This window comes from Sceloporus occidentalis, unplaced genomic scaffold (assembly GCF_023333645.1).
Source record: "Sceloporus occidentalis isolate IW3139 unplaced genomic scaffold, rSceOcc1.0.p SCAF_40, whole genome shotgun sequence".
Taxonomy (NCBI): Eukaryota; Metazoa; Chordata; class Lepidosauria; order Squamata; family Phrynosomatidae; genus Sceloporus; species Sceloporus occidentalis.
In genome coordinates this window covers 7,801,586-7,910,389 of record NW_028317020.1, presented here as the reverse complement: position 1 = coordinate 7,910,389, position 108,804 = coordinate 7,801,586, and the positions used below count along the sequence as shown (strand labels likewise).

The following is a 108,804-nucleotide window of genomic DNA, read 5'->3' as shown; positions in this document are numbered from 1 at the left end:
GCTGTCGATCGACCATCTGTCCAAACTTCAATATCCAGGGACTGATCCTTGAAATTAAACACCATTGTCTCTCAATACCCCTCTAAATTATACTACCACAACTTTCCATCAATTTCAGCCACGTTACTAAAAAGATTTAAATAACTGAGGCCGCTGCATATCTCCTGGACAGGTTGGATAAATGTACTTAAGATGAATATCCTTCCACGCTTATTATACCTGTTCCAAACTATTCCGGTAAAATTATTTACAGCCTTTTTTTATTTGGCCTGTATGATGGTCCAAAAATTTGAATTTTATCTCTTGATCCCTCTGTTCATATTACCACCCATGCCACCTCCTTAGAATTCTGGAATGGTCTCATCATCCACCACATAAACAGTGAATTGCCCTGGAGGCTTGTTCAAGTGGCACTTCTACTTGCCTTCTCCCTTGGCTTCAGCCTCGGATTTGAGGATCAATTTAAGTATATATATATATATATGAGGCAAAATGTGGGAAATTTGTATCACACATAAGTTGTCCTGTAGGAGTTGTTGCTCGCCAACTTGTATCATACACATTCTTGGCGGCACAAGATCTTATGAGACCGCCCAAACATCACAATATCACCCCCATCTTTTCCCAAATAGTTGCTGAGGGTGGAGACCACTCGGGAACTGGAGGAAATCAGAGGGCCAGATGGAGAAGTACCATCGAACCTGGTTTTACTGGCTTCAGTTTATTGCTGACCCTCAAACTCAGTCTATACTGATCCCTAAGTAAGTGGAGCCAGCCCGTATTAAGGTAGCTTCATCTGGGACCAAGAGTCCTTCATACCCTTCTACACTATCCCCTATGCCCCCCTTTACCCTATACCTAGATCCTAATACTCAGATAATATCAGCTTTATATATATATTATATCTGGTTTTGATAATTGGTTTTCTGAAATACCTAAATACTTACTTGGTGATGTGGATGTATTTGATGTGGTTTATAACATGCTGAAGGTCTGCTGCATCAGACTTTATGCTTTTTGGCTTCTGTATCCCCACCCAAATTATTTTTTATTCAAAAAATCAAATAAACTGATTTAGAGTTTTAGAGAAGTTAGAGATTAACCACACACAACAAAAAATAATGTCCAGGATGTGTACATCATTGTGAGTAGAGGAGTTAGTATGCTGTTTGCGATCAAAGGAGGAGGTAATAGAAGCTCAAAAGGGTGTCTGTCTACTGGGATGCTGAAGTCACCAAGCATGAGAAAAGAGATGCCAGAGGAGAAGAAGTGGGGAAGCCACGCCGAGAAGTGATTAAGGAATGTATTAGCAGTTCTAGGGGAATGTTATATAACAGTGATGCATAATGATATAAGATTTAATAGCCGAATAGCATGAACCTCAAATGAGTTAAAACAGAGTTAGCAGGCGGGATTAGTAAATCCCGTTCTGTCAACAGGTCTGGGAGTTTGAGTTAAGGGGAAGCAATGTTAGATGAAGATGGACAGGTTTCCGAACAAGAAGGTGCAGGGAACTAGAAGTGAAAGTATTGTGTATGGCTGATCATTACACATAGAATGAGCAAGAGGGCAATGTTGAAAGGAGGGCAAGAGGAGTGTCAGGATAAGTGGAAAATATTATTGGGGTTTCTGGATTGTTGAAAAAAGAGAAAAAGGAGGGAAGAAAAATGGAGGCTAAGAGCTGAAGTGAGAAACATAAATGTGATTATATTATTTTGCTAGTACTTTATATTTGTTCATGAATCTTACACAAAAGCAAAAACAGATATCAATAGGCCACAAAGTCACATTAAAGATCTTTAAAGCTATGCCCCCTAGCCATGCATCTAACCACACTTGACATTTCGATGTAGCTGAGGTAAAATATACTGAATAAGCCCCCCTATTTTTCCCTTTATGTGGTAAAATCATATTGTCCATATGGTACCTGTCAATGTGTGCTAAGGAGGTTTTTGTTGCTTGAAGCAGGAGTACAGGAAAGCTTACAAAGAGAGTTTTGTATGGGTGTTCCTTGGTTCCTGTTTTGTCAGTGTAATATACGTATGTGGTAATTCCATTGTTTGCCTTTCCTGGTGCACTTTGCTGTTTTTACATGGCTCGAGTAAGGACGTTTGACAACATTTGCCTCATAAATGTTAACGCAATTAAGCGGTCACTCTAGCCATCATTTGAACTTTAATGCCTATGATAGCTACATGGACCCTTTAGATTTCCGTGGTGTCCCTTTTGCAAATGCATGGGAGATTCTGTAGAATCCCCCTTATGCATTTGCCTCTTCCTTCACACCCCAGCTTGTAGACCCTTGTGCACAGGCATGGCAAACGCTTCCCTAAAGATCAATTGGAGCACTCTCCTCCCACTGATTGGCTGCTTCCAGCAACCAATCACTGGCATGAAGGTCACATTAAACTGTCCCTTTAATCTGAGAGGATTCCAGGAAATTCCCAAAGTTACTATTTATAAGGCAAATATTACACACACATTCCTTACAACCAGCTACTAATGCCCTGTGCCTGATGAAGGCAAGGATGAGTCAACAAAGGCTTCTCTTTATACAAGGGTTACATACCTTTTATTATACAAATAAATGTTAATTCATTTCGAGGTTAAGTCTATTAGCATTGTGCAGAGAAAATGAGAAACAGATGATTCAAACAGAGACACAAAATCATTCTACCCTCCTACGTGCTGAGAGATGTCTGGTCTGTGTTCTTCTGTTGAATGTAGTCTTTAGCTTGCCTGATGCCCTTCTTTCTTCATAACGTGAATAGGAGCAACATGCTCATTGCATTAATACATAACCACCATATTTAAATTTGCACATCATCCAGCTCACCAAGATGTTATCATGAATATTAAAAATACTGCATATGGTTCGGTTGTACAAATGTATACTTATTATAAAAAAGACATGTTGGTAAAGTTGGGGATTCAGTATTAGATATCTATATACATGAAGCGCTGGACCTGAAGGATAGATAGGATGGGTTAATTTGATCTGAGGGAGGTGGGATTGAATATTTATAGAATTTATTTATATTAAATGTATACCCTGGAATGCATTCTTGATGGTTGTTCTTTGGTGGCCTACACACAGATTCTGTTGGCACTGTCTAAATAAAATATAATGTAGTAATAAACATCTATCATGTGTGTTCTATATACATTATTGGCACTTTTAGGATTGTAGAACAACGAGCTGTACTCCCTAAACAGTTTGAGGTCCAGGAAAAGGGAAGAAAGAGGGACAAAAGGAATTGCGACCCAGAGAGGCAACCCCAGGGCTGGAGTGGGGATGATGAAGTGGCCCTGGCACTTATATTCTCGTTTCCAGACATGGCTAGGGGCATGGCTTTAGCAAGACTTTTTATGTGTCTGTGACCAATTAATAGGTATTTATGTAAGGAAGAGAATGTATTGTAGTCACATTTTTGCTCTGTAGAACACTGTGATACACTCTTACCCTACAAACATTCTGGGCCCCTAGAAAAGAGGAGCATCAGGGGAATAAGATAGGGAAAGTTTAGAGGTGCAATAAAACTCTTATTGTTGAATGGAGTGGAGGACAATTGTCAAAAAAATACCAGCTAGCTTTTGATTCCATTTGTGGTAACTCTACTGTATCAACAACATACAGTTGTACACCTAATAATATTAAGTTATAAATCGCAGTTCCACATATACAATATGAAACAATTTCCATATTATTTATGCCAACCTGGTTCTAGATCACAAATGTATAACAAAAAAGTGAAATATGTCAGCGCATATTCAGCACCAATATGAATGTGCTTCCCTCAATCGCATATGTATTTCACCATATAATCAAATATAACGCACTTAAAAATAAAATAATAAAATATACAAATATTCAACTTTACCTGGTTATATATTGTAGTATAGTATTTCAGATAGAGTGCAGAAACACTCTTATTAAGCTTGAAATAATAGATCTCAGGTCTCTCCAGCAGGTTAAGGGTTAAATAGATCCCTGACCCCAGATCTCTCCAAAAGACTATAATAAAAAGTCACAACTTGTTCCAGGCAACATGTTTCGATCCGTACTATGAGATTCCTCCAGGCATATTTGTTTTTATAAAAGATTTTACGCACACCATATCACTTTCTGTTTGATTCTAAATGACAAATATTGTTTTATTATATATAAAAGTTATAATTATCATCATTCATATTTGTTTCCTGGAAACACTTAATTGGCACATTACACAGAAGTAGGCACCGATAGGTTGTTGCCATAAAACTGAAAGGCCTCTGTGTGGTTTTTTCTGTTATCAAACAATCACAGAAAAAAAAATAAAGTGACAGATTTGTTAAGGTTTACTTTGTTAACATAGTAGAGAGTGCGATTATGTTGTTAGTGACATCAGTTTGGTCCATGTAGTTGCAAAGGATGATCTATTCTATTGCTTTAAAAATGTCCCGCAGAGGGAGCCATTATGTTGAGGAACATCAAGACCCCAGCAGCCAAGGCCTGGTTTCCATGGTAACGCCCCCTCCCCTCATTCCATCTCTTTGAGACTGCGCGGCCGGCTCGGCACTGCGCCTGCGCGGATTGAGGATCGGTTACACTGTGTGTCCCGGGCATCGCCGGTGGAGTCTCTTCAGGACACTAAGCGCACGGAGCTTGGAGCCCGAGGCCCGGACCCGCCACTATGGCGCAGATTTTGCCTATCCGCTTCCAGGAGCACTTTCAGGTAGCGGATTCATTTTTTTTTAAGGCTTATCATCATTAGGGTTGGGAGGTGGTGGTGGTGATTGCGGAGGTCTTTTCTTGGTGATGGGCGCCTTCATCTCCGTTTCCTGAGTGTGATAAGTGTTTATATGATGGCTTACAGAAACCCCTTATTGGCTACAGGGGCTTCAGGATTGAGCCTCCTCCATAAGCTTAGTGTGAGTGTCGTGAATAAGTAGTGAGTAAGCAAATGCCCGGCTGCCAAGGGCAGGCTTTTTTTTTGTGTTGCTGAGGGCCAATTTCTGTGCGGGCATTCAAGGGTTGAATTATTTGAGGAGGAGGCGCTCAGACGTTTTGGTGCCCCCATGTGTAGTATTTCAGGGATGGCAGTGTACTACGCCAGCTCTATTCGCCCCTGTACGATTCTAGCATCATGACCGTCAATGTAATTTACAAATGTTTTCCCTTAGCCGTAAAGCACCCCCTTGTTTCTGTCATACGGACCCATCTCTGGCATCTCTTGTGTGCTAGATTTGATGTCACCTTCCCGTTATGTAACACCTCACACAGTGTCTTTCTGAGGATGCTTCCTCATTGTAAATGATCATGAGTGTATTCTGATATTATAGTGTGTATGTGCATACGATTGTTTTGTGACAGACTGCATTTTTTGTGTTATATTTGTTATTGGCTAAAACCCTATTGAGGTCATTTTTGTGTCACTTATTTTTGGTTCAGTATATATATGTGTGTGTGTATATATATATGTGTGTACAAGTGCCTATATGTAGCCTGAATCTGGGGGAGCTGCAGGTAATGCATATGTGATCCCCCTTCCCAGTTATTGATTTCTTCCAAGGAGAGAGATGGCAGATCTAGGGCTGTGTGCAGGGACTGCCCTCACTTCTACCCCTGGGTACCGGTGGAGGCGGCAGAGATATTTGGATGGTGTCATATATCTCCACGTAATGATACAGCTGCCAGGTATCCCGGAGTAGCTGATTTCCCACTCATTCCTATTATTTACATTTTTTTTCTGCCTCAACCTAAAAAAAATGACCCCCCCCCCCCCCTTATGGGGAAGAAGGGTCAGTGTTAAGTGTGAGTGTAATAACATGCCGGCATCCCAACAGTGTCCTAATCAGATGATGTGGTTGTTTTTTTTTTGTGTCGAAAAGGTTAAAATCAGGAATTAAAGGAATGTGTTAAAATGAATAGAGAACAGGAAGCGCTGACTCTGCTCTCTCCCCCACCTTCCATGTAATAGTGGGACTGGGAGTGTCAGATGGCCTTGCCTTCCTCCTCACACTATTTGTAGGATGTAAATTAGCCGGTAGCCACAAATAGACCTCAGCCACTTCTATATAATTGTGGACAAGATGCACCCATGTTTAATCATTGCATCAGTCCTTGCAGAGATCTGACGGTGCGGATTCTTCTTACGTTACCATAAATCAGACGCAGCCTGCTGCTGCTGCTGCTGCTGCATAACTCTTCCAGGAACGGTTCGGGTCATCGTGGCAATGGGAATGTATTGTCCAAGGTCATAGGAAGCCGGCACCTTTTTTTTATGTTTTATATTGTCCTCATCGATTTCAGAGTTGCTTAAATGCTCGTGCTTGTAGATCGGCCAGTGATGATTTTGAAGGCAGCAAATATCTGTAGTACATACGCATCACTGCTGGTGTTCTTCAAATGCCACCTAGTGATATATGCATTATAACACCAACACCCAAGTTGCTAGCTTTATTTTACGTGCAAACATTCTGCTGGTTTTGGTAGAAATGTGCATACTGTTTCAAATACTTTATTCCTCGCCATTTTTCCTTGTGCCATCCACTCCCACCTGCTCCATGCAACCGTAAACTGGTTAGTAGGAATGCTGTGCAATCGCACCATATTATATCTCCAATTGTTTAGGTGTTTAGACTCGTTAGTGATATTCTTTATTGACCATTATATCGATAAAGCAAAATGTTGGTTAGATTAACACTTTTGAGAAAAGTAGATGAAAGCTAACATTCAAAGAGACAATATAATGTACCATACAGCCCCACCAGGGAGCCAGTGGGAGGCTGTGCGCGCGCCTACAGCCAATTTTCTTAGTTTGTTCTTAGGGCTTGGTTATAAATCACGTTTTCTACGCAATCTCAGTGGGGACCCCAAACTGATGCTACGTACCACCCAGGGGTTTAGGTATTATATGACAAGCCAAGCTGTTCATAGATCCCTTAAGTACCACTATGTATGCGACTGCAGGAAAAATGTTTCTGTACAGTACTGGAGGTTGCTGATCCTGAACCAAAGAGAGAGCCGCCCCCCCCAATATAAATTCCTAATATCCCAATTTTTAAAAATGACAAAAAACACTCAAATTATTAAAAAAAGAGTAGTGTGAGCAGGTCATACATGTAGATTGTACACAATAAAACAGGCACATATATCGAGACATGAGGCATATGTGAAAAGGGATTATGTACAATAATAATGATCCTGCAGGAGCAAAATATAGGTAGAACAGGCACAATCCCAATTAAACCCCATTCACCCTCGTCATCATTCTCTGTCATTAGCCAATTGTTTATGAAAATGCATTAAAAAAAACATTTATTTAACATAAGTGTGTTTTGTGTGTAATTTTTGGATAATAAAATATGTTCTGTGGGGTGGCACTTGTGATGTCACACAGACTAATCATGGCCAATTGCATGCAGGTTTGTAAACTGTCTCCTTGCTTCATTTTCTGCATAGCCCAGTGAAACTTTGTGGTCTTCAGAGTTGTCTTCGGTTCCACCGTAAAATAAATCTAATTAAACCTTCTATTGGCCGCTAGTCTTTCCATGCAAACTACTCGTTTCTACTTTCTGTCTCTCTCTGAGGATTCTGCTATTGTTTAGTTTCGTCGGTAGAGTAAATTTGGGCATAAAGTAGCAGGTTTTAGTGCTAGGGAGGGAGATGGCGCATTTTTACATTGAGGAGGCATCTGGGATTGGCAACCTTCTGTTGCCAGAATGCCCCATAATGACATAAGATTCTTTACTGCTCCCAATTTATGGCAGTTAACCTTTGATTGAACTTATTTACCATCCCACCTAAAAGGTACGGGTTGAAATACTTTAAACCCAGGCTGTGGAGTGATTTTTCACATATGTACTATTCTGGCATTCATGTTAGTTGTCCGCTGATGCAGACGAGACATAGGCCTTACAGAGCAAAAGGCACGTAACCTGTATGGGCATGTTCTGATGTGTGCCCTGTGACTTCCAAAAGCCACAATAAACCCGTGCATGTGGGGTATTTTCAGAATCGGGGAACACGTTTCGGTGGGTTTCTCTGCATTTACATGTAACGGCACAAAAAAGCCTTAGAAACACTCTTTTTCACAAATGTTACTTTATTACCAAATTTTCTGCATAGGTAGCTTTGGAACAAAGTACACTCTGTAATTGCCAGAAATGTATGAAAAATCCATATAAATTGTATTTCAAGATAATAATAAATAAACTAGGAAAAAACATTTCCCCCCTGTTTTTCTCTATTGTTGTATATGATTCATACTAAATGTTGTACCATACATATAAGATGGCATAAAAAGAAAGCCCAATCTTTTCTTGATAGAAACAAAACATATCATTTTTCTAGATATACTGAAAATGAAAAGAGGCAATTATGACTCGGAGAAAAAAAAAAAAGATATAGTAAAAATGACAAAAAGATCTCATCTCTAGGGTTAAGCACTTGTAAGGAATACTTGACTTCAATCTTTTGTATGTCTCGCTATATATAATATATATATATAGCTGTGACAGAACCTACACTGTTTTTGCTTTGGTGGATTTTAATGATATAATTACAGTAATTTTTACTGTTAGCCTCAAAATATAGAAATAGAGCGCTTAACGTGTTTTTTGGTTGGATAAGAGTGGGATTGCACTAAATCTTCACTGTCATTGAGTTCTGTTGAAGCGTAACACTTTCTATACATTATGCAGGGCTGCATGGATTTCTCCTGCATGGAGGTCACGGTTGGCTCTGTACAGTTGTTAAAAATCAACTGTAAATGAGCTCTTATAGGATGATCTCTGGGGCTGGCGCTTCAACACGGTTATGAAAGTGATATGTAACTTTTCATGATACGGCGAGGAAAACCCATAAAACCCCAACAGATGTATGTATGGTTGGGCCAGCGATGTTCGTGACCGATGTTTTTGTATAGTCTGTTTTGTATGTTGAATAACCATTTCTACCATCTGACCTTTTTACGCACACGCTAATATTTGCTGGAAGTGATCGCAGATGACATTTGCCAATTAAATTAGTGCAGTGTGCATAGTTTTGATTTCTCGTAAAGCAAGATTTTCTTTATTTTATTTCATCCAAGGAGTGCCGAAGCTATGCAGACGCAATAATCTTACCAGGATTCATCTGTAAACACATGTTTCTCTTGCAGACCCTGATAGAGGATATTGTAGTCGCTGGTCATTAAGCAAGCCTCTGCTTTAGTAATTCCAGCCCCGAATGGGAAGTGATTCATATCCTCGGTAATGTGCAGGCCGGGCGGCCATTGCAGAACAGCTGCATGAGACAGCAAAAGCTGCAAGGCTGAGATCCTCTGCCTAATACCATAAAGTCGTCTCGTATTGTCCACACTTGGTCTGCATAGATGGCCTGAGTGGAAAAGTCCTACTCGTATGTCACATACAAGCACGTGTGGGGAGTGCGTTATGGCGTTCTAAACGAGTTGAGTCGTAAACCCTGGCAGCAGACTCTTGCCGGGTATTTAGAAACGGCATATTCTGTTATGGTGCCTTGTATTTAATTACTCTGGGGTGATCACGTCCCCATGTTATAACAACTTTACAGGTACCAAACTCCCCCTCTCTACCTGTTAGCTAAGCGCCCCATTCATAATGCCCAGGCCTTGTTTAACCCCTTCTGTCATTTTTCCTGTGATTCTGGAGGGCGCACAGGACATCTTCTGATTCTACTATGGAAACTGAAGCATATTTTTGATATTGTAACTCTGCAGGTGCCAGGCGCTGTTTCCCCTGTGTGACCCCAGCGTCTGGCACCTGGGACAGGACTTCTGGCATCTGTTGAAATTTCCCTGATTGGATGCTGCTCATGTTCCGCTGATTTTATAGCGGGGTCCGGCCAGGATTCCTCCTAATATTTATGGGGATAGGTGCCCTAACAAAAAGTCTTTTTTTTTTTTCTCTCTTCATGCAAGATGCATTGTTAACCCTCCAATATAGGCGTTTGCATGACGGCACAGCACTACTGTTAACTATAATCCGCCTGGTTTCAAACATGAGGCTGGACTCAAATAAATGCAGTATATGTATATTTTTTTGTTCTTTCTCCAGTTATCGGGCATTACATGAAATGTTAATTCACCTTCCTTTCCTGCTGCCATCAAGGTAATGTTGCCTTTTGGAGCTGTGTCTGAACAGCGTTGGTGTCATCTAGTATTGTTGCACCATTGCAGCCAACGTTTTCACTATCCTTGTTCTGTAACTTATAGGCATTCGGTTTTCCTGGCTCCCAAATTTTCCATTTATAAATCTATGTAATAGTATCGGCGTTTTTCTCCATACAAGACATTCTCCGATAGCGAGAGTAACTCTTCTCATGGCTCAGCTAGTCTTTCTGATGGATACATATTTCTCCGACAAAAATGCTGATCATTATTAATAATAATAATCACGCTCTAAATGTGTGCAGCGGCAGGGATGGGTAATGCTGATCAATCTGTTTCACTGTACTTTGCTCCAAGCATGTGGTGAATGCGTGCACATAAGCGTTTCTTAGGGATTGTAGGGAAGCGTTTTGTCAGCGTGTGGTGTATGCATGCGCGTATGTCCTCTGTGTATTAAACACACCCCGTGGTCCCTGGCCTCGGTTCTCTGGGGAAACCACCTGTCTCTGCTTTGCTTCACCGGCTTTCTCCAGTAAACGTAGCCTCGGGTTAGTGGTTTTATTCATGGGGTGAATCATTTGGATCCTGGCCCGGTGCTCACTTAGCGCTACATTCCCCATACTTACTCATCCTTTTTGTATTGCGATTGAGGCCAATGCTTGCTGTGTATATAGAATGCGGCGCAAAAATGCATTTATCTGCAGTGCCGATATTGCAGTATTAGTATTTTTTTTCCACGTTTCATCATTTTCATTTGCTGTTTTTTATTATTATTTATATAACTAATATCACGAAGGGACAAAGAATATGTATGAACACTTAATTACGTAAGTACGTTAATATGTGTTGTGAAACGGCAGCATCAGCTTCTAAACTTTTTTGCCCCGGCTGCTTGATGCCAATCAGTGGCCGGAAAATGTTTCCTTGAAGTCTATGGGAGTGCTTTTTGTGCCTGCACACAGTGTGGTCTTCATTAGACTTCTGCTGGAATACTTGCCAAGCCCAAGCCGGTGGTTAGTATGCTATGTTGGTACGGGGAGCAGTCATATTTGCAAGAGGAACCACATAAAAACTTAAAGGGGATGCTAACCTATCATAGGTGCGTGTAATAGCAAAACGCTTGTGCAAACCAGAAACCTGCCGCTATTTTGCCCACTAATTGAGCAAGTGTAATTGGACGACAGCCTTATTATTATCTTTTATTTATATGGTGTCAATTTAGACAGCGCTTCCTACAATACATATATTCAATGGGTATGACAAGACGAGAATTGACAGACTTTTGGGTAAAGAGGGCCCTGCTTGCACTTTAACTACTTATTGGTATGTTTTCTCATTTATGCAATTTCAAGAGATATGTTATGTTTTTGTTTTTAATATTGTTTTCTGTTTATTTTAGCTCCAGAATGTGGGTATCAATCCAGCAAACATTGGTTTCAGCACCCTTACTATGGAGTCAGACAAGTTTATCTGCATCAGAGAGAAGGTTGGGGAGCAGGCCCAGGTGGTCATCATAGATATGGCTGACCCGACCAACCCCCTGAGACGCCCCATCTCTGCTGAAAGTGCTATCATGAACCCAGCTTCCAAAGTCATTGCTCTAAAAGGTAAGCTGCCAAGGAAGAAATGGTAGTATAATCATAATAGGACTGTAAGTGAGCAGTGCTTATCTCGAATAAGCAGAAGTGGGCTCCATAACAGTTTTGTCTGCATATTATCTGTCTGACCTTTTTCGCTCTGTGCCTCCGTTTCATAGCAGCTGTATAGTTTTTTGAAGGAGCAGGAGGTATTCCATCTAATATGTGTACATATGATTTTAACAGTAAGTAACATTGAGAATCCAGGAAGCCAATTTACAACGGTATTTTTCTCTTTTTCATTGTACCAGTGAATGCTTCAGTTATTAAAGTCTTTAATCTTCTCGGCCCCCCATTAGAGCTTTGCAGTGCGTCCTGTTTGGAGGTTAAATGGGGGAGATCATTTTTTGTTGCATTTGTCTGTATTTATACAAATTTCCATACCATGACATGCACTGTGACATTATTGGAAACATGTTCCTCTGCTGTTTCCTCTTGCAGCTGTCCATACTGTGGGTCATGGTGTCGTATATAAACTATAGCTCTATAGGTACTATAACTCGCTGTACCGGGTAGGACCTGCTGCAGAGCCGCTACGCTGGTGTCACTCTGCAGCAGGGTCTAGAGCTGCTGCACCGATGATTCCCGTTTTCAGGCCAATCTTTAGAATGCATCACTGCCAGGACAAGAGAAGGCTCTTCAGCTTCTAGGATGCAACTCTAATGAAAGCAATAGTTAACCCTCCTACGAAATAAATGGCAAAGGCATGGTTAATGTGTATGCAGCCTCCTAGAATCAGGCTTTTATGCACCGTTCTCTACCTTATTTCCAATTTTAGTGTGCCTTATTATACCTGAGCTTTTTCAGTAATAACGGCTCCTTAAAATTGATCAGAACTGAATTGAAGACATGCCATGTCCATCGTAGGCCGATATCGCTTTCACCTGCCACCGGTAAAATATAACAGGTTTGGACAGATTCTGTGTATATATTGTAAGCATCCCGTGTAAGGATTCTATTGCATGATGAGCTTGAGGTGGTTTATTTATAAAAATTGTCCTTTTTCTGAACGACCCCTCTGTAAAGATTCCCTAAAGGGTTAATGTTTTAATGGATGAAAGACATAGGTTTAAGCCTTATTTGTTGAGGGGCTCCTAGGTCAGATGTTCAATGGACTCCATTTACGTGGAATATTTGAATCCCCAAGCCTTACAGGAGAAAATCAAAACCTGCTCGTAGACACACAAGATTGAGGTTTATGCTCTATTTCTTTTATTCTTCTTGCTTCTAAATTCTCTCTTGCTCAGTTTTGTTACTCATGCTTTGTTTTCTTTCTTCCTGCTTTCTCCTCTCAAACAGACGGTGAGTTTACTTTGTCCAGTCTTTCTTGCCGTGTCTTTGTCTTGACTGTTGTGTAAAAAAGAAAGGAATCCTTTTTCTTTCACTCTGTACGTCCTCAATACTCTGTTTTAACTCTGTGCTGTGTTTTCCAAGAGCATATGGCCATCTCTTGGGATTGGGCCAGTGAGAGTTTGGGGGAAAATACATATTTAATGAAAATGTCAACTCAAACAAACTATAAATAGCAGCCTATAAAAACTACTAGTTGCATAAATCCAACTACGTGGTTGATGATACTTTTTGGTATATTTTTATGTTTTGCTATTTATAACCTTCAATTACAATGATCCTTTCTGATTGTCCACAACATCAATTACTAAGAATAGAAAATACTGGGGCAGGGGGGAACAGATAGTTTTAGGCTATTTTTCTCTTCTTTCCAGAACTCGTATAAATCATAACACTTTCCAGCAGTATATAGATTGCCAGGGAGCAAGATGATGAGTGCACCCATTCACAGAGCCCCCTCCTGGTTCGCACAGCCCCTTCCTGGAAGAGCATTAAAAGGCTATACAGATCTTACATGTGTTTTTGTTCCTGTCTCCTGGTGAAACAAGTATGATGAAGCCAGTGGGTGTTTGTAACACAGATGGCATGATAGATAGGACAAACTCGCTAGGTTTTTGGAAACATTCTAAAGGTACATTTCTAGAGTAGTGCAAGTGATAATGTCCTAGTGTCAACCTCCTCCCCCCTTTCTTTATTAGTGTACAGTGTCTCGGCCTGATCACCGGGGTCTAAGGGGCTACTTCATTATCCATTTCATTTCAGAAGTTAATGTTTGATAATGTTAATAACCAACAATGTGTGTCGTCATATTCTGCTGAACTCAACCAAGTCCTTGTATGTTAAACAAAAATAAAAAAAATATCAGATCTCAATATGAGCAATGGTCTTCTTAATCCCAGATATTAGTTGAATATGGAAGAATGCTCACCTCTGTTCTGGTTTCACTGAAAAATGCCTGTTTTGTGAAGCAAACACCGCTTCATTGATTGCTTAAAAACTGTCCTTTGAAAGAAAAATGAGTATGTACGCTGTTCTGTACGCCCGGCCTGTTGATTAAATGTCTTTTACAAGCCATCAATATTTTTTTTCTACTTTAAAGGAACAGAAGAAGTGTGTGGTTGTGATATAGCGTAAACAGCTGGTCTAATGAGCAGCAGCGCTATTTCTTCTGAGTTATCCCATGTGGCCATGTGGAATGTTGGAAACAAACAGACTCATACATTTCATCTGGAGATAGCCCCTCCACCCAGCCAATACCCGTAACCACCTACTCCTGTGTTGGATAACCGGTCAGCCCATTTGATTTAACATATTCCCTGCAGAAACGTGTATATTTGGGGTATTATTTTGGGAGGGTGGTATCCCAATATTTGCTCCCTTACGGTGAACATACTGCAGTTACCAAATGTTTCTAAGTTTGGGCATCTGGCAAAAATTAGTCTGAATGACACATTTGGGTAATTTACCACACTTTGAGTGCTGAATTCTGTGTTTTTTCCCCTAAATCTCCCGCATTGATTAACCCTTACTTGCTTGCTAACCCTCACCATCATCGTGATCATCATGTCTGTTAATAATGTTGTTTCATTGGCCTCCAGCTCTGTTAAGGTACCCTCTGTAGTATTGTTTGTGCTGGGAATGGATCGCTGCAGTCTTGTGTGGCACCTCCAGGCATTCCTCCCTGTAAAGACTTCATAAGAGGGAGAGAGTAGATTACTCTGCCATCCTTGATACAGACAGCATCCTTGTATTTGGATGCATCTGGAAATAATAAAAATGCATTGAAGTTACAGTTGATATGGAACCAACTTTCAGTGTAGGCAGTATTCTGTAAAGCTGAGAGTTTTGTGTATATGATGAATTGAAAATTTAACGTTTTGTCATTAGCCACATGCGAAACGTACAAATTCATCCAAATGTCTTCTATAGAAGTCGAGCAGGGTAACGTAGACAGTTCCTTGCTTTCCTCTTTATTTGACTCTAATACAAAGTAGTAGAACGTAAAAGTCATGTTCACGATGCTTGTCTACGACTTAGATGGTCCTCTGGGGATGGGTGGGTGTCTGTAGCAAAAATGCAGTGCTGCAAGGCCAATTTACAGAGGAGCATGTCGCTTCTAGTTGTGTGCAGCTGTACCCACAGAAATTAGTTTAAAAAAAAAAAATGTTAAACTATGAACTACTTAGTTCTTAATAAAAACCTGTGTGTGGCATTGGTGTTTAAACCAATGAAAAGCCATGTTATTGCCCAAGTCTACTAGGCCGTGGAGAGAATAGAGTTGAAGTTGAGCACCACGGGATGGTCCCTGAAATATCCTGTGGTTTTTCGGCATCATGTTTGAAGTCTAACTCAGCAGGTGAGGCTGTGCTGGGTCGATTAGCTAGGCATCTTGTCTCCTAGGATCTCTCAAGCCCCTGCTGTTTGCTGGGACTGGGCCAAATTCCTCTGAAAGCTTTTAAATGTGTAGGGGCTGTGGGTAGGCTGTGGTGGGATTATCTCCAGAGCCCCAGCAGCTTCATGTGATATGGCGTAGTTCCAAAGTATGTTTAATATTTTGTTTCATCTTGTGTATAGCCAGTGGCAACAGTTTTCACAGGAATGCTGATACATTTTAAGATGCACTTAGGAGCCAAGAAAGACAAACCACCCTAGATTTCAATATTCAGCCGCACACATGATTCAGAGGTCAGCGGTAACGTTTTTAGTAGACTTGCTGTGTCAGACCCTGCGTTAAGATGTCTTGCTGATTCATCTGACAGCGCAGATTTAAATGTTAAGCCCAAGAGGAAGTGACAATGGTCTATTCATTGGGTTACCTTGATCCTTAACTAAAAAATACTATGTAAACTCATGGGGTTTATTAATTCATGGTAGCAGAAGTTTAATGTTACAGCTGTTTGTGCAAACTGGGCGTTCGCTGTTAGGTCATCAGTGATTTCCTGCATCCGTGATGCCCGGTTTGAGATCGGAGGCTGAATGCCACACTGCTTGTACAATCATAGACGAAGAGTCTGGCACAGCTACGTGTCAGTCTGCTAACATAGTGTGACATGGACAATGCTTCCATCAATGTAAGGAGAAGTATTTCAGTCTGTGCATTGCATCATGTGCTTTAGTGCGGGGTAGCCTAGTATTCACAGTTGGAGTAGTCAGGGACTGTAGGCCTTTTCCATGTTGAGAGATTGGCTGAATGTACTGGTATTTTAGGATTAATAGCAAATCGGAACCCATCATTTAATCTACATTTAAGATCTCGTTTAATAATAATGTTTTCTTGCATCCCAGCTGGGAAAACCCTCCAGATCTTCAATATTGAGATGAAGAGCAAAATGAAGGCTCACACCATGTCCGAGGAGGTGATTTTCTGGAAGTGGATTTCTGTGAACACAGTGGCCCTGGTGACTGAGACGGCCGTGTATCACTGGAGCATGGAGGGGGACTCTCAGCCACAGAAGATGTTTGATCGTCACGCCAGTTTGGCCGGCTGCCAAATCATCAACTACAGGACAGACGAGCAGCAGAAGTGGCTTCTTCTGATTGGTATCTCTGCTCAGGTACAGGGGCAGTTTTGTAAATATATTGAATCATGTCTATGAGACAACCAGCATTTATATGAAAAAGCTACCAGCAGTGCTTTTTCTTTAATTAGCACTGCAAATGTTTTTAGGAAGAGATGTTATTATATTTTCTTTCTTTTGACTAATCGAGTTAGGCAGTCATAATGCTTATTGAAAACAACATGTTGAAAACACATTCCAGTTCTGTTAATTCTTTGGTGATTCTTATATTTACCATATTGGCCCGATTATAGGCCCCACCCCCATTAAGTTTCGTGCCATTTTAAAGAAAAAAATAATTTTTTTTTTATGCCGTTAGTCAGCATAGGTTTTATATGATATGGCACTCTGCCCGTCTGAAATGCTTTATGCCCACTTATGTGCCACTCTGACCCTCAGATATGCCACTCTGCTTCCTAATATGCTTTATGCCCCCCAAATATGCATCCCCCCCTGACTTACCAATGCATCCCTAGACTCCCTCTGCTGCTGCTCTCCACTCCGGGGGTTCTAAGACGGAAGGCCGGCATAGAAGCACCGGCGGAAGTGCCAGCAGCAGAGGAAGTTGTCTGCGTGCATCGCGCAGACGCTCACCGGCTTCTAGAGAGTAGGGTCCAGGTTTCCTGCAGCTTTGCGGGAATCCTCATCTCTAGCAGCCAATGAGCGTCTGCGTGATGCGCTCAGACAACCTCCGCTGCTGGCCAGTACTTCCCCTGGGGCTTCTATGGTGTGCGGAAGTGACGGCAGCAGCGGGGGTTGTCTGCATCGTGCAGACGTCCAGCAGCTGTCAGAGAGGAGGATCCTGGTCTCCTGCAGCGCTCGGGGGACCATATATCTATTGTCTGTTTTGTGTTGTAGTGTTTTGAATTTTTTTTTTTTACGCTTTGGTTTTCTTACTTAGTTGTATTTCCTTCATCATTATTCTCTGTGCCTATTCAGCAAAACCGTGTTGTTGGTGCGATGCAGCTGTATTCAGTGGACAGGAAGGTTTCTCAGCCCATAGAAGGCCACGCTGCAGCATTTGCAGAATTCAAGATAGAAAGGAACTCAAAACCGTCCACACTCTTCTGTTTTGCTGTGCGTGGACAGGCAGGCGGCAAGGTGAGTTTGATTACCGCAGTTCCCATTGAACCTAGCATAACAGATTACAAAGGTGGATTGGTAGCAGGGAGAAACGTGGATATTAAACATCCTGTACTATTTTCAGTCTGTCTTAATTATACACTTAATTATAAACTTTCCTAATCCCAGGGCTTTGTTGTATTAGGGAACACATACCTTTCCTTTCTAACATTCCTTATAGATTGATTGTTGGATAGAAAGGGACTGATTTGTCAGCAGTTGTTTTGTTTGAACACATACCTGAAACAGCTTGGATGCTGTCCTGATTAGCAAGATTAATCTTGAAACCTTCAAATGAACAAGACATTGGAATGTATGGGCTTCTTTGAGGTTTCCACATTTAGAATGTTTTAAATGGAATATGTTATTTGATTTCATAATTAACAGGCTTCTCTAGTTGTAATTCTGATACCTTTGTAGCCTACTGCTCTCTGATACTTCATCATCAGGTGTGTTTAGTGAGATGGTAATTTGGTAGTGGTAATTAACAACCATGCAAACTTACATTTAGCTGCGATTTGTTTTGTAAACGCTTTCAGCTGCACATTATCGAGGTAGGACAACCTGCAAATGGGAACCAACCTTTTGCCAAGAAAGCTGTCGATGTCTTTTTCCCTCCTGAAGCTCAGACTGACTTCCCTGTGGCCATGCAGGTAATAGATACTTTTGCTTATACCTAGTTGGTCTCATGTGCTGTGTCAGTTGCTCAATTGAGTACTTTGGGATGGTTTACATCAAGGGTTCAAGCTGAGCCTTCCTAGGAACTTGACAAAATGAGTCTTAGGTTGTGTAATCAGTTTCGGGAAAATCACCAGCAGACACACAGAGTCATTCCACTATAAAGCTGGGACTGGTGTATTATGTAGTCCCTCTATTGGATAGTCAAAACAAGTGAACATATGTACTCATTAAGGCTAGGTTTCCACTTGGTTTTTTTTTTGCTAAAAACGCCAATTCAGCCACACGGCGTTTTTTTTGTTGTTTTTTTTAAACGCCGCGGCCAGATGTTAGCTATTCTTCAATAGGAAATCGCACAATGCCATATCCACTTGGTGTTTTTCTGTTTGGTGTTTTTTCAGTCCTCTGTGGCGTTTTTCAGCTTTTTTGGGCTCTGGCAGTTTTTCAAAATCGCAGCATGTTGACACTCTGGCGTTTTTTGCGAGGAAATCTTGGCGTTTTTCTCCAATAGAAGTCTATGGGAGAGAAAAAACGCTGTGAAAAAGCCATGTGGGTTTTGCCTTGGCGTTTTTTCCACAGTTACAATGCAGAGGATGGACCCAGTATCTGTGTGTCCTACGAGAAATAGGCTGGAAACAAACAGTTTCACACAAAACAAAGTTCATATTGAATTATAGACCATTTCGAACAAACAGGCCAATCGTCCTAGAGGAGCAGACATTCGGAATAAAGCATGCCTTACAAACCACAGAAAAGAGACAAAAGGGTCCGCCGGGGCGAGTTTAAGTAGAACTCTACCAAGGAAATGACATCAGGAGGGGGCAGATACTTGCCATTTATCCTAATCCCTTTTAGCTGGGTGACAATTCTAACTTGTAAAGGCTGGCAAAACTGCCTAAGGTCCAAAAAAGCAATTTCCACAGAAAGGCTAAAACGCCAAAACGCAGGAAAATGCAGTGGCAGTTTTCTTGGCGTTTTTCATCAAGAAAATAACGCAGGACAAAAACCCAAGTGGAAACCTAGCCTTAAAGGGTAAATGCAGAATTTGTCATTCTATAAAAATCTGAAAACATAATATACGAGTCTTTGCTTTTGGTGGTTCAACTGAAGCGAAAGAATAAATGAATTACTAAAAAGTATAAAAGGAGAAAACATCATCCTAATCATAATATTATTTTTTGAATATGTTGTTTCCTAACGCATTATTGTATGCTGTCTTACTACACTGTGCTGTACTGTGATGTTTTTCTTTACACACCTTGCAATAAAGGGAGAATTTACAAAAAAATAAAAATAAAAGGAGAAAACATAACAGGTCTACCTTTTTAATGTGCAAGTTTTTTTCACTCTTAGATTGGATCCAAGCATGGAGTGATTTATCTCATCACAAAGTATGGATACATTCACATGTATGACTTGGAATCTGGCGCATGTATCTATATGAACCGCATCAGTGCTGATACCATCTTTGTCACTGCTGCCCACGAACCCACTTCTGGCATTATTGGTGTCAACAAGAAAGGACAGGTAGATATCCACTGTTTTCTTTTTAGTTTAGAGTGATAACATGAAGGTTATCTAAATCTTTACCTGGTTTTTGTGATTTTTTAAATCATAAATTCAACTTAACCTTAAGTTATCTTTCATATAAAAGGGTTAATCTTCATGACATGCAGTGCTTTTTTAAAACACAAACAGGAATTGACCTAGCACAAATAATAAAGCAGTAAGTATAGAAAAATAAACTCAAAGTACATATTTATATCTGAGAAGTTTGTGTAAGAATGAATTCCTCCTGGGACCTTCTGTTTGGCAAAGTAAACAATTCTGTAAAATCTTTAGCACTAAAGCATTGAGAAGATCCACAAATCATTTGTTACCTTCCAACCTTACATGGATACTCCCATGGTACCACTTGTTTGGTGGAAGCAGAGACTTTTATAAAAGGATTTGTGGGCTACCTAGCCACAACATAACGAATGGCTTGCTGTCACACACGAATCAACTGATACAGTTGACTATAGACTAGATTTTTTTTAATTTTTTTTTCTTGCTTGTCGGTGCCATCTCTGTCTGCAGCTTCTCTGTGTCATCTTTACCTCCAAACAGCTTTTCAGTACCCCCAAACATCCTGCCTATACTACCCCCAAACAGCCTGCCTGTGCCTCTGCTTACACCTCTTACCTGCAGGATTGGCACATCTGTTTTCTTCCATGGTGTGTGCGTGGACTGTAGCAAGTGGATGTGATGTCACTTCCTGCCATCTGGATCAGTGAGACACAGCATGCAGGAATAGATCATCCGATTGGATGCCACTAGATGTGGGTATTACCTGCACTCACCAGCTTTAAAGGGGGGGCAATTGGCCGCAGGCAACTTCTGGGGTCCCCTAGAACGGTACGCTTGAAATTATATATGCGCACAGACTTTTTGGAGCTGGTGTGAAGAACATACAATTTGCTTGTCTTTTGGTTCTTTTATATCCCTATTTACTTTGCTCTTTCTCATCTATCTTGCCCTGTCCTGTGTCTTACCTGCTCTGTCTCATCAGTGTCTCCTCTACTCTACTATGATCTTCAAATAAACGGAGAACTCGCGTGTGCCCCGTGTTATTCATGCAAACATCTTTTGATTGGAGATGGTTTCACTTCCCGCACTTTTTTTGTGTACGAACGATACACTGTACATCAGATGCTAGAATACCAGTACCTAGCCACTTAATTTCTGTTGGGATGTTCCAACACAATATTTGCCATTTCATCTATGTTTAATTATTTCATACATATTTCACCAGAGTCGGCTTTCTTCATGTTAACATGATCAGTCTTATGTGTAGTAAAGTGTCTACATCTTTAAATGACTTATTGCCATTGATAAAATGTTGGCTTTTAGATTTTAAAATGTGTCTCACATTAAACAAATGAATGAAAGGAACAAATGCAAAAGTAAACTGCAATTTTCTCTGGCATTTTATCAAATGTCTTAAATGGAAGTTGAGTAGCTTTGTATCTTAAATGATTTTCTGTTACTTTCCCTCGCAATTTTTTTTTTTTACATTTTCTATTTTATTTTCTATTTTGATACAAACAAAGAAATACAAAACATAAATAATAAACGGCAAAAGGAAGATACACAATGACCCAAATTACAACAAATGATGCATAAATACATAATACGGATATATATGTCGACGTATCAACATTGAGCCAAAAAAAATTAAAAAAATAATCATAGCATCAGATACAGACTTAAAAGTGGGCCAGGATATTCAATAATAATCTTCAAACTTTCCCTCGCAAATTCTAATTGTAAAGTTTTTAGCAGATATAGTAACCGAGAACACACTATCTGTGGAGTATGTTTGTACGAATGTGTTAAATGCTTTTCTTCTTGCATATGATGTGTTGATGTACTTGTACAACATGCATCGTGTAACTCTTTTATAATCCCTTGCTATAAAGGTTCTGTCTGTCTGTGTGGAAGAAGACAACATTGTGAATTACGCCACCAATGTGCTGCAGAATCCAGACCTGGGCCTTCGTATGGCTATCCGTAGCAATCTGGCAGGAGCCGAAGAACTCTTTGCAAGGAAGTTTAACACTTTATTTGCCCAAGGAAATTACTCAGAGGCTGCGAAGGTGGCAGCATCTGCTCCAAAGGTATCCTTTCCTGCATTGACATGTGTGTAATGTATCTCATTAAATGCTCCTCTCCCTTTCTGTATCACATTTTGATCTATCTGTCCAGGGCATCCTTCGCACGGCAGACACGATCAGAAAGTTCCAGACCGTTCCAGCACAGCCTGGGCAGGCATCCCCTCTGCTTCAGTATTTTGGGATTCTGCTGGATCAAGGGCAACTGAACAAGCTGGAGTCGCTGGAGCTCTGCCGACCTGTTCTGCAGCAGGGACGCAAGCAACTCTTGGAGAAATGGCTTAAGGAAGATAAGGTAACCAGCACGTTATAAGTCTTAATGGACTTCTACCTATACTCCAGTGCAAACCGATGTGGAATATTTCAGTAAACAGTGAGATTAAATAAATCCCTGCCATTGTACTAAATATTGGCTAACTTTGCCCTTGTTGCAGGGGAACTTACTGGAGTTGTCTCTGGAAAAGTGATATTTTTAATTTTTTTGCTAAGCCCCGGTGTCTCAACAGACAGGTTCTAGAGATTTAGCTAGAGTTATTCTAGTTTCTGCATTGAATGTTCATTTGCAAAGAGGTGAAACAAGTCTTCTAGTGTTTAAGAACCATAACTGTCATTGCATCAGTGGCCAGCAAGATGCGCTTAACTTTTGTCTGTGAATAATTGAAGGGGAAAAAAGATATTGAGTTAATAAACACCCCAAAATAAAAACAAAAAGCAACGTGCAAACATAGATCAAAAGCAAAAATTAGAATGCGAAATAAATTATACTCTGTTTGATTTATATATACTTATTGTTTAGCTTGAGTGTTCCGAGGAACTTGGAGACCTGGTGAAGGCTGTTGATCCAACCCTTGCTCTGAGTGTTTACCTGCGTGCTAGCGTGCCAAACAAAGTGATCCAGTGCTTTGCAGAGACGGGCCAGTTCCAGAAGATTGTGTTGTATGCCAAAAAGGTGAGAGCCGTTCCTAGCTAGTCGCACAACTACAGAGCGGCAGAGAATCGGCCAGGACGAGGCTCTATATTTTTGTCCTGTATTTCTTTTATTAAGCCTTTACCTTTATAAGACTCTTCCTTCTGGACACTTGATGATAATTGTGTTGGAGCTGCCATATTTACCCTACTATTGTTTGAAGAATCCTATCTCTGTCAGGGAAACAATACAATATTTTGTGTCTCTTTTTAGGTGGCATACACACCAGACTGGATCTTCCTTCTTCGTAGCGTTATGCGGATAAGCCCGGATCAGGGTCTTCAGTTCTCTCAGATGCTAGTCCAAGATGATGAACCTTTAGCTAATATTAATCAGGTAATGATTGAGCTTGGCTTCTGGCACAGAGTTAACTAAATTATTAGTTAGACTGTACCAGTTATTTTATTTTCAGCCCACTACTTGACTGAATTAGCATCCTTTTAGACTTGAGTGATAATACAGGGATGATATTCTCCAGCTTCTTTTTATATATTAAATTGACCAATTATACTGTAACATAATAATTAAGATTTAATTAAATATCTTTGTTGCAGAATACCACATAAGCCAATTACAAGTCACTATAGCTACACAACATAATTGAGTCAGCATAGTAAATTTCATCTGATTAGATGTTTAAATCTATGTGTTTTTGTTTTATAAAATATATTATGGACTACTGAGTATGTCTGTTGTACAAATGCTATAGGAAGTTTAATAGCCAATATTCAGATGTTTTCTAATGGATGAGATTCCAAAAGTAGGGATACTTGAACTTTGGATTCATACTAAGTAGTTATAGCGCAACATTCTTATTCAGACAGCTTCATGTAGCTGCCCTATAAATTACTTTTGTGTTTAAAAAGTTACTCTAACACTGTAACTTGAATTATTTCTGTGCCATGAAACATTCAATTTTCTTTGCGTTTTCCTGTAATACTTTATTGAGGTGCACTTAGCTTTCTGTTGACGTCACAGAAATTCTTGCTTTCTCTCCCTAGATTGTGGATGTCTTTATGGAAAACAGTTTGATCCAGCAGTGCACATCATTCCTGCTTGATGCATTAAAGAACAATAGGCCAGCTGAGGGCCATCTTCAGACTCGGCTTCTTGAGATGAACTTGATCCATGCTCCACAGGTATTGCTGCTCCGGGATTTACTTTTATTTTTGCATGGTGCATTCTTTAAAAACTAACAATTACAAACGTAATTGCGAAAAGCGATCTTCTGCAGACTATTCTTGCATAGCATTTGTCATTGCGTAATGCTGAATACTGCCAAAATGCAGTGTTTAGAGTGCTGTATAACACTAGTAAAAGCTAATATCGAGCTTTGTCTGTGTCAGGTATTTGGAAGAAGTCCTCAAGCAGTTCATTTGAACACATCAGATCTGGCTACCTTTTTCAAACCTGTCTTTGTGTCTCGATTAGGTTGCTGACGCTATTCTTGGAAATCAGATGTTCACTCACTATGACCGGGCTCACATTGCCCAGCTGTGTGAAAAGGCTGGTCTTCTACAGAGGGCGTTGGAGCACTACACTGATCCGTATGATATCAAGCGAGCTGTTGTACACACTCACCTCCTAAATCCGGAGGTGAGAATCACAGAAAACCTTTGTTATATAAGATTACCTTTATTTCCCTATTATAAAATGGCTTTAGTTTTATTTTTCCAATGTTTGCCAGGTAACTGTTAGAATGGAAGTGTCTAATGATCTGTAACAAGTCATTTGCTTGTGTTGCGCTCATAATTATTTTTTTTTTGCTTGGTTGATGACAGTGGCTGGTGAATTTCTTCGGCTCCCTTTCTGTGGAGGATTCTGTGGAATGCTTACGTGCCATGCTGTCTGCAAACATCCGGCAGAATCTGCAGCTCTGTGTTCAGGTGGCATCCAAATACCACGAACAGCTGGGTACCCAGTCCTTGGTGGAACTCTTTGAGTCTTTCAAGAGTTATGAAGGTACCAGTCATTTGTCCGGTGTTGTTATTAAAGCTCTGTATAAATGTTGCCATATATTGTTCCAGGTTAATGGAATATATTTTGTGTTATTTTCATGTAGTCTTGTGTTCATGTAAGTACTTTAACATCAGACCTTCTAAATAGATTGGCTAAGATATGTTCCTGAGGTTTACATTTTTACAATCTCTCATACGTTGCAGGACTCTTTTACTTTTTGGGATCCATTGTGAATTTCAGTCAAGACCCTGATGTGCATTTCAAATATATCCAGGCTGCCTGTAAAACAGGCCAGATAAAGGAAGTGGAACGGATCTGTCGGGAAAGCAATTGTTACAACCCAGAGCGTGTCAAGAATTTTCTCAAGGCAGGTTTCTGTTCTGATTTCTAGTATCTAGCAATCTCTTACATGTTCCTGGCAAAGACAAGCAACTAGGGACAGACCAGCAACATCTTGTAAACTAACATTTTATAGATTTTAGACCACCTGAGTTCAGGAGCAGCCACTTAGTTTCTTGGAGGCAGAATAAGTGCATTCATTTTGTATGTATTTGGAACAAGATGATTTTTGGACATTTCTGCGCGGTAGTACACTTTTATTATAGTTCCCCAATATTTGAATCCAAATGAGAATTGATGCAGATATTCTAACATAATATATTTGTTTAATGGAACATCTATTTAATAGTTACACGCAGGCATGCAACAGTTTATCTGCAGTTTTGTCCCTAAGTTCACTTTCTCATTTTCAAAAACTAGGAGGCCAAGCTCACAGACCAGCTCCCACTGATTATTGTCTGCGATCGTTTTGACTTTGTACATGACCTTGTTCTGTACTTGTACCGTAACAGTCTACAGAAGTACATCGAAATCTATGTTCAAAAGGTGAGTGAGCATCTGTGTGTCGATTCACACCACATGGTGGGTTGACAAGAGATGAATCTTTGTGTAGCCATGAAGATGTACGTTTTTCTGATTACTAATTTTGCCTTTTTTGGTTGTTTTTTTATACAATATTGCAAAAAAGTATCATCCATCCATGTTTTTGCAGAGCTATAGAAATAAGCCATAACTTTTTTTGTGCCTTACCATGGATAACAATAAACATTACTAATGCCTTAGGTGAACCCCAGTCGTATACCAGCGGTAGTGGGTGGACTCTTGGATGTTGACTGCTCTGAAGATGTCATCAAGAACCTGATTATGGTTGTTCATGGTCAGTTCTCCACTGATGAGCTGGTGGCTGAAGTAGAGAAAAGAAACCGGTGAGAAATTTAAACTTGTTGCGAGACCCATATAAGTCCCGATTTCTCTCTGTGAGAATGCACAATCATTTTAATTTGACAGAGAATGGAATTTATTTTAACCTTTTGATTAAAGGAAAAGATTATGTTATTGATAAACGTACAGACCAGTTATCTACTGAACAAGAAAATTGTTCAGGTTTTTTTTTTTTTTTGAACAGATAACTGAACAGACAAATACATTTATATGGGCCATTAGAATCCCACGTTGTACAATACACAAATGTATTCACTTAAGTGTTGTAATTCACTGTAGGAATTGTGGATTTTGGTCACACTAATAACCTAATAATTACATTGTTCTGCAGTGTAAAGCTGCTTAACGCTCTTTCCATTGTCCTTCATATGTTCAGGCTAAAGTTGCTCTTACCTTGGCTGGAAACCAGAATCCACGAGGGCTGCGAGGAGCCGGCTACACACAATGCCTTAGCGAAGATTTACATTGACAGCAACAATAACCCTGAACGATTCTTGCGGGAGAACCCTTTTTATGATAGTTGTGTGGTGGGCAAGTACTGTGAGAAAAGGGATCCTCACTTGGCATGTGTGGCCTATGAACGAGGCCAGTGTGACCTTGAACTTATTAAGGTGGGTGGGACAAACCTCTGATTTGCAAACTTTTTTATATTATTTAGAGTTCTGACCAGAGTGGTTTTAATTTCAAATTGATGATTCTCCCTAGGTGTGCAATGAGAACTCCTTGTTTAAAAGTGAAGCCCGTTACCTGGTAAGAAGGAAGGATCCTGATTTGTGGGCAAATGTCCTTGAGGAAAACAATCCCTTTAGACGACAGCTAATTGACCAGGTCAGGGGAAATTATATTTGTCAAACTTTTAAAGCATTAACTAGTTTTGTAGTATTGAGGTTGATTAACTCCTATATGCATCATCCTATTCTCTATTACTCAAAGGTGGTACAGACAGCCCTTTCGGAGACCCAGGATCCAGAAGAAGTATCTGTAACTGTGAAAGCCTTCATGACTGCCGATCTCCCTAATGAGCTTATAGAGCTTCTGGAGAAGATAGTGCTGGACAACTCTGTCTTCAGTGAACACAGGTCAGACAAGGGCATAGAAGGAATGAAGACTTCGTAAGTGGGTTATAGAGCGTTTTGTAACGTAGACTTTTTTGGAATGATTATAGAAACTTGCAGAATTTGCTGATCCTGACAGCCATTAAAGCTGACCGCACAAGGGTTATGGAGTATATCAACCGCTTGGATAACTATGATGCTCCTGACATTGCTAACATAGCAATTAGCAACCAACTGTTTGAGGAAGCCTTTGCCATATTTAGGAAGTTTGATGTCAACACGTCCGCCATCCAGGTATGCAATGCTAAATAGAAAAACTGGTATAAGATATTTTGTAAACTCTGTGGCATGTATGAATAGATCTTCTTCTGCAGGTTTTGATTGAGCACATTGGGAATTTGGATCGTGCCTATGAGTTTGCTGAGAGGTGCAACGAGCCAGCGGTATGGAGCCAGCTGGGTCGAGCTCAGCTACAGAAGGATTTGGTAAAGGAGGCTATTGACTCTTACATCAAAGCTGAGGATCCCTCTTCTTACATGGAAGTGGTACAAGCAGCCAGCAAAAATAGTGAGTCTTTTTTTATTTTTGTGGATTTTTTTTTACTTTTTCCATGCTACTGAGATTCCTATTTTTTTCTTTTTTGATTCTGTTGTGTTTTTTTGTTTATATTCAATGTATAACCTTTCATTATAGATAACTGGGAAGACCTAGTGAAATTCTTACAGATGGCACGGAAAAAGGCTAGAGAATCCTATGTAGAAACAGAACTCATCTTTGCATTTGCCAAAACGAACCGCCTGTCTGAGCTGGAAGAGTTTGTCAGCGGGCCCAACAATGCCCACATTCAGCAGGTACTGCAAGTCTCCTTGCTCCTATGATGTGTGCACGCAACATTTGTAGATGTATATCGATGTAGTGTTCTGTGGTCTCCTTTAAATTTTTTCTTGCACCCATAGGTTGGCGACCGTTGTTATGAAGAGGGCATGTATGAGGCTGCCAAGTTGCTTTACAACAATGTATCTAATTTTGCTCGTTTAGCATCAACACTGGTACATCTCGGCGAATATCAGGCTGCCGTGGACAGTGCAAGAAAGGCCAACAGTACCCGCACCTGGAAGGAGGTAACATATGCTTAATGGTTGATGTAGCCAATGCATTTTCTTATGTCATTATTGCATAGAGGTATACATCTGACATAGTGTCTGCATGGTATTTCTGTGTTTCTAGACTTCTTTCTTTTCTCTTTTTTCTAGGTATGCTTTGCTTGTGTGGATGGCACAGAATTTCGCCTGGCTCAAATGTGTGGCCTGCACATTGTGATACACGCTGATGAGTTAGAAGAGCTGATCACTTATTACCAGGTGAGTGTGTAGAGCTTAATTTTAAGGTTAAACAGTTCCTGCAGGACCATCATCCACGCCATTGACTCGGTCACCAGAGAATACTGACGCTGTTTTCAGGCACAGACTGACCCATGACAGATTTTGTCTTTTGTATTGTCCACTCAAGCATCTACTTTCTCTCTCCGTAGGACCGTGGTTATTTTGAGGAGCTCATTGCTCTCCTGGAAGCTGCTTTGGGATTAGAACGTGCACACATGGGCATGTTCACCGAACTCGCTATTCTGTACTCCAAGTTTAAACCTCAGAAAATGCGTGAACATCTAGAGCTTTTCTGGTCTCGTGTCAACATCCCCAAGGTAGGCAAAGGCTGCCTGTTTTTCCTCTGGGTTTCGGAGTAGATGGTGTGACTACACCCAACAGATTGCTTGCACCTCAAATCCAGTGTGTTTCTTCTGTAAAGAGTGTTTCCTTAGGTTTAACCCATTTTTCCCCTCCCTTTCTCCCATCTAGGTGCTGCGTGCAGCAGAGCAGGCCCACCTGTGGGGTGAACTAGTCTTCCTTTATGATAAGTATGAAGAGTACGATAATGCAATTATCACCATGATGAATCATCCCACCAGCGCCTGGAAAGAGGGGCAGTTTAAGGACATTATCACCAAGGTAACATGGCGTACTTTGTTTTTATATGAGCTCCTTTTGTCTCGGTTCCTAGTTATTAACTGCCGCTATTTCTTTAGGTGGCCAATGTGGAACTGTATTACAAAGCTTTACAGTTTTACCTGGAGTACAAACCTCTGCTAATAAATGACCTTCTCCTGGTCTTATCTCCGAGGCTGGACCACACTAGAACAGTTAACTACTTTTCCAAGGTGAGAAAAATGTGCACTGGATTTACTCAGCATATGTATGTGACTTAATACAAGCCATTTATTTTCTTGTTTCATATAAGATCAAACTGCACTTTCAGTGTGTAATAACCCTTAAATTATTAGATCATTAGTCATTCACCATAAAAACAATACTTGTGATGGAGTTACTGGGAAAAATATCCTTTTAAAGTTTTTTTGCTTCTAGAGTATATTTTTTGTAGTGAATATTTACATACTAAACTGTAATCCACTTCTTTTGATTTTATTTTATTTTATTTTTTTACACAAAAACATCTCCACGTGTGCTCATCACTAAGAGTAGTCAAAAATGATTAGTCCTGAGGTTTAGTTTTTATATTATGCCCACCTATTATTTTCACCTGCTCACATGACTTTAGGTGTTCTTACAAAAAAGAAGTGATTTGAAAGCAGAAGCTTAACTAGTGAACACGGGGTTGTATTATAACTATAGACCCTCGATGCCCTATTCGTGCCTTTTATCTGCCATAGATACTTAAAAATGCTGTTAAATGTGTAAAGGGAGTTTTTTAGTCTATGGATTTTAACTCCTCTGTATGCAGCGAGTGAATATGGATTAAAATGAATTGGTACCTCTTCCCAGGTGAACCAGCTACCACTGGTAAAGCCGTACCTGCGCTCCGTACAGAACCACAACAACAAGTCTGTGAATGAAGCTCTCAATAACCTGTTAACAGAGGAGGAGGATTACCAGGTAAACAAATAGAAGCATAACACTTCTGTTTCTTGTCAATGCTCTTGGTTTTGCAAAGCCTGTATAGTGGCAGGAGGGTTTATCGTTCATAAACATAGCCCTGAATGCTGCAGTATTTGCTGTTGCCAGGGAGGATTTCAGCAACAGCATTCTTTCATTGCCATATTTCAAATCAGATGTTAGCTAGCAGGACCTACCACAGTGCGCACAGCTTCAGTGCTAAGCATCCGTAGCCAGCACGCTTTGAAAGGGAGCAGAGAAACGGAGATTTTATAGGAACAGACATTGAACTTCCTTTATTTTGGGCCAGGAGGGAGATTATTGCTTTAGCTATAGCTGATCAGGTTCTGCAGAGTTGTACAAAGGGTAGACAGGACATAACAATTAGTATCAAACATAACAAGATGACTTACAGAAACAGGTGAAGCGGGCCCTGCTCAGATGGGTTTACAATCTAGAAGGTGTTATGGCTTTAGGGTGTATTATACAAGAGGTAAAAGTGCAGTTTATAGAGATGGACCAGCAATGATCTCCTCTGGCGGTGGGCAATACAGTCCAGCTCTGGAAAGAGTTGGCAGGGTAGTGGACATTGGTCAGTTGGCAACCTGGCCGCGTGCTACAACAGAGGCCTAGCCCTTTGTGGCATGCGTGCTGTTGTGTAGTATTGCTTAAAAGCGGAACCCAGATCTTCAGCAAGTTTCTGAACTTAACTGCACACAACCCAATGGAGAGCGGGCAGAGCTTTGGTTACATAATATCTGATTATTGCCACTTTCAGCCCATGTGTTAAATGAGGCAACAATTTGTTGAATATGTGGTTTCTAACTTAATCTCAAGACCATTGGAAGAACTAAAGGGCTCATCTGTCATGTTTCTGAAACTAATCATCCCCCATTTTTGTTACTTGTCACTAAAACTGCTGTTTCATAGGTGATGTATATGGTGTGTCTTTTGTCCTTAGGGTTTGAGAGCATCCATTGATGCATATGATAATTTTGATAACATCACCCTGGCCCAGCGACTGGAGAAACACGAGCTTATTGAATTCCGCAGAATTGCAGCATATCTGTACAAGGGGAACAACCGCTGGAAGCAGAGTGTGGAGCTGTGTAAAAAGGACAAGTTGTATAAGGTAATGCAGTCAACACCAGATTTTCCTTGATTAATAATGGTGAAAGAAAATGGAAATAGTCATTTTGTATCTGGGTCCCTTTGGGAAATATGTAGTGCCCCAGGTGTGTTGGTCTTCTCTGGATGAGCCCTAATGCAAATGACTTTGCATTAACCCAAGCCATGCTTGGGTTTTTGGCGCACAGGGTTGTGCATTGGGAAAAACACTTCTTGTTATTTGGCTACATCATTAACAGGACTTGACAAACTTCTACTAGGTGGGATGTGTTTGCTCTCTATAAGGTTGTTTAATTCCTACTACAATCCTGTACCTTCGCAGGATGCCATGCTGTACGCTGCAGAGTCAAAAGACATGGAGTTGGCAGAGAAGCTGCTGCAATGGTTCCTGGAGGAGGGGAAGCACGAGTGCTTTGCTGCCACTCTCTTCACCTGCTATGACTTGCTACATCCGGACACTGTGCTAGAGCTGGCCTGGAGACACAACATCATGGACTTTGCAATGCCTTACTTTATCCAAGTTATGAGGGAGTACCTAACTAAGGTAAAGTAGGGATGCACAGGTAGCAGCCTTCTCGCTTTTTACCTATGTTGCTCTTTGTTCATCTAGTACATCTGCTTGGTGTGCAGGTTCTGTCTTTCATGCATTGAACAAACTTACACGGGTTTCCCTTCGGAAATGTTTAATAGTAAACATCCTATCCTTTTTGTTATAGGTGGACAAACTGCATGCTGCAGAGAGCCTGAGGAAGGAAGAGGAACAGGTTACAGAACCAACTCCTATAGTATTTGGTGGGTATAAGTTGAGCTGAAAATCATTTACATGTCTCTCGTTTTAAGTTCAAATAATCCCTTTGTTTCTGGATCAGTGAACTAACCGGTTTGCTGTACTGAAAGTCTTGATAGTTAGCCACACAGCCTTTCCATAAGAAAGGCAGAGTCATACCTTGATCCGGGCGCATGTATGAATTCCCTGTATCCGACATTAGGGGAGGGAATGTAGTGGGAATGGGCGCTGCCGAAGCTCGTGCCTTACTTCTCTAATCTTTGTTAAGAAAAAAAACCAAAGAACAATTCATGCCCTTTAATGAAGTACGGCTCAGGTTGAAAATATCATCTTTCCATTCTTCATACACAACAATTGCCAGCTTTAGTGATTAGTGATCATACATTAGTGATGTAGAATGCGTGCCCTTGCGTTAAATGTAATGGTTCCTGTCAGACCTGTTGGTTAAATTCCTTCTTCTCTCCCCACAGGCCAGCAGCTCATGCTCACAGCAGGTCCTAGTGGTGTAGTGCCGCCTCAGCCCAGCTTTCCCTATGGATATGCAGCTCCTCCAACCTTTACCCAGCCTCCCCCTCCTTCTGTCTCTCCTGGCTATGGCTTCAACATGTAACCTCCTGCCACTCAGATTAAACCTGCAATGGCACATTGAGCGCCCTCTACTGGGATCTGACTGCAGTTCATCTTGGACACATTTATTTATTACATTTGCTTCGACAGACTTTTATCTGGGAAAGGCAGCTTTTCAGCCACTCATTACCGTTAAATGTTAAACATGTTTTTATTTTTTGTTGTTGTTTTATGGATGGGAATGGCAGAGAGCTGTCAGCACTGATTTCATGACTATTACATATGTTAATGGAGCAAATGTTCTGTACTGTAAACTGCCGGATATATATAAAACACAGCAGCTTCATATCCATGCACAAGCCCGTATGAAGCGCTGCCAAGGAGGACTGTCATACTAGGTTTCATCTCTGCTCCCAGTTGCTGTCACCTGTCACTGCTCCACCAATGCCTGATTTAGAAGTCTTGCATTGTTGTGCCTGTTATCTCTGTTATTGGGGGAGTTTATGTGTGGAAACAGATACAGGAAGCCTTGTAGCCTAAAACTCCATATTAATCAGAAACCGATGTTTGACAAAAGTGATACTATTTACATGTTGAATAATATAAATTTGAAATGCCAATCGCAGTAAATGTGTTCTGTCCTCTAATCCTACAATTTACAAACATTTCCATCTACAGTGGACCTGTCAACAGTCCTTGGTTATGGTGGTTTGGGGTGAGGTTGGTTTGGCTCAGTGGAGAAAAAAAATTGCATTTGAGGACTTGTTGGAAGCTCTTATCATTCACTACCATATAGATGCAGAATTACCGATTACCTGGCAGTCCCAGGTTAATGTTTATACAATGCACATGACTTTTAATCTGGCTAAACCGTTACCATTGGCTACCCGGTGCAGAGATTGAATAATCACCCATCTGTAGAGCGCTAGTTATGACCAGTATCCTGGGAAGAAAAATATTACATGCTTATCAGTCCATGCTGCTGATTGTATTTGGGAGGAAGATGACTTAATTCTTTTTAAACTTGTGAGCTATTGAGACAGTAAAATAAACTAGTTATCGATTTCACGGAATGAACCATGTCCTCCACCTATAACTAAAACCAACTTAAATTATTTAGATTATATCATTAGTTTTAATGGTTCCAGTTAAGCTACAGGTGTAATGTGTCGCATAAAAAATGGTCATTCCATTATTGTTTTGTTCCAAACCCTGGCCAGAGCAACACACGTCAAGGCTTGTTAATCATTGCTTTTAGTGACTGCTTAGAATGTGACTTGAACCTGTCAATTGTCATACAAGTTCTGGGATTCTAGTTTATCACAGATACAAGATGTGCTTCCAGTTTTGTACTACAAGTTAATGTCGGATCAAAGCTGTAGGTGGCAACACTCATTGGATCCTTCCAGTCAGATGGGAGCTCCCAAAAAATGTTTTCATGGTTTTTTTTGCAAAGGGAGCATTAATCCACACTATATAGCCATTGCATGTATTGAATCCCATGTCCTTTGGAAATATTCTTCATAATCAATTTGTAGGTAGATATCTGCCTTACACAGTATTAGAAAATAAAATAACCAATAACGCAATGGCATGACAGTGCTTAACTGGTGGGGTAGAGGAGGAGCAGCAGCAAGCTTACCAGTCTTTTTATGTTTGGAGGTTTCAGACAGGTAGGTTACACCACTATTACATGACATTGTTTCATTAAAATGTTAAAAATCCAGTTTGGCCAATCATACCTCAGTGGTGTATTCTATGTAAAACGATTCTGGCAAGAAATTCGGGAAACTTTTTTCCCCCCTCCTTTTTAAATGATTTGTAGAAAATCAAGCTTGATTTGTTTTCCTCCACCTCTTCCCTCACAAGGCCTATCTCAAAAAAACACCTTTTTCTATGTTACATTGGTTGCTAGACCTGGGAGGAGTGAGCCATGTAAACGCTAGAGCTAGATGCCATCCTTGAAGCGAGACGCGTGTAGCAAACACACAGAACTTTCCAACATCCTCAAAATGAGTTTGTTTGCATTCTGGTTTGTTTGCATCTAGGAACAATACAAAACCACCTCTGCTTAATGTCTTTGTTATAATTTCCATGTATTTTTTTGTGCCATATCGCTCTCTCAGACCATATTCTTAACATTTTATGTACTGACGTTAGTTTGCGCTGTATAATTTATGGCTATGAATATTGTGCTAATCATGAATATTATAAGAGAAGAATTCAATTATAAATGTGTAAGATGAGATGCTTGTCCTTTTGTATTTTGTGAATTCACCACTATTGGCTTCAGTGCCAGCCCTTACATGGGTCCCAGTGGGGTCCATGCGACCCAGACAGAACTTTGACTGGTAAATTGCTGCCCCATTCCTCCAATTGGGTGAGAGAATGGGCCCATAAGCTCCGCTCTTTTGAGGAAATCTGTACCGGGATGCCAGTTTCATAAAAAAAGTGGAAAAAGACAGGGGACATGCGAGAAGTGGATGAAGAAAGAAGACAGACTGAAGAACAAGAAGAGACGAGAAGGAGCTGAGCTGTAGGAAAGGAAATGGACACCTCCTTTGAAAGAAACGTAACCATTTTTATACATAGCTCTTTTATGTTGATCAGAGAGGGGGTTAATTTATACAAGAAGACGCCCAGGAGAAATGTCCTTAAGCTAGGAGACCGGTAGTATGATAATGCCCCTAATGTGCAATTGAGAACGAGTGCATAGTCTGCTATAATGCAAGGAAAGAGTCAACTCTCTGGTACCCCTCTCAAAACATGTATGCAAAGACCTGTGCCCCACATGTTATGTCAAGTCTTCACACAGTGACCTCAGGGAGTAATGCCCTTTGAACTGCCTGGTGTTGTCAGGCAAGGAAGAATAAAACGCAGTTGCATTCCCTGATCACCACTCTGCAACAGGGTCACTGGCCAAAGTGTCGTACGGTGCCATTTACACAAATCTCTGCAGTATAACACTCGTATACAACTACAGCAGCATCAATCACAACTAATTTTGCTGTAATGCCACCAATCATTGGTTATAATATGCAGCAATGCAATCATTTGGGTTTTGATCAAATCATCACTGTTACAATATCTTGTAATACAATTAGCTATTTTCTCTTGGTTGTTTCACATTGGTTAGTGGGTTAATTATTAGTAGAATAACTAACTAAATGTCTGTGTGTTGTTTTGTACACTATGTGGCCAAAGTATGTGGACACCCCTTCCATGTGGGTGCACTGTCATAGGATGCCACCTTTGCTGCAAGTCAGTTTGTGAAATTTCTGCCCTGCTTGATCTGCTCTGGTCTACTCTAAATCTTATTACGGTACTTTAAAGAATAAAGGTCCAGGAGTAACAACAACTCAACTGCAAGGTGGTAGATAACACACACACACACTCACAGAGTTTGCTCACTGAGAGCTGAAGCGTGTAGCGCTTAAGAATTGCCTTTCTTCTGTAGCATCACTGACTACATAGTTCCAAATTGCCTCAGGAAGCCATATCGGCACAAGCACTGTGCTTCAGGAGCTTCATGAAATGGGTTTTCATGGCCCAGCAGCTGTACAACGGCCAACAATCACTATGAGCATGGTCAGGTGGCAGCTGGAATGGTGTAAGGACTCTGGAGCAGTGGAAACATGGTGTCTGAAGTGATCAAGTCTGATTGATGGATCTGTGTTTGACAGATGCCAGGAGAACACTACCTACTGGAATACTGATTGTAAGCCAGGCATTCTTGTCAAACATTAGTGCCTAACCTCACAAATATTCTTTTAGTTAAATAGCACAGAGTCCCACAAACTCCAAAGTCTTGTGGAATGCCTTCCCAGAAGTGGGTGGGGGAACTCCATATTAATGCCCAATGTTTTGGAATTGGATGTCCAACATGCTTTCTTAGGTGTGGGGTTCATAGTTTTGATCATAAAGTGTATGTCATATTTGGTCCCTGAGATTTATTTCATCTGTAGGTTGGAACCAGCGCCTTTATATTCTACTCAGACTTACTGCAGAGCTTTGCTTACTGCTATGTTGTAGTTGTAACAAGTTGTACAAGTAATGATCTTCATAGCTCCTACCATTAGTTACTAAAACTGACCTTTGTGATGGACTAATAAAGGGTTTATATTTATTATTTATATTATCTATATTATAAGTCTCAGACAGGATTTTATCCATGGTATTAAGACATGCAGTGTGCTACAGTGTTGAACATTGAGCCCAGACCCTGAAGATATACACATTCCATGGCATGTGTACCAGTACCATTGCTCATACCTCATTGAGTGGGCCAATCCGGCATGCCCATCATTGTCAGCCTCGAGTATCAGGGCAGCAGCATCTCTACATACAGTACTTCTGTTCCCACTATAAACATTTCACTTTGGTTAATTGTGTCTCTTTTTTTCTGTGTATAAAATAAAATTACTGACCTATAGGTTGACTGATTCTAAGATTTATATGTGGTTCACCTCACAGTCACACACAAAGCCAAATTTATCTCTAAATACAGAGCAAATGTGACAGCTTCAAAACATCAATGATGGTCATTTGCTTTTAAGAAACCTGTTAGAGCGGTCAATTGCGCTCCAGAAACAGAATTCCATGTGTGGCTTAGCTGGAAGATGTCCATAACAGGAACTGTGCTGCACCTAGATACCCTGATGGGACTTAGTTTAGGCAATCTGCTTAAAAACAAAGATAGTGATCCAAGATTCACATGTTGGCTGCATTCGCAGGTTGAGGCTTTACGCAGCCATTGGAATATTAGGTTTCATGATAGTGATATTAGACTCCCACACCTGACGGTGTATTCCTGGGAACTCTCTGGGGTTTGCCCAGAGACTCTGGATGAAGGTCCACTTATTCAGGTCTCTGGGTCACGGCCTGAAATCTCCTGGTCAAGACCTTGGCCACTTCTCACCTCCCACCCCCATAGAAATATAAAGCAGGTGGAACTAGCCCCACCTGCAGTCACTGGTCTCACCCACTGATTATGCCAACCCCACCCACCAACCAACCTCATCAGCCCACCAGAAAACGTAATCTTTAGGCAGTCAACATACAAGCCATGGTGATGGCAGCAAGAGAGAACTGAAGTGCTTTTGCATTTAAGATTGTGATTGTCACTTATTTTTTTTCATTCTTAATAAATTCTGTATTTGCACAAACGATTGCTGACTGTTCTAAAATGTATATTAGCACACACAAAATAGACAGGTAAAAAAACATTTACATTAGGATCTGTTAAGAGTTACGGATTGATTTAAGTAAAAACCAAAGGTGTTCATCTTTGCCAATAACTAAATATAACCATGAACTTCTGTGCCGTCTTTTCAGTGATGGGCAGTACCTACCAGCTCCCGCAGGGTATCACTTACCTGCAGGTGTAATGCTGCCCCGCTGAAACTAAAAACATTAAAAGAGTAGCCTAGGGAAAGAGCAACTTAAAAAAGAACAACATATGTAAAATAAAGAATTACATGTTATATCATTGTCATTCCTTGTCTCTGACCCATGTAATGGCAACACATCAAATAGTCAGCACGAGCACTCTCTAGATATACATTTACAGGAAACTCTGTTCTACTAAAGTTCTACTCTAGTGACATACGCTTATAAGTTGTCCCACCGAAATCTTTCCTTCACGTTGTGACCACTGCATGGATAGAAACATAGACCACTTGGCCATCTAGTCTGCCCATTAATATCATGTTCCAAGATTTTGGATAGCCATATGCCTATCCTATGTATGTTTAAATTCCCTTACCGAATTATCCTATTCCATTTCTCTACTACTACTCTGGAACCTACTTCCACCAAACCTTCAGCTTTCACCCACCCTCCCAACATTCAAGAAACATCTCAAGACCCACTTCTTCAGAGAAGCCGCACCATCTTAGCTGCTAGAACTTCCCTGTCATTGATACAACCACCACACTACCTCTCACCCTTTCTCTGTGTCTTACGTTTGTCACCCCATTCCCTCAAGATTGTAAGCTTGCGAGCCGGGCTCTCTCCACCTAATGTATCGGTTTGTCTTAGTCTGTCAATTCTCGTCGTCATACCCCTGTATTATTGTAAGAAGTGCTGCGTAAATTGTTGGCGCTATATAAATAAAAGATAATAATCTAAGCCTCCGACTAGACATGCCTCTTGCACCCTACCACACAAAACACTATCGGTCACACGGATCCCGATGGGTCACACACACCACCGTAAGCCACGTATGGAAATATTTTTCCCCATGCACACAGTATTAGGTGATTTTTTTTTTTTGTTTTCCTGTTAACGTGTTCTCCTCACATGGGAACATTATGATATTTTTGCAAGCTTAGCCATGAGCAGACATTCCAAGCTGCTTCTACTAGCTGGGCCCTCCTACCCCCCTGTCGCATGCTTGTAATTGGGACACTAGGCCTCAATTAGGACACTAGGCCTCAATCCCCAGAGAGGTACTGTCTGGGACCCAAAAGATCGAGGGTCAGTGAGGAGCTCATGACATATAAGTGACGCTGGGCCCCAGCAGCTCTGCTCGCCTTCCATATACTAGTTAAGGATTGATGCCAGATGCTGGGTGGGGTAACGTGTCTGTACCCCCGGCCTTGGGGACACATACTCCCCCGTGCTTTTTCGTATGTATGGAACCAATTAGCCTCCCTGCCAGAGGCCGTGTACCCCTTCTGTGTGTACACATCAGCGCCTGCTTGGCTCCTCCTCTTTCAGGCGGCACGGTGTGAGTGTGCTGTGACTCCGGACGGGGTGCGGCTGTGGGAGGGAGACTGCCAGGCCCGATACCGCCTCCCCCTCCCCGGATCCCGGACACGGCGGCTGCTGGTACCAGAGGAGCCCCGGCACCGAAGTCCCTTCCCTCTACGTACACGCACTATTTCGGCAGCCCCGTGTCCGACTCCCTCTGCTCCTCTCCGCGCAGCCATGTGCTCCAAACCCGGCGCCCCCTGCCCTCCACCCGCACCCCATCTTCTACGGTCACCCTTTCCTGCCGTGATGGGCTCCCCTCTGCCAACCGGGATCCGCTGCCTGTCTGCCGCTGCCCCTGCAGGGGGTGCCAAGCTCACCCACCCGGGGAAAGCCATCCTAGCAGGTAAGTACCCGTGCTATTAACCCCTCGTAGCAATGAATTAAATGTGTCCCCCGTGTGACAGACGTGTCCCCAGTGGAATCCCGGATGACAGGTGCCACCCGTAACGTCACGCGTGTAAGTTCCCCACATACTCCGTCTCCCTTAAACCAGCGCGGCACTTCAGGTGGCAGGAATCTGGGCAGTTTGTGGTTGTCACCCCGGGTGTGACCGCTCCCATGACTTCATTGTAAACAACTGTCTCCCCTGGTGCCCGAGTTGCTGTAATTAATACTCGTTCGACGTGAATTGTGTGTGTGTCCTCCTTCACGGAACGGGTGTGCGTATGTATGTGTGGAAGAGTGTGTTCTACGGGGAAGGAGTGTGTGGAAGAGTGTGTTCTTCAGGAAAGGTGTGTGTGTGTGTATGTGTGGAAGCGTGTGTTCTGCTTCAGGGAGAGGGTCTGTGTGTGTGTGTGTGTGTGTGTGTGTGTAAGAGTGTGTTCTCCTTCAGGGAAGGTGTGTGTTAGGAAGAGTGTCAGGTAACGTGTGAGTGTGTGTGACAGTGTGTGGTACTCTGCACAATGTATGGTGTGTGTCTCCCTGCACTGTATGAATGGAAGAACATTCCTGTTGTGGTGCACTGTAGCAATATTCCCCTGTGTGTAACATCACTGGCCCCTGTCTGTCACTGTGTGACAAACTAAGTGGCATTTAAGGCCCGCTAAAGTAATGCAATCGCTGTCTGCTTGGGGGGGGGGGGGTGTTATGTGGCTATAATTCTGCTAGGTCCTCAGTGGGGTACAAGTTAGTGATGGCATAGGGTGCGAGGGCCTTGGACTTGGTCTGTACAAATGGGGCAAGTATGTGACCCGCGATGTCCTTGACAAAGTCTGACCTCTTTAAATGCTATTATTAGGAGTGCATGGAGTGTTTCCTCCAACTAGAGGAGTAACTAAGTGTGTAATGGAAGGGCAGTTACTGGGGTGCAAGCTGTAGTGTATTGATTAACTAGGGGTGTACTGGAAGGGGAGTTACCCGGGGTGCATGACAAAGGCGCTTAGTCCTCGTGTACAGTTTGGTAATGATGTAGGGAGAACTGGTCGGTAATCGTTAATTATTTATCCATTACTGTATCACGAACAGCGCAACCGACTTAGTGACAATACACAGACAGCATATGATACTTAAAATATGATCTTGTTTCGTGTAGCAGAGGTGAATACTTCGTTATAGAGGATGGGGGGTTGACTGTAGAATTTTAGGGGCTGATCTTTAACATAAAAAATGTGATTAGACAAAAACTGATAAATTGGATGTGTTCCGTGTGCAGTGTGCATCATTTTACATTATGATACGTGCCACTTTTTTTTTATAGATCTAAGCACGTGTTTATACGTCCTTTCGTACAAGAAATGATATAGCTGTCTCTTCCACGCCCCCTGAGCTGTTTTGCTGAGGTGTTCACCTTTGGACCCACATAGCTACGAGTAGGAAATGCAAAAAACAAGAATTTGTAGGTCAAAATACATCTGGGGTTGAGCCATACAACTGTTACACCAGGGCGCATCCAGTATCACTAGGATAATTAGTGTGAGTTGTATCGTGCAAAAGAAAAAATAGCTTTGGGTGAAGTGTCTGCATTAATGAGCACAGTAACACGCCAAACTGGTTGAGCACATAAGTCCATTTCAGAAAAGGGTTGGTCAAATTGAGAAGCATTACTATTTTTGAATGCAGATTAACATATACAAACATTATTGTTCTTTCATATACATATATACGTATATCCTGCTTTGCTGTAAATGGGAGTGTCACTGGGTTTTATTCGCTAAACTGTGTTTGAAGCGGCGAATGAGCCAATTGTAATTACAACATATCAATTTTGGCCAAACTTGGTGAGCTTCTTCTTCTGCATTATGGAGGCCAAGCTGGACCTCCATAATGCACACCTAAATCACAGATTAATTTCACTAAATCCATGGTGTATTCCTTATATTTTTGGTGTATTGTTTGTGTTTTATTCCCTTGGAATGTATAATGGTTTATTTTATGGCCTCTCTGTGTTACTATAAAATATGGAACCCACACGCATTTGCAGCCAGCAGAATCATCTCTGGGCTCCTGTATAGAGCAGAAGAATTGGCCCCGTAGGTGTAGAAGGGTATTATAAAGTTCAATGCCATTCATGTTGTGAGTCAGTACATTCATATCTTCATTGATCTTGCACCATGAATTACACATAAGCTCTATAATAAAATGTTTGTGTAAATTGTCTTTATTCGCTAAACATTGAGGTGAAAAGAGTAATGTTTTTGCCTGCATAGTGCCTGAATTAAATTGGTGAGATGGTTACTATGCAGGGCCAACACTAATATATATATATATATATATATATATATATATATATATATATATATATATAATATATATATATATATATCTTACTCTCAACAAAAGTAATTTGCTCCATTTATTGGCTTTCACCACTGTCTTCTTCCCCGACACTGGGTGTTTGTGACTTGGAGACAAATTATCTCATACATCACAGGCCAATCTTGGCGGAGTGCTCTGCGGTGCAGAAGAGTCCATTAGTCATATTGGGTTAACATTGCAGCATGACCATAATTCATTGAGTAAAGTGAATGTCATTTGGGCAGAGGTGGCTTTAGGAATACAAATAGCTATGTTTAATATATTTATGTAACGGTACGTGTCTAGGCATTTGAGCACATAGAGCTCGTATATACGCTCACTATATGACTTCAATGTCCACCTATAGTGAGCATATAAACGAGCTCTATGTGCTGATATTGCGCAAACACTTCTTGGTATTTGCATTGTTTTCATGGGGTGACACATTACTACCGGTAGGTGTTTTGCTGTATGTTTTATATTTCTCAAATATAAACACCCTGTATGTGAAAGTGTGCAATAGAGGATTTAAAAAAAGCACTTATTATAAGATATTGCAAAACTTATTATAAGATAACTGCAAAAACGTTTGCACACTAAATATATAATATATTTAGATTTTGCATTTGGGAACAATAGGTGCGCCTTAAGATATAGTTCATCATAGCATGTGCATAAATGGTGTAAATTTCACATGAAACTACTGCTTTACAGCACAAGGACACAGTTTACAGTTATTGTACTACATTGAATGACCCTGGTTATACAGATTTGCTTCTGAATGGTAGGAGAAATTAGCCTCCTAAACCTCTGATAGCAATACGAGAACACATTTTTCATCTGGGGCCACACACCACCAAATGACTGCAAATGTCAACTTTAGTAGACAGAGACCATGCACAATAAGCACCAAGACTCCATTGAGGTATGGTGGCCACATGACTACTTTACAAGATCACACATGCCTTGATGATCTAAGAAATTGCTGCTTGTAGTAGTGCTGGTTGAGCTGAATGGAAGTCATAGTTCCAGTGAAGCTAGTTTTGCTACAGATCTCTACTTCCTAGCTTCCGTTTGCCTTACGGCTAAATAGCTCCAGAAATGCTCTTTACAGGCATGTTTTTGTATTTGTAGGTATATGGGAAAGTAACAAATGCACTTAGTGTTTTCCTCCACTAGCCCTCCTCTCTGTCTCCAATAATTGTAATGTGCCTGGGTCCAGCTTCCTCCCAAAGTTAAGAATTTTATCCTCATTTTGTAACTGAAGTGCCAGAGCCTCTGGCATTTAAAGCACTTAAGAGGGCTTGAATCACTTGATCGAATGACCTACTTTTGGCATACCCTTTTCCCCCTTTATTCTTTTTTTTCTTTCTATGGATTAATTTTTTTTTCTTTTGCACAAAATGTATCGGGTTAGCTCCATGTCACAAAATATGTACTTTAGGTAATAGGTGAATAGGTACAGAACAAAAATGAATTTGAGTGCCATAAAATGCATTTCCTGATTACCTGTGCCCATGTGCGAATACTCACCATGGCTAGCTCCAGCTCTGGGAGATTTCCAGGGATCTAATGAGGTCATCCCAATTAAAAAAAAAATAATAATAATTCAAGTGAGGGACAGAAAAGTTGGTTTTCCCTGCTCTCTGCTCTGTTGTTCAGGCTTCTCCCCGCAGTCCCAGAGTGATTCCGCTCCATTTTTAGGGAAGCGCTCTGGGGCCACGGGGAGAATCATTAACGACGGACCGGACACAGGTGAGAACACAGATCCTTTATCCGAAATACCTCTGGTCCCAAGCATTTCGGATAAGAGATACTCAACCTGTACTTAGTAAGTTCTTTAGTACGAATAAATCATTGGTGAGTCTGTTTGGGATGGTAGACTGTCCCTTTACTTGATCAGAACACACAAGCAGGGAAGGTATTGCAGGATTGGGAGTTTCGGGGCATTCAAGGTAATGTTCAGTAGGTGTAGGTAAACAAACAAAAAAAAAAGGGCAAGAAAAACGGTTTTGTGTGGAAATAAGCACCCCAGTAATGGGATTTGGACTGCATGCCCTAGGGCAGCCCTAAGTAAGCCACACTGCTTTATGGTGGCCATTTCAAATGCAACACCTAGTTTGTAACTTTGGGGTGCCAGGGAGCCATATGTCTGTTATAATAGGGAAAGTAGTGCCCCCTACTGACTGAGTGTACGTGTGTGCATGGCTCCCGAATAGCGTTTGTATAATTTAACATTTTTAAATTTCCCTAATTTTTCTTTTTACACTTTTTTTTTGTAATTTCTTTACTAATAATCTTTTTATAAGCCATTCCCTCTACAATGTATTAAAAAAGGAATGTGATAAGATGATAATGCCATTTTCCAGGAATGGCAGAACTGAAATATGACCTCGCTCCTATAAATACACAGAGCGCAGATCCCCACTCCTGAACTTTGCACCTTGCCCTCAGGAAACTGGTTAATGTAAAGACCACAGAAGGGCTGGGGAGAGATCACTTACGGTGTAGCCGTGAGCTGCTACCATATTGCACCATATTGAGCCATCAGCATTAGTCCTTGTACATTGACTTGCATTCTTCCCCTTACTCTAGAAGGGAGATGGGGGTGTTGTCCTATTTGACCAATCAAATATAAGCTCCTCATGGCCTTGCTGACTCACGCTTATTATGCCTAAGAAGAGAGGCTGCCAGATATGCAAAGACCGAGATGTGACAGAATGATGCACCCTAATACACACCACGTGGTTCTAAATCAATGAAGTTCAGCACAAATTGCAGATTCCTGCATATCTGAACCAAGTGTACTATATTCTTTGTCAGTCTGGTGGTTCATTATTTCACACAGACATGTGTGTTTGTGTGTGTATGTATATATATATATATATATATATATATATATAACTTAATATCACAAACAAAAAAAAATATTGTTCTTAATTTTACACTGGCCTAAACATTGTTAAGGCTGGAAAGCTCCCTGAGATTAAAGTCCTGCTCACACGACTTTCACAATGTACAGAGACTGCTGCTTTTACTAGATCTTTAGTTATTTAGATTGTATTGAAGACTAGACCTCAGGGCCTTCGCAGTCTGTATGAGAGGTCTTACTGTCGGGGATCTGGGGACTAATGGTCCGTATTCCCCACAGGTGGCATTGCCGGAGGGATCGAGATCTGCATCACGTTTCCCACTGAATACGTCAAGACGCAGCTTCAGCTAGATGAGAGAGCCAATCCACCGAGATACCGAGGCATTGGTGAGCGTTACATGAGACAATGGCAGAAGCGTGCAGCTGAGAAGAGATTCACGTGATTTCTAAACCTAGTGTACTTTTCCTCTTTTCTTGTTTTCCGGAAGCTGACTGTGTGAGGCAAACCGTGCAAGGTCATGGTGTGAAGGGGCTGTATCGGGGGCTCAGTTCTCTGCTGTATGGATCCATTCCCAAGGCAGCCGTAAGGTAACGTTGATGAGTGGATTGTGTTGTGGGGGTAGATGCAATAACCATATAGTGTTAATGTGCACATCTGTCCTTGCGCTAGCTTTAGTTCCTGCCTCTGTATTTCTCGTCACCCTCTGAGCGCCGTCCTCTATATCACAGCCATTCTCTCTGATTGCATTGTTGCTCCATGTTTGTGCACCTCGCTTTTCCTTCCCTCACCAACATATCTCTCCCTCCAGGTTTGGGATGTTTGAGTTTCTCAGTAATCATATGCGGGATGCTGATGGGAAGCTGGACAGTAAGCGCAGTTTGCTGTGTGGTCTTGGTGCTGGTGTGGCCGAGGCCGTTGTTGTGGTCTGTCCCATGGAGACGGTGAAGGTGGGATCCTCTCTCGTGCCCTCTCCATGTGTCTGTCACTCCACAGGCTGATCTGTGACAATTACATCATTACAAAAAACTAAACTGAAAACATAAAAACCAGAAGTAAACCTATATAAATTGCCCTTCACTTATAGATGATTGGGAAAGAACTGCATGATTTCTTAAGCATTTTATGGACCTCTTCACATTAAGTAGCAATATAGCCACTAAAAGGAGAAATGTAACCATGCAGCAAGCAATAAGCCAAGCAGGGTATCCAAACATACAGCCACATTGAAAGCATCATATGAGCTCTGGAACTATATAGAGCTACTATATTTTAAATTACAACAATTTTTGCCTCTCCCCCATCTGTTTCAAGCAAATATTTTGGTTTAGCTCAAACACACACTCTGCTTTACATTTTGAATCAGCCCAACAATTTCCCTGATGGGCCCGATGGACTCTGCTGTACCATGGGGCACAGTTTAAGAATGACTGTCCTACAGAACAATGAACTGAAACAAAGAACAGTTCAGTGTGCAAGGCACCATAATGGCATATTTATAGGAATATAACAAAGATAGGAAATGCTGTATAGGCTCCATTTACTTATTCTTAATGGTAACATATTTAAAATCCGTATCCACGCTTAGGAGGACATTATTCATGCAATAACACACAGAGCTCAGCATTAATATACAGCAGCATAGTATCATACAATCATTTGACATGAATTGGTTGTCCATGCATACAATCTTACTGGCTGATGCATAGCCTGAAGTTCCGATTATAAAGTGCTGCAGCTTCCTAGGCAATCCTCGCGACTGTGGAATCTCTATGCAACTCGAAAGTCCTGTTATTGTAAAAGGAGTGCACACTTGTGTGATTTAGTCATCATCTTTACTGAACTTTTAATTCTTCACTGTTTTTGTTTGTTTATTTTTCTCCAACTTGATGGTCTGATTAAGACCACTTGTAGTCCAAGCTCCCCTTTAACAATATTTTTGCCGGTACAAAATGTAGATGGTTTGAGGTCCCATGATCTGTTTTTAAGCTCGATGTCCTCCATCCCAACACTGCCTTTCCTGCTAGGCAGCCTGTTTAGAAATTACAACAGATTTTCCCTCATCCTGCTTAAAAACAGCAATTCATTTTGACATATCCTTAGGCTTGCCCAAGTATAAAGGTGCTTTATGACTATTAGAAAATATTCCTTTCTACAAAGGTGAGCAGGTAGTACCATCGCTACTGACGTATTAGGAAGAGAACAACTCTTCTGTCCTGTATTAGCCAATGTATATCTTCAGAGAACTTTTTATATAAGCCATGTTGGAATGACTTCATCACCCAAGAAGTTGGGAATACATATCTCTATGTAGTAAAAGTTGTTTTTTAAGGCCAAGTGATAATTAATGTTTTGTTAGCGTCCAATACTTTTTCATATTAAGTGTCAGACTATATTTAAAATTATATATTGGTGCCACCCTGTGTTCACGTTGACATTTGCACCTTATTACTCACAGTCAACAATAATGTTTTGTATAGTAAAGGACCTGTGATATGTGTTGTATTGTGATAACTAATAACCTCTTCTTTTTCTGTTTTGTAGGTGAAGTTTATACATGATCAGTGCTCACCTAACCCAAAATACCGTGGATTCTTCCACGGGGTGCGTGAGATTATTAGAGTCCAAGGTAAATTCTTCCTGGCTTAGTTTGCATACCCTAAATTGGCAATACACTGTTTCATTAGGAAACCGCACAGCTTTACGTAAGATACCATACCCTAACTGTATAATGAACATCCTCCTACGAATTCCCGATGAAAAATAGTGTGCTTATAATTAAGTAAAGCTTACAGGTTCTCAACCCATTTTCTTGTTTACATAGGGATAAAGGGGACTTATCAAGGTCTCACAGCTACAGTCCTCAAGCAAGGGTCAAACCAGGCCATTCGCTTCTTTGTTATGACTTCCCTGAGAAACTGGTACAGAGGTAAGAGTAGACTGGAGAAGATTTTTTATTTGTTGATTTGTGTCTGCTGAGAATATGGTTGCGCCTTAAGGCATTTGTACACTGCTTATCTGGATTCAAACAGTGGCTTATATATGTTCTTCTGAGTGCTATGTTTCTCTGCAATTTCCTTGATGTGTACATTTTGCCACTTTTTTTACTCATATTTCTTCGTTTACTATCAGCCCCCTCTTAGCACTTATGTTATAGTTACAGTAGAGGTCAGTGTTGAGTTTCTTTCACTACATATCTAGCTTTCTAATCCTCTTCTTACCAAAACTGAAGCCATGTCATGAGATACAGCTAGTACTCATTTAACATCGCCTATAGGCGCTTGGAACCTGCGACTTTAAGTTAAACAACATTCCAAAGTCACCCTACCTTCTCCTCTGACCGCTTCTGTGTCCCTGCCCTTTTCCACAGCTCCACTTCTGATCTTCTTGTTCTTCAGTCTTCTGTATTTCTTTGCTTCTTCCCATGTCTGTCAATCAGGTATCCCGGCGCACTAACACAAAAAGACATTTTCTCCAATTGGAGAAGCAACACAATGCATTAGGTTAGAGATTGCATAATGATCCGTTTCAGTAGCCATTGTAAGGCTGGGTAAGGAGATGGAAGAAGACATCACAAAAAAATGACGTCTGGCTTCCTTCAGTTCCATGATGAGATATTTTAAGCCAATTACACTGATTGACAAACAAAAAAACAAAAGTTATCTTGGTATTTTTTAGTAATGAAGTAACGTTTGCCAAAAACTGTGACTGTTGCCCCATTAAGCCTTCTCTTGTCCTTTGTTTTTTCTTAGGTGACAACCCCAACAAACCAATGAACCCGCTAGTGACTGGTTTATTTGGAGCCATTGCCGGTGCTGCCAGTGTGTTTGGCAATACCCCTCTCGATGTAGTAAAGACTAGAATGCAGGTAAGTCTGAAATTAGTGCACGCCAACATAAATCGTGGAATTACTTCAACGTGGTTATAGATACATAACATTAACATGTCATTGATTTCTATCTCTTCTAGGGTCTGGAGGCACATAAGTACAAAAGCACATGGGACTGTGCTTACAAGATACTCAAATACGAAGGGCCTAGAGCGTAAGTCCATGTAACAAAAATAATGAACCTTAACTATCTCCACTTCATAACTGATAACTCTGAGAGACAAAAACTGCAAAACTATGTGTCTTTGATCCAACCAAAAATAATGTTTGCAGGCTTCTGGCTCTTCCTCTGACTTGGTCTTTATTATATATTTTTGCCAGTAACTGTTATTAAAAGTTGCACTCATCCAGCATAAGTGACACATCCACAAATGCCGCACACAAGGCAACTACCACTCAGTCAGTGGAGGAACAAAACTTCATTATCATTGCCATAAAGAATCAGCTCAGCTGGTGTTTGGGCAGGGAAAGCCGTCACTGACAACAGCCACAGCTTCCAGGTCTACAGATACAAAACGTTTATTTGAGGACAAATTGAAATAAAAACCACATCTTTGTCAATGCTAATCTACATTTTGGTATTTAGTACTATATTTTATGGCCATGGAGAAAAATGTTACTGTAAAGGAACATTATGTTAATCTGTTTGTGTGAATGAAATTAATTGCTTGAGTTAAATCTTTCTTTTCTGTGTTCTCTAAATCATTCCTGTACACAATTGGCAGGTTCTACAAGGGGACGGTACCTCGGCTTGGACGCGTGTGCCTGGATGTGGCCATCGTCTTCATTATCTATGATGAAGTGGTGAAGATGCTGAATAAAGTGTGGAAGACAGATTAAGAGCCTACTGTGGAGGAGAGCGAATCCAGTGACCTTTTCAGGATCTCACCATTGCCAAAGGCTTTTTTTGCCAAGCTTTACTGACCCCCTGGTAGCCATAGACCCTAGTTCCCTCTATCACCGGGGGACTGTCTCTCCGCTTCCCTTTCGATATACGGCCCCTCTCTCTGCTTCAAACATGGTTTAACAATGATATTTTAATTTGATTTATTATGAAGATTTGACCCACAATTTTTAACATTTTAACTTTTTCCCCTAAAGAAAGTTTGTTTTAACAGCTCCCCAGTTGCTCTTTGCCAAATACCGGTATTTTATTTTAAATGACAAACATATGTGGGGTGGGTAGCCTTCTGCAAATGTTATTTTTATGATACTTAAACAATCTAACAATGAATTTGTGTGTGTTTATAACTTATATGGTACAAACACACGTGTATAAGCTCACTCCTAGATGGTTTTAGTTGAAATTCCCTCTGAATCGGCTTTCCTCCCATTAGTGTAAGGTCTAAAATAATGTTTCTGTTTATAGACGTTTTATTTTTTATAAAAACATGCTGTGGGGTTAGTGTTATTGATCACGGGGAAAAAACTCTTGTCCTGGCGCACGATTACCCATTGCGTTTGGGGTTCAGATCTCAGCATCATGCCACCCCTGTCCCTGCCAACAGAAAAGTTAGGGTACTGACATCTCTGCATAGCAGTTTTTCATACAAGTGCCCTGCAATTAATTGAAAATAAATCAAAACGTTTTGATTAACTTGTCCTTTTTTTAAAACAAATGGACACGACTGTCCCATTATGATGTGTCTCATTATTTTTGTTTGATCTGATGTGTGTTGTTACATTATTTTGTGCTATCTATCCTTTGGGGGAGCCACCTCAACCTTTATGCCATCATATCACAAAGTAACAGACGAGTCCCTGTTGCAAAATAGGCTTTGATTTTTGGATATCTTAGGTTGAGCATGGTCATCACATAAAAAAAAGTGTTTTCATTGAAAGATACAGTGAGTTCCCAGCCTTTTTGTGGCCCTTGAGACTTAAAAAGTGCTATGGGAACCGAACGGGGTTACATAAACATCAGCAATACCGTCGTGTTCTGTATGTGTGTGCATAGATGTGTCTGTGTCAGCATGTATCTACACGCAGAATACTGACACTAACCATCTATGGAACTTGGCAGTTTATATTACCATGGCCAGGTCCTTTTATATTCCATTATTTTATGTCTTGGACGATATTTTGAAAAATCTCATAATAGCCTAAATACCTGCCATTAGACAGATTATACCCATGCACACCTGGAAAATATTGTAAAAAGCAGACCTGTCACCTAAAAAGACAGTAATTTGTAAATCGTACTTTACTGCACGTTAAGGCATTTGTAAGAAAGGGTTTTGCTTTTACAAGCAACCCCCTCCTGGTATTTTAAATATTTGCAGACTGTTTTTATTGAAGCAGGTTTAACAATTTATTTTTTACATACTCCCTAGTACCTGATTTTTCCAATTACAAATTAGAAGAAAATCAGATACTAGGAGCAAATTTTTTAAAATAAATACATTTAAAAAAAAGATAAATCTGCACCATTTTTCATTAGGAAGGATCCTCTCTTTTAAAAAAAAATGTTTTCAATCAAATTCCATTAAACAGACACATATAATATATATAAAAAATGTAAGATATATAAATATCTTACATTTTTTTTATTAAACATGGGTGTATGCAGTTGCAGGCAAAAATCTTCTTATAGACGTCTCATGCTCTATAGTTTACTAAAACGTCATAGCTGATGTTAGGCATTTATCATTGACAGATATGTTCAGCCTTATAGGATATATATATATATATATATATATATATATATATATATTATTATCATATCTGTGAACTCGTACTGGAGTCTCTGGTGGCATTTGATCTCTGGGCATCTCCCTAGCCCTATATAGTTTACGGGGGCTAGGAGCATGAGTGGAAGACTTCTAGGAGATTCCCAGGTATGGGTATAAGCATGTATATATTTTATATGCTGCCATTTTTCATAATGTGCACGTAGTTGTTTATTTCCACTTGTACTCTTATGTACAGGGGTTTGTGCAACAGACTTCTAGGAAAGGTTAATTGTGTAAACCTTGTTTCATGGCAGCATGGTGAAAGTAACAATGTACTTGTTGCTTGGAATGTTTTTGTTTTGGGTGTTGCTCACAGAATTATCAGTCACTTCTTGAAATCGTGTGCCAAGTCCTTTGTGTCAGTCCAAAAGAAACACATCCCATGCTTCCAATGTTGCTAGCAAATCATCCAACATAAACCAATTCTCCCCTCCACATGCAACTTTTAAGAGCCAATACTTGAATGTCCTGATGTTTACAATTATGCTGCTGTAACTGCCTTTTGTAATCCTGCAGGTTTGCCAAAGATTTATTTTCAAAAGTTGCCAAATAATATCCTACAAATTGATTGATCACAGGTTGCGATTTATTGGCAGATACAGGGCGTAATATATGCATATATAATGTCATTTTGTCTGTTTCGGAAGCCAGCTTCTGCTCTAATAGTCTATCTCTTGTAGTTTTTTCTTAGTTGTGCATCTTTAATGCTTCTCCTTTCAAAGTTTTCCTTGTTACTGTCTTCCTAGCACTATGTTCATCTTCCACTGTACATTTACGGCTGTCTGCCAGCAATATTATAATGAAGCTTGACAAAACTTGTGTTGAGAAGGCGTGTTTTTATATTGCTTATTTAATACATCTCACAATCGGATTTGCATATCTACTGTACATAAGTGATATATAAAATATGTGTAATATATACATATATCATTGTTTTGGGTGTGAAATCATGGAATTAGAGCTAATTGCTGTTAATGGCTTCTATTTTAGTATAAGATAAAAAAAAAAAACTTGAAATTTGTAGAGCAAGAGCAAAGTTAAATTTTCAAGTGTCCTTTTGTTCTATAACCAGAAAGAGGGTCTACAACACCCACCAAATCGTGTAAATGTTAATGGTTGTAAACAGTTGCTTCTTTCAGGCAGGATTTATTACCATTTGTTAGAACGGTACATGTAAACATTACATATAGTAACTTATGTTGTTAAGAGTGTAGGGAAAATGATTGCTGTGGACCAAGAATGTTTAATTTCATCGAGCCCGGGTCACTTGTGGTAGAGCCCCAAAGAAGAGTGCCTTATTACATTTGGGGTAGATCAATCTGTGGTTGGGCCGCAAAGGAGGAATGAAAGAGGCTAAGATAATGGACGGCAGGCTGCCAATACTCCTAATTATCTAATGTGAATTATCCACTTAAATGTATGCAGAAAAAGTCTGAATTAACAAAAAAGTGTATTCCTGTTCTTGTGGTTGTGCTGTAATTCTCTATTAAAGTGGTGTCTTGTTTACACGCTGTGTGGTGTGTGTCTGTGTGTAAAGGTGTGTAACACACTTGTGTTGGGTTTCGCCACCAACAGAAAGTGACAGATGCATTTCATTGTATCGCTAATTTGGGAATGATACTTTCCGTTACATCACCACTTTCATTTACTTTCAAATATATTACTACAGTTTTTAATGCCTGGGCATAAATTGCAAGTGTTTTGACAAAATGTAGCAAAGAAGAAGGTGTAATTTTAACAAAATTCCTTGAGGACTTCCGGGGCGGCGGCTGAACGGACAGGCTGCTTTTTACATGGGCTCCTGCGACCCTACTTCTATCCACTACCATCGGATGGAGAATCGCTTTTTTCCTGCCCGACATACCCATCTCCGACACCATCGCAGTGAGTCTCACCTCTTCTCCCCCGGAGTCCGGGTCATTTACCCGTCCTTAAGCTTGGCGCGTGAAACACACCGCTGCACATCCGCCATCCTGTCCCGCACCGCGGGCTGGCAACACGACACTCCTTCCACCCCGCTTCGTTTTCCAGTCGTTTTTTGTTTTACTCCGCTTCGTTTTTGATTTTCTGGATTGGCGTTTTCTTATTTAGTTTTTCTCTGGCGGCCATTACGAGATGCTGATCACCACGTGGTAACTTTGGGCCTTGTCCCATACACCACACAACACTGCCAAGTGCCTCTACTTCACCACTCACCTGAGATGTCCTGGTCCACTTGAACCCGGTGGCTTCTTCCTCCTCTACGCATCCTCCAAGATACCGGCCTGTTTCTCCTGTGATGCCTGCCACATCTTGCTAGAGACTTCTCTGCAGTGCTGTGCCGGACACTATATTACTTCCATCACTCCGTAACACTACCCGTACACCTGCTTTAAGCGTGTGCTCAGCAAACTGGGTGTACATTGTTGGGTTAACATTCACTGTGTCTTTACATATTGCTTTCGGCTTCACAACCCATTGTGCCTCACTTATATACCGTGCCTTTAGTGTGCTGCTCCATTGCTTTGGTGGGGTTTTAGTTTGTGTGGTTTTTTTTTTGGTTTTTTTTTCTCTTTCTCTATCTCTCTTTCTTTGCTTTACTCTCCTTCTTGCCTGACCCTACCTCCTCATGGAAAAATACATGGACAACATGTCGAAGACATCGACCAGGCAGGGGAAAGCTAAGGACAAGTCGAGCTCAACACTCAAGTCCTCTTTGTTCCAGGCTTCTGTGCAAGGCGAGAATGTAGACGCATCCTTTCCTGCTGCTCCTGTGCCCCCCGCTCCTCTCTCCTCGCATGACCTCGTTAACATTCTGTCACCTTTACTGGATCAGAAACTGGAAAAACTCTCCTCTGCAATCGACTCCACCCTTGCCGAACTTACCTCGCAAGGTAAGCGAATTCAGACACTGGAAACTCGACTTTCTGATCTCGAGGATGACGCTGCTGGCCTTAAAGCTTCAGAACAACCGCACGAGGAACGTATTAGCGCTCTACAGGCCCGTATCGAAGACCTTGAGAACTGTAGCAGGCGCAATAATTTGCGTCTCGTTGGTCTTCCGGAATCGGTCAAATCGGCCACCTTGTGGCCTCTAGTCACGGAGTGGCTCCCCGCTGCACTGCATCTTTCCCCTCCCCAAAATCGTTTGGTGGTTGAGAGAGTCCACAGAGTGGGGCAGGAGAACCAGTCGCCAACCGCTAGACCCAGAACAGTTATTTTCAAGATCCTGAATTATCTGGATAAAGTTAAGCTTCTCGAAGCCTACAGAAAACACTCGCCTTTACAATATCAAGGTCACATTTTATTGTTTCAAGATTTCTCAGCCGCGGTTGCGGCCAAGAGGCGACAATTCTCACAAGTGTGCTCCATTTTACACAAACGCCAAGTCAAGTTTGCTCTTACATACCCGGCCAAGCTCCGTGTCACCTATCAAGGGAAGATGCTGTTCTTTGAGACACCTGAGTCCGCGGATTCCTTTGTCCGTACCGACTTGGCAGATGCTGCGACTGATGTGGAGGCTGTTCGAGGGTCGGGCCCTTCTTCTACCTCCTCTTCTCCCCTTCGCTCTCACTTTTCTAAACCTTCTAGGGACTGATGTTCCGCTTCACAGACTATCTCTCTCTGTTCTGGTTCTCTTTTTTGGTTTTTGTTTTTCTTTTGTTTGTTGTTTTTGGTGCCTTTTCCAGCGCACCATGGTTTTGGTTAAAAGTTATAAAATGTCAACAGGAGGTACTTTACTGTTAAATTCAAAGCAGTTGTCAGATATTATTCTTTGGTTGCTGTGGGGGGCTCGCTGGGACTCTCCCGCACCGTGTTTCCTAAATATTCTCATTCTCTTCCCGACTCCACGGGCGGGCATTGGTTGAGCCTTTAATACAAATGCACACAAATACTGATTCTACCTCTACATATTCTAAAGCACATGTTCGGATGGTCTCCTGGAATGTGAAGGGCCTAAACTCCCCTGTAAAGAGAAAGAAGGTTCTGTCTCACCTTAAGAAATTATCCCCAGATCTCCTGTTTTTACAGGAAACCCATTGGACAGATCCTATCTCTAATACCTTAAAAGCCCCTTGGCTGGGCGACTGTTACTCAGCCATGTATTCCTCGAAGTCCCGAGGGGTGTCAATTATCCTTACAAGGCGATTGCCCTGGCTCGTGGAGTCGGTTATCAGAGATCTGGGGGGTAGATACATTGTACTTACACTGACTCTTAATGGTGTTAAATACACCTTGGTTAATGTCTATGCACCTAATGTGAATCAAACAGCCTTTTTTGCTGATTTATATTCTGTTCTGTCAGGCCTCCGGTGTCCAAATTTGATCCTGGCCGGTGATTTTAATATGACTGCCCACTCCCAGATTCCTCTGCTCCTCAAGCCAGACCTCGGTCCTTCCTCTCCGCTCCATTGCTAAAACACTTCCGCCTCAATGACGTTTGGAGACTCACACATCCAGTAGAAAGGCAATACACTTTTTTCTCAGATCCACATAAGTCCTTCTCTCGCCTGGACTATGTTTTCCTTTCCGACGACTTACTCCCCTTCCATTTGTCATCCCATATTGGTAATATTGTCATTTCTGACCATGCCCCTGTCTGGACTGAATGGACGCTTCGTGATCCCTTTGCCTTTTCACGTAACTGGAGATTCCCATCCTTCATGTCCCAGTCAGAGTCCTTCAAATCATTTTTGGAAACTGAGTGGCACAATTACATTGATGATAACATTGTTCATCTGGAGGCCTCCAAGCCTGTACTCCGGGGCCAGATTATCGCATACATGGCGAGGCGTAGGAAGGGGGCCGATGAAAAACTTGTTTCTCTTAATAAGACATTGACTCAGGCTTACCAGAATTATAAGGCTCATGCCACCCCTGAGACGGAACGGGCCTACAAGGACGCTTGGGCAGCTGAGAAGGCCCAGACCTCATATACCTTCGACCGTAATAGGTTTTTCCGTTGGGGCAATCGTTCTGGAAAACTATTGGCCACCCTCTTGCGGCACTCCCTACATACTCACCGGGGGGTTCGGAAGGTGCATCCCACTCCGACGTCCTCCTGTACAGACCCTAAAGACGTTGCCTCCAGTTTTGCGGATTATTTTTAATCCTTTTACGCGGCTGTTCCGGTTAATACTGAGACGGTCTTGGAGATATTCACCAAAGCACAAATACCTAAGCTACTTCCCGAGGATAGGGAGGTCCTTGGGGCCCCGATTACACTCCAGGAGCTACAAACAGTCATTAAATCCTTGCCTAACAACAAAACGCCCGGCCCTGATGGCCTTCCGGCCGAATATTACAAGCTTCTCTCGCCCCATATTCTCCCATATTTGAAGGATCTTTACAATAATATTCTGAACGGCAACCCCCCCACACCGAATTTTAATACTTCTCGAATAGTGGTTGTTTTAAAACCTAATAAAGACCCTACCCTTCTTCCGTCGTATAGGCCCATCTCCCTTCTTAATCAAGATCTTAAGATTCTTTCTAAGCTAATGGCCAATAGACTCCAAACCATATTACCTAACCTTATCTCTACTTCTCAAACCGGTTTTATGAAGGGGAGGCGCTCGACACAGAACATCCGCCGTGTCTTAGCTGCCATTCACCATACCAAACTTGCCCGTCAGTTCCATAATATTATTATCAGTTGCGACGCCAATAAGGTGTTTGACAGGATCTCATGGCACTACCTCACCAGTTTTCTCAAATTTCATCATTTCGGAATGCCATTCCTGAACCTGTTTAGGGCGCTATGAGTCCCCTGTAGCACAACTGACAGTTAATGGTCTTAACTTACGGTTCTTTTCACTAGGGAGGGGTACTAGGAAAGGCTGCCCCTTATCCCCACTTTTTTTCAACCTGGCGGTGGAACCCTTGATACATCTTCTAGAGTCCTCTCAATCTATTGTAGGTATAGATGGGCAGGGTAGAACTTAAATCAGCGGTTTTTGCGGACGATTTTCTTTTATTCCTATCCGATCCTAAATCGGCCATCCCCCACCTTCTGTCTTTATTACAATTATTTCACGAGGCCTCCGGTTTCCTAATTAACCCGCTTAAGACAGTGGCCTTGGCCATTTATGACCAGGCTATGTTAGGTTGGGGTGATACTTTCCCCTTCCAATGGTCCTCTTCACGCTCAATAACTTACTTAGGTCTGCAGATTCCCGCAGATTCTTCTTTATGATTTAAACTTCTCCCCACTCCTCTCTCGCATGGCGAACGATTTCCGCTCCTGGGGACGACTACCGCTTTCCCTAACGGGTCGTTGCCATTTATACAAAATGGTGATTTTCCCTCGTCTTCTCTACCCCCTTCAAATGCTGCCGCTTATCATAAAAAAATGCGACCTCCACACACATGATAGACTCCTTCGTAACTTTTTATGGCAACGTAAGAAACATAGGATTTCTTTATTTAAACTCCAACAGCCTGTTTCCTCCGGTGGCCTTAACCTTCCGAGCCCTCTGGGGTATAGCCTTGCTGCTAACTATAAAATCGCACTTGAATGGCTCTCACAAACACCTTGCTGTGCCTGGCCTCTCTTGGATCAACAGTTTACGCCTGACGTTCGCCTAGGCTTTCTCCTTCACCTGCCCCCTTCCGACTGGCCCGTTTCCTTACGGGACAACCCCCTACTTGTTACCCCTGCCAAGGCTTGGAGGTTGGTGCGTAGGGCCCAAGGCCTTAGCCCGAATGTCTCCTTGTTCCTGCCTTTTCTCCGCAATCCTGATTTCCATGATGGCAGGGCTGCTGCTTTGTTTTCCCACTTATATGCTAAGGGGGGCAGGCTCCTGACCCATTTCTTAACTGATGGTACCGGGGCATTGCTTTCCTACGAAGGACTTCTGACTAAATTCTACCCCATTCCTATTCATAGGTTGCATTTCCTACAAATCTCCAGTTACGCTTCTAAAATTCTCTCCCGCCTTTCTCCATCTGACATTAACAATAGACTAGATAAACAGACCCTACTCTTGCAGACTGGTCCTACCTCTGTGTCCGGGCTGTACAGTTTAATTCGCCCGTTGATTGATCTAGAGACCTCGACTCAGGGCCTTGCTAAATGGCGGCTGGACCTCCCAGACCTTACGACGGACTGCCTGATTGACGCCACTATTAGGGCTACTAGGATATTAGTCTCTAAATCCTATTCCGAAATGTTTTTGAAATTGTTACATAGGGCCTACCTTCCCCCAAAGCTATGGAAACTGGTGCACATGGCGGCTGATTCCCACTGCCCGAAATGTCTTCATCCTGACGCAGACTTAATGCACTGCCTTTGGCTCTGTCCCCAAATTTGGCAAATGTCACTACATCGTTTAAACTTCCTCTTACTATGACCCCCGAATGGGCTTTATTTGGCATTTTTTCCTCCACCGATACTTGTCGACTTCCAGCGAGAGATAGATCCCTACTGGTGGTGGTGGCAGCGGTGGGGAAGAAGGCCATTCTTTCCCAGTGGATCTAACCACATCCACCCACTTTAACCCCTTCAATCCCCTATAGACGTACCGGGAAGTCCAAAAAACGCCCACTAAGAAACCCCTATGGACGTCCCAGTACGTCCAGCCCTTCGTGCAGCGTCAGGGACACATCGTTTGACAGCCTGGACTCCCCCCTGGCAGCAGAAGCCGGTAAGCTGTTACATTTGAAAGTGCAGTTGCAAACGCGCGATCGGGCATTCCCTTACAGGTTGCGTCACTGCTGACGTAACACGGAAGGTAATCGGGGATATCCTGCCCTCCGATGAGGCACAGAGACACTGCGATCTCTATGCAGGTCTGTGAGGACCAGCATAGAGATCACAGTGTGATCGGTGCAGGGGGATCGCGGGGAGGGGAGTGAGAAACCATGACTCTCACTCCCCCTCCTGTCCTGAAACGGAAAAGCTGAAAAAAAAAAGAAAGTTAAACCATTTAAAAAATAATATTAAATAAATCATTAAAATAATGATATAAATAATACTAAAAAAAATTATAATGTGAGCTGTGATGTCATTGTGACATCACTGGCATGTTCAGAAGGTCCCCAGGAGGACCTATAACCATTACTGTGTAAAAAAAAATAATATAAAAAATACAAAAAAAATTTAAAAAATTAAAATGAAAAAAATAAAAAAAATATATATAAAAAAAATAATAAAATTCTTTAAAAAACCTTACTTCCCATTGCCCTAGCATAACATCTAGCCAGTATAACCCTCCTGCCCCCGTTCACAACCCCCAAACCCGTTAAGCTATAGGCATAAAAATTATACAAAATTGTACACCTAATAGTATGCTCCCTGGTGCTGGGAAAGTCTGGAAAATCTATATAAATTCAGTATTTCTGAAATCGGGACACCTGAATTGATAAACTTGGAGGGGATTTTCCATCACTTTACCTAATTTTGTGAGGATTCAGAGGGAAAATGTAAAAAAAAATTAGTTTATTTTTCTAATCTTCGCTAGTTTTTACTAAATTTCTCATTCTAAATTTTCAGCTAATCATCCAACTATGGTATCAAACGAAAGCTCTATCTCTCCTTGAAAAAACAATATATAGTTTACATGGGTACACTATTCACAGGAAAAGAGAATCATCGCTAAACCGACATACCCCAAAAATAGCAAAATTTCTCTGGGCTTTGAGGTACCAAAAACCCCTGGGATTGAAGGGGTTAACCATGTCCCTGTCACGGCTTAATTATATTTTCCAAATGGATTGGACCGAATCTTCCCTACATAGGAGGGAAACCAAAGCCCGTGCCTTCTTTACTAAATGGTCGGCGTATATTCCCACACTGGCTCCCTCCACTAGGGCCTCTCTCCTCTCCATGTTCCAATACACTGGATGGTTCTCTCGGCAAATTCTACTGGGCAGACACCCCCTGCCGGGTTTAGGTTGATTTTTTTTATATTTGTATTTTATTCTATTACTATTGAAAGGTTTTACTCCTGTATCTTCAATTGTATACTTCGGTACACGGTGTATCGTTCGTTATCCTGGTCGGGTGTCCCTTCCGCTTCGTACTCCTCATCATACTCTTACTTTTGTCTTATTTATCACTGTACCACTGACGACTGCTTTATGACCATCTTGTAATCTTTTTTCTTTTTGGTCTTTGTATACGTATGCTTGTATACTATACTTAATACCTCCTGTCTGCGGCAAAAATAAAAGTTTTAAAAAAAAACAAAATTCCTTGAATGCTTCATGTTTTCTTATCATTGTCTTATTTCTTGTTGCTTCTAATTTCTAATGACCTTACCCCAAAACAGTACCTTGATCAGAGTACACCAAGTGCTGTCCTTTCCTGGTGCTCAGCATCTGTATGACAAAAACTTGCTGTTTCCCCTTGTTTTTCCCCATTCACAAGGATGACCAGGGGTAGATCTCTTTTGATGTCAGCTAAGGAGAACGTGGCAGTTGCCGGAAGAAGGAAGAAAGAGGGCAGCCATCCTATTTTTATTTTTTGTTGTTGTCAAGAATCAGCAACTCTGTGTGGCGATGACAAATTCTGTTTAATATTTTGGTAAACGTTAGTAATGTGTTTGTTTTAAAAGCAGTATAAAGAAAGGAGGAGTATAACTGAGCGGAGAGGAGAAGGTTACAAATGGTAGAGTAGGCTTAAAAAACTGAGTAAGAAAGGACAATGGGGTAGAGGAATCGGGTCAGAGGGCACCTGGGTTCATTATCCAAAGTTTCTATGCTTGGCCTGCAGTTCCACATACAGACACCAGGGGGTCTAGCATAACAATTACCGTACTTTAGGCAGCATTTACAGACTTATTCTTTCTCTGTTCCTGTAAATGTGATTTGGACAGCACTAGTTAACGCATGTTACGTTTTGTATAATTTTGAGTGCCAAAAATGTTTCAGGCTGTTCTATTTCTGGGCCTTTTGGTTGGACTGCCCTCCCCACCTGCATTTGCTAGCCCTCCCTGGTGAAAAGTTAGAAAGATGGTTTAAAAACAGGATGAGAATTGGTTTTTATAGAGTGGGGAAAGAAGGAGAATAATAATGTTTTTATGTCAGTGAAGTCCCCACCTTCATATTTGGTGATGGAAGTAATTAAACAAGTGATATCACAATAGGAACTCATTTTAAGTTATATTGTATATCATCCAAAATGACACATCCACTGGACAGCACTGCATTACTTAACAATTTTTATTAACATATTTTATTTATTTTTTTATTTACTGTGAGTTACATGTTTACACCAGCACTGGGGGTATGTAATTCGGTAGGAGATTATACCATCACTGTAAATCCACAGTCAAGCAGGGGCTATCTTTCATATTTTTAAGATCATATAAAATGACTTTTAAAGAAACCGGATAAGTGCTGCGTGCCAGAGTTTATGGTCTGGGATGATTCTCTATATAATATGCACTTTGAGTTAGGATCCATGACATTGTTCTATACAGGTCATGTTATTATGCACGCACTCTGTGTCTTAAAATATGTTTTTAAAACATTTTATTACATTTGAATTTTTATATTGAAAGGGTTGTGCAAAAGAGTAATAGGTTCCAGCCATTGGGACAGTCACACCCTGTGTGCCATATTGCCATCTTGAGTTTACTTTACTTCTGCCTTAAACTAGCATTGATTTTATTAAAGTCTAATTAATCTCATTGTGGCCAAAGGGGTTTTACGCCCCTTAATGACTTTTTAGCGTTTTTGCCATATCTTTGTTCAGTTGTGATTCCCCTTTTCCATGTTCGTTGTGCTGACACAATTTATATTATATTGTGTTTTCCAGTACAGATAGGAATGTCTCCTTATACCTCTTTTGCTGTATAGTCTGTGATTTTAGTACTAGTTTTTCCATTTTTAAACTTTCAACTTGGGAAGGGTATTTTGCAATGTATATTTCTAGTGGGAGGATAAAAGGTGTTTTATTTTTGTCTTTTTTAACCTATCTTGAAATTACTTTTATTTTCTTATTTTATATTTTTTTGGACTGGAGATCCCGTTGAAGTCTTTGAAGAACCCGTTATGATGATATGTTGACATTGCTCAGGTCTAATTCTATTTTTATATTTTGTATCTAATTTTAAAGATATTTCTATTTTTTATTTTAATATTTGTTAAGAATTGAGAAACACTGTTTCTCTTTTGCTTTGACCCAACTGCAGTTGATCACAAAATGATAAGCAGGCAGGTCTCTATGGCTCTGCATTGCTGATCACAGTTCCTGCAATCAGTCTGTGGTGCTGCTCATCAGAGGTTTCATCTGGATAGACCCTGTGGGAACTGTTCTAGCTCGATTTGGTTCCTTTTGGGCATGTCTCTGTTGTTTAAGTGTAACTTTGCTTGTTCCTGCTGACAGCAGAGACCCCGGGTTGTCTAACAGCTGGATTATGTCCTATGGTCACGGCTAATTATGGCTGACTGTGACTCAATCCTATTTAACCCCTTGAGTGGTAGTAATGTATGGGAAATATGGTTGGGAGTGCCAACAATGTATCTTGAACATAGTGTGGAACCCGTACAGTTTATCCTTTCCAAGATGGGGTTAAGTAGGGCTTTTAAAACTTGGGGCAGGGTTGGAGAAGGGGGTGCCACTGTGCTTCTCAAAATACACAATATATATTTAAATAATTTATAATGTACTTTATAAGATTAAGCGGGAAACTATAGAAAATTTCCAAACTGAAAATGCCAGCTGCAGTCAAAGTGCTCTATATACTAAAGCTAGAGTTTTGTTTTAGCTCTTTCAGTTGAGTATACATTAAAAAGTGCCAAACCTAATGAATGTCACTGCAGGAACAGTTTGAATGGGCCTGTATAATGTATAGTAAAATCAGTGAGACTTTGTCACTCTCGTCACCTATTACATTATGCAATAGACAGGGCCAGTTCAGCTCCTACTTCCTGTGTTGGCCCTTTCTACTAAATCATGAAATGAGAAAGTCACACACATCATCTTCCTTTAGCAAATAAACTCAAAAGGTAAATCGGTAGAGAAGCAAATCTCTCTCCTCCATCCAAAACGGTGTCACCCTCCAACCTGACAGTCATTACTAAGGCGATGGGGGCTGTCCCCTTCTGTCTTGTGGCCAATCACAGAGCTGGCCCGCAGTTAGGGGGCGCATAGCCCCGCCCGCAGAATATATACAAACGCAGCTAACGCCCCCTCCCCGTCCACCTGGCGTACCGAGCCTAGGGTGCTGCAGTCGCATCCTCGTCTCTCCGTCTATCTGCATCCCGCTGCTGTCGTAGCGTACATGTCCTAGCGGTGCAGGCTGTCGCGTGTCCTGTACTATGTTCCCACAACCCTCCCCACTATAGAACAGACTCACACAGCGCCCCAGTCCCTTATGTGTGCTGCTTAGCGCCTGCCAGCGGTGCCGCCCCGTAATAACCCCACTGACCCTGGGTGCCCCGTGATGCAGCTCCGGAGTTCCGGGCTTTGGCTGCTCCTATGCTCGGTGTGGCTACTGCATGTACCGGGGAGTCGATCTGCTTGTGCCAGGCGAGGGCACCCAAGGTGTTGCTCGGGTCGAAATAACGCCTGTACCGGTGTGAGCCCAACCGGGACCACGTGTTACTGCGATACGTACTGCAACCGGAGCGCAGACTGCTGCGAGGACTACCGGCGACAGTGCGGGGGGAGCGGTGAGTAGCCCTGGTGGGCATGCATGGATGTAAAAAGGGTCAGTGAGATGTATAGCAAACTAGCCTGAAAACGCTTTATCTGTGTAACGTGTGTCATGCTTCAAAAGTTACTTAATTACTGAAAATACCTTGACTGTAGCATGTAGGGTCCCTGATGGGTCAAATGACACCTGGACCCGGAAACCTGTGTGCTTTAAGCTGTGTGACAAGTCCCACCAGCAGTACAAACAGGGAGTCTGACGGCAGATAAGAGCCATTCGGCCCTGATGGAGGGACTCACGCATTAGTCCTCGATCTCGTCTTAGATTCGGGATAGCTTTATGCCTGTCCCATGCCTCACTCTGTTAAGCTCTACCACATCTGCTGGGATGCTGTTCCATTTATGTACCTCCTAGTATTTAAAATGAACGCACTCCATCCCCACTCATTAAACGTGGGAATGTATACATCCTGCCTTCCACAGCATCTTAAAGTATGTTGGTGTCTAGTTGGGCTGACAACCTTACTTGCAAACAATTTGCATAAATGTCAGAGGGTTCTGACAGAATTGTTCCAGCGCTGACACGTGATCTCAAAAACCAGAAACTAGAAAAAATACACTGCCGCTCATAAATTTGGGGTCACTTAGCTGCTTTCATGGGAAACAGTGAATTTTGTAACATAATTGCAAAAGGGTTTTCTAACCATCGATTGGCCTTTTAAACTTGGATCAGCAAACACAACGTGCCATTGGAACACAGGAGTGATGGGAGTGATTAATGGCCTCAGCACGCCTATGAAGATATTCCATTAAAAATCAGCCGTTTCCAGCTACAATAATCATTTACAGCATTAACAACGTCTGCGCTGTATTTCATGTTATTTTAATGGACGCCGCCCCCATACATTTCTAAGTGACCCCAAACTGTTGAACAGTACTGCAGCCGATCTGACTTTTATTACATATTAGCAGCAAGACAATCAAATGAATGAAACACAATTAATTAAAATACATTTTATACACAAAGGTGTGTATAAAACAATCTGTAGTAGTGTATCCATAACATCTGGAGAGCCGCCCCTTCCGCAGCTAGGATCAATATTTTCTTTTTTTTTTGGTAAACATATTTTGAGAAATATTTTTTAGGAAAGAATAAAATGAATACGAGGCATGAACTGGGGGAATCTTTCATTGCCCCCTGACAAAAGTTTCTATAACGGCTGATACAAGAACAGTTTGGTTGCTACATTAATTGTTTGTGGTGGTGTGTTAAAGGGTTAATACTTGCAGAGTGGACAGAGAAATAACCACCAATTGCTCCTGGGGTTTTGTTTTTGTTTTTTATTTACCATTAAGAATAAATACATGAAGTCGATAAAAAGAAGTTGATTGAACGCATACTCCCGGTTTTTCTAGTGATTTTAATAATTACGCCGTGCATAGTACATGGCTGCCCTAAAGTCCTGTAACAAAACGTGTACAACCCGTATGATCACGTGACTACATGTTATGACATCAAGAACTGAGCTGTGCGCATGCATCGGGAAATCGAATGCCCCTGGGGTCACACAAATGCTCTTTCTTTGATAATTTGGCTTCATTCATTATGAAAGACTGCAAAAAAAGTCACATCTACACGAGGGCTCTGCCACCTGAAGCTGAATAGTTCCGTGACACGTGAAATAGATGCGTTCGTGACTTTGCAGACGTGTAGCCTGTATAATGTACCCATATAAGGATGCTTGGATCCGCTTCCAACTCTCCCCTGCTCTGGTATTAAGTCTGTGGAATTAAAATCCCCCCAAAACAGTCTTTGGGAGGACTTACTGGGCTTTAACATGTGAATTAAAAAATCTCTCATTTTAGTTTCCAAAATTATTATTATAACACAAAAAAGGGTGGCCTTTAGATAATATTTATACTTCCGTTTCAATGATGCTGAGTGTGAATAAAATTACTTGTCTCAAAAAATACAGGGCATTGGTCCCCAACCCCGTACTACAAAATATGATGGGACCATATAAATTATTATTAATAATAATAGTAATAATAATGAAATGTGACGTTTCTGAATTAAGATGACCTACTCATCATAAACTGAAGCTCACGGTGTTTGACCCACAGTCTTGTGTTTGTGAATAAGCCAATTATTAGGGTTTCACAGACTGGAGCAGCTCACTTCATATACTACACTGATTAAATGAAATGCAAATGTTTTTATTTTATATGGACCGTTATGAGAAGCACGTGGTTGTCACTAAAGTAGAATCTTTGTGATGGACAATCCATTTAGGAAGCTCCGAGGTATTGATGATCCATTGAGGAAGCTCTCAGGTGTGATGATCCATTTAGGAAGCTCCCAGGTATTAATAATCCATTTAGGAAGCTCCCAGGTATTGATGATCCATTTAGGAAGCTCCCAGGTATTGATGATCCATTTAGGAAGCTCCCAGGTATTAATAATCCATTTAGGAAGCTCCGAGGTATTGATGATCCATTGAGGAAGCTCTCAGGTGTGATGATCCATTTAGGAAGCTCCCAGGTATTGATGATCCATTTAGGAAGCTCCCAGGTATTGATGATCCATTTAGGAAGCTCCCAGGTATTGATAATCCATTTAGGAAACTCCCAGATATGATGACTACAGATGGCGTTCAGAGGTTGGCAGTACGTTGATTTGAAGAACCCTTAGCTTGGCTTACCTAAAGATGCTTTTGACTAATGGCATAGTTGAAAATGACAGCAGTAGAGAGGTGTTTAGTTTTACTAAATGAACTTTGTGCGCGGTGGTCAGCAACATGGTAAGGCTCACTTGGCAGCTGGACACCTGCTTGTGAAGGTTACAAAGTGAGTCATGGTTTAGTCACACTTGAGAGAAAATGTGGCTAGCGAGTTGAGAAATCACGATTTTACACGGAGTTCTCTGCAAATGGAGACTTTGCCAACTTTTGTCTTTTGTGTTTTGGCAGAGAAAACTCTGTTCTGGTTGTTAATACTTCCCTGGCAATATCAGGAGATCTGCTTCGCGAGCAATGTTTTCATCATCGTTCCCTGTCTCTGGACAAGAGCTAATCCCATATTTCTTATTATCTCAAAATATTGTACTATCTTAGTGTTAAAGGTACTGTACCACCTGGACGACACATAAAACACTGAAACTTTTAAGACACCTTTTACGTTTCCATGACAACTATTGAAAGCATTTTACATTAGAGGATAGGGGTAATTACATGGAACTGCTTTCCAGTAGTAGCATTACGAGTTAGTACGGTATGGAAATGTAATGCATAAGTTAGAGCAGTGGTTCTCAACCTTCCTAATGCCGCGACCCTTTAATACAGTTCCTCATGTTGTGGTGACCCCCAACCATTATGTAATTATATATTGTGAAATATGTGTTTTCTGATGGTCTTAGGCGACCCCTCTGAAAGGTTGAGAACCCCAACATCTCAGGTTTTACAATCACAGGATGATCAAATTGTAAAATGATTTCTTAACGGCTCATGCCGTGATGACGTATAAGCATTAGTCACGTGACCAATGATGACATGTAGGATGACATGAAATCATCAGTGTATACATGCACAGATATGGAGCATCGCGTCTCTAATCTACCAGATCTAGATGTAGTGGTATTGATTAGGCTTGAAAGCACCATACCGTGATTCAGATTAAGGTAAACACTATTGTGATTGTTTCTGATGGTATACATTCACACGTTAATGCTAAAGATTTCTTTATCTGCCCCACAGTTGATATATCTTTAATTTTTTTTTTATAGCGCCAGCAGATACCGTACAACTACTGCAATGAGGGGAGGATTTAACGATATTATTAACATGAAGAATTAAATGAACAAATACTCTCCGTGAGATTGGAAGGATTAATGCCGTAACATCTAAACATACGAGGGGGACAAAAACAAAACTATGGCACCAGCAACCTGTGAGCCAACCCATAGCCACCAACTGTCCTGAACTTGCAGGGACGGCAGTGACAGTCCACAAATACTGTATATGGGCTGTTATACTAGTATCTTGTTAACTGCTGAACTGTGCCCTCTCTATGCAATAAAAGGGGCAGAGAATGGGGTGTTCTTTGTGGTGTGCTATTAAAGCATTAGTATTTTAACAAGCATAGAGGGGAACTAGTTCTGAAGCAGGTTTAATACTGTGGGACATGAAGTAATGATACGATCGGGTGGTAAAAGAGGTGTGTGAACTATAGGAGGGAAATGAGGGGTGCATTCGTGACGCGCCGGGGCGACCTCCTGTGCTTTGGGTGCTGCACAAAAGAGAGATTAGTCTCTACATTCCCAGCATATAAAAACTATGCAGGGGTTAGCCTGGGCTGGGGCTGCACGTCCCTTCGGGAAAATAAACCTGCTGAAACCCTTTCCTAGGGTAGCTTGTCCTTTAATGATTGAAGGAATTCCCATGTCACAGGCTTTCAGACACTCATATGGGTATGCGCGGGGATTTCAAAATGCTTGGTCATCTGCAGAGCGCTTTACGAGAATGCCGAGTTCTTCATAGCCAGATTCTCCCACACTCTGAAGTGTGATGAAGTGTAGTCATCAGCAGCCGCACCAGGTCAAATGGAGCCCCACAGTTTCTCTGATGTCAATCCATGTAAATTCTTTTTTTTTTTTAATAAAGTGAACCCAATTTATCCCGTACTTCAAAAGAACGTCACAATGAGACTTTCCAACATTTCTACAAGCAAAGCACATCTGTCTTTCAGTGTGTACAGAGAGAATAACCCACTCAGTCCAAATTAAGTGTGTTTTCTTCACAACAAGATGCCTTGTTTCAGGGCAAATCAAGCACAAAATGTATTGGTCCAAAGAAGAATTCACCTGATTTGAATGTGGCTGAACGTTTGGATCTAAAAGATACAGGCGAGTCTTTCATGCTTCAAGATGAATATTCCCACAGAAAAACCCCAAAGTCTAGTGGAAAGCTGTTATAGCTGCAAAGGGGGGGGGGAGGGAGGGGGGGCAACTACATATTAACATCTCTATATTTAGAATGCAGTGTCATAAAATCCCTGTGGGTGTAATTGTCAGGTGTCCCAATACTTTTGTCCATGTATATAGTGTAGCTCACCTTATCTAGTCTTTTATAGTAAATTCACCCAAATGGGTTGTTACTGTGTAAAATATTAATTTACTATACAATACAGTTGATCCACGATAAAGAAAAATGCCTATTAAAGTAATTTTAATATACATTCATCAGAAAAAAATAAAAAAAAATACTTTACTGGCCATTGCTGTCCTCCTTTGTGGTCTGACAATTCTTGATACTGATTGGCTGCTTCAAGCAGCCAATCAGTAACATCAGTGGTATCTCTTGGCTCAGAAATGTTCGACTGAACTGGGCAGGGGAGAAAGGGGCAAATGCATATGGGGAGAGTCTGCATAAAATGTAAAGGGGCCACATAGCTATCATATGCATTATAGTGCATATGATGGCTGGAATGTCCCTTCAAAGAAGTGGGGGGGTGGGTGGAAATGTCCTGTTTAACATTTTGCTTATTTTTTTCCCTTATAAGGTCTGTTTTAATAGGGAAGCGGGGACGCCAAACTTGGTAATGTGTTTAAAGATTGCATCTGTACATCGTTAAACTCCCCTGGGTGTAAGGAGGCAAATGAAAGGCCATACATTACACAGGAGAAGCAGGCGATATTACACAGTTTTCCATTATTAGTAAATTCTGGCACCTTTACATGCAGTAATCCTCACTATAGCAGTGAATGAGGAGGCACAACTCCCATGGAGCCTAGCAGGACAGTACCACTCACATTTGTGTGAGGTTTCCGGACCCTCCCCCAGCGCCAGCCACCCCCTCCTGCTTTCTGAATGGGGCCCATGTCTATTATTTCACATGGCTGCTCACATTGACAGGAGGTCAGAGGTCGTGCCTGAGTGTACACAGGCCATGCTGAGAAGCACAGGCCAGACCCCCCCCATTGTGCCCCCCTCTTTACATAGCGTAGACATGTTCTCTGTAACCCATTGTGTGCCATGGTGCTAGCAACATGTAGCAGTACGCACAGGCATCCTGTGTATCTTTTGCCATCCAGGGCCATGTTGGCAAAAAAGCACATTAAGCCCATGACCTTGCACCTTAGTGCAAAGAAATGCACCAGGGCAGTGTGCTAAGATCCCTGACACATGGCTCAGTCCCTCTTTCTATTACATATGAGACGTGTATTTTTTATATACATTGCTCTTTCATTTATATGAGCCACATAGAACCTTACACATCCTCACCCGTTTGAAATTGAGTTTTAATATAAAAATATAGTCAGGCTGTCTGCCACTGATTGACTTCTTCAAGCAGGGTCATAAACGTGCTGGTTTTGTTCACCAAACAATGGGAAAGCCATCTAGCAGTCTCCACCATAAGGGAATCAGTAGGCATCAGTAGCTGGGAATGAATTCAGAGACCAAGAAGAAGGCAAGAGTTAGAAAGAGAAGGCAGAACATGTGCAGAAGATGATATCCTGGGCAAATACTGATCCTTTTGCTACACGGTATCCCTATTATTGTTGTTATTTTTACGGTAATCTTTTTGGTTGTAGATGTGTTTGCATTCCCACTGGGAAATCTGCATTAGGGAATACAAATCCTAGTTGATGCTCTATGTGAGTGAGATGTGATTTTCCCAGCCCCACACTGCATGTCTGCAGCACTTACAGCACTATTGCCCATGCATGATGCAGTGCATGATTTAATGAACAACCTGTCCATGTACAGGACTTATGGGGAGTTACCTTATTAAGGGCATTCAAGGTCACAGCTACAATATTGCTTTAGTATGCACCTCTAGTCCCAGAAAAAGTGGCAACATGGGCATGATATTTGTACCTGTATTTTACTTACATTGCTTGCTATTTGTCGCTCTTCTCAAAAACAAAAATAAGGCATGGCAGTACCTGTAGATTAACAAAATAGTTAATTGTGAGGGGGGGAAATAATCCCAAATAAACTACACGTTATAAAATCTAAGAAAGCTGATTTGGTACCTTGGATATCCCTGGGATTGACCCAGAGTCTCCAGGTGGAATGCTGTGTCTCAGGTCGGTTTCTTCATTCTCCAGGCAGGGGAGTGTTGTTTTGCCATGCCCAATCCCTGCCCACTTCCTGCCTACACCCCCTCCCCACCCACTGCAGGCAGAGGCTAGCCACCCCTACATCCATTTCGAACCCCCCTTCATGAAATCGCTCCCCCAAAAGAGGGAGAGCTTGAGGAGTTTTCCCTGGAAAGTTCCTAGGCATGGCTGTTGTTATTCCTAAAGTATAGCCGTGGAATGAGGATGATGTAGAACCTATGCCTGGCTATGTTTAAGATTTATATTTTGAGAATTCATGAAGTTGTCCTCGCATTGAATGTATTGTTGAGATGTTCTCTTTAAAGAGATCGTTTTGTTTACTGCATTGATAAACTTATTTCTGCTAAATGTGGTATTTCACTTGGAAAAGTTACCCATTTATCTCCCTGCTTCCTTATTTCTATCAGATGTAGCTACTGGGTCTGAGGCACATGTTTTCTTTTGCTCAGGTGAATTAACGCATTACCCTTAAAACTTGGGTTCAGGTTAGATGTATGTTTCGTGGACTTGTTCCAGCACCATACATGCGTTTGGCAGTTCTTGCTCCAAAGGAACGATAAAATCAATGGGAGCCTGTGCTGTTGCTACCATGTGACCATAGGTGGCTATTCGGGTAGGTAGGGTAGCCACACACCCCAGCCCTGGCCACTGTTGGGACTGGCCCTTCCCTTTGTCACACCCCCCAACATAGGTATCTCCAATTTAGAGAATTTTGGTTATTCCAATTTATAACATTTCCCAGCATAAATAAGAGCTCACTTTCCTGTTCATCTTTGTAATATGTGCCATAACTAGGGTGACCACAATGCCAGAATGAGAGCTCCCGGGTGGGGCTTTACATTGAAAATCACTGAGCGGACGGGCTCAATTAGTTTTCAGATGGACGTAAAGTTTATGTCCGTCTAAAAAAGAATTGAGCCTGCCCACGACGATTGAGCGGCATCGGGAACCGCAAAACCAGCAAGATGACGGATTGTGTCTGGGGTGGGGACAAGGTTGGCACTGGGAAGCTGTTTTTTTGGACAAGGTTGGCACTGATAATCAGTTTTTGGGACAAGGTTGGCAATGGGAAGCGCTTTTTTTTTTTTACAAGGTTGGTACCAGGAAGCTGTTTTTGGGGACAATGGAAAGAGGTTATATTTATAATTTACTGTATTGTCAGTATTTTATTTTCAAGAAGATATTTACACCTAATATTGTTTATTTATACCTTAAGAAATGTGTCTTTTTTGCAGTTTATTATATATATATATATATATATATATATATATATATATATATATATATATAATATAGTGTTTTAAAAGTTCCTGCTCATTGTGAAACAATAAAAAAGAGATGTCTAACATGTATAGAAGTATGACCTTTTCATGTAGCCAGTGATTGTGTAAATACTGAAAAATGCGCTGGCAAGTACGTTTTCGCCAGTCTCGAGCGTAACTTTGAGCCAGTGTACTCGTCAAAGTAAGTATCCCCAAATGTCAGTTAGGAAATGTGGTCATATAACGTATGCGAAAATCAGGACATAGTAACATGTGAGTAACAGAGTGACATCCTGGAGCATTCCTTACGGAAATCCTGATTCCCTCTCCTTCTTTAGCATGTGCGCTGCCAGATTTGGGACATTTACCTGAACAGCTGACAACCAGGATATAAACCCAGTTGTTAGTACTGTCAAGGCAAATCTTGGACTGTTGGTAGCTCTGCCTAAAACACCCAAAAGCAGCTAGGTTAAAATCTTTAATTACAATTATTAAAAAGGTTTAATCCAGCATAAAAATGATTATGTATACTCATTGATTATGTAATCACTTATATTGGCCATGGGTCTTCTTTAATGGTCCATGCACCCAGTGCCAAATCCTGTTTGTATCCCTGTGAAGCCAGGCTGTCACTTGTAATTGAAATGTCACCATGTTGTCATTTGACTTCTGACCTGTGACTGTGTATTTCAAGATTTTTGTTTGTAGCTACTGTCTGATTCACATGACATAATGAGGGCGAGAACAGCAGCGGCCAAACTTTCTCGTGCTCTGGCACTGGTGTCGCTGCATGGCATGGGACACTTTGTGCGCCCCAGTCACTTTCCACGTGCCAAAGCTTGCTGTTTTAACAATGCCAACTGGTATCCTGTGTGCAGCCAAGTCTGGACGCTATGGAACCCATGGGCCACGTGTAACAGGAGTTGTCATTCTATTGCCACAACAAAGTTGTATGTCACTTAACTCTAAAGGATATAGTTACAATGAAACACTCCGCACATATCCTCCTTTTATTTAGACAGCTCCAGCGTACTCATGTGGAATGAATATAGGGGACACAGATTAGTGCAATAAAACAAAAAATCCATGCTTCTGGGCTACTATATTGGTCAAGCTAAGAAGAATGGAAGTGATGGCCCTACCATTAAATGACTAGTGAGACCAGGGATGGCTCTACTGGATAAGTGACCTTGGCACCTTCTTAAGACTCTAAGCTGGTAGGGTCAACTTGGCACCACTAGATGTTACATTCCTGTATTTTTTTATCTTTGCTTTTTATTAAGGCCTATTAGTGCAAGGTTTTGGAGAGAGGCATATATTTCAGCTTACCTGCATACCTGACAGCTTCCCAATGTTTGCTCCTTGGTCCACGGTGGTGGAACTAGACTCAGTTAGACCATGGTGCAATATAGAGATTACAACAATATCTCGTACAGTGAAAATAGATTCCTGATTCTTGTATTATTACAATCATTACTGCCCCAAGCTGGGTTCCTTCTTATTATTTATTTGAATAATCACAATCGTCATCATAAATAATAAGAAGGAACCAGTCTTGTACAGTAAATGGTTATTTAGATTTTGCCACTGGACTCACTTCTAAACTTAAAAGTCCCCCATTATACCCTTGATATAATGTCTGGCTTCTTTATTACTGAATTGTCGCTCCAGCCATTTAATGCTTCAGTTTAATCTTTCCATTTTAGTGTGTAAGGGCTTCCCTTCCACTTCCATTGGGGACTGCTGGTCTATGTAAAATAGGTCAGGTGCTCCATCTTGCCTGTGGATTCCCATTGAATGTACATCTACCATCTCTGCTGGGAAGCTGTTCCATGCATTCTGTGTTTTGATAACACCCCTTTTTATTAAAGATGTGTGTATGTGTTGCCATGAGGTTTTGGATTGAAGCCAAAATAAGCTGCTGAGGGAGGCATCGGAGCATGTGTAAATAGGCAGACAGGACCCCTGTGAGAAAGAGCGTCCAGCCGGATCTGATACAGAAACATGGACTGCAAACATAACATCCTGCCCCCTCCCATCATTGCCACCACCAGCCTTATTGGCGTGTGACTGTGTCTTTCTGATGTGCAGTAAAGTGCTGTTGAAAATACTTTTTCCCCCGTTATAGTATATTTCAAGAGTTGAGGTGTATTACACAAAAACAAAACAAAGATAAATCCTTTTATTAAGTTGAGGTATAAACCACAAGTACATAGCTGAGCCATAGCTGTGGGAACAGCTACTATTATTGTGTATTTTAGTAGTTTGTCTTTAAGAAAGTGGTGGTCTTCACTGACATCCCCCGGTCTGCTGCATCCCCAAATTCTACATTTTGCATTGACATACAGATTGCAACAGCAGAAAATAGCCAAATTGCCCATCTAGTCTTATTCCTTAGGATATCTTTACGGACATCCCAAGCTTTCTTGAGTTCCTATTTCAGTGTTTGCATGTACTGCTAATTTTCTCACAGTACCCTGAACCTTCCTCCTCCTAACTTCAAATCGTACCCCCTAGTTTGCTTACTCTTTATTACACACTTGACATACTAAAAGGTTTCGGCCATATTCCCCATCCGTGTTTGTTGTTCCTGGTATGTTTTGTTTGGAAGGCCATGTTCCGTTTTCATGGCCCTTCTTTGAATTCTCTTGGAATGGGAATAAGAATCAGTAGGGATTTACAGTTCTGTGGACTAAATAAACCCACGTGGTGGTGTTTACAAATTAAAATAATTGGTAGGCGAGATCCCTGCCTTATGTGTATACCTCGGGAGTAGCTGTCTTAACCGTTGGTGCCAAGGATTTGTTATTTCTCTACTTTGGTGGAAGCTTCTTGGTTCTGGCAGCTATTGTAAGCGTTGGGTGGGGAAAAAGCAGTAAGGCATCTAATTAAATTTATGACTGAGCAAAGTGCTAAAAAATAGCTTTTTTTCACCCATGTTTGTTGGCAAAGCTCCCTTCTCTCTCCCCAAATAGCAATAACCTTCTCTTCTCTCACCTGCAGTGTCACATTGCGTGGTCGGCCCGTGGGGGACATGGAGTACGTGCAGCTCACGCTGCGGAATCGGGAGCAGGGAACGTGTGCGCCAAGTGAGCGTGCCCCCCAGAAGCGGCGGTAATCCTTGCCCAGATCTCAGACAGCGACGTGGCTGTTATGGAGAGGACCCCTCTTGTCACACCTCTAAAGGTTTTCAAGGAACATTTTCCATTTTGGTTCCTGAATCAGAGGAGCCGATAATATCTCACTTCTCTAGCTACAGACTAACTTCCCTCTTATTTACTCTTTACAGAGGTGGCCAAGATCCTGCCAGACACCTTCAAAAGGGATTTCAGAGACCCCTGGAGGAGACGCCATACCGTACCACAGGAGAGGAGCCCAAGGTATGAAAAATAAAAGCTCACTCTTGGCTCGTGAAAACCTGTAGGGGCTTTATGCCGTTAGCGCTCTAATTTACAAAACACTGAAGTTAGACTATGTAGGCCTCTTCTTCAAGCATATTATTTTAATGCCTAAAGATGTTACATAACTAGTGTCCAGAGCCTGGAATATAATGCAATTCCACTACCATTAAGGGTATTATCCAAGCTGCTCGTTTTACTTACATGGCACAATTTTCTACCTCCAATAGAAGCGAGCGTGAATGTGTGATCGTAAGTAACACTTGTAGCTACTAAGGCAATGGCATTGGCTCACAGTGTGTAGTGCATATATAGCTGGTGGAGCAAGAAGGAAAGATATGTGCGGTGAGAATAAGTAGAATGCCAGTGGAGTGTGAGAGGTCAGCTCTGCTGTTCTTATTTGTTAGGGTGAGCTCTGCTAATGAGGTACCCATGCTCTGCGGACAGAATTAAGGTCAGAGCAGCTACCCTGCTATTTCTTTCATCTGCCTGCCAGGATGGGACTTGTTAACAGGGGAAATCCTAATAAGCACACTAAGAAGTAACAACATCTGGCAGGAAGGGAAGGGCTGGCTCACACTTCTTAAAACCAAGGTGAGGAAGAGTATCTTTGAATTAAGACTGCACCAGTTATCACTGCGTGTATTTCGATAATTAGCCTTCCCCAACCTAGTTAAGGAATAGTTAACGTGTCCTCTATCAAGGAATAATGTTACGAAGAGACAGGCCTCATGGGTTTTGTTTCCAAGAAGGGACTTTGTTGTGTAATGAATACATAGTTATATCAAGTACCCAAAACACTTGCAAATTCACATGTAAGTGAATACATGCAATAGCGTTTCCCATACATTTGGACAACCACCTTACTCTATAGATCGGTGTTGGCCAAATAGAGCTGTTCTGGGGGCTCCACAAACATTTAATACACACACATATATTCACCCTGTGAGCACAGCCTGTGATAGTACATACCAGCCTAAAATTGTGAAAGATCATTGGCACTTTTTATTTGCTTGCCTTCTTTGGCACACAGATTTTTTTTGTGCAGATGTTAATCCAGAATCATCATTCTTTATGCTTTATGTACTAGTTTCAAATCTGAGCCAGCGATTGCATCTCTGAGCACACTGTGTTCTAGTAAACATGTATTCCAGTGGGGATTAATACATTCCTGCAGGGTGGGATTCTGTGTTAGCGGGTCTTATTACTTGCTGAAGGATGGTAGAGAAGTCTCTACAGATGGGAATGGGAGGTTATGCTTGGGAAACAATTATGAGGATTGTTTGGCATGAGTTGGAAATTTCTACCATATCCAGAGACTTTGTGCCGGTTAACAAAGGGGAAGCATGTCCGTGGACAAGCCTTGCCATTTATCACTGGCAGGTGCTGAGTTCTCTGTGGAGGAGGCATTGTTCTGCTTCTCACCCTCTGTTTTCCACTAATTCAATCCTTTATCTTTTATCTACACCTCCTCTGCAGCAATATTACATGGTGTACTGCCAGTATGGCCTGCTATGCTCCCCTGGGTATTGAGAATGATGTGCTACAAACCGTGAGGGGGGAACAGCTGCATCTCCCAACGTCATATGATGGTTATGAGCCTGGGCTATAAGGATAGGAATGAACATACACAGAGAATCCAGTTATCAGAATGTTCAGCTGTGTCAGGTGGAAACTGCATGGGGCTTGTTGGCCACCATACTTAGTCTCTTTTGCATATTCTATCTTTTTTTTCGTTCTTCCAGTTATTGTGTATATTTCCGGATTAAACATGTTGGCCCAGCCTGTCGGCTTCAGGGATGGAGTAGACATCTGTTACAAGAACAACGTGTGTGCGTAGAATGTCAAGCAGAAGCTGCAGTGAGCAATGGGCGATGTCTGGGTGATGGACTGGCAGGGATCAGGTATGGCTATGTAATGTTTTAAGTTTTGAAAACCTTAGTAACCTGTTTTATGAATAGGTGAACTGTCTAATTAGTCCCTCAAACTTCTTCTGTTGCATAACTCTATGCATCCACAATGAAGCTAGTAAAATAGTATAAAATACTTTGTTTTACAACCTCAGTTTGTAGCCTCCAAATGTAGTGTTTGATCTTGGTGTTTATTTACCAGAATGTGGAGCAAGTGGAAACATTTTATCTCAGAGACTTAATTGTAAATTAGAAAGGTCATCCCCATTAGATCCTTCTGTGAGAATAGATGGATTGGCGGTCCTTCATGATTCATACCGACGTTGATGAGGAGGAATGCATTGGGTTTTCGTTAAACTTATTAGTGCGAAAATAAAGTTCCATATCGTGGACTAAAACTTAGTGATTTAAAGTCTTCAGGTAACATTAGATTGCCATAACCTTGTGATTTTGCATTGCAGAACATTCTGGACAGCAGCATCACTTCCAGGATGCCAGGGGTCATGGGTACAAGACGACCTCAGAGAAGACTGCACGTGCCACCAACTTTCATTCCTCTTTGTCTGAGGTGGTTCCATAGTATGAAGGCATGGCAGCTCGGAGTGGAAATGCAACAATAACACACACTGGCAACTTGGCTATGCCATCAAAACCATGTTCCACAAAGCACAAAACCAGATCACTTACCTCTCCGATACCTACCTCTTTAACATGTATTTTGTTAGAATCATTCTTGCATGTTTTTAAATGAATATGTTTCAGTTGTATAACAATCTAATAATAGTTATGTTACTGGTCTTGTGAATTATATGGTTGGCTGCTTCCTTCTTTGAAAAATGTTTCATCCTAACACTAGTGTCCCTCCCCAAAAAAATATTTGTCCTAAAGTTTACTCTAAAATAAGTGTAAGTTTGCTAGAGGATGCTAGAAGATGGACTTCCATCGTAACCAGGTTATTTCCAGCTTGCTCTCCCCTTCGGACTTCAACCCAGACTGGTTGATATGTTATAATATAAATAGAAAGGAAATTATAAAAGTAACTGCGGAAATCGTGAAAAAAAATTCCCTTTTTGTTGCAGGGAAATTACACATCTAATATTTGTAAATACGGAATCCAAATATATAGCAGAACCTATAGCTTTAGAGGTGCTGGATAATTGTAGAGCCAAATTGTGTTTCAATTATAACAAAACAAAAAAATAGAAAATTATTTACTGCAGCAGCAAGATGAAAGCTGCCAACAGTGCATTGTAGATTTCTCACAGTACTGGGAGTGGGGATATGGAAATTTAATAGTCCCTCAAAATAAGGAATAAGGACTCCTTATAGGTCCAGTATTGTCACCTGTCATGTATCACATTTCTGAGCACACTATAAGCTTTCACTCACATGTACTGTATCGCTCCTTTTCATATCCAGTCGTGTGAAAAAGAAAGTACACCCTCTTTGAATTCTATGGTTTTACATATCGGGACAGAACGATCAAGGTTTTCTGTGTGACTCAGTCTCACACACATCGTGGGGGAACTTTGGCCTGCACTTCTTTACAATGTTGCTTCAGTTCATTGAGGTTTGCAGGCATCTGTTTACGCATAGCTCCATTAAGGTCACGCCACAGCATTTCAAACGTGTTCAGGTTTGGACTTTAACTGGGACATTGCAACACCTTTTTACGTCCATTCTGTTGTGGATTTGCTTTTGTGCTTGGGATCATTATCTTGTTGCAAGACCCAATTTGGCCTTTGAATAATCTTTAGAATTGTAAAATGATGGACTTTTAACCCCTTAATGACAGCCCGTACATGTACGGGCTCAAAATGCAGTTTTTAGGGACGGCCCATTGTCCTTAAATTGTTTGGAACTTGCCTTCTAACCCTTCCCAGATTGATGGGAAGCAACAATTTCTTTTATAAGATCATTGCCGTGGAGGAAATCATCAGCATTGTGTTAACGCCTGAAGGCTCCAGAGCAGCAAGTTGCTAAAACTTCAGCTTTGATAGAGATGGTCCCACTGAATTTCTATTGAAGCAGTAAGGGTGTACTTAGTTTTTTCATACATGGCTTCTCTATTGTGGCTTTTTTTTGTTGCATAAATCATGACACAGTGTAATGTGTCATCTGAGGTTGTATTTACCTAATTTTTAGACCTGTTAAGGAACAGATAATTGTTATGGTGGGATATGTAAAAACCATAGAAGTCAAAGAGGGTGTACGTTCTTTTTCTCACGACTGTAGTTTTACAGTGGGTTTTTTTTCAGACCCAGTTTATATATGGTGTTGATACAATTACATCCTTGTACTTGTTTTCATTTTGTATATTTATATACACAGCTGTGTAACTGTAAATATATACATTTACATTTCTGTATTTTCCTTGAATATTCATTAGTTTGGTCAAATGTATCTATTACCGTCAGACTTTTTAAAAAAAATTTAGCACATTATAGATTTTTCACTGTATGACTAAACTTATTTTTTAATGCGATGCATAATATTGAAATGAAAATGCTACATATATTTTGTTTTTGGCAAAGCAGATTATGGACAACTAAACACATCAAGTATCCACATGTAATTTGTAATCTATTTATGGGTATTGTTAGGGATATTAATGAGACAAAATAGGCAAAACCAATATTTCGTCACACACACAAAATAACAACGCTACCAAATATTGTAGTACCACATCCACAATGTTAATTTAAGGAGATACCCTATATTTTATCTCCGATCCTAAATTCTTTCAGATCGCCGAAAATTATAATTCAAATTAGATAGATATCGCCACGAGTCAATAAAAATATTTATTGTAAATACAATTTATAAAATATCTGAGTCACACAGTGCATAATATAAAACACAAAATTCTTAAAACATGTCAAAAATAAATCAATTCATACAGTATATTATCGATAGTTATCAATATGAATTATTTTATGAGTCTAACACACAATTAATTTCCAGTCCACTCAGCAACCAAAAATTGATAATCAGGGCAGTAATAAAAATATCACTATCTCTAATTGTGTCTAAGAGTATTAGTGAAGTCCCTAATAGATGCGAATAATGTCAAACTTCATCTATAGGTAAAAATACCTTTTCATTATTGTTATTATCACGGGTTGTAAGCTGCAGTCTCACAAGCCGTCATATACAATAATGCAATATACTATTTCCCAGAAACGGAATTCTATACGAAGAAGACAAAATTCATCTCTATTCAGAATAATAAAACCATTATAATTACTACCACTTGTTGCTGTTGTCCAACTGGTCCTTGTAGAAATTAATCCAGGTTCAGTGGCAAGAAATTAAGTAGGAAAGAATATAACTTTCTACAAGTTATATAGGTTAAAACTCAAAGTAACTCTAAGAGTGAAATACGGTGCCAGGATCTTAAGATTCCAATTCTCTGGGGTAAACTTGGTGAATAAGTCCGTCAGGGTCTGTCCATTTCAGGGTGCAATTTTTTTTTTTTTTTATTAAAGACATAAGCTTTTAAAGACAGGGCTTATTATCATAGCCTCCACCTTTTGATTGGAATTCTCCAATCATAACGGTGGGTTTTACCCATTATAATTAGAATTTCTACTCATATTTACACCATTGTAATTTCTTAATTTACCTGTGAGAGACGTTCTGGTCTAAGAATTAACTTAAAGCCATTACATATGTGTTTGGAATTTATCCTTGGTCACCCTAATCGCCAAATGTTACTTCCTAGATAGTAACTCAGGTCTTGTAGTCTTCCCATGTATTCCCCATTCCAAGTTACATTTCTAAAGATATGCAGTGTCTACTCCTTAACTTTCTCATGGAAGATAACATTAATTGTATCATATATACACTGAAACATCTATATACATGAATACTCCTTTGTTCTCAATTATAGAGGGAACAAGGACAAAAATAAATAATCACTATATGATTAAATAAAATAGCTCTAACTCCATTTTGTGTAAAATCACAGAATATAGAAATACATGTTTTCTGTGATAAAATATCTGGCAGTATGTACTAACATTGCCCATTACCATGAAATACCCAATCAAAAAGAGAAATGGGGGTGGTGGTATATTACTATGTAATATTGTCAGTGTAATAATCACTTTTAACTTTTAAGCTATTGATTTATATAATATACAAGTGCAGGTTGTAGCCAAAATTTTATTGCATTCCAGAAAAAGTGACATGGCTTCCACTGTTTAACTACAATTATTCCCAATATGTGCCACCGGAACCAGCTGCCGTACTGTACAACTTTCTCCAAAGGCTCCTTATTAACCTTTAACATTACAGGATTAATAGGGAGACCAGTTTGGCTAAAATGTCAGATTGCATATTGAGGACAATTAATCTCTCTAAGGACTTTATTCGATGATCTTGATAAAAGTAGATCCAATCCCATAAAGCCGGAGGTCTTCTTTCAGCATAGCCAACTCCTCTTCTACACAACCTGATTGTAGTCCTAGATGTGCGATCTGTGAGGGAGGTAGTACTTCCAGAGCTCTGGTGAGCATTTGTCCATGCACCAGCAGCCCTAAAATAGCAGTCTGTACACGGGGACACCCAGAGGCCTTGAGCAGAAGCTGTGAGACAGGTCCTGGAGATATGAGATAGAAGCATCACAACCACAAACAGGTAACTTTCCAGTTCCTGTGGAACTACACAATTTCCATGATCCCCAGCTTAAATCCTAAATAAAAGCAGTATATCAAAGCTGACTGGACATCATGGGACCTGCAGTCACACAACAGTTCAGGAGCTGGTTCTTGGCTACTTCTGCATTAGACTATAGTATAACAATACAGCATAATCAAAACATTCACTTACAAGAGTAGTCATTAAAGATTTACTATATTACCTTTTCCACCACAGTAGGATGACAAAAAAGAATTGCAACAGGGCAATTTAATTCCCACATACACATAGAAAGGTGGAGAATGTATTTATTTTACCTTTAAATCAGCACAAACCCAATATATCTTGGTCTGCCACTTACCCTGTGCTTGTCCCCAGTGGTGACACTGCTGCATCTGCTCTCTCAATGGAATAACAGTACATTTCACCCACCTCAGCAAAACTGAGCACAATGATGAGTCAGTGGACATCAAGTCCAACAGAGCACAGAGTACTGGGAGCAGTAGTGAGGAAAGGAAAAAAGAGTCCGCAAACACGTTAGGTTCATCCTCCTCATACAGACTGGCTGACCTAGAAAGGGGAGGGAAATGCAGCAACACTTTGCTGGTAAACTGTGATCATTTATTTAAATTAACTCCAAACACATTAATCGCTGATGCATAAAGAAAACCGGTACATCTGCTCTACTTACCTGACCTGTAAAGTACTAAGGGCACTGTAAAGATCAAAAGGAGGCAGCCGGACTAGGAGAACATGAAAGGTCTCTTCACAAGTCCAGAAATGATCCCTCAAAAGCTTCAGGAGATGCAGCAGAGCCCGGTCACTTTGCAGCGTCACCTCTGCTGGCTGATCTATGGCTGCCACAGCAAACCTTGTGGCAGCTTCTCTCACGTTTCGTTCCTCATCTTGCAAGAGGTCAACACCATAACCTACAGTCCTAATAAAGAAGTACTAGTAAGATTAAAAAGCCAGAGAAAGAAAGAGAACAAGAAGTGGAGATTGATGACAAAAAGGGAAATAGTGTGAAGCTTCATAGTAGAGATGCTTCTTACCTCACTGCTATCTTTGTAATATCAGAAGCATCGTCACGGAGAGCATGCCGAACCAAGTAAGCTCCACATATCTCGAGAGCTCGTGCAGCAGCCAACCGTAGCTCCTCACAGGATGAGGCTGGATCAGCACAAGCAGCGAGAACAGATAACCATTGGGAGCAAAGTGAGATGTCCTCTCGCAGGTTCCTGAGGGTCATATATAATAATGGAAAAAGAAAAAGAACGAAGGCTACCCATGCTCAGCAAAACTCACTCTCACATGAACATATACTCCATGAATCAAATTCTCCCATTAAATACTCCCTTCTCTCTAACAGCATGCAAGTCAACCTGAACTCCTTTTTCCTAAGCAAACGTCACCGCTTGAAACAAACAACTAGGACAGCAAACATCCTTCTGTTTAACAATTCCTACAACAATCATTATCTATCACCATTTGCAAACAATATGAGCCAACTCTGGCCAGAAAAAATAATCTTTATCAGTGTCCTGAAACCATCACATGATACCATCAGACTCAGGAAGCACTCTTAGGTGTCTAATTTCCTCGACTGTCCAGTGCACAATGTAAATCGATAGTTATTCCTAATCCGTTACCTGTGTGTTAACAGCAAACTGAGGGTACACAGTGCATGGCCTCGAAGTTGTGGACCTGCAGTGCTTGATTGAAGAAGAGTGAGCAGGATGTGAGCACACTGTAGGTCCATGTGATTTTTGGGATGTTTGAGAATGAGGGTTGGGAAGCACGGGTGGTTCATGTCAACAAACGCCTCCAAATACAACCTAAGGCATTCAGGTGAATGTTCTGAGAGCAACACCGAATACAGCTTGTCCTAGAAAGGAGACAACGAGCGTTTAAGGTTTGAGCTACACCAGATTTATACACAACAACAAATGTCATATTTTACTTGGAAGGTAGACCCAGGGGGCAATTTATTTATTCTACACACAAATACATATGAAAAAACCATTACACGGTTGTCTCGTTAAACAGTGAGTAAATAGGACTAGAAATTGCAGGAGAATCCTAGTGGTTCATACTCCTTAAGCTTTACCTGTAACGTATATCTCACAGCCTTGTACAATGCAGAAGACACGTTTTCACCATGTTGTTTTTTCAGCCATCTAAACACAGCATGGTCACCGACAAGCAAGAGATCGCATACATGCGAGTGGACAGCTGGATCAGAGGATCTGACAGCTCCATTGCACAAATATGCAACGTATGCTTCACGGAAAACTTCGAAGCCCACCTACATAAAAAATGACAAAAAACAGTTTTGAAAAAGAAACAGACCAGCCTACCACAATTATGAAAATAAAAATCGATGGTCTTCAGACCCTTAATAGCTTTTGTTGCTGCTACCCATACCTGTTTGCCATAATCCTGCCCACTCTGCTTCGAGCATACGGCCTCCCACACTTGCCTGGCAAATTCCTTCCCACAAACAGGAACGAGTAGGGAAAGCACATCCAGAAATGATGCACGGACCACTGGGCACCTCTGTTCTGGAGATGCCAGCCAAAGGGCTGGAAGCAGTCCCTTGGCAATCTGCTGCTCATCCCCTTCTCCAAGACTAAACAAAAATAATTAATAAGAAAAACTGAAACGTCATGGAAACGAGGTAAAGTACAAAAGGAAAGAAAGTATAGAGAAGAACAAGCAAATAGGATGCTTTCAAATTTCCAATCACGTGTTTAGGTCTTAAAGAGCAAAATGTGCTGTATGCCCATTTACACAACAAAACATTTTACTTTGGGAGGAAAACGTGGTGGAGTCGTAGCATTAACTATATTGTTAATAAACCTGACAAAACCTTTTACTCTGTGAATCACTGGATATAAAACAATGGCCAAAATACAAAATCCAACTAGGAATATTGCCAAGCAAAGCCTAAGTGCAGAACTTGTCTTTTCATGTAAAGATTTTATTCATGCACTGTACTAGCCTCTAGTACTGAAGCTTTTTTTGGTTGCACCTTTATCTTCTTTTCAGATCACATAAAAGCATTTTGTGGTGAAAAACCATGACTGGAAAAAGCCTCCACTTAAAATACTATTTTTTATGCAGTTCTATTCTCGATGCAGTAAATAAAAGTAATTTTACAAAATACATTACTATTTCATGGAAAGTTTATTAGGTAGTCAGGTAAATCAGATGCCCTCACCAATTGTCCTTTAATGCCACGGCTAGCAGTGTGTGAAGCTGCAGAAGGCAACCATGCAGAGCATTATGGGATACTCCTTTATTTACATGTGGAAGTGTTCCCACCAGCTGGAATAGGACAGTACGATACTCCATCACTTGGACCACTGGTACCACTGCACGTGCTGCCATGACACGTACTGCATATATGGGGTTTTTGGCCAGGCCAAGAAGAGGCTCCAGAAAACACCTGATGTAAGAAGCACATAAGACAATGTTAATTTAATCCACTTCATCAATATCCCTTAGTTTACTCTGATCAAACAGAATCTCCTTCGTGTTACCCTGCCTCGGTGTCTCCTCCTGGCTGCAGTTTTGCAAGAAGAGTGAGGATTGGATGCAGACTGGGATGAAGCATATTTCCACAATACGTAGCATCTTGTAGTTCCTGAACTAGCACATCCCTGAGACCTGGGAACCGTCTGAGCAGTGCACCTGCGGACAGAGTACTCTGCACCAAACTGTCCCCATCGCTGCGTGACAGGCCCAGCATGCCGCCTGTCAGGGCACCTAAGGTAGAAAGATAGAACATTTTAGAGAGAAGGGGGGGATAAAACCTAAAATGTCATCTGAATGATACTCTGTTTTATACAGCTATATTCATTTGATACATAGAACAATATTCTACCGGTATTACTAACAATATTTAATTCAAACACATTACGCACTAAAGAGCTGTAAAGCTGCATTGCGCATGCCCCAGCATGCAGAACGTAGATTTTGGAGCGCTAGTGACATCATGGGAACAGCTTGAGTGAGGAGGGTAGCTCGAAGGACTGAACAGCGCAGCATGGTCTGAACAGCGTGCACCGCAGACACCTGAAACAGACAAATCTTCAGTAATTAACTGTTCTAAATAATTTAATGTAATATGTGTATACCATGTGAACTGCCACCGTAACTTTCTGGTCTCATGAAAGGCATGATTATTTCTCACTAATAAGCTCTCTCTCCCCTTTTGTTAAGTTGCCACCAATCTCGCTGTCCATGGGTGAACTTAAACACTAAATAGCTAATGAACAAGTACAGGTACTTCCAAGCAGCAAAGCACAAACTATGTTGTTTTAATGAATAATGAATCACCTAGTCTAAGACATGCCTACATGTTTCATGTGAAACGCACTTGCGTTATTAGGATGAACTAATACAAATAACAATGGTTACCTGTGGTAGATCATGCGTTTGGTCCCAGTCAGCAGGCAATGGTTCATTGGCCAGTACTAGTAAAGAATGAACACATGATGCCAATAACATGTGCGGAGCTCCCTCGCCACACAAGATGCTCTGGAGGAGAACAGGGAACCCAGCAGCTCTGCGAGTGACAGAGAGAGATTTCCGAGATCGACATTCTGCCAGCACCTACAAAAAGGGTAGAAAAATGAAACCGAAGCACTTGGGTGCTAAGATCTACCTTGCTCAAGAAAATATACATATATAATATATACATATAATATACACAAACATATCTCACACCTGTTCCATTATCTTTTGTGGGATGGCTCTCAGCTTTGAATCTTCATTGTGGAACAATGCACTGCAAAGCTTGGTAAAGCCAGCACTACAGCCATCAACTGCCCCCTGCAGGAGACAAAGAGAATTAGATTCCTGCTTACCTCTGGTAAAAACTAACGCAGAACAAATTGATTGCTTCCCAATACAGGGTAAAGCCTCCTTCAATACTCTTTGACATAGGTGGTGCAGTTTGGTTAGAGACTCCATTGCTGGAGTGAGATTTTTGCAAAATTTGAGCAAGTAGCCAACTTAGAGCAAGTAGCCAGAACAAAGAGGGCTATTGAGTTTTTCTTTAACTTCAAAAATATTGGTTAAACTCTAATTCATTTAGTTGATTTATCATCATGTAACATATACGTCATTTAGTATACATGTCAGAAACCTTGAGCTATAATTGGAGGAAGAGTGACCTGGCAGAAGTAAAAACTTTGTGGGTATAGTACACTGACAAAGACCTCTCCCTCTTTAATACCGTTTTCACGTGACTCACCCAGTGGCGGCAGCGCATAAATATATCTTGATAAGTTACAACGGACTCCTGTACTGCAGAGAGGGGCAGCATGGCAACTGGACCAGATATCAACTTATCCACTATGGGCCCTAACAGCACACCAATCTCCTGAAACAAGATAGAAAATGGAAAACAAGCCCAGAATATTAGTGCAGAAAGGAACTTATATGGAGCTTAAAGAATGGTGTATGTTTAATTGTCGTTAAGCAGGGTCAGCACCCACCTTTAAGGAGACCCAACAGAATGTCATGATAAGACTGTACTCCTCTGAAAGAAGAACCGAACCAGGCATCTCTTCTAGGCCTCTGCCTTCTGCAATGAATGTACTCACTGCTTTACCCATGTCTGCAAATGATGGAGCCACTGCTTCTAGAAACAAAATAAAATGTATTAACTTTGTTCAAATGTAACAAAGAAAAGGGGAAATCAACATAAGCTTTCAGGACATCTGAGGTACCAAATGTTTATGTGACAATTCATCTTTTGCTTTGTTGGTCCAATGAAAAGGTACCAAATACAACTAGAGAGTACATTATTATACATATATATATATATATATATATATATATATACACACACACACACACACGGCATTTAACATTCTATTCCAAAACGGCTAAATATCACGCTTGCGGTGTTTAAAAAAACCTCGAGATAGAGAACCCTTCCTTTCTCACCTGGAATGTCTTCATTCCAAGATCTGTGCAGTACATTAAGGATGAAAGATACTATCTCTCGCAAAGAGCGCACCAGACCCTGCAGAAGGCAGCACCAATTGGGAGCTACATCAGACTGCGAGAAGGACTGGGATACAACAGGCACCTCCAGCAAACAGAGTCTCAGCGCTGAAAGCACCCCTGCAGAGAAAACAGAGTATAGGGGGTCAGGAGAACAGGAAGAAACAAGGCGAGAATATTTCACATCAACAAGAAAGCAGAGAGGCGAAAACATGGTACTGCTCACCTATTTGCTTCCTACTACTAAAATTTAAGGGGTAGTAGAAGTATTATTAAACACTCATCTACAGACACCAGACAAGCCAGAAGGCTTGTTTTTCCCTCAGAAATCTCATGGTGCTGCCACAACCACAAGGGATTCTGGGTATAAGCCTTCTGGCTTGTCTGGTGTCTGTAGATGAGTGTTTAATAATACTTCTACTACCCCTTAAATTTAAGTGGAAGGGTTTCCATCACCTTTTACCCACCATAACTTATGTAATGGTACTTCCTACTACTAGAAACTAACACACATATTTATGGACATAATGCACACAATGTATTAAATTTATTTTTTGAAAGACAGGGAAATTAAATTTTTATCCAGCTGTGTGTAACTTGTTTGTTGTATATAAAACACACACGTTGTTAATGCATCTATGCTTGGTAGATTCTGGCTGGATATTTTTGGCTTTTGCCTTGCTATAACATGCAATCTTATAAGTCAGATTTAATGGTGAATTATAAATACCACGGCTTTTGGAGACATGTATGTGACAGTGAATTATTTTATATGGTATTAAGTCATACTCACCATGAAGAGGCTTTGAAGTTGCTGCCTGCAGCAGGTTTTCCTGGGCATAGCAGTACTGATCACGCAGCATCTCTGCAAGAAAGGTGACGAGGTGCAGTGCATCGAGAGGCGCATCTCCTGGAAACACCACCACTCCTTGTGGTCTGGACCAAAGCGTCGACAAGATACCAGCAAGACAGATCTTATGAAACATTTACTTGGCACAGGGAGATATATGGTTCCATTTGCTATGTTTATGAATAAAATGCACCATTCATTGAGATGGCCATCACAATATTTCTGCATCATAGTTTGTAAACATGCTCTAATTAAAGCATTTAATTATATAATTCATTACATCAATAGTCTGTGTCTAAATACCTCAGTAGCAGGGTCTTCATGATTAGTGCTCCAGCTTCAGCCTGGGGCACTCGAGGGCTGCACAGAGATGTCTTGCTCACTTCAAACAATGTGAGAAAAAGAGCGTCTGGGATGGGCATGAAAAAGCGAACCAGCAAATCTGAAGCCATTTCCCGAATCTATTCAACAGGTGAGAATAGCAAGATATTAGAGATAGACCTTCTAATTATGTTTAAGTAATGGTTTACGGGGACAGTTACATCTGTTGTCTCATGCCCAGATATTAAACAAACACCTGTTTAAAATGGGCCATGGTTGGATCTTCTAGCAGGACAACGATCCAAAAGATACATCAAAATCAACACAAAAATGCCATACTGACCACAAAATTAAGGTCCTACCATTACCATCCCAGTCCCCTGACTTGAACCCATAGAAAACCTGTGGGGAGAACTGAAGAGGAGAGTCCACCAGCATTGACCTCAAAATTTGAAGGACCTGGAGAGATTCTGTAGAGGAATGGTCTCGGATCCCTTACAAGGTATTCTCCTCATCAGGTATTATAGGAGAAGACTCAGAGCTGTTATCTTGGCAAAGGGAGGTTTGCACAAAGTATTGACTAAAAGTGTGCCAATAATTGTGCAACACATATATTTACATTTTATTCATAAACCTGTGTTGTGCTTCCAAATGTTTGATATCCACGAGAGCAGAGTAGCTTTGAAGAAAATATCAAAAGGTTAAACAACCTCATATTTACCAATGGTGCCACTGTATGTCTAATAGGATAAAGTCCTATGACTTTTTTTTTTTTTTTTTTTTTTTAATTATTCAGTTGGACCCGTTATATTGCACTTACCTCATTCGTACTGTCCTGCAAGCATCCAACAAGTGCTTGCGTATTGTCTGCAGAGAAGAAATCCCAGCATCCTCTTTGTCTGGCATACTTCAGTAATATGGCCATGTCCTCTGTAAGGATAAACATAATTAAATTTAAATTAGAATGGTCATTTACATTTGATTGATTTAATGCATATGATAGCTATATGGTCCCTTTTCACAGTGGTCCTTTTGCAAAAATATATTGCGGCTTATGGAGAATCCCTCCCCTTTGCCTAACAGCAGCTCTTTCACGTGCAGGTGATATACTTATCGCTAGTCAGCTCCAGAGCTAGCTGGGTAAACACTATGGGCAGCAGTCGGTTCTGTCCCACGTACGCAAAGTGCTCTCATTGAATTCAAGCAGCCAATCAGCGGTTCCAAATGTCGGATCGTGGAGGACGAGGCAGCTGGAGCAACAGGGCTGCAACTTCTAGATCAGGTTAAATCTCTTATTTTATTTCTAGTTTCAAAGAATTCATATTAAAGTTTAAATATTACAGTACTTTTTACATGCATTCTTTAATGGAGGTGTCAGGGACATTAAGGCCAGCGAGGACTGCCTACTTTGTAAAAAGTTTAATTCAGAAAATAAATTAGCACATAATTAATCAGGTCCTACTTACAGAAATCCGTTAGCTGTACTAGCTATCTGCCAGGCTCAATAAAGGCATTCAAATAATGCATTGGGCAGCTAAACATGATGAGTTTGGCAGTACTAGGCACATCCTGACAAACAGCAATTTTGCTGAGTGTATAAAAACAACCACTATAAGATTTAAACCTATAGTCCAGGCTTCACCAGGATATAGCCCATAGATGACACCATCATATAATTTAAGTACTATCAAATAACTTACGAGGGGGCTGTCCTTTCTTTTTCTCAGGGGTCCAGCAGTCAGTGTAGCTCTCCAGCAGGGCAGAGAAGATGAGAAGGCCACTGCAACGGCGCTGGTAATTTCCGGCTGAGGACATGCAGGATACACTTAACTGACACAACCACTCCAGGAAGTCTGATATAAGGGAGATTTTCACATAAGTCAAATTCTGAAATCAATATAACAAAGCAGCGTATCAAAAAGAAATATATATAGAAAATATTTCATTAACAAGACATTATCCACATATTACAATTTCTCTTAAATATAAGGAGCACAGTATCAACGTGTGACTCAATATTCTTAAGAAAACAAAACTATGTCATATACTAAAATGCAATGTACAGATGCAAGGCCTTCGCTCATGTGGATAGATCTCGGTTACTGCCTTCCGGAGTGAGCTGCAGCTATCTGCTCACACGGTTCTGTAATCTAAAATATAATAACTAAAAAAACTAATCTCTTTCTTTCAATTTGGGTATCAAATTACTAATGCACCAATCGATGCTAATCCTTATGCTGTATCAAATGCTATCCATGCAGATTGTGGGAGACCACGCACCTATTGCTAGGGATATGGCCATCTCCTGGGGTAGCCCCTTGCGCAGTGCTGTCAGTGCTCCATCCCGTAGCCTTTCCAGTGCCCTGCGGACTGCTGACTGAAGCTGCTGCCTGAAGCCAGCATTGTCACAACCAAGATTATAGGGTAGGAATCTTTTGAGAAGCTTCAGCTCCCAGGAGGAAGGAGGCTGACTGCTGCGAGAACCACAGCAAAGAAAGCACAGAGCATCCAAACGGACTCCATCATCAGCAGAACCCAGGCACACTTCCAGCCTGTCCTCTATGTCCTTGTTTGCTCTGCCCAAAGCCTTTTGTGCACGTACAAGACTGACCCAACCGCGAAGACTTGCGGGGCTTTGACCCTCTAGTTTCTCTTCCAGCAACCCAAAGGATTCGGAGAAGCAGCTTAGGCTGCAAGGGAGAATGTGAGTGGCAGCATTGCTTTGTAAGGAACTTTCAGTTGAGCACAGTGCATCACAAAGCGGAGTAAGCCAGCTGACTGCCCAACGCTTAGCCAGCGCCTTCTCATCTAGCGGGGCTTCCCGGGTCCACTCCTTTCTCTGCAGTGTGATAACAGCGCGGTACGTCTCTGCTGCTGGAGGGCAGAGGTAGTTTGTGGAGAGGCAAAAGAACAGGTGCGTTGGGAGCTGTGGGTACAGACCAAGGACCTGGAAACCAAAAAAAATAACTGTGCTTTTATTACACCACTGGTAGATACCGAATTACTGGTTATCTGGTGGCATGACAGAAAGACATTCATTCAGTCAAGTGAGAGTTTCCAGGAGAGCTACAATTACAATCACTAAATTCACTATGCAAACCCCTGCATAATTCATAAATAAGGCAGTGAGGGTTCTTGAAAGCCATCTCACCGACTAACCTATACATTACACAGGGCGAGTGCGGACCCTGTTGCAGGAAACTGTAAGACTGCAAGAGCAGGGCCCTCTTCTTTCTGTACCAGTATCTCATGTTGTTATTAACGATTAATTTTGTGCTAATCCTTTATTGTAATAGCCTAAATTATCATTTCTGTAAGCATAAAGGATTTGGCAAGATGAAAGCTTAAATCTCTTGTGATGGGCCACTTTAAGCCATACCCACCGTTCCAACAACCTCATAAACAACATCACCAACGCAGAAACTGGATTTAGAATTGACCCAAAACAGACTAGCTCATCCACTGATGTCATACCACTCATTACACACTCTAAAGACAACATACTGCATGACCACATACAAACATTCATGTAAAAAAAAAACAAAAAAAAACCTATGAATTAAAAGTCACAGCACCTGTACACGTCCTACATTGGACCAATAAAAGCTAGCAGCGTTGACTAAAGGCTTCTGCACTTGATACACAAATTTCTTTTTGACAGACAACTCTACTTGCACACCACAATCTGCAGTTTCAGTTCTTACCCTATCAGCCCCAATGAATGGTAACAGAGAACAGAGAGGGGTATATCTTGATCGGTTCTGCCAGGAGGTGTCTGTGATCTTCTGCAGCACATCCTGAAGTAGTATCTCCTCATTTAGCTGCAAGATCTGACATTCTTTCTGATGAATATGCAGGCAGTGTTGGAAGCAGCTTAGAACCAGACCAGACATACCATCTATCTGGAAATCAGATCAGAAGACGCAAATTAGTATGTGATGGAAAAAAATAATATATATTTATGCCTTGGGGGGGGGGGGGACCAACTTAATTAAAGCTTTGAAACACCAACATTGCAAGAGATACAGAATCACATGCACTTAAATAGCCTGCCTTTCTGTGAATACCCAATTTGTCTCATGTTTATGGACATTATGGACTGAGAAGCGAGGCTAACCAAATGATGGTAAAACTTTGGGACCATGATACACCTCACTTGATATACATATAAATTAGTACAAAAGAGGTAAGGCATCAAAATTTAGAGCGCATACTGAGTAAAATAAAAAGTAAATAAATGTAAAAAAGTTAAAATGGTATTACTGGCTTTTCAGCACCAGCCCAAAGAAGCTGCATAACATCAGAGAGGATTTTACTATCATTTGCCCACAAAAATCCCTTGCGGCTCTGCAGGATCCCAGTTATTTGTTCACGCACACGCTGCAACCAGAGGGAAAGAACTGCAACAAAGGAGAAGCATATAAGGGAACTTTTTACAAATCATCAGGAAAGATAAAAGGGACAGCCTAGGCCCAAATATATATTTGTTTTGCATGGACTTCAATGCATTTTACTGTTGGAATATGCATTCTTTAGTTACTGGAACTAGAGAATGAGACATCTATCTCAATTTTACTCCTTCCTCCAGCTGCCTCTACTAAAACCAGGATGTGTAAGCGGAAAGCATACTTAAGTATATGTCCAGAACCTGTTCTGTGGAACTCACATGAAAATAGCAATATAATGTTCCTTTAAAATATTGAAACAAACAGCCTGGAGGAAATATTTTCGAGGAGGGATATGGGAATACATAAAGCTGCGAACAAATAATAGGAGGGAAATATTTATCACAAACATGAGATAGGAAGTCTAAAATGGAATTATAAAACGGTAGTGATTAATACAGTGAAGGGATTCAAATAAGAATGGGAGAGGTCCAAATAAGACAAATCAAAGGACCAAGTTAAATTTGAGGTCTTATTTAAGCCAAAAGGCATTTAATGGCTCTCAAATTCCATATCTTAATTCTACACAGATTACTTGTGTCCCAAAGGCCACTCTCACCTTGAAAGCAGTAGTAGTGTTCTATCTGCCCCTTGCACATATCGCTAACAGCGGGAAGAAGGTGTTCCAGCATCGTCAGATCCTAAGGATCACATAACGCAAAACAATAAGTCTGCCATTCTCCGAGGCACAAATAATAGGCAACAGGATTAACCCGAGACATTTCAGGTTGCTGACATTAAGAACCGACAAAAGTTCAGCAGATCATAATGGATTAGAAATTTAGGGGTGGGCTAGAAGGGGTTTTATGGCTGAAGAAACACAAATAAAAATAATTAACCATACACCATATTATATGCCTTATAATGACATACATGTTCTATTCTTTGTATTTTTGGCAGCAATTGTTGTCATTGTTGTTTTATTATTTTGGGGGAGTCATCTTAGGTTAGTGATCTGAATGAGCATGTTTCTATATATATCATACACCACTCTGCCTCTTCCCCCTCCCATACACCACTCTGCCTCCTCCCCCTCCCATACACCACTCTGCCTCCTCCCCCTCCCATACACCACTCTGCCTCCTCCCCCTCCCATACACCACTCTGCCTCCTCCCCCCTCCCATACTCCACTCTGCCTCCTCCCCCCTCCCATACTCCACTCTGCCTCCTCCCCCCTCCCATACTCCACTCTGCCTCCTCCCCCCCCCATACTCCACTCTGCCTCCTCCCCCCCCCATACTCCACTCTGCCTCCTCCCCCCCTCCCATACTCCACTCTGCCTCCTCCCCCCCTCCCATACTCCACTCTGCCTCCTCCCCCCCTCCCATACTCCACTCTGCCTCCTCCCCCCCTCCCATACTCCACTCTGCCTCCTCCCCCCCTCCCATACACAACTCTGCCTCCTCCCCCCTCCCATACACAACTCTGCCGCCTCCCCCCCATACTCCACTCTGCCTCCTCCCAAGCTCCACTCTGCCTTCTCCCCCCTCCCATACTCCACTCTGCCTCCTCCCCCCTCCCATACTCCACTCTGCCTCCTCCCCCCCTCCCATACTCCACTCTGCCTCCTCCCCCCCTCCCATACTCCACTCTGCCTCCTCCCCCCAACAGAGGTTTACAAGACACCAGGGAGCCGGGTAGAGAGGCAGAGTGGTGTATGGGAGGGGGAGGAGCCAGAGTGGCTCCCATACACCCCTCTGACTCCTCCCCCCTCCCATACACCACTCTGCCTTTCTCCCGACTCCCTGGTGTTTTGTGAACCTCCGTTGCTGACAGGCACTTTCACTGCAGCTTCATAGAACACCCACCGGCCGACAGTGAGGGGAATCCAGGACCCCTGCAGCGTTGCGGGGGATCTAGATTCTAGTGTTATAATCCGATCTCTGTTTGAGGTCGGATTATATAAGGAGAGGAGTTTTTCAGAGCGTTTGCTCTGACAAAAACCTCTTTTTATAAATCGATAAAAATCGATTCAACTAATCGATAATGAAAATCATTGTCAACGATTTTAATTATCGATCAGTTGTTTCAGCCCTATACTATATACACCATTTTACATTAAAACAATATATATAACTGAAATGTCCCTTGATGTGTTACCTGTGTAGACAGTTGGCAAGAGAGAATATCTGCACGGCTACACGACAGTAATCCGCGGACCAAAGCAAGAATCTCTATGCCATCTGAGGATGTGGATGGCACAAACACACACAACTCCCCAAACTTCACATCCCCAGGGCCTGTCAAAAAATTGTTAAAATAACAGAGTCAATTTAATTTTTTCCAATATTAAAGATGATAAAACAGAAAGTATTATTTCATTCTGCCCAGTTAAACAGACATGCACAACAAACCAATGGTTACTCTCTCCAAGATATAAGACGCTCACCGTTTCTTAACATCTGGATGAAGCTCAGCCCTGCCTGAGCTCCTAATGCTGCTGTGGGAGCAGTGTTTGCCAGTGAAGCTACAGTTGTGCCTGCCAGCAACTTAGTATCTCGACTAGTGTTCTGCAAGAACATAAAACAGTAACTTGTAAGGCAAGTCTATTCCTAAGGGGATATTGAGTTTAGTTGCATTATAATTATGCACCTTTGTAAAATTCTATGTAGTTTAAAAATACCTGAGATGTAATGACATGAATCAGGAATCCCAGAATACTTTGCATGGGGCTAGTGCTTGAAACAGGAGTCCAAACCAGTGGTACAATCGCCTCTACCAGTTCCCTGAATACCTGAAGACATATCTGGCAAAAAGAAAAGCGGGATAATGGTCTGGACAACACATTATTGTGGATATTACACAGTCAAATAAGGTAATGCTTTACATTTTTTTTCATACAAGCGCTGCTTTAAAAGTCATCTATTTGACCTGCAGTGTGTTCCTATATTTGCCTTATTAATGCCTGGGGAAAGCGGTCCTTTAATGAGATTACTACGTTTTGCCAACCTTACCTTGACAGTCAGGTAACAATGCTCAGTGTTCAGAGACGTTTCATCTTGCAACACCGCAGAGAAAGTCACTGACACTACAGAAAGCAGGTGGCGAAGGTGCTGCATAAAGTACTTCTGAGAAGCACGACTGCACTCTAGATACATACAGACTAGAGAGTAAAAAAAAAAAAAGTCAAGACATTAAAACAGATATTATATATTCAAGACTGCAAATCTGAATTTGCAATGATGCGGCTAAAAGTCAAACAAAAAAGCATTGATTAGGCATCTCCTTAACAAAGCCAAAGCGTTGATATCTCTTCATTGGGGTGTTACTTCGCCTCCATCGTTTCAAGGGTGGATTAGGAGGGTGGAAATGGCCCAGGCTGTGGAGCAACTAGCTTTAAAACCAGTAAAACGGTGGTGGGGGGGTTGTTTCAGGTAGTGGGAGTAGGGCTAGAGAAAACCAATAACACAAGAATTGCCAATATTACATTTGAAAATAGGATTAAAACACATAAGCCACATTGGCACAGAAGATAATGAAGACCCTGCTTTTGCTAGCTTACAGATAAATTACAATACCTTCCTGATGATTACATTTAGAAATTTGCAGTGACTTTCTCTGTACACAAAAAATCCCAAAATATGCCAACAAATACTTGCAACCTGTAACCAAATTTAGACAAGTAGGATTAACATGGGTAAGAAGTGCGTTGATTGCTACCTGTCTGCAGGTCTTTGAGCTGTAACACCTGTGGGTTAAAAACAGAAGAATGAACTGAGGGTAACAAACAAGCCAGATAGCCCACTATACACCGATTATCCACAAAAAATATGAAAGGCTTCACACGTGAAAAGAAATTGGAAATCTAAAACATAGAGAGGGGCACATGATAAGCAGCTGGATTTATTATGAATAAATATGTTAACAGGTTGTGTTGTTTGCAGACTGGAAACTTGCCATTACTGGCAAATAGACCTTACCACATTTTGTGGCAAGTGAATGGCAGGTGACATTTAACTTACCTCTTTGTTTTGCAATAGGTTGTTCAGCATTGATTCCCGTTCTTGTGACACCAGTTGTGGTCTCATCTGAGACAGCTTCAACAAGATCTAAAACATAACAGGCACATTACAGTATACTATCAGTCCGGTGTTACTCTCTGATAGTGTACCAGCAAATCTCTTCATGTCCTTGTGAGGCCCCTACTGAAAACCTTTTAGAAATCTCCAATTTCCCTGGTCTCTGTAGGAAGCCTCATGGCATGCCTGCCCTCATCCTGTTCCATGGGTAATAGCATGTAGACATTGGCTGATAGTTATGTGTTTTGCAGTTACGGTGCTGTTAGCTACCCAAGATCAGTTTTATTAAATTATCCAGCTCCTCAACAAATAAAGTGCAACGGATATTATTCCCGTTGTACAAATCAAAGCCATACATAATTCAGTAGGAATAACCCATACAAAATGTAAATCACAGTTACGAGCCCCCTGTACATTTATCTTTAAAACCGACCAACCTTCTCCAGTTTCTGGAAGGAGCTACTGCTGTTGCATGCACCAATCTGACACGCGAGTATACAGCAAAGCAAGGGAACGAGATCAGCATCGGAAAGGTGTCCCAAAACTTTCTCTGGAGATGCCAACAACTGTACCACTTCATCAAGATATTTATCTCTACAGCGTTTCACAGTGGCTCTGGAGACAAAAAAAAATAAGCATAAGAACATTTAATATGATAATAATGTATGTGTTTTGTGATACTAGATGTACTAGAGAAACATAAAAGTTTGGTGAAATCTTATTTTAGGGTCCTAATTTTGATGCTGATTACCAGGGAAGAAACTTAAATAAAGCAATTCTTCAATAGCGACTTGGCATTTTACGTGCGGCAGTCCTTTCGCAGAACCTGATGTTTCAGGGACCAGTGAAGCAGTTGGAGCGTGCTTCACTGAAATCCTAACCGTGCTTCACTAACGGTACTGGCTTCACTGAAATCCTAACAGTTGTCATTACTAAGGAGTGTGCGTTCACATACTGCCGGCAACTTTTCGATGTCCTGATATGCTAGGGATGCAGGCATCAGAAAAAAAAAGATTAGTAGCCACTGGCTCACACAAAAACATTCCTCATGGCAAAGGAAGACAATGGGAACTTTTTCATTTTGTTTTCTTTTATAAAGAGCAGTCATGCCAAAAACGACTGCTCCTTTAAAAGAAACGATATTGTATGGAGAATGTCAGCAATGCACTGATTTTCCCCTACACATCCCTATTGGCTAAATTATTTTAAACCCGAACTATTTGACACCAAAGAAGTTGGAAGAAGGCACCGGGGAGCCACTAATTTTACTAACTGTGCGGGGCCAATTAGGTTGCCTTGGTAACAGTCATTCGCGGCTCCCTAACACATGACTGATAATAAAGAATATTCATTCACTCACTCAGCGAAATCCTTTAATTTCCCGGCCGCTGAGCTGAGTATGCTTAGCTCCCGCGCCTTGTAATAAAGGAGACATTGCTCCGCTTCCTGCAACATCTTTCCCACATGGGCAACCAGAGCGCCGGCTGCTCCAGAGGCGACAGATAAACAAGATGAACGTCAACTGGACATGGTTTCATCTAAGCACAGCGCCACCTGCTGGCTGGGAGGAACGTTGTACATTTAACACCACCTTGGTAACGTCCTTTTGATAATCCTAGCTGCTTCTTTTCGTTTCGCTGCAAGTCATGTCAGTTGCAGAAAGACCGTTCTTTCCTCAAAACTTGGTTGCAACTTACTTACAAATTTCTATATATATTTGCTACAAATCTAATCCACCCTTTTGTGAAGCGGGCAGTGCACCAATTAATAGATTCAACCGTCAATAGTATAAGGATGCAACCAACTTGCCATAAATAAAGGATGTAAAATGGTAGTCTTGGATACGATCCTTGCGGTGTAGAATAGGAAAGAGGCAACTCCAGACTGTGTGACCCTGGGATTGGGGCAAAAACCTGAGAGTTATCGGCTGTGCATATCTTGCACAATATCAAGCTCTAGCAATAATGATAATAATAAAGCAGAAACGTGTAATCAGCTGACAATGCTCAGGAAGGGATGCAAAAGTGAACAAATTGAAGGAAATAGACTTTAGGCAATATGGAGGCTCTAAACACCTAGTAGTAAAAAATAGAGCAAATCCCTTGTGGCCTTTCAGGTTAACTTTCTCCTGTGGTACCTTAAGCTCTGCAGCACATTACATTAAAAGGAAAACAGTAATCATAGTTTCAATGATCACACCACAATTTTACATTTAAATAATAACATTTCAGGGACATAAACTGTCAAAAAACAAGCAGGAAGACATCTTTTGTTGCTCATTTTTTATGTCAGTAAAGCTGTGAGTGGCATACAGCACTCTGGTACTGGAAGGGTTAAACATACTGCGTGATGGATGGAACCTCCTCTGCCGGCTATTGTTGTGATAATAAATCTATATTTCTTACATTGGTTCTCCACACACAGAGTGTCATTTTGAAGGGCTCTCCCACAGTTGACTTTCTGGCCAAGTGAACTACAGAGTGTCAGTTGTCTGGCAAAGAGATTTGCAGAGCGTCAGGATACCAGCAATAGATCCGTGAACTCTATGGATAGTGTGGATCTTCTTTTTTTATATATGACATCTTAAAACTGATGAAACCAATTATTGCTCGAGTTTTTGCTCGATTATAAATACCCCTCGTCTTATAATTGGGGTCGTCTTATAATCAGACCTCAAATAGGTCTGACTATGAGACGACTAAGATCCAGATCCCCCGCAGCTGCAGGGGACCTGGATCCTCCTGTCCCCCCCCGCCCCACTTACCGGTACTTCTGAGTCCCCGGTGTGTAGCTGGGGCAGCGTGTAGATGTCTACGCGATTCGCGTAGACAACTTCCGCTGCAGCAGGAAGGAGGTGTGGCTAGCAGCTGGGGTTGTCTGCATCCATCGCGCAAACCTTCCCCGGCTGTCAGAGATCAGAGTTCCCCGCACCGGTGCGGGGAATTCTGACCTCTGACAGTCGGGGAAGGTCTGCGCGATGGACGCAGACAACCCCTGCTGCTAGCCACGCCTCCTTCCGGCTGCAGCGTAAGTGCGTGGGATCTACACGCTGCCCCGGCTACATGACAGGGAAGTCAGAAGCACCGGTAAGCTGGGGGGGGGGGGCGGGGGAGTGTTAAATGGGGGGCATAAGGCATTTCTGGAGGCAGAGTGCCCCCTTCATGCCACTCTGCCTCCAGAAATGCCTTTTTAACCCTCTATACGCCACTCTGCCTCCTGAATGCCTTAAACCTCCCTATATGCCACTCTGCCCCATAATATGCCTTTTAACCCGCTTAATGCCAGAGTGGCATATAGGGGTATAAGGCATTTCTGGAGGCAGAGTGGCACATAGGTGGTCAAAAGGCATATCATGGGGCACAGTGGCATATAGGGTTAAAAGGCATATCATGGGGCACAGTGACATTTAGAGGGTTAAAAGGAATATCATGGGGCACAGTGGCATATAGGGGTATAAGGCATAACTGGGGGGCAGGTTGGAAAATAGAAGGAAATAAAACCAAAATATTTTTCTCAATCATAGCTTTTATTAAAAAAAAATAGTTTAGATGAATTAACATTTACTGGTAAAACTATTTTCCTATAGGGTCGTCTTATATTCAGGCTTTTTCTTTTTTCCTAAATTAATATTCAGATTTGGGTCGTCTTATAATCAGGGTCGTCTTAGTTTCGAGCAAATACGGTAATAGTTTTATATTTTTTTTTGTTTTAATGTAGTCAGAGTTAACCTCTTAGGGCCCAGAGGGAAGGGCAGTTCTTCAAGCCACGGTTGCCCAGAGGTTTCCTCCTGAAAAATGGGAGTTTTCCTCTCCTGCGTAATAAAAAGTTTGATTGTCCCCATAATCATTGTTGTCTGAGCAATTCTTTCAAAATCCTAAACGGGATTAATTACATTCAGTTAAAATATATTATTTCCTACTGAGAAGTGGGTAGATAAATAGAACATCCTTCCAGCAGAAGTGATAGGAGCTAATACAATAAGGGAATTTAACCTTGCAAGGAATTGTCATATGGCTATCCTAAATCAAGACAAGACCAAGCACTGATTAAGGGTTGAACCAAAAATGGGCAGACTAGATGGACGAAATCAATGTTTTCCAACTTTGTTGTTGTGGAGGGATGGATTTTATCTGATCAACAACTGGGTGGGACAGACCCAGTAATATTCTATCAACATTCATCCACAGCCATATCTTGTTACTTAGGGCCACCAACAGGCCCGGACTGGCCATCGAGCACACCGGGCCGCGGCAGGGCCGGATTGATTTAGGGGCTGATGGAGCTGCAGCTCCAGGCCCTTACCTTAAAATAGGCCCAGTCAGGACCTGACTGACTGGGCCTATGCGGCCTTTACGGCCGCATTAACGCAGGGCATAAGGGGCGCCTGCCCCTTAAGCCCGCCACAACTGCGACCGGGTCCGCCACTCTAAGGGGCCAGGAAGCCCCCACCAGGGCCGGCCTTAGGGGTCTGCGGCCGCACAGGGCTTAAATTAAAACATCGGGGTTTTTTTTTTAACTTTATTAAACATGGAGGATGTTAAATAAAGTTAAAAACCCCCCAGATGTTTTAATTTAAACCGTGTGCGGCTGCACACCTGTAAGGCCGGCCCTGGTGGGGGCTTCCCGGCCCCTTAGAGTGGCGGACCCGGTCGCAGTTGCGGCGGGCTTAAGGGGCTCTGCGTTAATGCGGCCGCATAGGCCCAGTCAGTCCGGTCCTGACTGGGCCTATTTTAAGGTAAGGGCCTAGAGCTGCAGCTCCATCAGCCCCTAAGTCAATCCGGCCCTGCCGCGGGCCCAGTCGCAGTTGCTCCGGCAACAAGGTAAGTAGGGTGAGGGAGGGGGGTGCAGTGAGAAGGGGCAGAGGGGGGTTAGAGTGAGTGAGTAAATGCAAAGATGGTACATGAAGGGTGGGCTTTAACAATAAATAAATAAATAAAAATGGGCTGCTCAGGCTTAAATGCCCGGGCCTATTTTTTGTCCCAGTCCGGGCCTGGCCACTAATCATTCTGAGCTTACATAAAAGTGGGGCATCTAGGAAGGGAAGGGGGACAGAGGGGTTTGGTTTTAAAAGAACATTATTTTGTTTATTATGTTAATATTAATATTGCCCTGAGTATTTGTTTCCCTTTTTGAAGTGATTATCCATTGTTTTTTCTTCCCCCACCATCTCTGCTGGGACAGAGAATGTGTACCCCACATTTTGGCTTTGGGGACATTTAAAAGCTGTATTACTACTTTGGTACACATATGTAACTTTTTCTTTTTAACTAATTCACAATTATTTAGAAGTCAAAAGGTTACTATTTTTACAGTGGGTTTAACCAGAACTTTACAATTATCCTTCTGTCCTTACACACGTGAAAACAGGTCCCTCTAGACCTGTTGCCCAAGGCACACATTGCATACATAAATTATGAACTCCAAGGGTCAGAGAAAATGTATGTACAGTATTGTTCCAACACTGATAGCACAGTATATAACCAAACGTATGTGGACAAATTACCATCAACTATTTGAGCATGTTGGACACCCTATTTCAAATCCATTGGCATATTCAGCACATTCAAATATTTTTTTGTTCTGTCAAATAGTTTAAAAATGTTAAATTGTATCTTCATAAATACTCACATACATATTAGGTAGTACAATGATATAAATTATCATGGTAGCAAATACTATTAAAAACAGAATGTTCACAAAAAAGTAAGTATGAGGTGCCTCTATGTGGAAGCAAAATATGTTAGACATGCACACAGAAGGACACACATGTTACATAGCTATACAGCCCTTATTTTGACAGAATATTACAATGATCTTATCAAAGTAAACAGCTCCTGGACTAATCCTCCCCCCTCCTTTTTGCGTTTATTACTGTGAGATAACTCAAATCCTTCTGATAGATCTGCCTCTAAATCCCCTAATTCCTTCTACAAAAGGAGGGACGTTTGTTTTTTTCCCTGATGCTGAGATCTTTGAGCAAGAATGATCTCTGCTCACCTACATTTTCTGAAGGTTTTAACCCTTTTTAGAGCTTCTCTTTTAATTTTGTAGGTAGGTCATGAGCGCTGTGTGAGAGTGAATGACACTATATAAAGCAGACAATAACAATGTACCATTGATCATTTTGTCAGTAACCATAAAATGATGCTCATTTAGAAGAACTAAATAACATTCTCTCTGCTTAATATTTTATCATTTTGTTAAATAAATGGTTTCTGTAAATTTGAGCTATCCATAAACATATGTGAGTTGACTGTAATAGTTACCTTTGTGCCTTCTTTGTTGGTAAAGAAGAAGGCAAAAAAATTAGGCTTTTATGCAAAAATAATTTCCGTAACCTCAAATTCAATAATTTTTTCACCCTTGATCAACAGGATAAAGTTAAATTGTTATAAACCTGAATGACTGTGGTGTCTGGCATCCAACCTATTCTTAACAATATTAATTATATTTGACAAAATGCTTTACTTGGTGGTGCATTCCACAGCTTAACTGCCCTGACAGAAAAATGATCTTAGGATGTACTGGTATGTCATAAGAAACACATCACATAGCAAGTGACATCATGGTAAGTCCTATGGTTTTTGTACCAGTGGGGACACTTCCCAGCCAGTAAACGGGAGAGCTTTATCACTGGCTCTGCGCTAACGGATGAGTATAACAGCGCTAGTGCAGACACTCTCTACCCGAACGTTTTAGCACTGACAACCAGAAACAGTGTAAAACCTGAAGGGGCTCCCTTCCCCATCTTCCTTTCTTTTAATTAGTTTTCTTGTCCGCCCTTGCATCCTTTTCAGTTCTATGATATCTTAGGGAAAATTAGGATAATTACAAATTATTTAAAAAATTTCACAGTTCCACTATAAATACAGTACCTTTTAGTGCAAAGGCAAAAAACAACTAAAATGTGTTATATGTGCATCACTTCCATGCTGGGAATTGGACACAGCTTGTGCGAGCCACACAGAGAAATCTTCAGGTGAGGTAAGAGGGTGCAGGAGCGAGTATGAATGAGTATGTGCGAATCAGTGAGTGAGTATGTGTGAATGAATGAGTATCTGTGGATGTGTGAGTATATATTTATATATGTATGTATAAGTGCGTGATATGACACAGGCAGGTTGTTTGCGGGCAAAGATGGCACAGACAAGCTGTTTGGGGGCAAAGATGGCACAGGCAGGCTGTTTCAAGGCAAATATGACACATATAGGCTGTTTGGGAGCAAAAAATTTGTAGACAGACAGGGGGTAAGGATAGCACAGACATGTGCTAGGCAGGTCTTGTGGATGAAATCTGGGTTCCAGGGCAATCTGGGTGCTAGGGCTGGCCATTGAGGTGTGTGACCTGTGATTTATGCCTGCAATTTAGGGTTTCCATGCACTACTTATTTGATTTATACCTTCAGCCCTGAGTTTACATGTGATTTTCAGTTGCGCTATACCTTCAATGCTATCTTTCATGTGTTATTTATTAAAACTTGCAAATACAGGGTTTGTATGTTTTATTGCATTGATCTACTGTACATCTACAATGCTGCATTTCTATGTGTTGTTTATTTGATCTATACCTGAACTACATGAGGGTGGAAAAGAGAGGTGTGGTACAGTGAAGGAGGGGACAAAGTGACTCTGGGGTGATGATGGGGGGGCATCTACCGCAAATTCACGCTAGGGACAAAAGTAGGGAAGATCGCACTGACTGCGACTGACTACTTTTTTTTGTTTTGTTTTTTTGGTTGGGATGGAGGGCGTGAGTGCATGCTAGGAAGTGTGTGTGTGTGTTGGGTATGCAAGTATATGCATGCCCAGGGTCCAATCAATATTAAAAACTAAAAACGGCCCTGTGTAGAAGTGATATATGGTATATTTTAATGTATTCCTCAGAAGGTCCACCGATACCAGGGTAAGGCTGGTGACATTCAGCTTGAAGACAAACCCAATCAAATGGCTTGGTATTATAGTGTCCTAAAACAGAGTTGGCTTTTCACGCAATCACACCCTGTCTAACACATATTCACTAAAGTGTCTGCATAGGCAATGCATTAGAGAACCACACAAGGGATCTTGCCATGGTGCAAACTAACCTAAAGTCATTGTCTAGAAACCCTAAAGATGAAATGGGGAACTGCATGTAAAACACACAAAAACATATTACCGTAGTAGCCCTACATCTTTATTGTAATAGTGGTGGGGGGCATGGGCAGGTGTCCTCAGTGCCACTTTGTTTTCTAGGATTTGTTCTGTTGTTGAAGGAGACTGCGTGCAGGAAAATTTTGAAAATTACCATGTTGTCCAGGCCAATGTCCTGTTCAGCATATAACATCACTATATTGCGGTATAATTAGACACTACACAAATCTAAAAAGTGGTGAAGTAAAACTTAGGTTTTCCAGTAAAAGCCTAGTCAAGATGGGGCTGTCTCCTGTGTGTGCTAAAATCAGTCTACCTCCGTATTATAGTCTGATAAAACAGCCCTGTCTGATTGCACAGGTATTTCTGTGTAGAGCTGTGATGGAATAATTGTTCCATATAATCCCTTTCTGTTGTGTAGAAGCAGTTCTGATATCAGTCCTTTCCCCTGCACACAATGCCCATCACACAATCTGCCTGGTGCTCCAGATGCAGAAAGCAGATTTTTCTTTTTTTTCCCCAGCTCCGTTTGGATTAACAAGATCTCAGATGCACAACTCGCCACGAACAAAACCGTCTGAGATTAGAAGGCCAGTTATCGTATTCACTAGGGTTTAGCATTTCTGTCTGGGGGATTATGGAACCTTTTTTTTATTTTTACTCCCATAAAAGTATCTGTGTTATAAGGTAGCGGCTTTAGGAGAATGAGGCGAATATATTTAAAATACAGAAAAGTCAAGGGATGAAAAGAAAATGCATTAAGCCGAAAGTATTAAGTGTAAAAGGGGTCTCTTGGTGAGCGATAGACATGAGGTGTTTTAAAAGGAGTTGTGTCCAACCATAAAGGCACAATCCAAAGGGTGGAAAGGAGAAGTATCAGGTTGCTCTTCCTTAGGAGGCTGTCACTATGTCACCCACCAATGAAAACGTTAAAAAAAAGGTTCAGCGTCCCTTTTCCATTGAGAGCATTCTATCGCTTCCTTCGCCAAAGAAGACACAAGCTCCCCTAGATGGCCAACAGGAGCCTGCATGGGCACAGAAGGAGCAGTGCATGAGTGACTTTTCCCAGGATGATACTGCTGTACCTGTATGTACTTGCTGCTGCTGCCATCCCAACCATCGCTCTGTACAGGACCCCACATGGCTATGTGAGTACAGAGGTCTTACTGAGAATGTATATTTTTTAAATGACTGGGCTGTCCAGGCCAATGTTCTGTCCATAACATAACTATATTGCAGTATAATTAGAAACTACTGTACATCGCACAACTAAGTGTTGAAGAGAAGCAAAAGCATTTACCACTAACACTAGCACTAATACTGAAACAGAATTTAAGTGAATACAAGGATCTAAGGAGTGTTTTAACTAAATTAATCAAATGAAATGCAGAATATGAGATATCGTCAGTCTCAATTCCTATCTTGTTCATTAATCTCCTTAATACCTTCCTTCCTTTTCCTTTCTGTATCTGTGAGAGGGGTATGCAAATCTTCTCATCAAAAACTGGAACCCATAGGATTCCCTTAGTATATTGCTGGGCCACACAATTTGCCAGACACATTAATTAGAGAAACTTGTAATAGCCCTTGAGGACAGATTCTTTGTAGTCCAGGACATCTCATTTATTTTTGTTTGCTCATCTCTTGGTATTGTTTCTATTCATTTATTTTCTTCTGTGTTCTGTTAATGCGGCTCCTTGGCCAAGGATTTCACATTAAATAGCCTCTACCGGATATGTCGGAATTGGGTAGTTGATAAAATACTGCATCCGCTGCACCATCTCTCCCTAATTCCTTTCATTTGTTCCACCATTTCTTCTTAACTTGCTCTTTTCCACGCAGAGTCACAATCTAGCTTTTGCATTCTTCTCGATAATTTTTAGTCCATGTTTGTGTTTTCTTATTGTTATGTATTTTGTCTTTTCACTTTTTTTTTGCTGATTGTCTGCCTCCTCATGTACATAAGCAATAATAGCTCATACCTTTGGTATCTGTTGTTAGTTACAATGCAATTTATTGTTTTTCTATGCTTAACTCACTAGTTAACCCTCTCTTTCAGCAACAAGGTTAAACTGGTCAATGAGAATGTTCCATGCAACTCCTGCAAATGCAACAATTCAAAATGGATCTCCAATGTACTCCCCTCCACCACTAACTCAGCGTAGGACAAGACGTCATCGAACCATCTTCACTGAGGATCAGTTGCAGGCACTCGAAGAAACTTTCCACCACAACCAGTATCCTGATGTGATTGCTCGAGAACAGCTTGCTGGCAGGATCCAGCTCAGGGAGGAGAGAGTGGAAGTAAGACACCCTTATGTGAATAAAAGTG

General features: G+C 41.3%; 4 protein-coding genes across 4 annotated transcripts; 3 read left to right on the top strand and 1 right to left on the bottom strand.

Annotated features, from left to right (window-relative positions):
- The first annotated feature begins 4,673 nt into the window (after positions 1–4,673).
- On the top strand, positions 4,674–32,841 carry LOC149290336 (clathrin heavy chain 1-like). Its single transcript, XM_089489500.1, has 32 exons — positions 4,674–4,715; positions 11,512–11,719; positions 16,385–16,653; positions 17,596–17,757; positions 18,318–18,431; positions 19,810–19,983; positions 21,918–22,115; positions 22,204–22,404; positions 22,906–23,058; positions 23,290–23,412; positions 24,078–24,215; positions 24,508–24,672; positions 24,858–25,038; positions 25,239–25,402; positions 25,795–25,920; positions 26,158–26,300; positions 26,693–26,927; positions 27,022–27,144; positions 27,250–27,395; positions 27,482–27,665; positions 27,746–27,938; positions 28,065–28,222; positions 28,328–28,492; positions 28,625–28,732; positions 28,903–29,070; positions 29,225–29,374; positions 29,452–29,583; positions 30,206–30,316; positions 31,278–31,448; positions 31,767–31,988; positions 32,161–32,236; positions 32,702–32,841. Exons 1-32 carry the CDS (start codon positions 4,674–4,676, stop codon positions 32,839–32,841), a joined length of 5,043 nt encoding a protein of 1,680 aa, XP_089345626.1.
- Positions 32,842–39,785: 6,944 nt separating this feature from the next.
- On the top strand, positions 39,786–49,886 carry SLC25A1 (solute carrier family 25 member 1). Its single transcript, XM_089489638.1, has 9 exons — positions 39,786–39,897; positions 45,439–45,546; positions 45,648–45,747; positions 45,969–46,107; positions 47,702–47,786; positions 47,982–48,086; positions 48,910–49,025; positions 49,127–49,200; positions 49,772–49,886. The coding sequence occupies exons 1-9, from the start codon at positions 39,801–39,803 to the stop codon at positions 49,884–49,886; spliced, it is 939 nt and encodes a 312-aa protein (XP_089345764.1). The 5' UTR covers positions 39,786–39,800.
- Positions 49,887–64,149: 14,263 nt separating this feature from the next.
- LOC149290334 (somatomedin-B and thrombospondin type-1 domain-containing protein-like) lies at positions 64,150–78,615 on the top strand. Its single transcript, XM_089489499.1, has 5 exons — positions 64,150–64,378; positions 75,744–75,926; positions 76,030–76,120; positions 77,884–78,042; positions 78,510–78,615. The coding sequence occupies exons 1-5, from the start codon at positions 64,150–64,152 to the stop codon at positions 78,613–78,615; spliced, it is 768 nt and encodes a 255-aa protein (XP_089345625.1).
- Positions 78,616–82,418: 3,803 nt separating this feature from the next.
- On the bottom strand, positions 82,419–99,798 carry LOC149290333 (tRNA (32-2'-O)-methyltransferase regulator THADA-like). Its single transcript, XM_089489497.1, has 30 exons — positions 99,704–99,798; positions 98,781–98,958; positions 98,287–98,373; positions 97,985–98,012; positions 97,279–97,427; positions 96,714–96,834; positions 96,425–96,564; positions 94,883–94,964; positions 94,142–94,278; positions 93,583–93,780; positions 92,159–92,825; positions 91,579–91,731; positions 90,699–90,808; positions 89,849–90,018; positions 89,501–89,643; positions 88,648–88,827; positions 88,194–88,339; positions 87,950–88,078; positions 87,421–87,525; positions 87,112–87,306; positions 86,616–86,766; positions 86,232–86,457; positions 85,910–86,137; positions 85,114–85,318; positions 84,797–84,994; positions 84,339–84,574; positions 83,742–83,927; positions 83,381–83,626; positions 83,051–83,259; positions 82,419–82,651 (listed from the first exon to the last, which is right to left on the bottom strand). Exons 1-30 carry the CDS (start codon positions 99,796–99,798, stop codon positions 82,419–82,421), a joined length of 5,331 nt encoding a protein of 1,776 aa, XP_089345623.1.
- Positions 99,799–108,804: the final 9,006 nt, after the last annotated feature.

Bases quoted from the DNA above. Each gene is read 5' to 3' on its own strand.
- LOC149290336 (XM_089489500.1), top strand. From the start codon at position 4,674: ATGGCGCAGATTTTGCCTATCCGCTTCCAGGAGCACTTTCAG. The intron at 24,216-24,507 runs GTATTGCTGCTC...TGTCTCGATTAG, and splicing joins ACTTGATCCATGCTCCACAG to GTTGCTGACGCTATTCTTGG. The intron at 28,733-28,902 runs GTGAGTGTGTAG...CTCTCTCCGTAG, and splicing joins AGCTGATCACTTATTACCAG to GACCGTGGTTATTTTGAGGA.
- SLC25A1 (XM_089489638.1), top strand. From the start codon at position 39,801: ATGGGCTCCCCTCTGCCAACCGGGATCCGCTGCCTGTCTGCCGCTGCC. The intron at 48,087-48,909 runs GTAAGAGTAGAC...GTTTTTTCTTAG, and splicing joins CCTGAGAAACTGGTACAGAG to GTGACAACCCCAACAAACCA. The intron at 49,201-49,771 runs GTAAGTCCATGT...CACAATTGGCAG, and splicing joins AAATACGAAGGGCCTAGAGC to GTTCTACAAGGGGACGGTAC.
- LOC149290334 (XM_089489499.1), top strand. From the start codon at position 64,150: ATGCAGCTCCGGAGTTCCGGGCTTTGGCTGCTCCTATGCTCGGTGTGG. The intron at 64,379-75,743 runs GTGAGTAGCCCT...TCTCACCTGCAG, and splicing joins GCGACAGTGCGGGGGGAGCG to TGTCACATTGCGTGGTCGGC. The intron at 76,121-77,883 runs GTATGAAAAATA...TCGTTCTTCCAG, and splicing joins CCACAGGAGAGGAGCCCAAG to TTATTGTGTATATTTCCGGA.
- LOC149290333 (XM_089489497.1), bottom strand. From the start codon at position 99,798: ATGTTGCAGGAAGCGGAGCAATGTCTCCTTTATTACAAGGCGCGGGAG. The intron at 94,279-94,882 runs GTGAGAGTGGCC...CCTTTGTTGCAG, and splicing joins ACACTACTACTGCTTTCAAG to TTCTTTCCCTCTGGTTGCAG. The intron at 83,627-83,741 runs GTAAGAAGCATC...CTTCTTTATTAG, and splicing joins ATTACAAAGATAGCAGTGAG to GACTGTAGGTTATGGTGTTG.